Here is a 144179-nt window from a genome sequence, read left to right as displayed (position 1 = left end):
GGTACATTTTAATTGTGCGGGCTAAGACCCCCTTGTTGTCTATCCCCTTCCAAACTACCCTAAGTTTGTCCGTTGACGCCACCAAGTTTTTTGCCCCAATTTCTCTATGTTTCCCCGGTTTTTTGATGGATTTAAATCTGCACAGAATAGGGTTGTGGTCACTATATATAGTACGAACAACAACCTCAGCCTCTAATAGACAATCCCCAAGCAGGGCAGATATAAATACATAATCTATTGTAGTTGAACTCCCACGCCCAACATAAGTGGCCACAGGTCCTTTATTTGCGGTAATATTTACCTTCTCCATGATATTAACTAAGTCTCGTGTGGCTAAATGATTAAGCAATTCTTGCCCTCTTTTACAGGGAGGGGTTCGGGGATAAATGTGTGCGTTAAAATCACCTCCTACACAGATGCCATCAAGTTTATCATGCTTTTGTTCATCGACAATTCCATCAATAAAATCAAACAATCTTATAATAATTTGTGTTTGGATGTGTTGTGAAGTCAATATTATAAAAATTAATTAAGCATAATTTAAACCCGTTAGTGTAAATTAAGGCCTGAAAATTTATATCATTGGTCTTCAAGGGTTCAATTTTAGCTCCTGCAGTAATCTTAACCCAGATAGATAAACGCCCACTAGGTCGTCCCATAGCCGGAACGGGTACAATTTGGTTGTAGCAGCTATACCCCTCATGAAGCAGAGAACTAGTACACCAAGTTTCTTGGAACATTAAGATATCAAAGTCAGTAACCCAATCTATCCAGTCCCTAAATTTCATTTTCGCATTTAAACCGGCAATGTTCCAACTCAAAATTGTTAATTTGTCAGATAATATAGGGGTGGCGGTGGCATGAGCAGTTATTTTAGGATCAAGTGACAGAATTACCTCAATTTCACCGTTATACACCTCTATAGGGAGGCCAGTTATCAATTCTTCCACGGAGTCAGTTACATTCAAGTAATCACTGTCTGCTGTAGCTGGAGGGATAGCTGGTGGTCAGTCCTGGGTCTCAAGCTCAGATAATACACGGTATCTATTATACAGTGGAATGGATGGTGGAGCTGGGCCAGATAATCTCTGGGGGGGCCTATAGAAGTATCTCAACGGTAGTAGAGTTACAACAGTAGAGGTACTGGGGTGGATATTATTGCTGTTGAGTATAAAATTTGCTGTTGAGGGGTGCCTGAAATTAATTACGATGCAGTCTCCATTAATGTTCTTAAATAAAGGACCAACCCAACTCACTCGACGGACTGACAAGATTTCCCTCGAAATATTTGTCCCAACCCCTTTATGTTTAGTCAACCAGTCAATACACTTGTTGTTCAACTGGACCCAGGACTCACCTTGTCCCCCCCTTAAGCGATGGTACACCTGCTAAAATCAAGACATAAGGGCAGGCATCAGGAGGCAAGTGAAGGGCTGGCCCTGGATGTTTTGTGGGCCTAGTGTCAACGGATTTAACCTTGTCTGAACCCATATTAGTTTGTTTCCCCGACTTTATGGTGGCTGAACTAGGTCCGCCCTTTGATGTACCAGCAGCCTCACTAGCGGGGCACTTCGGTCCAGCTTCTACAGCTGGAGTATGCTGCGATAGTGTTGCAGGTCGGCTTCTTCCTGCTAAGGCATCCCTAGGTGCAGTGTTATTTACCAGTGTACTACTGTTAATGATTGGCCCGTCTCCCAAGATGACCTTACTAGCGGCCTCCATATCTTTCAGTAGTCGTTCTCCCCTCAGCAAATCTAGGCTAATCACCCCTTTCCTTTTTACATCTTCCTTTTTTACCAGGTTTTGCAATCTATCAAGTCTTTTAAAAATTGTATTAAACTGTTTGATCATTTGACTTTCCATTTGTTTAAAAATTGTGTCGACTATAGTCTCCATAAAATTTCCGTTTAACTTTTTTTGAGTGACGCTTTCAATTATGGGCTCAGTCTGTGTGCAGGCAGAGTTATGTCCTTCTTTATGGGGGATTATAACTGTATTCCCCTCAACCAGTTGCAAAGACTCATTGCTATCCATGCCATCCATGCCGCCCCCTGATAATTGTTTCCCTCTGGTCCACATACTCTGGGGTGTGGGTTGACTCTTGTTGCGTAGGGGTTGTTTCCTTTTATTTATTGTTTGTTTCGAGGGACCCCTTTTCCTCTTCTCTCCGACAGTCTTATTACTCGAGGTCGGGGAGGGTTAACGGTTAGAATGGCAGGATCTTGTTGTGAGTCAATGATAATAGATGAACTGCTACCCCCAAATTGAGCTACCAAGGGGTTGGCCGGTGGGTTGACCGACAAGGTAGATTTTGTGATTGTGACCGCAGGGAAAAGCGGCACAGCATTATTTGGGCAGTCTTGCTGGAGCTCTAGATGTGAAGTCATAAGACCCAATGACATCCTCCTCTCGGTATTGGCAATTTCAGCGCTAACCAAATTGAAGGCATTTTCCAGCATACTCTCAAAGGAGGGCGGGAGGACAGAAGGGCCCTCAGAGGCCTGTGTGATGGCACTGGTGTTTCGTTTCCCCATAATGCTTTTTGGGATCACTTTAACAGCAGCTTAGAGGGGTGGCCCACCCTTTGCCCGAGCTTAGCGCGGCTGGTCCCGCGCGCGCCGCGGGAGAAACGCCGGTGCCTTTCTGCGCCTCCGGCGATGTCGACGGTGGGCGGGACTTGCGGGGGATTGTGGGGGCTGTAGTCCCCCCGCACTGCGGCCGCGGCTCGGAGCGCGGCGGCGGGGGGGACCTGGCACCCAAGCAACAGCACTCCCCCAAAAGACTACCAGCAAGCTCCCGCCGGCCAACGCCCCAACGCGGCAAAGCAGAGTGAAGAGCGAAGAGAGGCCTCCGACACAGGCCACAGAAGTAGGTAAATGAGTGGCAAAGTTCCCGCAGGGCAGGACCTCTTTGTAGCAAGGAAAAGCTCCGTAGACCGCTCTGGACCGCTCTGGGGTGGTCAGGCGCCCCTCTTCTCCGGACTCAGCTCGTCTCGCACTCAACGCTCCGGTAGTGTTCACGGGAGCAGGCGCAGTGGAGACTTCCGCCCTGGAAACAACCGTCGATTTATATATATATACCTGTGTGGGCTACTCTTTCATTTGGTCATTCAAGAGGTTATCTATGGTAAAACAATAAGCTTAACACTCCTTCAAGACTTAGCCTGAAGGCTGCTCTCCACAGCTACCACTAGGATAGCTTTCTTTAAAGGTTGTCTTTAACCTATCACCATATAGTCGAATTGGACTGATACAAGGTGGCCCCTATAACTAGGAGACAGCATATGCCAGGCCAACTTCTCACACTAACTGTAATGTAATACCGATGGGGTTCTACCTTTTGAAATGCCCATGCTATCTTGTTCACGTAGGCATGACCACACGCAAGGTAAATGCTAGGATCACGGAACACCAGAGCTCCATCAGGTGTCACAAAACGAACACCAAACTGACTCGACACTTCCTTGGAAGAGGACACAGAGCCAAAGACATTTTCTGGGTGGTCCTGGACAAACCCAATCATAATAACATGTGCCCACTTGAGAGGGTCCAATTTCACAGTGAACAACAATGGGTTTTTCAGCTCAAAAGTGACAGCAGGGGACTTAATGATGAAATCTCTTGGACCTCCTTCTCTAGCTGAGAGGCGAGGTGGTCATTGGGTGTGTTTATGCTCGACTCATTGCTGACAGAAGATTCGGGTGACCCCTGGCGAATGTACTTGTTACCCAGCACCGCCTTGGAGTCCATTTTGTGCTGCTCTCTCTCTCCTTATTTCTGTTTTCTTGTGTTTTCCACCCCCTGTCTTGGCATTAGATGTCCTTTTTTCCCCTCCACACAAACTTTTACAACAATTTTCGATTGTAGTGTGAGTTTATGACAAGGTGCAAACCAAACTCCACAAAATACATTTCTATGTCACCCTGCCGCGGAATCCTAAAAGTGAGAGGGGGCGGGGCAAAGAGATACCTCTAATTTGATCGACAGATTTAATAAAAGATTTTCACAGTCTCCACAAAATCCACGCGTGACAGCTGAGCCTGGAGAGGGCACGTGTCTGGGGTCCCCTGCTCACCAGGTTACCCTTCTCCAGCACCCAGCCAGGCTGCCTGAAAATATAATGAAATATCCATTCTATTTTCCATGAACCAAAATTTGCATAATTACATATTTTTAAAGTTAGAGCCCCGCAAATCTCTGGCCTGGCATTGGGTAGTTAATACACGTGACCATCACTAGCTTGAATTCCTTTGACTTACTTTAGAGTAAAAAATCTCTCTGTTTCAAGGTGTCTGGTGTGATTGTGTGTACCCGGGAGGGTGAACCAGCTTGCCAAAGGTTGCACCAGCTTGCCAAGGGTGGAGGGTAGCGAGCGCGGGCGCAGTTTGTGGGGCTCTCCCTCCACGAGACAACTGCTGGGCCCCCCACAATAGCGCACAGGCCAAGCACTCAGACCTTATCCAGTCACCAGCACCCACTGTCCACGAGTGTCATGTGACCGCTCATCCCTTGTTTCTGAAGAGAGACATGCTCCTAGTGCGTAATTTGAGCGCGGGTTTTCGGTGCTCGGCACCGGCACTTATGACAGTCTGCCACATGGTGGCGCTGTTCGGACATTTTACAGATGTGCCGAAAAAGAGTTGTTTACAAATCCAATGCGCGTCACAAGTGACTAATAAATGCAGCCCAAGCCGTTCGCATAGTAGTTCTGGTCGCAACAGTCTGAACTATCACCCTTGTAGGAGTGTGAGGGTTGGCAGTTGTGTTGATACGGTCATTGGCAGCGCTGGCAGGGCGATGGCGGGTGCAAGCGGCAGTGGCACACAGACTAGAGCCCTGGCACTTATGATCTTACAAATTAAGCACAGGGTGTTCCTCATGCCAGCTCCTGAAATGTCCCTTCAAGCTCCGCCCCTTGGGCATGGCGCATGGCCCATCAAAGCCTTTCAGATCTGGCTCTAAGGCCTGGCCTGGCAGCTCTGTGAGCATATATCATCGCCCCCGAGAAACCCTCACAAGTATCCCTTGTAGGGGGGTTTGTTGGGGGGGGTCTCAAACCAGGCATTTTTACCCAGGAGTCTGTGTAAGGCGCGCGCCTCCAGACCGGTCCCTTAAAGTGACTGGCCACCACGTCATCAGAGACTTTATGTTCCTGCCTTGTCCTTAAGTAGATGACAAAGTATTGTGGGAGTTGTAGTTCTGGTTTAACTCAAATTGAACAATTTAGCTGCGGATCTAGATGAAGGAATACGGTGACCTTGATTGCTGGGACTACATTCCCCTGCACGTCTAGTACACACTAGGAAACTGTCCCCCGACTCCCCAAGAAAAGGCCTCAGAGAGGACATGTGGTCATAGGACAGCCTTCATGGCCTGTGCCTGGCCTCCGAAGCTGGACCCTTCGAAGCACTGAGCCAGGGCCAGGGTTGGGGCGCAGTGGGGCTCTGCCCGCTTATACTCCCCCGGAGTGTTCATTCACTTTCAGAATGAATCCTCCCTATCCGTAGTGTCACGTGAGGCAGGATCATGGGATTCTGTGGGTGCGCAGCCCTGTGGATCACCCTCCCCCCCCCCCCGGAAACGTTAATCCTTGAAGCCCGGATGTCAGGATAGTGTCTACCTGGCTGGCTTTGAGGCGCTGCCAGAAAGACACGTTGGCGCTAGCCGGAGAGTTGTGCCTAGCTCCAAGGTCCACCTGTAGTGCCACTTAGTGGGAGCTTGAACCAGGCGCTAAGCAGCGGTCGGATACTGGTGCGAGCTGGCGATATGTGCCAGGCTCTCTCGTGACCCGTGTAGTGTCCGGCGCGCGCGAGGCGTACTAGCCTTCCGCGCTGCCGGGGTACGCTAGCGCTGACGCGTGACGTCAGACGCTAGCGAATTTAAATAAAGGGGCGTGGCCTCGACTCGTTACTCGGAGCCGCGTGTGAAACTAGAGAATACCGGCTCCCGTGTCTCTTTTAGCGCGATTGCGCAACCATGTAATTTAGAACGCTACACTGGCGACGAGGGGTGTCTAGAGCCCTGATGTGCTGCTTTTGTGCCCCACAGCACATATATTTGGCCTCCCATGTGTCCTGAGCCGGAGTGTGCAGCCCCTCTTCATGGTGACCCGGCTGTGCCTGCTGCTGGGCCTGGTGGGGGATACTGCAAGTGCCCTGGAGGCCCATCCAGCCATCGGCAGTGACTCTGTGTGTGCCCTGGTGCCCCCTTCTACAGCCTGTAAGGGGTATGTCTCGCCCAGGCGGTGCCGCGCCTGCTCCACGAGGTGCATGACGACGATTGCGCCCTCCACTGGATCGGGCCTACGCCGGGTGAGATCGCCTAAGCCCATGAGCGCCTGAGGAGTCCCTCGGATGCCGTCTGGAGGTAGGCGCGCCCACCGGTTGGTGTAGAAGCGCGAGGGAAGTCAACGCGCAACGCCCAGAGGGGGTGCACGCCTGTCAGCGTCGACGCAGAGGAGAGGGAGCCAGCTTCCACCGCGTGCTGCGCACGTGCCAAGATGGCGTCGATTCCCGCCATTGAGCCGTTTGCCGTTGACGGTGCCCCGTCGTCCCTTGCCCCGCGCTGGAGGGATTGGACAGACCGTCTACAAATCTACTTCGAAGGGGCTGGCATCGCGAGGGAACGGCGCAGAGCGCTGCTGCTCCACCTAGGAGGCAAAGACATCCACCGTATATACAAAACTCTCGTGGAAGCCACGCCGAAAACGTATCACACACTGCTGAACGCGCTCAACGTCCATTTCGAGCCCATGGCGAACAGAGACTATGAAAGGTTCATCTTTCGTCAAGCCAAACAAGAGGCGGACGAGTCCCTGGATGCGTTCCATGGCAGGCTGAAGGAGTTACCAAAAAGAAAGGAGAATACCTGCCACAGATTGATAAAAGAACAAGGCCCTAAACAGGGTCCAAGCAATTAATACCCACGGCCGATAGGCAAACCAGGACAATGAACAACTAAGTAATGATGCAGATAGATTTATAGATCTTTTAATTATTTTTCATTATTTCATTTTTTATATATGTATATACCGTGATTTTTTGTGTGTATTGGTCAACATCAAAAACCAAAAGTGGATATCAAAATATTACAAAATTCCTACACATAAAGTTGCTAACAGTCCCACATAGCTCCTTCAAAACAACACGATCATACTAGCACTCATTCAACAGCGACATCATGCACCACATCACATCAGTACACAGAAATAAAAACATATACGTAATTGAATAGCAATTCCACAGTTCAAATTCAATGAATAAGGTTTCAACAGCCCGGTGGGCTAAAAAGCGCCAATAAGCACAGTTTAAGCCGCCAAAATAGGCTTGAGAACGCCAACGCGCGTTTCGGTGTACAAGCCCCAACAGGGGCTGCACCTTCATCAGGGCGAAGGAGGGCAGGTGGGGTGGGACAGGCACACCTGTAGACATAAGAAAAAATAAACAAAATAGAAAAAATATATACAGATGTATATAGGTACAAGTTCAATTGCCCAAATACTGTTAAGGGTCAAACAACAAATAAATGATACAAGGTAAAAAAAATGTTTCTACAATATAAGGCTATAGTTCACAGTCTGTCAGAGAGACATGCCAAAAGATCAATAGAGCCTATATTTAATGGATCAATTGTCACAGGAGGTTTGCCATCGGTCAATAGGGTTAAATATGAGAGTTTGAGAATAACATCTAAAAATTGGAATAAGGTGCAGAAACAAGGGAAGGACAGAACACATATATATGTGTGTTTTAGAAATATGCACATATATATGGGTCGACGTGCAACCAATGAGTAAGGGTTAGGAAAGCTTCTCCCTGAATAAAAGCTATTGCGGAGGCACAGAGTGCAAGAAACTAGATGGACCCAGATAGAAAACTAATCAAGGCCTGGACAACAACCACAGAAATTAACCATTAATAGTGTAACCTTATAGCCCATCAAGGAGAAAGAGCTAACATAATCAGTATGTAAAGATTACTGAATGCTCTCAGGGTAAAGGGGCCAACAAGTACCTAGCGGTCAGAGGATTCTCCGCAAATCGGCAAATATGGTAGTTCTCAACTGGAGGACTGGCTTCTGGGACAGGATTTAGGCCTGGAGAGTTTATATATCTAAAAAGTTACAAAAGCGGCATTCAAGAGCTAAACCCGACATTCATCTATAGTGAAATTACGATAAACGCAAGTGGGCGACGAGCACTATCAGCTACCTACCCGTCAGTCGTCTGAGGATCAATCCTTATTCAAAGGGGGGCGGTGAATGATTCGTCACCAATAGGTTAAGGCGAGTGAGGGTTTCTCTCGTCAGGAAGAAAATCGGGACACAACAGCCTCCCCGTCAGTTGAGCAAGATAGGAGAATGTAGGGGAGAGTGATGAATGCGTCGAAGCCTATGGAGGCAAAAGGAGATAGATATCAAGCGCACTGTCAGCGCATAGGAGGCTAAAAGTGAGGATGAGGGAGTCCGGATAGTTTGAAGGCCGGTTACCTATATTCGCCGGCAGGAAAAACAAATAAATAAACACGGAGCAAGGATCTCTCTGGTACGCGGCGGATGTAGGGCTTCCGTGCATGGGAGGATCAAGGGAGACACCGTCTCCTCATAAGTCGATGCAGGAAGTCGGCTAGCCAATAGGCGGCCAGGAACGATCAACGCGAGGATATGTAATGAAAATAAAGAGGGGACAGAAGGGAGGGTAATGAAGAGCAAGCACGGCGGCCATATTGAGCCAGTAAAATACACCCAATTCAAACAGATGGTTTCCAGCTAATCTCAAACGCAAAAGGGGGAGGTAAAGGATGACAAGGATTAAAAAGGGCGAAAAATAAAAAATGAAGGAGAACTAAGCAGAAGGCACAGCGTCCATCTTACATAGGTAAGATCAGCTTGAATCCAGAAATAGAAGAGGGCAAATTAACCTCAATCACAGAAAGAAAAAGTCAGGAAACATAATGGGGACTCATGAAACACAAGGATTCAAAACGGTTAGAGGGATCCCAGGATGTAAAAGGGAAAAGGCAGATATGAACATTAGCCAGTGGGGTTATTTTATAGCATTCTCCCAGGGGCAATGTTCATTTAGGCCTTTATTCACTGCGTTAAGGAGGTAGATCCAGAATACCTCTCTTTTTTTGCGGGTCTGTGCAGGGTCTTTTCCGGGGTGGGTCGCAATTCTCTCCAGGATCGACCACTTGAGATCCTGTTCGGTGTGGTTCTTTTCAAGCCAATGTGGGACCAGTGGGGTAGACAGTTTCTTGGTTCGAATATTAGACTTATGTTCCCCAATTCTGGTCCTGCATTCCCGTCCAGTCTCTCCAACATAAATCATGTGACATGGACACAAAATCACATACACAATGTTGGAGGTACGGCAGTTCGTCATTTTAGATAGTTTGATCTGGCGTTCCGGGATATCAATGGTATCTCCTGTAATGGCATTGGGGCAGGCCTGACAGTTGCCGCACCGGTGGTTGCCCAAAATAGGTCCAGGGCCAATGATAGCTTTTTGGTGAAGGGAAGGAGGTTCCTGTAGTTTACCTTCGACCAGATGGTTCTTGAGGTTCTTGTTCCTTTTGAATGCAAAGATAGGTTTCGGGAGTATATAATCCTCATTGCTCGTGTTGAGGAGATACCAGCAAGAATTTATCGTCTGTCTCAATTTGTGATCAATGTTGGAGTGTTTGGTCACACAGACCAGTTTATCAGCAAGTTGCTTTTCCTTAGGTAGAAACATGGAGTCTCGGTTGAAATATCTAGCCCTTTTAAGGGAGTCCGTTATAAGTTTCTGGGGATAGCCTCGATGGATAAGTTTCCTCCTAAGTACATCAGCTTGGTCAAGGAAGTCCTTGATGTTGGAGCAGTTTCTTCGAATTCGAAGAAACTGACTGAATGGAATGCTATCCCTTTGGCAGCGAGGGTGATAACTGCCATACTGCAAAAGCGTGTTCCTTGCAGTAGGTTTAGTGAATAGGGATACATAGAGTTTGTTTTCATTGTGTTTAATCCAAACATCAAGGAACTCCAATTGGAGGTTGCTAGAATGGGCCGTGAATTTAAGATTAATGTCAGCCGCATTAATCCACAATAGGAAGACATCCAATGAGGTTTGGTCGCCCTCCCAGATGAAAAAGATATCATCAATGAATCGGACCCATGTACGAACATTTTCATGAAAGGGGGCCATTTCATTGTAGATATTCCTATGTTCGAAATGTCCCATATAGAGACAAGCAATGCTTGGAGCACAGGAAGCCCCCATGCTAACTCCTTGTATCTGTTGGAAGAAGCAATGGTTAAATTCAAAATAGTTTTCATAGAGAACTATTTTGAGGCATTCGATGATGAAAGGAGCATTGGTAATCTCGGGCTCGGAAGCCAGGATCTCTTGTATGACCAATAGGGCTCCCTCCTGGGGGATGTTGGTGTATAAGGATTCAAGATCCAGTGTTACCAACAGTTCACTATCAGCAGAAAACGACGCTCCCTCAATTCTGGAGATGAAATGGCCAGTATCTTTGACAAAGGACTCCAGTTTATTGACCAACGGTTGAAGTAAACGGTCAATATATTTGGAGAGGGGTTCTGTAGCTGATCCGATAGTGGATACTATCGGTCTCAGAGGGGGATCCAAGGTGTTTTTGTGGGTCTTAGGGACCCCATAGATGATGGGCATACGGGTATAGCTGGGTGTCAGGAACTCCGCTTCTTTAGAACATATATATCCTTTGTCAACGGCCTCCTCCACCAGAGTGAGGATATGTTTTTTCAGGATAGATTCAGGATTCTTGCCAATTTGTTTATAGTGTCTGTCGGCAGCCAGAAGGGTATTCATTTTGTCAAAGATCACAATGTTTATGTTTTATGTTTATGTTTCTTGCGTTTTTTAAAGCGCGCAAATACCCGGAGGTGTCTCGGCGCTCAATCTACAGAATGATGCTGTGGCAGAAATTTACCGTGAGAAAAGCCAGGTTTTTAATTTCTTCCTAAAGCTGAGGAGTGTGGGAGCCGTTTTGATGTAAAGGGGGAGAGTGTTCCAGAGTTTAGCAGTGGAAATCGTAAAACATCTGTCACCCCAGTTGGCCCTTTTAGTTCGCGGAACCTTGAGCAGATGGGCAGAGGAGGAACGAAGCGTTCTTGGGTTTTCAAGTGGGCAGAGGGCGTCTTTGAGAAACTGTGGGCCTAGGTTATTGATAGATTTATAGGCGATGCACAGTGCCTTAAACTTTGTGCGGCTCTTGACAGGGAGCCAGTGCAGTTGTTGAATGTAAGGGGAGATTGAAGAAAACTTAGGGATGCCCAATAAAATTCTGGCTGAGGCGTTCTGGCCTAACTGCAGCCTGCTAAGGACTTTTTCCTGGGCGTTCAGAAAAAGGGCATTGCAGTAGCCTGTTTTTGAGAAAACCAACATGCTAATTAAGGTTTTGCCAGCTGAAGTGGGAAGGTAGGGTAACAGCTTTTTGATCCTTTTCAGGATGAAAAAGGATGAGGAGACCACAGAGTTGACATGATGATGGAAGGTCATTTTGTTGTCAAACGTGACTCCAAGATTGCGGACCTTAGTGACAGGTACTGGTGGAGCCCCCATCTTCGTTGGCCACCATATGGGGGACCAAGTAGGTTCCAGTTTCCCGAATGTCATCACCTCTGTTTTATCAGAGTTAAGTTTGAGACAGTGTCTGGGCACGATAATTGAAACCACATGGCCTTTGGTGCGCGTAACAGACACCAATAGGCCATGGGCAGAGCAATGCGCCCGCCTTTGGCCTATTGTGTGCTGTCTTTCAGAAGCACACGCACGCAAAGGCCAATCACGGAAGCCAAAAGGAAAAGCACACGCACGAGCGTGTGCGATTCCAGGCTCCGTTTTCGAAGCCCACACAAAAGGGCTCTCGCTGCGCGAGCCCCAAACACTCCACAAACCTTGATCTTTAAATGATTACAATTCAAATAAGCCCACATGAAGCTGTGATAGTACAGTCGATTAGGCTCCGGAGCCTGACCATGAACTCCCTCCTTCGTGGACAGGTGTTCTGTTCTTTTCACTTTTCTTCCCTCCAAAAGTATTGCAAATATTCACAGCTATTGTCTCCTGTTTCACAAATACGCTTGTCTCAGTCTATACCTTGTTGCTCTAACGTTCACTGTTGCCATGTTTCATTGCACTCTGTAATTGATATTCAGAATTGATGTTCATCAGCTTTGGCTCCTTCGTCACTTGATAAATTAATAAGTCTATGAATAAAGGAAGCAGTAATCTTCAAACTGTTGTCTGGGTATTTACCGACTAATAATGGCCCGGTAAGATGTGTGGACTGTTACTGCACATGTTTATAGAATTGGACTACCAGAGGACAACAATTATTTTTCGTCTTCCATAATGGCCCAATTTGAGTGCAGGCTTATGTTTGCAAAACGAATCTGACATTAAAATCAACCATCAAAAAGAGAAAGGAATGCTCGAGCTCCACATAGTGATCATTTTGTAGGACGAAGATAACTTTACCCAATGGCAGGGACGCGCTCTGTGGTGGGGGAGGGGCAGAGCGAGGCGCTTGGGAGAGCAAGGCTAAATGAGCCATGAAAGCCACATGAGGCCAGGAAAAGATTGTGGTAGCACTTTGAAAAGCCACTAACTAAATGCACCCCCTTATTTTTCCTTTATTATTTCACGGTTTCCTCAACAGTACGTTGATCCAGTAAAAGTACTACCGAAGTTCTGTAAATATATTTGCATAGTGCCTTGACTAATCTAGTGGAAACAGTCATTTTTCACTCATGTCCAAGAATATTACATTTATCATAAAAGCCCAATTATCTGTTCGCAAATCATTTACTGCCAATACTCTGTGCAGCTACGGTGTTTAAACTTTCTCATACGAGCCCTGAAGCCACGAGGCATGGAAAGTGGCCCTTCATGTGATCTTTAAGAGGTGATCCAACGATAGAGCCCAAGTGTGAAATTCCACTCTAGGTAATGTGGTCTTTCACAATGAATTGGCGAGTCAAATAACCCAGATGCTGACAAAGAGGTCTAACTTTGAGCAGATGTGCTCCTTGAGAAAGTAGAATGCCATCACTCACAGTGGAGTTAGACAACGGGCACACAAGAAGACCCACTACCCCACACCTTAGGCAGTAATGGGCAAAAGAAAAATGAGAGTGATACAGCAATAGACCAATGGGGGAAGAGAGGCTGGTCTCAGCAACAAATAGCTTTATTAAAATCAAAAAGGTTCTGTATAACGCAAGGACTTTTGATTTTACTAATATTAATTGCCTAACGCCAGACCTAAAATGAAAACACAAAGCTACCAGAAGCAAATGGCAGCCGATCAAATCTTGGAGGGAGGGGGGCTGTAACCGAATTCTAACGCTTAGGAAGCAGTTTACAGTTAAAAATAGACCAGCACATAAAGCTGGCGACCAGCAGACCACCAATTATTGAGAAGTTTGTCCGTTTCTGACCGCAGATCAGCTGAATCGCAGCATTAAATGGTTGTCTTGGCGTGCATGAGAAGTTGTAAGTCTTGTCCAGAGACGATCAATAAGTCAAGCAGAGCGGCTCTCACGGGCTGCTGGCATTAGCATGAGAAGATAGCCAGTGCCCACAACCCGACGGGCCTAGTGAACAGCGCAGCAACACACAGCACTCCTGCGTGCAGTATGGCACCGGCAACAGATTCCTGGTTACAGTCTACACCACGAGCGCACAGAGCTGCAGCCCAATACTCGTGTTATCCACAGGAATGGGCCGAAGCCAAGCACACCCTCTCCCCACACAGCTCTGAAACCAGTAATACACCAAACTATGGTGAAAAGGAAAAACAGGTGCAGAGTGCAGTCTGCGGCCTTCATAGTTAGACACCACATTCAAATACCTGCCACCAAAACACGAACGGAAGTTCGACTACGTTCAAAAAATGAATGCAGTGACAGGCTTTCCACTCCAAAGGCACCGGGGAATATTTAAACTGGAAACCTGAAATTCTGGTGGGTTTTCCCCATTTCATTAAAAAAGGATGACAACGACGGCATTTAGTGTGAGGCTGCGCTCATGGTGTATTTTTCTACTGAACATACCAGCAATGTCTAGTCTCCGGTTGCGATATCGGGAAAATATTTACTGATGGGGCAGAGCTGCCTGTAGCAAGAGGCGTAAGGAACAACAAAAATGCCAATGCTGATACTTACTCAACACTCTTCTTTTACACAATCACATGTGACTCAGTGACTGTAAAAACAAAATTGGAGCATTTGTGTTGTTTCTTACGTATTGATTTTGGCCTAGCCTTGCTTATTAGGGCTAGAACCCTTTAGTGTTTCTACTGTAGCAAGAGGCAACAGGCCTGAGGTTGCCTCCGAGCTTGGCACACAGTTCGGTGTCTACACCCCTTGCCCGGCAGCGGCTGCCAGACGGCAGGGAAGTGAATATTCTTTTCAAAGATTAGCCTGCCCTGTTGAAAGAAAAACACCAGGCTGCGTGCACGCCTCTGGGGGAGATTGGATCGTCTATGCTTAGCCCGCTGGCTTATTTTCACAGCGAATTCCGAGCTTAAATACAATCACCCAAGAATCCCTCCCTACGTGCAATCCGGCCATTCCACATCGCTGCTAATGCAGAAGCAAGCACAAACAAAGCAACCCGAGCACTGGCAGTAGAACCAGAAAATGCAATTGCGGTTTCCAGCTTTTAAAAAGACAGGCATGCCCAGACTACTAAAAAGTCTCAGCCCTGACTCAAGTGAAAAAAGACCTGCATTGTCTGTAGTCTGATCCCATTGCAGCCCCAGGACAGGCGGGGGGGGGGGGGGGGGGGGAATGCCGCAGCCGCTGCCATCGAGAAATAATGGTTCATGCAGAAAATCACGTTTGCAGATTGCAATAGAATTTAAATGAACCGCAGCGAAAACACAAACATCTGTTTTCTCTCCAAGGGAGTGGAAGCAAGAGAAAGAAAAGCACGGTCCGCTTTCACTTTCGTCCGTTGTGAAAGCTTTCTTGTCTTTATGGGGCCATGTGTTTAAACACATGGCCCCATAAAGATAAGAAAGCTTTCGCGACGCACGGAAGGCAAACGAGCCCGTCCAAATGGGATGGCTCAAAAAGCCGAAGGAAAACGTCATGCTCAGCTCTTTTCAAATGGCTGGCCACCGTTTAGCATAAAGGGTGACGCCGGCCAATGGAAAAGAGGGGCGGGGCTTAAAGCCCTTTACAGAAAATACCACAAAACGTTAAATCTCGCCAGCGAGACTGCGCATGTGCGCAGCCCACACCAGGCGAGACCTAAAAAAGGCTCAAGGTTGCCTCACAGCAACTATCGACAAATTGCCTTGTTGGATGCTACAGGGAAGATCTTTGCGGCAAGCGTCCTGGATCATCTGAAGGACTGGGCTATCTCAAGTGGAGTGATCCCTATAAATCAAGCTGGGTTTCGACCATAACACTCCGTAACTGACAATACAGTGGTGCTACAGACAGTCATAGACAAATACATTGTGTCAAAATCGCAGATCTTCTATTGTGTTTTCGTCGACTTTACAACAGCGTTTGACAGAGTAGACACACCAACACTCTAGAAAAAAATTAATTAGGAAAGCCTAACAAACGTCTCAATAGAATTATATCACTACACACAGCAACATGGTGTCAAATACAAATGGGGAGAGAGAAGGGACTCACTCGACCAATAGCTACACCGAATGGCCTGAGGAAAGGTTGTCTTTTAGCCCCTATCCTATTCTCTTTATACATAAGTGATCTCCCACACTGTTTTACACAAATTATTAATTTTCCACAAAAATTTAATTCTGTAAAATCCACAATCTGATGTACGCCAATGACGTGGTTATTTTCAGATCTTACACCATTCGGCCGACAAAGGAATTTACAAGCTTACACCAGATATACAGAAGAAAATTTCTTAGTCCCAAGCATATCCAAAATTAAAATAGTTCCATTTAGAGGACGAAAGCAATACATAAAATGTAACTGGTCATTACGGGGGAAAATCTTTAGAGGTGGTCAATGAATATACTTATTTGGGGCAAATCTTTACACAAACATTACAAAATACTCCTCATCTTCAGCACTATCCCGCAAAGCAGATGGGGCACTTCAACGCTTATACTCCTCTTCCGGACACAGGCACTTTTGTTCCCTCTTAGAGGTTTTTAGTTCTAAAATTCCACCTATTTTATCGTACGCATTGGAATACATTCCAATAAAACAGTGGCAACAAATCCAAATCAAAGAAGGGAAAATACATCTCAAAATGATTAAAGTCCATCAAGCAGTTCCTGCACAAGCTCTGTGCCTCGAGCTCTCTCTAGTTAGCTCGTACGCTAGAGCTATCACTAATATCATAAGATAGGCTTACAATCTTATACACGCTGAACAAGGAACCTTAAGATTTTTATTAAAAACGTAGACTTTTGGGATCGAATCATCGCATCATATTTACAGCTTTTAATTTTTCGAACTGTACAACCACACTCTTGAAATCTTGGACTCCTGCGCACTTGAGGCTTTCTTTAAAACATTTGACACCGAGAGTAAGTCACGACCTCGACATCAAGCATTGCTCTCAATTAAATATTATGAACAATACGCAAAGTCAATAGAATACAAATATCAGCATGGAGTCCGGTGTTGTATTTCCTTATTATGGCTTGGGATTCTCCCTTTAAAAGCATTTACTTCCAGATGGAACCTCATTAAAAATGCCACCAGTATTTGTGATTTATGCGATAGAGGAGTGCAAGACTTACCGCACGTTCTGTTTGAATGCCCAAATTCGACACTAGTTGAGGCCAGACACCGGTATTTAAAACCTAAATTGTTCTGAAATGACTACCCTATTAATGTTTTATAACAAATGTATTTTTTGAATTTATTGTTCTCAGTAGAGAACTAAATCAAATAAAAACTTAATTGATTAATTGATTGGTACTTGGGCAACACCCTAGCTACGTATGACGCTACGTATACTGCTGTGCCATAAATGTATAAATAATTGTGAAATGTGTACAGGCCTCCGATATATAATGGAAATAAGTTGAATGGTATTATCTTGGAAAACTCTGTGTATGACCGCTCAGTTATGGTGTGAACAATTGAATAAATAATGCTTTAAAAAAATACATATTTATATATACAACATACACGGGTTAAGTATGTTTTGCGTCTCACTTAGGAATATATTCCTAAAGTAAAACTGCTATCAATTCTGATTCAAGCATGTGAATCTATGAAAGATCCAATGCTGGAGAAGAAAATAAGTTACCTGCAACTGTGGTTCTCCAGTATTGGTATCTTTTATAGATTCACATGCAACCCTCCCTCCTCCCCATAGAGGCTCCCCTAGCTATGTCATACGCTTTAAATCTCACTTGTGCTAGAAATTCTGAATGCCTGGATCCTCTGTGGTGAGGGTTCTAAAGGGTGCTGTTGTCTGATTGGCTGGACCTTGGACCGTTCCTAATGAGTGGGACGAGATATTAAAGTGGATGTTTTCTCTCCAGTAACTTCAATGTTAAAGTCTTTACTTGCTGCTTTCAATGAACCCTGGGACTCCTACTTCAACGATGGGGAATGATTCAAGCATGTGAATCTATGAACGATACAAATACTGGAGAACCACAGTTACAGGTAAGTAACTTATTTTCTTACGATGTCTTCTGCCTCATTGACGCGTTCAGTTTTGTCAACGTCAATCTCGTCAACGGCAGTCTTATCAATGACGAGACCTTTGAAGATTTTTCCTATAGCGTTGTCAACACTATTGATGGACCTGCCTATGACTGCTCAGTAGACGCCCATATTTCTCACAGCGGAGACGACGCCTGTTCAATCCAAGTCTGTATTGTTGTCTACCACACAGTCGCCCGGCCCATCGACTACTTAGTTTTGAGACTGGAATTGATGTCACCCAGTAAGGTGCCACCATTACCACCTGCGTGCCTGCTTGAAATGGGTAATGTAGGTGAGGAGGAAAATAAATTGTTTGGGAAAGCCACCAGTTCATCTCAACTAAATGTAAAATGTCAGGAGTCGGACAATGGTGACCTAGAATCACATTAAATGCGATTTTTTTTCTTTCTGCATTTTCAAACAGAGCTCAACAAGGCGAACACTATGAGGAACTCATGGAATTCGAGAGTTTTAAGGATACCTTTGAGTTGGAACACCTGCAGGAACCCACAATGGAAATACCAGTGTGATTAATAGCAGGACTTTGCATGATGTTACATGACTATCACAAAAGATTCTCTTCTAAATTGAATAACCATCTAAAGCCAGCACTGCCTCAAAAGGAACCCATATCTCCCCAACCCACACCGAGGGTGCAGTCGGACAAGATGATGCACAGAAACCAAGCAGAGTCAAGCCTTATCCACGATGACTATATGGATCAAGGGGATGAGGACAATGAACCAGAAGATGGAGAAATGCTACAGGATCAACTACTGCAGACGATGATTGGGATAACTGTATTACTGTATTTGGGGAGGGGAGCACTCCAAAATGTTTACTTTTTCATCAATATATTTATTCTTAATTTATCTACTTAGGGGCCGATTCCGATCTGGGTCGGAAGCGTACCGAACGCGATCTGGCCGGAAAAACTACGAACCATACGCGTGCTTTCCGGCCGACCCGTACAGCTGTACGAGTGAGCAATTACGATGCGAGCTACATGAAATTCACCGACCGAGTCGTTTCCAGGTACGAACTGCTCCGTACGTCTCGGTCGTAAGGTAACCGTGACGTGCAGTGAATGCGATTCACGACCGAGCCAGTACGATGTACGCGTCGGACAGCCTGTGCAAGCTGGAGTGTCCGGCTCGCAAATCGTCCGAGTGGTTGCCTTTGGGGATCAACGTCGGACCCCTGTCACCCACAGCCCTACGACTCGGACACAGGGGGAGACCCATGGGTCTCCCCAACACAGGCATGTGCAGTGCGGATGGCACTGATGCATACCCATTGTCGGTGGCGCACTTGTCCGCGACGTACCCATTCAGTCAATGGGAGCCCATGTACGTGTTGTACGACCGGCTCCCATTGACTTCTATGGGAGTCCGACCGAACCGAGTCCGGCAGCATACGGCCGCATCGTACTCGCTCGGTCGGACTGCAGGACTCCGGCTCGGTCGGAAAACACTCCGGATCCGGCTCGGTCGGAGTGCTCTCCGACCCGGATCGGAATCGGCCCCTAAATGTAGCGTGCTACAGTGGTGGACATGCTGTCTTAACATGCTTATCATAGAAATCAACTTAATTCAAGTTATCAGACTTGACCACTGTGCACTGGTGTAGGGCACGCTGGCCGCCACCTGCTGGGCGTTTCTGCAGTTCTGCATAATGTTATCCATTCTGAATAGTTGAAATCAGTTTACAATAACCTCTTATTTTCAACACAATATACAACAATAAAATCATAACAGAAACAACATTCATGAAAGAAAAATATTTGATTCAAAATAACATATTTTATTCACCTCAGTCCCAAATGCACCCTGTATAGATATAGATGTGTCCAAAATGATGTCACATGCACCTTTCCTGCATGAAACAGTCATCATGCCACTAATACTGAACAACGGGTACCAACTGACTGAGAAATCTCTCCGAAATCTGTCCGCTGCAAATAACAATATTAAAAAAATGGAGGTGAATGAGAGGGAGTACTTCCCCACAGGAACAAGGTTAGTGGGCTTGGGATGGACTTTGTGTTGGTTACCAGCAGTTGGTTGCGAGCTTGTTTATGTAACCTCCATTTCCTGGAGGGACAAATCCTGTGTAACTCCTCGACAAAGGATACTATTCCTCTGAGGCAAAGTTCTTCTAACCGAAGAGAGAATAACAAAGGTGATCACACTGGCAGGCACCTTGATACAAAAAAGGTCGGTTTTAGTAAGAACCTACAAATCACTCCTGGTAATGATGCCTTCATGCATTTCCCTCATACCGAACTGCAGGTTGTACATGAGACTGCTACAGGAACAACTGGACAGGCAATGGACACAAGAATATATTAAATTATAAAATTATATCTTATTAATTAAAATATGTATTAATTAAAAAAAAAACATTTTACACTACATTAAGTGCAATAGTAGGGAAAGTGTTGGATAGCGGAGGTGAATAAATTACTATTCCCACTTCAGCAAGTGCAAAAGTAGGGAAAGTGTTGGATAGCGGAGGGGAATAATTTACTACTTCCACTCCAGCGAGTGCAACAGTAGGGAAAGTGTTGGGTAACGGAGGGGTAAAAATTACTGTTCCCACACCTGCAAGTGCAACAGTAGGGAAAGTGTTGGATAGCGGAGGGTAATAATTTACTATTCCCACTCCAATGAGTGCAACAGTAGGGAAACTGTTGGATAACGAAGTGGAACAAATTTCTATTCCCACTCCAGCGAGTGCAACAGTAGGTAAAGTGTTGGATAGTGGAGGGGAATAAATTACTCTTCCAACTCCAGCGAGTGCAACAGTAGGTAAAGTGTTGGATAGCGGAGGGATAAAAATGACTCTTCCCACTCCAGCGAGTGCAACAGTAGGTAAAGAGTTGGATAGCGGAGGCATAAAAATTACTATTCCCATTCTAGGGAGTGCAGCAGTAGGGAAAGTGTTGGATAGCGGAGGGGAAAAAATTACTATTCCCACTCCAGCGAGTGCAACAGTAGGGAAAGTGTTAGATAACGGAGGGGAATAATTTACCATTCCCACTCCAGCAAGTGCAACAGTAGAGAAAATGTTGGATAGCGGAGGGATAAAAATAACTATTCCCACTCCAGCAAGTGCAACAGTAGGGAAAGTGATGGATAGCGTAGGGGAATAATTTACTATTCCCACTCCAGCGAGTGCAACAGTAGGTAAAGTGTTGGATAGTAGAGGGGAACAAATTACTCTTCCCACTCCAGCGAGTGCAACAGTAGGTAAAGTGTTGGATAGCAGAGGCATAAAAATTACTATTCCCATTCTAGGGAGTGCAACAGTAGGGAAAGTGTTGGATAGCGGAGGGATAAAAATGACTATTCCCATTCCAGAGACTGCAACAGTAGGTAAAGTGTTGGATAGTGGAGGAGATAAAACCAAAACAATTACCAAAAATATTTTTCAATTAATAAATGAATATTAATGGTCAACTAATGATTAATTTATTTAAACTAAATTACTTTCCACCCTCTACCCCAATAAACACCAAAACACACACCTAAAAATATTTACACAATTTCCATAACTAATTTTACATTAATAAATTAATAACAATTAACAACAAAACATTAATTAATCTTAAAACAATGCAATCCCAACATTTACATCTATAAACCCCACAACTCACACTTCAAAAAATTTCCACAATTAGCATATTTAATATTTAATTAACATTAATTAACAAATAATTAATTATTTCTAAATAATTTACCTCCCACCATATTCCCCTATAAATGACACCACCAATGTTGTAAAACATGACACATAATTAATTAACAATTTATTAATTAATTAATAACAATTAACAAGCCAATTAAAACACTTATTATTAAATTAATTCACACAATTAACACTATAAAATAACATTAAATAAATATTATATTACAAATATAAAAAATGTATTCAAATTAAATTACTTCCCACCCTACTCCCCTACCAACACACAACCCGCTCCTAAAAGAATGACACAATTAACGTAATTACCAATTAATTAATAGTAATTAACAACCAATTCATAAATATTTAATAATAAATTAATTACTACAATTAACAATATAAAATACTAAATACATACATATTGATTAATACAAATATGTATTAATTATAATTAAATTACTTCCCACCCTATTCCCCTATAAACCCACAACCCGCTACGGAACTAAAACACAAAATTTACTTAAAATAAAATGAATAACTTCTAAAAAGTTAACACATATATTAAAAGACAAATGCAATACTTAGACAAAAAATAGAACAAATACATTTAAAATACATACTAAAATACATAACACTAACTAAAAAAATGATATTTTTAACAACGATATTATTGCAAATTATATTAATGACTTCGATATTTTTTTAAACGATATTAATGACTTTGATATTGTAAAAAATGATATTACTTACCTTAAACTTGATATTCTGACAATCGATATTTTTGTATCACAATATTTTGCACTCGATATTAGTGTAAGTCGACATTAAGAACTCGATATTCTGACTGTTTACCACCCTTGATGGCAAAAGATGTCTTACGTTTTACTTGGAAAACACCAAGTCCTTCAGAAAAACGGATCAACTTCTTTGTACCACCTTCTAAATGCCAACCAGTCTCGAGTAACTATAGCGTGATGGGAAACCGCAGCTATCAGTTTGTCACAAAAAAGTGGGACGACCGTTAGCATCCAAAGTGCACGCACATTCTACACCAAGCGTGGCAACTTCAGCTGCTTTGTTTGCAGGAGTACCACTGTCAGATATATGCACAGTGACCACATGTTCAGCACGCAGATGTTTACCAAACATTATTGCCTGGATGCTGCTAACAAAAAAGATGAGGCAGTGGGTCAGGCGGTACTTCGAAACCTTTTTCGGTAAGGTGAGCTCTTTGATATTGATTGATACTGTTTGTTTTCCTCTGAACACCATAGGGCTCATTAGGATGGCGGACGGACTGTAGTCCTGGAGTAACCCGGGACCGTCCACCATGCATGCGGTGGTCCCGCACACCGGATTAGGATGTGTCTGCCACCATGGCGGACGGATCCTGCAGTTTAACATTGCGGCTTGTGCTGCTGACAGCGATGCAAAAATGCCGGGTGTTACATTTCACAGTATTACGTGGCAGCCACCACATGTGCCTGCCACGTGGTGCTGTGAAATGTAGAGGGGTAGCATGGGTACCCCCCAGTGCACCCTCACCTCCCCCCTACTCCTGGGGGCCCGCAACAGGCCCCCATCACCAATCCCCACAAGCCTTTCCAAGACGGCATCCCCGCCATGGAAATGCTGGCTGGAGCCCGCATCATGATTTGGTGGACAGTGCCTGCTAGGCACCGCCACCGTATCTGGCCTTGAGGACCATCCGCGAGGCAATCTGTGAGATTGCTTTAGGCAGACCAGTTTCGGACGGTCTTTACGTCCACCACGGTTCTAGCCGATTCCCTCCGCCGTCGTAATGTGGCGGGGGAAAAGCGCTGTGCGATTGCGGAAGGACCGCCACCGCATGGCTGGCCGTGACGGGCTTTCCACAATCGTAATCGGCCCCTATGTATGTATGCAATTATATGTATATTACTCACCTCCTCACACCATCTTATTGATGTGTTAATGTTATCTCTTCTTGGTATACTGCTCCCTATTCAGATACAAGCATGTGAATCTATGAAAGATTCAATTCTGGAGAAGGAACAAGTTACCTGTATACTGTGGTTCTCCAGTATTGATATCTGTCATAGATTTACATGTGACCCACACACTTCCCTGTCAGTTGCTCACCTCATTGTGTTTTTCTTATCTGGTAGCATGAGAAATGTTTTTTCTTGTGCTCAGAAATCTAAGGTGTGAATCCACTGCACAGGAGGGCAGGGTGCAAGCTCAGCTCTCATTGGTCAGACTTTGGTCATGCACAAAATTATGCAGATTGCTATTCAGTCCTATAGGGAATACAATGATAATAGACCTAGACGAAAGACTCTTACACTACTACTTATAATTACCGTGGAACTCCCGCCTTGACGACGGAAGATACAAATAAGTGAATCAATGAAAGATTCAATACTGGAGAACCACAGTGAACAGGTGAATAACTTGTTTCATACCTGGGTTTTTGGCACCAATTATTCCCAACGTCAGAAATGACAGAAAATATTAAAATGTAAATCTTGTATGTTGAATATCTTTGCTCAGTAACACTCATGGCTCATCACAGGAAGAGCAGAGAAACAGAAATGAATCTAATCTCAAGAGTGCATCGATGAAACCTGCCAAGTTAAGGACCCTTAAGGGACATGCATCTGGGCATATCGCTCGCACAAATGACCTATCTTAAGAGTGCTGTAGGGGGAGTGGACACTACACCTGAGTGTCAGAAGGACAAAATGACAACTAGTGGGCGAAAACCAGTTGGCGTCTCAACGACACTACCTTTGGCACACTTGGAGACAAGAGAACTGGGACAACAAGCAGGGCGGGACAGGAACCTTTGTAAAGTCCTCAGTGACCCCACTCACAGAAACCTGCCGGGTACAAACAAAGAATTGAACTTGGGTCACTGCACAGATTAATGCCTCTTCCCCGTTGCAACAATCGCAATCAAGACTTACTATAGACTCAGATGAGTCCATGTACCGAAGAGATGATGATGTACAAACAGGACATTTCACTCCCAATGATTGACAGCACCCCCAAAGGATATTAGGGGTCATTCAATGGATGATATCAATAACTAATATATTAAATAGCTCATCCCAAGTGCAGACTCGGTGTGTTATGCATCACCTCATCAGTTGTTTCAACAATAGTGATGGATCTTTTGACAGGTCCTCAGTCATGTGTTTTAACCCCCCCCCCCCCACCACCCCCCTTCAAACAAGCCTCTAAACTTCCAAACTTAAGGCTAGAGGAAGTGGACACTCTACCCCCTCAACCTAGCCTGTGCTACCTGCTACGAGTGTCATTAGCAATACATTAACACCAATGGCTGGCACCTTGGTTGAGCAGTCTGCGACACTGGCCAACCATACTATGAAATTAAAGGAGATTGTTACATTCACAGAAAGAGAGATGCAGAGACTGCCTGATACAGGGGGACCCTCTCAGAAGAGATCAAATCTTGCAAACAGAGAGAAACCTTTAGAGATCGCCTAATGCAGGGAATCCTCTCAGAAAAGCTAATGTCTAAAAGGTTTACAAACTGACAGCATTATAGAGCCATCTCATGCCACTGTTGCCTTACAGGTGTAAATGAATGACAGGAGTTAGAGACAATATCGGAGGTAAACCCGAGTGAGACATACGTTAGAAGGACTCTCAATAGTAGACAATCTGTGTCGGTCACACCAGGTAATCTGGACACTGTAAGTGAGAAGAAAAGAATCTTTCAACAAGGCCAGGTAGCTAGGACAGGTTCGCCTCCTCGTCCTCAAACTACTTTTAGACACCCGGGGGCCCACCTGAAGCCAGCTGGATCAGGACAGGTTCGCCTCCTCGTCCTTATACTACTTTTGGACACCCGGGGGCCCACCTGCAGTCAGTGGATCAGGAAAGATTCGCCTCCTCGTCCTTACACTACTTTTAGACACCCGGGGGCCCTCCTGAAGCCAGCTGGATCAGGACAGGTTCGCCTCCTCGTCCTCATACTACTTTTAGACACCCGGGGGCCCACCTGAAGCCAGCTGGATCAGTACAGATTCGCCTCCTCGTCCTTATACTACTTTTGGACACCCGGGGCCCACCTGAAGCCAGCTGGATCAGGACAGATTCGCCTCCTCGTCCTTATACTACTTTTGGACACCCGGGGGCCCACCTGAAGCCAGCTGGATCAGGACAGATTCGCCTCCTCGTCCTCAAACTACTTTTAGACACCCGGGGGCCCTCCTGAAGCCAGCTGGATCAGGACAGGTTCGCCTCCTCGTCCTCATACTACTTTTAGACACCTGGGGGCCCACCTGAAGCCAGCTGGATCAGGACAGATTCGCCTCCTCGTCCTCACTCTACTTTTAGACACCCGGGGGCCCTCCTGAAGCCAGCTGGATCAGGACAGATTCGCCTCCTCGTCCTTATACTACTTTTAGACACCCGGGGGCCCACCTGAAGCCAGCTGGATCAGTACAGATTCGCCTCCTCGTCCTTATACTACTTTTGGACACCCGGGGCCACCTGAAGCCAGCTGGATCAGGACAGATTCGCCTCCTCGTCCTCAAACTACTTTTAGACACCCGGGGGCCCACCTGAAGCCAGCTGGATCAGGACAGATTCGCCTCCTCGTCCTTATACTACTTTTGGACACCCGGGGGCCCACCTGAAGCCAGCTGGATCAGGACAGATTCGCCTCCTCGTCCTCAAACTACTTTTAGACACCCGGGGGCCCACCTGAAGCCAGCTGGATCAGTACAGATTCGCCTCCTCGTCCTTATACTACTTTTGGACACCCGGGGCCCACCTGAAGCCAGCTGGATCAGGACAGATTCGCCTCCTCGTCCTTATACTACTTTTGGACACCCGGGGGCCCACCTGAAGCCAGCTGGATCAGGACAGATTCGCCTCCTCGTCCTCATACTACTTTTAGACACCCGGGGGCCCACCTGCAGTCAGTGGATCAGGACAGATTCACCTCCTCGTCCTCAAACTACTTTTAGACACCCGGGGGCCCACCTGAAGCCAGCTGGATCAGGACAGATTCGCCTCCTCGTCCTTATACTACTTTTAGACACCCAGGGGCCCTCCTGAAGCCAGCTGGATCAGGACAGATTCGCCTCCTCGTCCTTATACTACTTTTGGACACCCGGGGGTCCACCTGAAGCCAGCTGGATCAGGACAGATTCACCTCCTCGTCCTCAAACTACTTTTAGACACCCGGGGGCCCACCTGAAGCCAGCTGGATCAGGACAGGTTCGCCTCCTCGTCCTCATACTACTTTTAGACACCCGGGGGCCCACCTGAAGCCAGCTGGATCAGGACAGATTCACCTCCTCGTCCTCAAACTACTTTTAGACACCCGGGGGCCCACCTGAAGCCAGCTGGATCAGGACAGATTCACCTCCTCGTCCTCAAACTACTTTTGGACACCCGGGGGCCCACCTGAAGCCAGCTGGATCAGGACAGATTCACCTCCTCGTCCTCAAACTACTTTTGGACACCCGGGGGCCCACCTGAAGCCAGCTGGATCAGGACAGATTCACCTCCTCAAACTACTTTTGGACACCCGGGGGCCCACCTGAAGCCAGCTGGATCAGGACAGATTCGCCTCCTCGTCCTTATACTACTTTTGGACACCCGGGGGACCACCTGAAGCCAGCTGGAGCAGGACAGATTCACCTCCTCGTCCTCAAACTACTTTTGGACACCCGGGGGACCACCTGAAGCCAGCTGGAGCAGGACAGATTCACCTCCTCGTCCTCAAACTACTTTTAGACACCCGGGGGCCCACCTGAAGCCAGCTGGATCAGGACAGATTCACCTCCTCGTCCTCAAACTACTTTTAGACACCCGGGGGCCCACCTGAAGCCAGCTGGATCAGGACAGATTCACCTCCTCGTCCTCAAACTACTTTTGGACACCCAGGGGCCCACCTGAAGCCAGCTGGATCAGGACAGATTCACCTCCTCGTCCTCAAAATACTTTTGGACACCCGGGGGCCCACCTGAAGCCAGCTGGATCAGGACAGATTCGCCTCCTCGTCCTTATACTACTTTTGGACACCCGGGGGACCACCTGAAGCCAGCTGGAGCAGGACAGATTCGCCTCGTCGTCCTCAAACTACTTTTAGACACCAGGGGGCCAACCTGCATTCAGTGGGTCAGGACAGATTCGCCTCCTCGTCCTCATACTACTTTTAGACACCCGGGGGCCCACCTGAAGCCAGCTGGATCAGGACAGATTCACCTCCTCGTCCTCAAACTACTTTTGGACACCCGGGGGCCCACCTGAAGCCAGCTGGATCAGGACAGATTCACCTCCTCGTCCTCAAACTACTTTTGGACACCCGGGGGCCCACCTGAAGCCAGCTGGATCAGGACAGATTCGCCTCCTCGTCCTTATACTACTTTTGGACACCCGGGGGACCACCTGAAGCCAGCTGGAGCAGGACAGATTCGCCTCGTCGTCCTCAAACTACTTTTAGACACCAGGGGGCCAACCTGCATTCAGTGGGTCAGGACAGATTCGCCTCCTCGTCCTCAAACTACTTTTAGACACCCGGGGGCCCACCTGAAGCCAGCTGGATCAGGACAGATTCGCCTCCTCGTCCTCAAACTACTTTTAGACACCCGGGGGCCCACCTGCAGTCAGTGGATCAGGACAGATTCGCCTCCTCGTCCTTATACTACTTTTGGACACCCGGGGCCCAGGACAGATTCGCCTCCTCGTCCTCAAACTACTTTTAGACACCCGGGGGCCCACCTGAAGCCAGCTGGATCAGGACAGATTTGCCTCCTCGTCCTTATACTACTTTTGGACACCCGGGGGCCCACCTGCAGTCAGTGGATCAGGACAGATTCGCCTCCTCGTCCTCACTCTACTTTTAGACACCCGGGGGCCCACCTGAAGCCAGCTGGATCAGGACAGATTCCCCTCCTCGTCCTCAAACTACTTTTGGACACCCGGGGGCCCACCTGAAGCCAGCTGGATCAGGACAGATTCGCCTCCTCGTCCTTATACGACTTTTGGACACCCGGGGGACCACCTGAAGCCAGCTGGAGCAGGACAGATTCGCCTCGTCGTCCTTATACTACTTTTGGACACCCGGGGGCCCACCTGCAGCCAGTGGATCAGGACAGATTCGCCTCCTCGTCCTCACTCTACTTTTAGACACCCGGGGGTCCACCTGAAATCAGCTGGATCAGGACAGATTCGCCTCCTCGTCCTCAAAGTACTTTTAGACACCCGGGGGCCCACCTGAAGCCAGCTGGATCAGGACAGATTCGCCTCCTCGTCCTTATACTACTTTTGGACACCCGGGGTACCACCTGAAGCCAGCTGGAGCAGGACAGATTCGCCTCGTCGTCCTTATACTACTTTTGGACACCCGGGGGACCACCTGAAGCCAGCTGGATCAGGACAGATTTGCCTCCTCGTCCTTATACTACTTTTGGACACCCGGGGGCCCACCTGAAGCCAGCTGGAGCAGGACAGATTCGCCTCGTCGTCCTTATACTACTTTTGGACACCCGGGGGACCACCTGAAGCCAGCTGGATCAGGACAGATTTGCCTCCTCGTCCTTATACTACTTTTGGACACCCAGGGGCCCACCTGAAGCCAGCTGGATCAGGACAGATTCGCCTCCTCGTCCTCACTCTACTTTTAGACACCCGGGGGACCACCTGAAGCCAGCTGGATCAGGACAGATTCGCCTCCTCGTCCTTATACTACTTTTAGACACCCGGGGGCCCACCTGAAGCCAGCTGGATCAGGACAGATTCGCCTCCTCGTCCTTATACTACTTTTGGACACCCGGGGGCCCACCTGAAGCCAGCTGGATCAGGACAGATTCGCCTCCTCGTCCTTATACTACTTTTGGACACCCGGGGGCCCACCTGAAGCCAGCGGGATCAGGACAGATTCGCCTCCTCGTCCTCAAACTACTTTTAGACACCCGGGGGCCAACCTGAAGCCTGCTGGATCAGGACAGATTCACCTCCTCGTCCTCAAACTACTTTTAGACACCCGGGGGCCCACCTGAAGCCAGCTGGATCAGGACAGATTCGCCTCCTCGTCCTTATACTACTTTTGAACACCCAGGGGCCAACCTGAAGCCAGCTGGATCAGGACAGATTCGCCTCCTCGTCCTTATACTACTTTTGGACACCCGGGGGCCCACCTGAAGCCAGCTGGATCAGGACAGATTCGCCTCCTCGTCCTTATACTACTTTTGGACACCCGGGGGCCCACCTGAAGCCAGCTGGATCAGGACAGATTCGCCTCCTCGTCATAATACTACTTTTGGACACCCGGGGGCCCACCTGAAGCCAGCTGGATCAGGACAGATTCACCTCCTCGTCCTCAAACTACTTTTAGACACCCGGGGGCCCACCTGAAGCCAGCTGGATCAGGACAGATTCGCCTCCTCGTCCTCAAACTACTTTTAGACACCCGGGGGCCCACCTGAAACCAGCTGGATCAGGACAGATTCGCATTTAGGCAGATCCCCAGTCCCCCATACATGGACAATATTCCTCTTGGCTAGAACAAACCCCAATGATGCCCATGTGTGCGCAGTGTGAGTCAAATCAGTAGCTTCCCACACATTCAATAAACAAAGTTGCCATATCCTTCCCGCTTATCGTTGTAAGTGTGGAAACGATTTTCACCCAGTATGGTTGAATGGATGGACACTCCCAAACCCTGTGGAAAAATGTACCCTCAGTTGTGCACCCTCTGAGGCACCCAGGATCCGGCCGACGTCCCATCTTAACCAGTGTACGTGCCGCTAGGTAGACTCTGTGTAAGATCTTGAGTTGAATCAGTCGTAGTCGCATTGGAATTGCAACTTCTTTGGGGGAGGAGAAGGTTCATCTTCTAAATCCCAAGGTCTGATTCCCACAGCTGTTGGTGACGCACCAGCGGGTCAGGCTTGTTGTTTATTAATTTGCGGTATGTAAGCGATATAGCCTTATGTGTTAGGGGATCTGTTAAGAGTCGTTCTTCTAGCGGGGAGGCCTCGGGTAGAGCCTCACCACTAGCCTCGGCGGAGGTCAGTGCATGGCGGATGATCTCACAGAAACCCCTATTCCCACCTGGCTTGTCCGAACACTGCTGCGAAAATGAAAGTACAAGTCTTCGATTGCTCATTCCTAGGCAGGTCATTTCACCAGTGCCCAGTAAACCAGAGGCAACCCTTGTACACATCCTGTGCCCATTTCCCCTAATCTCCGTGACTGTTCTGGTACTGAGATGGTTATTTTTACGTCTCGCCTGACCCAGCGCATGCGCTGGTCTGGCGAGACTTTTTGAGAGGGCTCCAAAAAGTGCTACCAGGCCAGCCTAGAGCTACAGTGCATGTGCGCGGGCACGCGCGCCGCGCTTGACGCGATTACTTTCACTTTCGCGGCCGCAGGGCCGCTTTGATGTTTGATCGAGATTGCGATTACTTTCACTTTCGCGGCGGCTCGGCCGCTTGTTTGTAATGCCTGCGTCACCCCTTTCGCATCTCCCTGCCTAATCGGGTATCTGGATTGGGATATAACATTCTCAAGTCCACCTTACTCTCATAAAATGTTCGGAGTCCCGCTACACCTCATAAGTCCATTGCTACCCCTTCTGTTCATACCCTGCGTTTACTCACTTCATCAAGGGTGTAAGGCTGCCTCTTTGCCACTCGCTGCCCTCTGATGTATCTTGGCATCCATTGCGGCTGCCATGATATTCCCTGGGTCTCCGTGCCTTTCTTCACCTCGTGATCCCTCTCAAGCTCTTATGGAAGCTGGTGCGAAAACCATATTGCATCCTAGTTGAACCCCGGAGGTGGAAGTACCACTGAATAGGAAAAACTAACGAACAGCTGTTATTTAGAGCACTTACAAATGACAGGAGCGCTGTGAGAAGCGCTATTTAAAAATGTTTATTTTTTATTTTTATTCTGGGTTATTATTCACAAATATACGAGAGGTTAAAGTGAGCATCTTGGATCTTCACAGAGGATCAAATTACGAAAGTTTACCAATCTCAAGGTGCCAGGCGGCAGCCGTTCTGTAGCCCAGCAACTCTTGTGTCCAATGTTCAAGCCACCAAACCCGAAAAACCTTTCATAATCTTTCCATGTCGAGTCCGTCTCAGGCCTTAATAAAGAGGTTTAATTTGGTTTCGCAATCTAGAGATTTGTTTTGTATCAAACTATTTCGAAACAAGTCTGATTCAGATCCCATAGACCCAGATCTCAAAGGTGTGTGCTCCCTGGATTCACAAAAGCATCGTAAAATGATCAGCCTTCCAGCCCATGCCATGCTCTGGTCCATCATGACCGTCCAGAGCCGAGGGCGCAGTCTGTTGGTGGCTCTCCTTCAACAAGAATTAGAGCAGTCTCGCCCTCTCCAGGGGGTCTTCCTCCTCGATGGCCAATATTTCGAAACAATAATGGTCAAGAGAATTAAAAGGGAAATGAGAAAAAAATAAAAAAGAACCTGCCAATGTGAACAATATAGCTTGTTGTTAATCAAGTTTTAATACACATTTTCTGTGGCTCCAATTTAAAAACAAGCATTTACAATGCAATAGGTCGCGAGTTTGAGCTATTGACATTGCAAATAACAATGCCTTTTATTTTCTTTTTAAAAACATAAATAAAAGGCATTGTAATTTACAATGCCAATAGCTTAAACTCGCGTAACTGCGAGACCTATTGCATTGCAAATGCTTGTTTTTTTGTAGGTTTTAAATAACCAATGCCAATAGAGGGAATTGTTTTTTTCCATGCACCAGATCTTTGTGCTAAAGTGAACTATTTATCAACATTGGAAAGTTGATGCCCAGAGTGGCCAAATTGAAAAAAATGGAAGAGCTGGGGGTGTGCAGCTGTATGTGTAGCAAAAGGGGAGACATAACGAAAAACAAGCGAGACAGTGGCACAAACTGCCGCATTTTATAATTCCCCGTAATTCAACCAATATTCCAAGGCTGAACAACACAGTGGGCGCGCACATATTTAAGCCTGTGCCTTGCACCCCACATAAAAATACATATTCTCAAAAACATCTGCCTGTGTGCAAAAAGCTACGCAGTGCCTGCAGAACAAAGCTGCCATACATCATTATGCCATCGGAAAGTGATCAGTCGTATCTAATCAATGAAACCAAGGCACACTGGATGGGCCGGTGACCAGCCTAGCTTTAAACTAATGCATTGCATATAGGGGGAAGTAAAATCTTTATCGACATTGTAAGGCTGATACACAGAGTAGACGCCCAATAGACAAAAAGGGAGAGGTGGGGGTGTGCAGCTGTATGTGTAGCAAAAGGGGAGACCTAAAAAAAGAGAAGTGAAATAGTGGCAGAAACTGCCGTACTTCACAAATCCCCATAATGTACTCAATATTTCCAACCTAAACACCATATATACTGGGTGCGCACGTATACAAGCCTGTGCCTTGCGCTTTACATGTTTACATTCCAATTTGTACTTGTCGGTGTGTTTATTGTTCTAGTAATTTGTGTGGGGATGGGGTGGGAACCTGCGCAGATTAACAAAATAAAAACAGTGTATTTCTGAAAGGTTAAACCCCGCCAATAGCAGACCTTGCCTTGCTAAATGTTAATGTTAATGCTTCGTTACGGCGTCTGATAATGAAGTATCAGCGGATCAACTTCCGGCCGGTGGTGGAAGGTGAGAGAGGCCTCCGGGGCGTGGGCTTGGTCTGTAGAAAGGACTGTAGACGCTGCAATCCTTTCATAAACGCCGCCACCGTTCCTCAGCAAGTCTCCCCAAATCAGCTGTGTGAAACCCCCGAAAGTGTCTGTTTGCTGATCAAAGAGGTCGGTTACTGTATGTGGGCTCCTATGGCTCGGCCTATAGATGCATTTAGTGCATTGAACAGCAGCATGTAACTAACTCAATAAAGATAAGCTCGCGTGTGTCCATCCAACCAAAAATGCCGAGAACAGAGAACCGTGAAACGCATAGCAGGGTCCACGAAATGATGTTTCCAATGTGTAGCATAAGGGGAGATGGGAATGAAGCAAGATACGAACTGAGAACTAAGTGTTGTATGACATAAATCCCCAAAATAACAAGGATATTGTAAAGGTGCAAAACACAGTGTGAGCGCACGTATGTGCGCCTCTGCCTTGCGCATTAATTGTTTGCATTTAAAGTTGTATTTACAAGTGCGTTATTGTCGTTGTAAGGTATTGTATAAATCACTATAATGTTACCAACATATGAAGACTGAACAGCCCAGTGGGCGCGCACGTATGTGCGCCTCTGCCTTGCGCATTAATTGTTTGCATTTAAAGTTGTATTTACAAGTGCGGTTCTTGTCGTTGTAAGGTATTGTATAAATCACTATAATGTTACCAACATATGAACACTGTGGTGCGCACGTATATGAGCCTATGCCTTGCGCCTTTCAAAAAAATACATATGCTCAAAATCATATGCCCGTATGCAATAGCTATGCAGTACCTGTATAACAATATTTCTAACAGTGGAGCAAACTGCCGTTTTAATCAGTGTGTGAAAATGTACTATTTACCGTACCTAACCAATAAGGCTAACACATATATCTGCATTGGATAAATGCATTTTTTTTCCCACCCATCCAACCCATGTGTAATATAAAAAGTATAAAAATATCTATTTCCCAATGCTAAAATAGTAGTTTCATGAGGCTGTCTAGACAAAGGCGAAATAAAGGAGGGGGAGCTAAAAAGAACACTATGCGATATTACAGCTTATGTATATATCATATAGTTTACGGTTCCATAAACGCCTACTTGGTGACCCTTACTGTATCCTTATAGGCACTACTTTGTTTGGTTTCTGGTGAATATGCGTGCTGCTCTCCCCCACCCTCACTTTACTTCCACGTGCTGGTGGAATGTTAAGTGTAAAAGGGTTGTTATGGCAAGTTGGCAAATTTGGGAACAGTTGTGCTTGGGCATCAGCAAACAATAATATTTATTGTGCTACGAACAAAAGAAAATGGCATCTTTGGAAGATTACAAACGCTGTGACCTGCATTACAGCTAACTAACCAGGATGCTTGCCACCATATATTGCGCTCCCAAAAATATATTTGTAATCCAATGGTACTTGGCGACACGTTAGTAGTTAGCCTAGGCTCTTTCTGTTCTTGCTATTGTTGTTGGCTGTTGTCAAACTGAAAGCGCCATGGAGCTGCTACAAATCACAGCATGTGGTTACAAACAGGACACTTTGCTATTTGCTGCTAATCCCTCAGTAGCAAAAGATGGCGACATAGATTACACTGACACAATTGAGCACCAGACAGTAAACAAAGGCTAGAGGGTATGTGTCTGTTCTGTGGGAAGTATGTGTTGAAGTAAATTTGTAACAGATGGTGAGTACGTTAACTACCGATAAAATAATGGCACAAACTGCCGTTTTTCATAAAACCCCATAACTGTAACAACGTTTCAAGGATAAAAAACCCAGTGTGCGCGCACGTATATAAGCCAGTGATCAGCACCATACATGTTTACATTACGAGTTGTGCTTCTAAGTGTGTTCATTGTAATATTAGGGTGTGTGGGAATGGGGCAGTAACCAGCGCAGCTTTCAAAAAATCAATGTCGATAGGGCCAAGAATTGTTTTCCGTGAGCTCCCACTTTGTTTGTGCTGAAGTGGAATATTTCCACAGCACCAAAAACCTACGCACAAACCATAAAAAAAGAAACCTCCAATGTATTACCGCACAGATGCCAGTGTCCGTGTGCACACCATACAGCAGCAAGCGGTACGATAAGGTAAGTTATGCAAGATAAAACTGGCACTGAGGTTAAACATATGCGAGCGAGCTGCTTGCAAGTTAATTAAACATATTTTCATAAGCGGTACTATAATCTACGTTATGCAAGATAAAGATGAAACCGGCGCTTCTATGAACCTGCTACGGTATTCAAGATAAAAAAAACAGCGCTCCACTATCTCATGTACCAGATTAAACATATGCGAGGGGATCAAAGGGGCAGTAACGCGTTTCCCTTACGGGAGCGAGCTGCTTGCAAGTTAATTATGCTCGCTCCCGCAAGGAAATCGCCTGACGTGCATGCGTTGCATTGAAACCAATGAAACGCGTACACGTTTTTCCCTGCTAAGCTGCATCAATGTCTAAAGGTCTTTTCCTATGCAGCGCACGTACGCACCGTAGGCGAGACCTAAAAATGTAAAGGGAACTTTGGTTATTAATGTTCCTGCTGGAGAGAGATGGAAGTTTAATTTAGTGGCTGTTTCCAATGATGCTAAAGTAGCGCAGAGGATTAAGATGCATGCCTGCTGCAAAGAACATGCTCTTGTGTGTTCAGAGGTTTTCAGGCAACAATAAAAATGTAAAGGTAACTGGCGATTAAAGTTCCTGCGGGAAAGAGATGGAAGTTTTATCTAGTGGCTGTTTCCACTCATGCTGAAGTAGCTCAGAGGATTAAGGTACCTGCTGCAATGAACATGTCCTTGTGTGTTCAGAGGTTTTCAGGCAATAAAAAATCTAAAAGTAACTTTGGCGATTAAAGTTCCTGTTGGAGAGAGATGCAAGTTTTATCTAGTGGCTGTTTCCACTCATGCTGAAGTAGCGCAGAGGATTAAGATGCCTGCTGCAAAGAACATGCTCTTGTGTGTTCAGAGGTTTTCACGCAACAGTAGAAATGTAAAGGTAACTTTGGCGGTTAAAGTTCCTGTTGGAGAGAGATGGAGTTTTATCTAGAGCCTGTTTCCACTTAAGGCTGAAGTAGCGCAGAGGATTAAGATGCCTCCTGCAAAGAACGTGTTCTTGTGTGTTCACAGGTTTTCAGGCAACAATAAAAATGTAAAGGTAACTTTGGCAATTAAGGTTCCTGCAGGACGGAAATGGAAGTGATATCTCGTGGCTGTTTCCACCAATGCTAAAGGATCACAGAGGATTCAGATGCCTACTGCAAGGAACATGTCCTTGTGTGTTCAGAGGTTTTTAGGCAACAATAAAAATGTAAAGGTAACCTCGGCAATTAATGTTCCTGCTGGAGAGAGATGGGAGTTTTATCTAGTGGCTGTTTCTACTCATGTTAAAGTAGCGCAGAGGATTAATGTGCCTGCTGCAAAGAACCTTGTGTATCTGTAAGTTTTTGGGCAACAATAAAAATGTAAAGGTAACCACGGCAATAAATGTTTTTGTGGGAGAGAGATCAAAAGTTTTATCTAGTGGCTGTTTCCACTCATGCTAAAGTAGCGCAGAGGATTAAGATGCCTGCTGCAAAGAACATGTCCTTGTGTGCTCAGAGGTTTTCAGGCAACAATAAAAATGTAAAGGTAGTTTTGGTGATTAATGGTCCTGCTCTTGAGTGATGGCAGTTTTATCTAGTGGCTGTTTCCACTCATGTTAAAGTAGCGCAGATGATTAAGGTGCCTGCTGCAAAGAACATGTTCTTGTGTGTACATAAGTTTTGAGGCGACAATAAAAATGTAAGGGGAACTTTGGCGATAAATGTTCCTGCTGGAGAGAGATGGGAGTTTAATTTAATGCCTGTTTCCAGTGATGCTAAAGTAGCGCAGAGGATTAAGATGCCTGCTGCAAAGAACATGCTCTTGTGTGTTAAGAGGTTTTCAGGCAATAATGAAAATGTAAAGGTAACTTTGGCGATTAAAGTTCCTGTTGGAGAGAGATGGAAGTTTTATCTAGTGGCTGTTTCCACGTATGCTGAAGTAGCGCAGAGGATTAAGATGCCTGCTGCAAAGAACATGCTCTTGTGTGTTCAGATGTTCTCAGGCAACAGTAAAAATGTAAAGGTAACTTTGGCGAATAAAGTTCCTGCTGGAAAGAGATGGAAGTTTTATCTAGTGGCTGTTTCCACTCATGCTGAAGTAGTGCAGAGGATTAAGATGCTTGCTGCAAAGAACATGTCCTTGAGTGTTCATACGTTTTCAGGCGACAATAAAAATGTAAAGGTAACTTTGGCGATTAAAGTTCCTGTTGGAGAGAGATGGGAGTTTTATCTAGAGCCTGTTTCCACTCATTCTGAAGTAGTGCAGAGGATTAAGATACCTGCTGCAAAGAACATGCTCTTGTGTGTTCAGAGGTTTTCAGGCAACAATAAAAATGTTAAGGTAACTTTGGCGATTAAAGTTCCTGCGCGAAAGAGATGGAAGTTTTATCTAGTGGCTGTTTCCACTCATGCTGAAGTAGCACAGAGGATTAAGATGCCTGCTGCAAAGAACATGTCCTTGTGTGTTCAGAGGTTTTCAGGCAACAATAAAAATGTAAAGGTAACTTTGGCGATTAAAGTTCCTGGGGGAAAGAGATGGAAGTTTTATCTAGTGGCTGTTTCCACTCATGCTGAAGTAGCGCAGAGGATTAAGATACCTGCTGCAAAGAACATGCTCTTGTGTGTTCAGAGGTTTTCAGGCAACAATAAAAATGTCAAGGTATCTTTAGCGATTCAGGTTCCTGCAGGACGGTAAAGGAAGTTTTATCTCGTGGCTGTTTCCACTGATGCTAAAGGATCACAGAGGATTAAGATGCCTGCTGCAAAGAACATGTCCTCGTGTATCAAGAGGTTTTCAGGCGACAATAAAAATGTAAAGGTAACCTCGGCAATTAATGTTTCTGTGGGAGAGAGATCGGAAGTTTATCTAGTGGCTGATTCCACTCATGCTAAAGTAGCGCAGAGGATTAAAATGCCTGCTGCAAAGAACATGTCCTTATGTGTTCAGAGGTTTTCAGGCAACAGTAAAAATGTAAAGATAACATTGGCGATTAAGGTTCCTGCAGGACGTAAATGGAAGTTTTATCTAGTGGCTGTTTCATCTAATGCTAAAGGATCACAGAGGATTCAGATTCCTACTGCAAGGCACATGTCCTTGTGTGTTCAGAGGTTTTTAGGCAACAATAAAAATGTAAAGGTAACCTCGGCAATTAATGTTTTTGTGGGAGAGAGATCAGAAGTTTTATCTAGTGGCTGTTTCCACTCATGCTAAAGTAGCGCAGAGGATTAAGATACCTGCTGCAAAGAACATGTCCTTGTGTGTTCAGAGGTTTTCAGGCAACAATAAAAATGTAAAGGTAGTTTTGGCGATTAATGGTCCTGCTCTTGAGTGATGTCAGTTTTATATAGTGGCTGTTTCCACTCATGCTAAAGTAGCGCAGAGGATTAAGGTGCCTGCTGCTTAGAACATGTCCTTGTGTGTCTGTAAGTTTTTAGGCAACAATAAAAATGTAAAGGTAACATTGGCGATTAAGGTTCCTGCAGGACGGAAATGGAAGTTTTATGTAGTGGCTGTTTTCCCTCATGCTAAAGTAGCGCAGAAGATTAAGATGCCTGCTGCAAAGAACATGTCCTTATGTGTCTGTAAGTTTTCAGGCAAAAATAAAAATGTAAAGGTAACTTTGGCGATTAAAGTTCCTGTTGGAGAGAGATGCAAGTTTTATCTAGTGGCTGTTTCCACTCATGCTGAAGTAGCGCAGAGGATTAAGATGCCTGCTGCAAAGAACATGCTCTTGTGTGTTCAGAGGTTTTCAGGCAACAATAAAAATGTAAAGGTAACTTTGGCGATTACTGATACTGCTGGAGACAGATGGGAGTTTTATCTAGTGACTGTTTCTACTCATGTTAAAGTAGTGCAGAGGATAAATGTGCCTGCTGCAAAGAACCTTGTGTGTCTGTAAGTTTTTGGGCAACAATAAAAATTTAAAGGTAACCTCGGCAATTAATGTTTTTGTGGGAGAGAGATCAGAAGTTTTATCTAGTGGCTGTTTCCACTCATGCTAAAGTAGCGCAGAGGATTAAGATGCCTGCTGCAAAGAACATGTCCTTGTGTGGTCAGAGGTTTTCAGGCAACAATAAAAATGTAAAGGTAGTTTTGGCGATTAATGGTCCTGCTCGAGTGATGGCAGTTTTATGTAGTGGCTGTTTCCACTCATGTTAAAGTAGCGCAGAGGATTAAGGTGCCTGCTGCAAAGAACATGCTCTTGTGTGATCATAAGTTTTCAGGCGACAATAAAAATCTAAAGGTAACTTTGGCGATTAAAGTTCCTGTTGGAGAGAGATGGGAGTTTTATCTAGAGCCTGTTTCCACTCAGGCTGAAGTAGCGCAGAGGATTAAGATACCTGCTGCAAGGAACATGCTCTTGTGTGTTCAGAGGTTTTCAGGCAACAATAAAAATGTAAAGGTAACTTTGGCGATTAAAGTTCCTGCGCGAAAGAGATGGAAGTTTTATCTAGTGGCTGTTTCCACTCATGCTGAAGTAGCACAGAGGATTAAGATGCCTGCTGCAAAGAACATGTCCTTGTGTGTTCAGAGGTTTTCAGGCAACAATAAAAATGTAAATGTAACTTTGGTGATTAAAGTTCCTGGGGGAAAGAGATGGAAGTTTTATCTAGTGGCTGTTTCCACTCATGCTGAAGTAGCGCAGAGGATTAAGATACCTGCTGCAAAGAACATGCTCTTGTGTGTTCAGAGGTTTTCAGGCAACAATAAAAATGTCAAGGTATCTTTAGCGATTAAGGTTCCTGCAGGACGGTAAAAGAAGTTTTATCTCGTGGCTGTTTCCACTGATGCTAAAGGATCACAGAGGATTAAGATGCCTGCTGCAAAGAACATGTCCTTGTGTATCAAGAGGTTTTCAGGCGACAATAAAAATGCAAAGGTAACCTCGGCAATTAATGTTTCTGTGGGAGAGAGATTGGAAGTTTATCTAGTGGCTGATTCCACTCATGCTAAAGTAGCGCAGAGGATTAAAATGCCTGCTGCAAAGAACATGTCCTTATGTGTTCAGAGGTTTTCAGGCAACAGTAAAAAACATTGGCGATTAACCCCTTGTGTGCCCATGACGAGATGGTCTCGTCATGGAGCACAGTCGCGCTGTGCCCATGACGAGACCATCTCGTCATGGTGCATTCCCTAGGGAATCCCTCTGGTGCGGGCACCAGAGGGATTCCCGCACCAGAGGGATTCCCTTTCAGCCAAAATAGCCTCGGGAGCTGGGGAAGAGCTTCCCCAGCTCCCGAGGCCCCCCCCCCCTTTCACTGTAATGACGATCGGCGCGCACGTCGCGCCGACGTCATTACAGTGAAAGTGAAACTGAAATGAGCCAAGAGGCTCATTTCAGGTTTCACTTTCTACCTATCTCAGCCCCCTGAGCACGTAGAAAGACGGGAGAGGTATCGTTGGAAAGGGGAGAATGGAGGGCGATCCCCAAGCAGGGATCCACCCACTAGACACCAGGGAAGGGGGAGCGGCCCCTTGGGCAAGGGCCTTTGCTCCCCCATGTAAATTTGGCGCAATTTATTCTTTTTGCCCCCCCGGGGGGGTAAAAAGCCCACTAGACACCAGGGAAGTTTTATAAAAAAAAACAATAGGGGTGGGGGCTGCCAAACCCACACATTTCTGAAAACTAGACACCCGGGGGATTCCAGGGAGGTATGGTTTGCGTGGATCCCCCAACGTTTCCTTACCCAGAATGCCCTGCAAACCTCAAATTTAGCTGAAAAAATCACCTTTTTCACACATTTTTGTGTGGGAAAGTTGTGGCATCACCGGGCTGACACAAATTTCCTACCACCCAGTGTTCCGCCGGCTCTCCCAATGAAAACGGTGCCTCACTCGTGTGGGAGGCCCAAGTACCCGCGACAGGCAAGGGCCCAAAACGTAGTGAGGCGCACTACGTTTAGGACCCTTGCCTGTTGAGGCGCACTACGGTTTGGACCCTTGCCTGTCGCGGGTACTTGGGCCTCCCACACGAGTGAGGCACCGTTGTTATCGGGAGACCCGGGGGAACGCTGGGTGGTAGGAAATTTGTGTCAGCCTGGTGATGCCACAACTTTCCCACACACAAATGTGTAAAAAAAGTGATTTTTTCAGCTAAATTTGAGGTTTGCAGGACATTCTGGGTAAGGAAACGTTGGGGGATCCACGCCAGCCATACCTCCCTGGAATCCCCCGGCTGTCTAGTTTTCAGAAATGTGTGGGTTTGGTAGGTTCCCCTAGGTGGCCGCCGAGCACCGGCCAAAAACCCAGGTGACTCCCCTTGCAAAACCAGGCCGTTTTGAGGTAGGCAATTTTCATGTCGCCTCAATACGTTTTGGGCCCTTACCTGTCGCGGGTACTTGGGCCTCCCACTCGAGTGAGGCACCGTTTTTATCGAGTGACCCGGGGGAACGCTGGGTGGTAGGAAATTTGAGTCAGCCCGGTGATGCCACAACTTTCCCACACACAAATGTGTGAAAAAGGTGATTTTTTCAGCTAAATTTGAGGTTTGCAGGGCATTCTGGGTGAGGAAACGTTGGGGGATCCACGCAAGCCATACCTCCCTGGAATCCCCCGGGTGTCCAGTTTTCAGAAATGTGTGGGTTTGGTAGGTTCCCCTAGGTGGCTGCCGAGCACCGGCCAAAAACCCAGGTGACCCCCCTTGCAAAACCAGGTCGTTTTGAGGTAGGCAATTTTCATGTCGCCTCAATACGTTTTGGGCCCTTGCCTGTCGCGGGTACTTGGGCCTCCCACTCGAGTGAGGCACCGTTTTTATCGAGAGACCCGGGGGAACGCTGGGTGGTAGGAAATTTGAGTCAGCCCGGTGATGCCACAACTTTCCCACACACAAATGTGTGAAAAAGGTGATTTTTTCAGCTAAATTTGAGGTTTGCAGGGCATTCTGGGTAAGGAAACGTTGGGGGATCCACGCAAGCCATACCTCCCTGGAATCCCCCGGGTGTCTAGTTTTCAGAAAAGTGTGGGTTTGGTAGGTTCCCCTAGGTGGCCGCCGAGCACCGGCCAAAAACCCAGGTGACCCCCCTTGCAAAACCAGGTCGTTTTGAGGTAGGCAATTTTCATGTCGCCTCAATACGTTTTGGGGCCTTGCCTGTTGCGGGTACTTGGGCCTCCCACACGAGTGAGGCACCGTTTTTATCGGGAGACCCGGGGGAACGCTGGGTGGTAGGAAATTTGTGTCAGCCCGGTGATGTCACAACTTTCCCACACAATAATGTGTGAAAAAGGTGATTTTTTCAGCTAAATTTGAGGTTTGCAGTGCATTCTGGGTAAGGAAATGTTGGGGGATCCACGCAAGCCATACCTCCCTGGAATCCCCCGGGTGTCTTGTTTTCAAAAATGTATAGGTTTGCTAGGTTTCCCAAGGTGCCCGCAGAGCTAGGCTTCAAAAACTACAGCTAGACATTTTGCCAAAAAAGGGTCATTTTTTACTGCGAAATTGAGGTGTGACCACGTTGCGTTTTGCGCCGTTTCCTGTCGCGGGCACTAGGCCGACCCACACAAGTGAGGTACCGTTTTTCTCGTAAGACTTTGGGGAACGCGGGGTGGGTGGAAATTTGTGGATCCACGCAGATTCCGGAACTTTCCACCACAGAAATGTGGGGAAAATGTGTTTTTTTGGTCAATTTTTTAGGTTTGCAAGGGATTCTGGGTAACAGACCCTGGTGGGAGGCAGTCAATTCACCCCATCCTGGATTCCCCTGGGTGTCTAGTTTATAAAAATGTATAGGTTTGCTAGGTTTCCCAAGGTGCCCGTAGAGCTAGGGTTCAAAAACTAGAGCTAGGCACTTTGCCAAAAAAGGGTACATTTTCACTGTAATATTGAGTTGTGACCACGTTGCGTTTTGCGCCGTTTCCTGTCGCGGGCACTAGGCCGACCCACACAAGTGAGGTACCGTTTTTCTCGTAAGACTTTGGGGAACGCAAGGTGGGTGGAAATTTTTGGATCCACGCAGATTCCGGAACTTTCCACTACAGAAATGTGGGGAAAATGTGTTTTTTTGGACAATTTTTTAGGTTTGCAAGGGATTCTGGGTAACAGACCCTGGTGGGAGGCAGTCAAGTCACCCCATCCTGGATTCCCCTGGGTGTCTAGTTTTCAAAAATGTATAGGTTTGCTAGGTTTCCCAAGGTGCCCGCAGAGCTAGGGTTCAAAAACTAGAGCTAGGCACTTTGCCAAAAAAGGGTAAATTTTCACTGCGATATTGAGTTGTGACCACGTTGCGTTTTGCGCCGTTTCCTGTCGCGGGCACTGGGCCAACCCACACAAGTGAGGTACCATTTTTATCGGGAGACTTAGGGTAATTCAGGTTTGTAAAGGAACTGTTATTACCTATTGACTTTCGATGCATTTCTGCCTTCCAAATGGAAGACTTTGTGTAAAAAAGAAGTCATTCTAAAAAATGACTGATAATTCTCATGCTAGTATGAGTATTCCCAATTTCAGAAATGTGCAAATATCTACTGTTTCTAAACTCTATATTTTGTTCCCATTTCAGAAATACATGGGTGTCTTTCATACCGATTTTTCCATGTACACATTTTTACAGAATAATTACTATATACCCGGTACATAATAAAAAACCATTGCAAGTTGCTGCTCAGTTTTTGGCTCTGGGTTCGTCGGGTTCTTGGTGAACCTACAAGTCCTATATATCCCCACAACCAGTAATGTCCAACGGATGTAATGGTATATTGCTTTTTAAAGAGCTGTCATAATTAGATGAAGTTACAGGTGAAAACGTTGACACAAAATGCTGTTTTTTTCAACTAATTTTCAATTTATCCTATATTTAACTGTTAGTTTCTATAAAAAAACCTTGATGGATCTACACAAATGACCCCTTGCTGAATTCACAATTTTGTCTTCCTTTCGAAAATGTATAGCTTTCCAGGATCCATTATTGCTTTTGTACCCATTTCTGCCATTAACTGGAAGGAGGTCAAAAGCACAAAAAATAGCAAAAATAGGCTATGTCCCAGAAAAATGCCAAAACTGTGTAAAAAATGTTGGGTTTCTGACAAAAGTCTGGTATCCCCGAGAAGCTGGGAAAATGCTGATTTCAACCCCACAAACCCTTTTGTGATAACATTTGCAGGGAAAAACCCAGATGCTTTCATTTGCAGCCCGTTTTTCCCATTTTTCCGAAAAAAAACAAAATGTTGCTGTATTTTGGCTCATTTCTGTGACCCCTCTAGGAGAATCCACAAACCCTGAGTACCTTTAGAATCCCCATGATGTTGGAAGAAAAGGAAGCAAATTTGGCGTGGATACCTTATGTGGTCAAAAAGTTACAGGGGCCTCATGGCGCACTACCCCAAATAGCCCAAAAAAGGCGTAGCACAGGAGGGGAAAAGGCCTGGCAGCGAAGGGGTTAAGGTTCCTGCAGGACGTAAATGGAAGTTTTATCTCGTGGCTGTTTTCACTGATGCTAAAGGATCACGGAGGATTAAGATGCCTGCTGGAAAGAACATGCTCTTGTGTCTTCAGAGGTTTTCAGGCAAAAATAAAAATGTAAAGTTAACTTTGGCGATTAAGGTTCCTGCGGGAGTGAGAAGGAAGTAGTGGCTTCAGTCCTTGAAGGAGTATGTGGGGATGTGTGGGGTCTACAGCGGAACTAGATTTCACTTTACTAAAAAGTGTTGGAAGAGTTTATCTGGTAATGGGGAGGGGGCGTTTGTGATGCAGATGGTGGGTGAGTCCAGAGTCGTTTTTTGGGGGGTAGAATTTGGTGCATTTATTGTACTTTATAGGGAACAGTAAATTTCGTAGATTTAAAAAAAAAATGTGGCTAGATCATTGGAATGAGTGACTGTGTGTTCTTGGAAATTGCCGCCAATCGATGTGGTTAGGGATTTAACAATTTGGAAACACAAACGACAGGCCGGTAGTTTCGTTGTTTTCAATTGATATTTTACTATTATAAACATGTTAGATTGGTCCATGGGGCCATGCATATTACATTTACCCTTATTGCCCTTTCAATAGTTTGCAGACAAGCATTATTAATCTAATTACAATTGGGGATTTTTGTTGTAAAGATGCATATGCCACCCACATGCACCCCAGCAACCTACCCACATGCATCCCACCAACACACACCTTATAACAACACACCACACCATGCCACTGCCCCATGTCACTGCACTAGACACCAAGGGGCATATTTACAAGTCCCTTGCGCCACTTTAGCGTCACTTTTAACATGGGAAAAGTGATGCAAAAGTGGCGCAAGGGGCTTGTAAATCTGGCCCCAAGTTTGCAGTACGGAGCACAGCAGCCACACTACTCTGCAACATACAAGGCGAGACCGTAGCCAATGCTTGTTTGATTCTGCAGAGACTTTATGATATGTTACATGCGGTTTGGTGCATGATTCACACGGCAAACATTCTCTGCCCATGTTTTAAAAACGTACAAGGAAAAGAGATACATAGTTTCACGTGAGGCTTCTGGTTGTCATGGAAACAGGCGAGAGGGTCATTGTGAAGAAGGTCCTTTGGAATGTTGGGGTTTGAACCGTGGATGGCAGTTGGGGGGGCAGGGGGGGCTCACACCAGCCTCAGCTCCGCTCCTCCCCAGAGATCGAAGATCGGGAAGAGCCTCTGCGTGAAGGGCGCCCGCGGGAAGGAGTAGAGAAGCTCCATGGAGTCCGCATTGTACAGGGACAGCCGCCCCCCCTCGTAGTCCAGATACACCCCCAGCTTCAGGGGCCTCTCACGAGGGGACAGAGGGGTCTCCGGGGAGGTGAGAGCCCTGTACTTACCCTTACACCCCTGCACAGTCCAGACTCCCCCCTCAGGTGACCATGTGATCTCTCCCTTCCTGACCACAGACTCTGCTGCGACCCCCACATGCAACAGCGCCCCCTCCTGCAGCAGCTGCACCTCCCAGTAATGTCTGCCGGAGGTGAACCCCTCGCTCCCCACCACACAGGGCCAGAGGATGAATCTCTTGGGGGTGTCCGGCAGGCGCTGTGCTGTGCCCGTGTCTCTCACTCGTCTCCCCCCCTCGGACAGCAGGAGGCAACGATGAGCCGTGTCAGGATCCAGAGTCACCGTCACTGCAGAGAAGAGATTCACAATTAGAGATTTAACGACACAAAGAAAGGCTGTAATTACTGCTTCTGTTTTACATATGATTAATGTACACCACACCTGGAAGGAGCACGCGGCGCTAGAGAGCGCGGCACTAGATAGCGCACTACACTAAAGCGCACGGCACTAGGCTGCTCACTACACTAAAGCGCACAGCACTAGGCTGCTCACTACACTAAAGCGTGCAGCACTAGACCGCTCACTGCACTAAAGCACGCAGCACTAGACTGCTCACTGCACTAAAGCGTGCGTCACTAGACTGCTCACTACACTAAAGCGAGCGGCACTAGACCGCTCACACACTAAAGCGCGCACCACTAGACTGCTCACTGCACTAAAGCGTGCTGCACTAGACTGATCACTACACTAAAGCGTGCTGCACTAGACTGATCACTGCACTAAAGCACGCTGCACTAGACTGCTCACTACACTAAAGCGTACGGCACTAGACTGCTCACTACACTAAAGCGTGCTGCACTAGACTGATCACTGCACTAAAGCACGCTGCACTAGACTGCTCACTACACTAAAGCGTACGGCACTAGACTGCTCACTACACTAAAGCGTATGGCACTAGACTGCTCACTACACTAAAGCGTGCAGCACTAGACTGCTCACTACACTAAAGCGCGCAACACTAAACTGCTCACTACACTGAAGCGTGCGGCACTAGACTGCTCACTAAACTAGAGTGCGTTTTTATCCAGAGCACACACTACACCGAACAGCACACTGCACTACATAGGACATTCTACTACACACTACACACAGCATACTACATTGCTCTACCACACATGACACACACTACAATAGCAGAGAGTAACAGTAACTTGATTAGATGGTACGGAGTGATAGCTACTCCAAGGTTTACTGTACTAATCAGTACTCTCTAATAGATAGTACAGAGTAACAGAGCTACTAGAAGGTATACAGTACTAGTCAGTACAGTGCATTAGATGGCACAGAGTGACAGAACCACTATAATGAAACAGTACTAGTCAGTACACTAGTGAGAGAGCTACGAGAAGGTATACAGTACTAGTCAGTACACTGAATGAAATGGCACAGAGTAAGAGATACTCCAAGGCATTCTGTACTAGTCAGTACTCTATAATAGATAGTACAGAGTGACAGAGCTGCTACAAGGAAAACAGTACTAGTCAGTACCCTGGATTATATTGTACAGAGTGAGAGAGCTCCTAGAAGTCATGCAGTACTAGTCAGTACACTGCATGGTATACAGTACCGTACACTGCATTAGATGACACAGAGTGACAGAGCTCCTCCAAGGTATACAGTGCCAGTCAGTACACTGCATGAGATGGTACTGAGTGAAAGAGCTACTCCAAGTCATACTGTACTAGTCAGCACTCTATAATAGATAGTACAGAGTAACAGAGCTGCAACAAGGAAAACAGTACTAGTCAGTACACTGCATTGGATGGTGTAGAGTAAGAGAGGTACTCGAAGGTATACAACAAAAGGAGCGCCACCAGGGGGGGGGGGAGGGGGTCCCGGGCACAATTATAACCACCAAAACACTCTGCCCACACGGACGAGGGGAGAGGAAAAAGGCTGCTCGCCGAACCCCCATCAGTAGCTTGCGCATTTCATCTCAATTTTGTAGCCTATTCTTGTCATTTATTGTTTTTAGGCCTATTTTCAAAGCCGTTGCCTGCCATCACCAAAACCAGCTGTTCAGATTGGTCTAACTGAGCTTATCTGGGGCGGGGCAAAAGATGATGACGGAGCAAGCGACAGGTCGGTCAGAGTGGAGCAGCAGGTTCCGGAAAGTCAGCTACCATGCAGGCGGCGCAAGCAGTATTGACCTGCTATGAACCCCACCACCTGCCTTTTTCTGCCTGGAACATATTGCAGCAGCAGATCAAACGCGGTCAGCGCTGGCCTGGCCGGGAAACGCCATATGCCTTGATCTGTAGACTGGAGCTGCGATGTGCGCCTTAGCCGCTGGTATGCCACGGGCTTTTGAAAGACTGGGAATATCTTTTTCTCCCGCTTTCCAGCTCTGGGCTGTAAATCAGGACAGCAGTGTGTTGCCAAGTTTCAGTTTTCTTTACCAAAGGCACACGATAAAGAAAAGCTCTTCCCGTCTGCTCTCCCAAAAAGAATGTCATTGCCCCACTCTTCAGAAGAGCTATGAATTCACGGTCCCGTTTGAACTCTCTCATACCCTCGGCTGCCAGGTCATTGACAGAGCACAGGCACGCTCATGTAAATTATGCATGTGTAGATATCCAATATTCAAGGATAGGAATGTGTGTTTTCAATAGTATGACAGAATGCAGACGCTTTGGAGAAGTGATGACCCTGGAATTTCAGCGCAAAGTGGCTGCCAGGAGAGCGTCACTGGGCGGCCCCTCACTGAACTCTCAGGACAGTGGCAGCCCAATCACTGTGTGGAGGCCGCGGGCCAGGCGGCAAATGGCCCCGGAATCACGGCCTCGGCTGAGCACAGCCTGCTGAAGCCAGCCCTAGCAGGCCGGAGTGAGCCACCCATCTGCGGCTTCCCGGACACACAAACATTCGGACTCCTCTGCCACCGGGCAGCGGCCAAGTGAAGTAGGTATCATGTCGATATTTCTGGTCCTGGTGCTCCATTTCCCTGATGCTGCATTATTGCCCTCTATGATGCCCAGTAGCTGTTTATTGCCCTCGCTGGTGCCATATTATTGTCGTGTCTCGTTACCCTCACAGACGCCTCGCCATTGTTCTCTTTTAGGCCTTATTAGCCCCTTTGATGACAACGATGCTAGTATTGCCCTCTCTATTGTCTCTAACGAATGCTTCCTTTGATGCCTTCTTATTGCCCCCTCCGATGTTGTTATTGCCCTGTCTTAGGTTGTATTATTTCCTCCTCTGACGCCCTGTTATTGCCCCTCCCCGGCTCCGGTTCTCTGCCCTGTCCCTGGTATGTTTATTTTGAGGCCTCTGGGCAGTCATTTCAATGATGGGGGGTGGGGGGGGGGGTGGCAAGAGAGCAGTAATGAGTTTTTAAGGTTGTTAATGATGGTGGGGCAGTTAGTTGTTGCAATGAATGAAATAGATTTTGAATGTAATAAAAAAAAATTAGAGGAACCACAGTACTATGGAACCTGATGCACAACAGCTTTGGAAATCCGAAACTCTCCTACGGTGGAATTGGTGATCGAATCTAGGTGTTTCAATACATGGAGGATGATTTGATATTTTGTCCCATACACGCTTTCTTTCTAACTTCTCTTGATAAAATGTTATTAAAAGTGTCACACATGATAAACATAAATACCACTAATAAGCAGTCGACTAAACTTTACAAAAAAAGAGTATGTGGTGAAGGGGAAATAATTGGGTCTCTTTTTCGAAAACTAGTGAGTGCACATCTAAGCTAGACTTCAATCAATCACATTTGGTAAGGAGTATATGTTGAGATTTAACTTTTGTAGTGTGAACAAGTTGATTGAGAATCACAAAAGGAGGTCTTAGGCTTGTACCCCACATAGCTCGTTATACTTTCCAGGAATGCATCCAAGCAAGACAAGCTTTTGCTTCCGGAAGCACAACCTGCGTCTGTCTGTCACTTCAAAAGAGGGAGTGTTGCCCCTTTTGTTTAAACGACAGTAAGGGCTCCGAAGAAATTAGGCTTAAAGTCAATTAAACTGGGCGCGGGGCGTCTCTCGAAAAAATGCGCGAGTTGCTTTGCCTTTAGTAGCTCACGACAACTTTCACTGACCAGAAGTAGCTCCTACTACAGAAAAGGTTGGAGACCCCTGCGCTATACAGTACTGGTCAGTACACTGCATTACATGTCACAGAGTGACAGAGGCACTAGAAGTGTACTGTACTAATCCATTTGATGGTACAGAGTGACAGACGTATTCGAAGGTATATTGTACTAGTCAGTACACTGTGTTATATGACAGAGGCACAGAGCTACTCCAAGGTATACAGTACTAGACAGAACCCTGTATTGGATGGCGCAGAGTAGGAGAGCTACTAGAATGTATACAGTACTAGTCAGTAAACTGCATTGGATGGTACGGAGTAAGTGAGCTACCAGAAGCTATACTATACTAGTCAGTACACTGCATTTGATGTCACAGTGACAGAGCTACTCCAAGGCATTCTGTAATAGTCTGTACTCTATATTAGATGGTACAGAGTAAGAGAGCAACTCTAAGGTAAACAGTACGAGGCAGTACACTGCACTGGATGGTAGTGTAAGAGAGCTATTAGAAGGTATACTGTACTAGTCAGTACACTGCATTCGATGGTACAGTAACAGGGCTCCCAGAAGGTATACTGTACTAGTCAATACACTGTATTGGATATTACAGAGTGACAGAGCCGCTCCAAGGCATACTGTACTAGTCTGTAGAACACTCTAGATGGTACCAGGTGACAGAGCTACTCCAAGGTTTATGGTACTTGTCAGTATACTGCATTACATAGTACAGAGTTACCCCAAGGCATACTGTACTGGTCAGTACTATATATAAGATAGTACAGAGCAAGAGAACTACTCGAAAATATAGAGCACTTTTCAGTACACTGCATTAGATGGCACAGAATGACAGAGTAGAAGGTATACTGTACTAGTCAGTACAGTGCATTAGATGGTAGAGAGCGATAGAACTCCGAGAAGGTGTACTGTACTAGTCAGTACACTTCATTAGATAGTACAGAGTACCAGAGCTACTAAAAGATAAACTGTACTAGTCAGTACACGGCATTAGATAGGACAGAGTAACAGAGCTACTAGAAGGAATACTGTACTAGTCAGTAGACTGCATTAGATAGTGCATTGTAAGATGGGTACTCCAAGGTATACTGTATTAGTCATTACCTCCTCGTAAGTCTTCCTCGCCACATGATTAACAAAGTGAGCTTCAGCTCCACACCAGAACCCTCCAAAGCAAAAGTTAGCCTCTCATGCCTCCCATCCCTTCCCAACATGGCCGACCCCTATCACCCCTGACCTCTATAAGAGGAGGGCCGACCCAACCCTCAGCCTGTTTTTTTGGTTCTGCACTACAGATTCTCCAGAGCGTGTTTCAGGTAAGTGGTTCCTGCTGTAGCTGGAACTGGGTCCCTGGTTGGTGGCCCTGCTCTAGCAGGCCCTAGGACTCTGGGACCATCTTCCTTCCTTCCCCCGGTGTCAGATCCGGGCTGGTTAGGCTCTGCTTTAGCAAGTCAAGGGTTTACAGGGGGACCGACGAGGGGGCTGGGGCTCTTCCTGGCAGCCTTTTTCCTCTCCCCTCGTCCGTTTGGGCAGAGTGTTTTGGTGGTTATACTTGTGGCGGGACCCCCTCCCCACCCCCCACCCCCAGGTGGCGCTCCTTTTGTTGGTGAGGCTCTTGACGTCCCCAGGTCTCCCATTGCTGGGGCGGCTTGGGGCTTGTGTGTGAGATGGGGGTGGGAACGCCCGGCGGTCCGTTCTATGGTTCCCGGGCGCGCTTCGTGGTTGTTTGGGTTTTCGGGACAAAACTATACTGTTTCTGTCCTGAGGGACTGGCGGGGCACAGGCTGCTGCAGGGCTTCGCTACCTCTAGCGGCCTCGGTTGGCGGTTTGCCCCGTATCGCATTTACGGCTCCTTGATGTAGAGCCGGACTCATGGGCCTTGCCGCAATAGTCCTCTTGCTGGGCGTAGTCGCTTTGGACAGGTTGGATCCCTGCAGCACCCTCCGGAGTGGGCGCGCGAGTTACCAGTAGCTGCGCGCAGCTTCATTCAGCCTGGAGCCGCACGCTGCGGCCGTTGCCTCAGCCGATCCCTGTCCCGTATGATGCCGCATTACTCATCCGTTCCTCAGGCCGAGGGCGTGCGGCTTGTACTTTACTGGTGTCCTTTGCATGGCACCAGTCCTTAGTGGGATTCTTTCTGATTCTTTTACATACGTAGTGAGTTGTGTTTCTCTCACCTTACTACACGTAGCTTCCGTTGTGTATATGTTGTTTGAGGTGTCTGGCACACACGCATGCACGCTACGTTATTCTCACGCAGCGAAACTGAAATCCTGGGTTTCAGATGGCAGGAAAAGTGAGCAAGTAATGGTAGGAGCTCTCAATTCTGCTTGGCTCTTCTGCTGCGGTCACGGTTCAGACTCTGGCATATCGTTGTTTTTTGGGATCGTGGTGACCCAGTGCTGTTATACAGGATCATGGTACTCTGGGTGAGTGTGATATTTATGTATATTTATCTTTTAATATTCCGAGAGGGGTTTCAGACACCAGTTGCACGGTAGGTCTGTGTTTGCCTAACAGCTTTCATTGGTTGATTGTGGTAACTTTTTCCGTTCTGGTGCATTCTCGTCTTCACATGTTCCCGTGGGTTTACTTTCTCTAGTCCCGCCCACGGTTCCGTTATGCCGGTGGTTGTGCTCCACGGGTTCGGTCCGGGTTGGTGATGTCCATGCTTTTCCCCTTTTCTTGGTCGCGGGTCGGGCATGCAGCTCCCTTTCTGCCCTGTCTGCAGTTGCGGCCTGAGGTCTTCCTTTTCTGGTGTCCCCTTCCCAGGTGGTTGTGGTCTTTTCCGGCCTGTGGGGCGTGCTTGGGTTCCCGGTCTGTGCGGGGTCGGTTGGTCCCCCTGCTTTCTCATCTACCTTCTGTTGGCCGTTCCTTTGACAATTTGTTCTGGCCTTGGCTGGGATCCGGGGGTGGTCAATCGGGACTGTTTCTATCCCAGGGGTATTCTGCATGTTGTTTCTCTGGTGCAGGTTTTTTCCTCCCATGACTTCCGTCTTCCTATGGACAGCTGGCTTCCTTTGGTCTGGGCTCGGTTTGGGTCCTCGGTGGTGGCTCTCTTTGGCTTCCTCGTTCGGGCCTCAGGCTTGGCGCTTTCCTCCACTCCATTTGCTTACTCGGGTTCTGGGCTTGTTTGGCCTGGACGAGTCATTTGACCTGTTGGTGGTGCTCGCCTGGGTTCTTCTCCCTTGGTTTCTGCCGCTTTGGGTGTTGATTCTCCGTGGTGGCTGGGCTTTCCCAGTTCTTCCTTCCCCTTTGCGGGGCTCTCCGCTTCCTGTCCGGATTTTGTGACCTCTTCTTCTTTATCCCTGGCTCTGGGGTAGGTACTGGTACATGCTGGCTTGGGGTTGCTCCCTGGAGGTGTTGGCATTGCTTCGGGGTCGTTTCGCCCGGCTCTTCTTTCCTTCTAGCCATTGGTGTGTTTCTGCCTATGGCCTTACCTCCCTGTACGCTCCTTTTCTTGGTGGCTCTCAGTTGTTCAGCTGGGTCGTGTCTGGTCATTGGCTGGCTTGGTGGCCTCCTGGGTCCTCGCTTTGGCAGCTCGTACACTACACGTGAACCATTACAGGGACAGGTTTCTTGGCCCCTGCGCTGGGATGTCACGCTCGTTCACCCAGCGTTCCCCATGCTGCTGGTGCTGTATGCTTCCTTGTGCATAGTGGCCCTGGTGGCTTAGCCATGGACCTGGTCCCTTCTGATTTTCGGGCTCCTTGGGTGGCCTTGCGGGCTTTCCGCTGTTGGCTGCTTTGGTGGCCGGGTTGCTTCCGGGTTGTTTCCTGTGGCTACCGGGGGCTGTTTTGCCCTGTGCCTTTGCTGGTGTTGCGTTCCCTTCCGGGGGGTCCTTTGAGCCAATAGAGTCCATGGCCTGCCTGTTTTTCACTGTGTTGATGGTGTTTTGTTGGCATTCCGTTTTGCGGGTCGGAGGGGGTGCTGGGTTCCTTTCTGCGCTCACCTCTGTTCTTGCGGCTCCTGCCGGTCTGATTGGCTGTGTCTGGTTCCTCGGCTTCTGCCTTCGGTTTCCTCAGTTGACCGCCGGGCCTGGTGGGTTTTGTTTCCTTCTTTCCCTCCGGTCACTGGACTTGGGGTGGTTTCTGTTCTCTCGGTGTGGTGGTCCAACGTGCTGTTTTGCTGTGTTTGCGTCAGACTGTGTCTTTTGGCTGCTGTGGCATCTTGTTGTCTCTGTGGTGGCGTTGCCCTCTTTCCTTCGATTCCAGAGCCTGGGGATTTTGCTTCCCTCTCTCTTTTGACTGTCTGTCGGGCAGTCTTGGCAGTTTGGGCCAGCCGTCCTCTTGCTGTTGTGGTGCCGGTTTGTTTGTTGCTTTTGGCACCATACGGTCTGGTTCCGTTCCTTCTCTGTCTTCCTTCAGTCATTGGTTCGGGCGGATTTTCTGGCAGCCCTTCGGGTCTCAGGGGTTTTGGGTTTTCGGCCCTCCCCTCCCGGTGTCTCTCTGTCCCGGGCTGGTTCTCCCTGCTCATGGTTGCCTGACTCTTGGGTGTTTTCTTCCACTCGTCTATGTTTTTGGGTTTGCACTGCTTCTTTGGTATCCCCTTCTGGTCCATTAGTTTCTTGTGAGTTTCCATGAAGCCGCTTGGCTTTAGTATGTGCTCACTTTGTTAATCAAGTGGCGTGGAAGACTTACAAGGAGTTAATGCCCCGGTTACTTACCAGTAATCTTCATTACTCCATGTATAGTCTTCCTAGCCACATGAGTTCCCATCCCTCCCTCCCTGTGTTGCTATTGGCTTCATGTTTCTGCTTGGTAGTTCTCAGGCTGAGGGTTGGGCCGACCCTCCTCTTATAGAGGTCAGGGGTGATAGGGGTCGGCCATGTTGGGAAGGGATGGGAGGCATGGGAGGCTAACTTTTGCTTTGGAAGGTTCTGATGTGGAGCTGAAGCTCTCTTCGTTAATCATGTGGCGAGGAAGACTTACGAGGAGGTAATGAAGATTACCGGTAAGTACTCTATATTAGATAGTACAGAGTAAGAGAGCTACTAGAAGGTATAATGTAGTAGTCAGTATACTGCATTAGATGGCACAGAGTGACAGAGCTACTCCAAGGTATACAGTACCAGTCAGTACACTGCATTGGACGGTGCAGAGTGGAGGAGCTACTAGAAGGTATACATTACTAGTCAGTACACTGCATTAGATGGTACAGAGTGGAGGAGCTACTAGAAGGTATAAAGTACTAGTCAATACACTACATTAGTTTGTACAGAGTGACAGAGCTACTGGAATGTATGCTGTACTAGTCAGTACACTGTATTAGATGGCACAGAGTAACAGAGCTACTCAAAGGTATACAGTACTAGTCAGTACTCTGCATTAGATGGCAAAGAGTGACAGAGCTACTCGAAGGTATACTGTACTAGTCAGTACACTGCATTGGACGTTGTAGAGTAGGAGAGCTACTAGAAGGTATACAGTACTACTCGGTACACTGCATTAGATGGTACAGACCCATAAAGGTAATCGAAGATGCGGCGGAGCGCTTCGGGCATATCTCTGGATATGCTCTGAATCAAGATAAGACGCAGCTGGTGCTTAATTATAAAGTAGTCAAGATGATAGACAACCGGGTAGTCGAAAAGGCCTCGTATTAGTATAACCTCCAGGTTGGATAAAGTGGTCAAGGACAATATGGAGCCTCTAACGGAGAATATTAAAAAAGACACACAAGGTTAAATAACCTACATTTATCTGTAGGGGGTAGGTGTAATGTGATAAAAATGCTCTTTTTCCTGAAATGTTTATATCTTTTTAGGGCCATCTGTTGGTTTAAAGCAATAGAAAATATATTCTCCCAGTTTATATGGGCATATCCGCGACCTCGCCGAGCCCTTACGTTTCTCATCCTACCGAGGGACAGGGGGGGTTTGGCTCCCCCGAACCTGAAAGTATACTATTGGGCCTCCGCACTGATATATAGTCGCGAGCTGCTCAGGACGAATGCAGGTTCCTTCTCCGTTTGAACTTATTATAGGGGGAGAGACGGGAGGATGTTTTTGGCGACAACAATACAACAGTTATTACAAAAAAGTTTCCTTTAAAACTCTTTTTAGTGCCTTTAAAGTATGGAGTGCTATATGTAGAACCCTGGGGATTGGTAGATTATCTTTTTATACACCTATATCTAATAATTGCAATCTTGCCGAGCTCTTTGGAGATTTGTTTATGGATAAATGGATTAGGGCTGGAATAGATCAGTTTGGCTGTTTTTACTCCCCCTCAGGGCTCCGGTCCTTTGATGAGATGAAAGAAGAAAATACTCTTTATTGGTGGGATTTTAGTTTCTCCAGATTTGGGATTTTCTCTTACGAAAAGGAAGTGGATGGGCCAAGTTTGAGAGAGTGAAAACAATTAAAAGTATAGTTAAAGATAAAGTAAGTTCTATTGGGGAGATCTACGGTCTTATAAATGCGGCTCTGCCCGATGATTTGGACAAGTGTTCTCAAAGATGGCAGCTGAAATTGGGGGAATCAAGGATATATAAGATTTTTTATCGGAGGTGTTAAAAACTGAAATAATATTGTCAAAGGATGTGATATTGTTAGGGATTTCTGAAGCAAATCGAATGGGGAAGGGTCATGAATTCATTTTTATATCTATGGCGGTCTTAAGGATGTGTATTGCGTCCGCCTGGCTGGACTCTAGGTCACCTGCTTTTCAACAATGGCTCGCCAGATTATTAGCAACGTATAGTTTGGAAATAGCTATATATAGACGGAAAGGGAGCCGCTTACGCTGAAAAGGCATGAAAATCTGGGATCTCCTGATTACTTGGATTCAAGGTCAAAGCGTGTCATGATAGAGTATGTGTATTTATTTTCCCCTGTGGTTTTTTCTGGCTGAATAATGGCGTTTATATTGTAAGAGGAAATCTGCACATGTCACTTTAGGAATTTTTTATGCGCGTCACACAAATTGCTCTTTAACAGGATTGTATCGGATTGACAGATCCGTGGGAGTTTATATGTATTTTAAATATGAAATGATGTCATCTATTGACCTACACTTGATTAATTATGTTTGATGCAGTGATGTTTTACCTGTCTGAGGGGGGGGTTGGGGGGTCATGGGAGGGGGTGGATCGACAGGTATTTAAAATAAAATGAATAAAGATTATTTTTTTTTAAAGAAGGTATAAAGTAAGGGTCAGTACATTGTATTAGATTATACAGAGTGACAGAGCTATCCCAAGGTATACAGTGCTACTCAGTACATTGTATTAGATGGTGCAGACTGACAGACCTACCCAAAGGTGTAATGTATTAGTCAGTGCACTGAATTAGATGGTACAGAGTGACAGAGCTACTGAAAGGCATACTGTATAAGTCAGTAGACTGTATTAGATGGCACAGGGAATCAGAGCTTCTAGAAGGTATACCGCACTAGTCAATACGCTGTATTAGATGGTACGGAGTGGCAGAGCTAGTCCAAGGTATACTGTACAAGTCAGTACACTGCATTAGATGGAACAGAGTGACAGAGCTGCTTGGAGGTATACTGTCCTGATCAGTACACGGCATTAGATGGTACGGAGTGTCAGAGCTACTCGAAGGTCTACTGTACTCGTCAGTACACTATATTAGATGGTACAGAGTGGTAGAGCTACCCCAAGGTATACTGTACTAGTCAGTACACTGCATTAGATGGTACAGAGTAAATTAGCTACTACAATGTATACTGTACTAGTGAGCACACAGTATCAGATGGTACAGAATGACAGAGCTACTAGAAGGTATACTGTACTAATTTAGTGGCCCAGGTAGACACCACCCTTTAGGGATGCTTCGATTGGTTGGCATTAGTAGAATTAATGAGTGTAGATACAGCTGTTATTCCAGGTGTAAGGCCACAGCTGGTAAACTCATGCACAGATACCACTCTGCACATCTTGCTGGTGGTCCCCGTGTCTTTTAGATTCCTACAGACATTGCAGACACTGCCTTTGGCTTTAGCTGTCCACAGACGCCACCTTCCTATTCCTACTAGACCTCAGCCAGGATTGGGGGGTCACAGTTAAGTTTCTGATCAGAAGTGCTGTGGACGAAAGACATTTGGTTGTGACGTAAAGGCCGGAGAGCCGAGGTCCATCTCTTGGGATGTCCTATCTCAGGTCCATGGTCCAAGGGCCCCTGTCTAGCCATGTAGTATTACCCCATGCGGTTCCACTCAACCAGATATTACAGGGTACACATTCCACTTTGGCTGAAATTACAGAAATTGTAGCAGGAAAACGACAGATAGTATTCAGGAATTATCTGCAGAAATCAGGGCAGCAGTCTCTACTGTTGTCTGGTGTTGTGTGTGTGCGTGCATGGCATGAGAGCATATGTGCGTGATGCGACGGGCCTAATTGCGAGTGCAAGGTGTGAGTGTGGACTGTGAGGGAAGATCTCATGAATTGTGTGCATGCAATATGTCAGTGTAGGTGCATGCGCTAGGCCAGTGTAGGTGCATGTGCTAGGTCAGTGTAGGTGCATGTGCTAGGTCATTGTAGGGTCACAAGCAAAGTCAGTGTACGTGCATGCACTAGGTCAGTGTAGGTGCATGCTCTAGGTTAGTGTACGTGCATGCACTAGGTCAGTGTAGGTGCATGCTCTAGGTCAGTGTAGGTGCATGCTCTAGGTCAGTGTAGGTGCATGCTCTAGGTCAGTGTAGGTGCATGCTCTAGGTCAGTGTAGGTGCATGCTCTAGGTCAGTGTAGCACACCACACCATACCATACCACACCACGCCACACCACACCATACCATACCACACCTAGCGCTCGGACACTCCTGGGTAGCCATGCGCTTTACAAATGCCCTTTCATTCATTCATTCATTCATTCATACCATAGCACACTACACCACACCACACCACACCATATCATACCATATCAAATTCATAAACAGTAATATTCAGAGCTAATCATCACAATGGTATTTACCTTTATAACTCTTCACCACCTCTGGGCTCTGAATCTTCATATTATTACACCTGTAATAACACACACATCATCTTTGTATTAAAGAACAATGACAGCTACAGGAACAAAGCATGAACATCACATAAGACCTGTATTTGAAATAAGGTTCAGTATTAGGAGCAGCGCCTGCGGACTAGAGCTCAGTGTGAGTTACTGCTCATACACACCAGTCAAAGCTATCCAAAAGTACCGTTAACATCTTACGACAGGATGTGGGTGTTCTAAGGCAGATAGCTCAGTGAGAGCAGCGCGCTTCATGTGATGCCACGGAGTGCCACAGCGTGGGTCTCAAGGAGCGGCCGTTAGCTCAATGAGAGGGGGGCAGAGACAGGTTACATCTGCTCCTGGTGGGGTCTCGTGTATATACTTAATAAATACCTTCCTACCTGAGGTCCACGTGAATTCCCGACAGCGCCCACAACACAACATTGTCACATCCAATCCCTGCCGGTGTAAACCTTGTCACCATTCTCTACAGCTAAGATATTGGAGAGAGGAAGATTTGAACCCAGACCGCTTAGTAATGAAAAAGTGGGTGCAAAACAAAAACTCCCACGTCGTACAGAACAGCAGATTTTAGGCTGTAGGGGAAGGATCACAGTGGGAGAGATAAGGGAACAGGTTCAGAGGCTCAGAAAAGGGAAAGCAGCAGGCCCAGGAGGGATCACAGAGGGAGAGATAAGGGAACAGGTTAGGAGGTCAGTAAAGGGAAAGCAGCAGGCCTAGAGGGGATCACAGAGGGAGAGATAAGGGAACAGGTTCAAAGGCTCAGTAAAGGGAAAGCAGCAGGCCCAGAGGGGATCACAGAGGGAGAGATAAGGGAACAGGTTCAAAGGCTCAGTAAAGGGAAAGCAGCAGGCCCAGAGGGGATCACAGAGGGAGAGATAAGGGAACAGGTTAGGAGGCTCAGTAAAGGGAAAGCAGCAAGCCCAGACGGGATCACAGAGGGAGAGATAAGGGAATAGGTTAGGAGGCTCAGTAAAGGGAAAGCAGCAGGCCCAGACGGGTATCTTATTTTAATGAGATCTCTCAGGAAGGCTGTTAAATTCCACCTTCCCGGTATGTGGCACCTGTAGTTATGATCCTTAAGCCGGGTAAAGGTGCTAGGTTAGGAGATTCCTATAGACCAATATCTTAGTTGAACTGTGATTACAAAATGATTACAGGAATCTTGGCTAAGAGGTTGTCAGATGTCCTTCAAAAGTTGATCCATTTCGATCAAAAGTGGTTTGTGCCTGGAAGGAAGCTGTATAAATTAACCCATTGACTGGTGCGAATGATATGGCCGAGGCCTTTAATCTCCTGTTGACAATCGCAAGAATCGATGCTGCTAAAGCATTTGATACGGTTGATTGGGTCTATCTTTGGGAGGTATTGCAGGATTATCGTTTCCGCAGCAATGTTACCGAAGTTGTGCAAATGCTATATAAGGGGCCGGTCGCTAAGATTTTGGATGGCAAACTTACAGCTTAATTTCAGATATCCAGGGGAACTAGACAGCGGTGTCCTGTGTCGCCAATTCTGTTCGGTGTATATATTGAGCCATTTTCCCAGATGATTCGGCAGGATTAGACCATGCTTCCCTTTGAAGCTGCAGGGTTACCAACCAGACTAGCAATGCATGCTTATGGCATAGTTCTGTATGCATCGAAGCCAGAGCTCTCTGTTCCACAGCTTGAGACGCATGCCGGGGATTTTGGGAGCCTGTCAGGATATCTAATCAATAAGGGAAAGACCGGGCTAGAGAGAAAGTAGGGCTTCAAACCAGAAATCAGATTAGGAATCATGGGAGCATCGTAACTCAGAGTTTGGAGGAAATATCTATAAAACTTAACGAGGGTATCCCACTGTCAATTAGGAAAAAATCGATGCTGATATGACAAATGATACATTTATTTATGTGAACAAAATCACGTCCTTATTAACAAATTCACCCGATGTGAACGCCGCATCAACCCCGACTCGCATATACGTAGTCCGGCAAGCACTGACACCTAGGCCCAAGGTTACTGATTGACAGGCCACAGGTGGGGTGGCACGTAGCCGGCAGACAAATGCATGGACGGGAAATCCGAGATCAATCCAACAGATTAGTTAAGAGACACTACAATGGTTAAGGGAGATTGGCCCCAATAAAGTGCACATGGTTGGAGGGGGTACGCGCGTTCCAAAAACAGCATAAAGTCAGATGCCACATGAGTTAGGAACATAGAGCAAATTAGAACACAGAACACGCAGTGATCACGTGCTCCCCGTGCCAGACATCTGGACACTTTAACCACTGGCTGCATTTTGTCCTTGCAAGGTCGAGGCCCACCTGGATTATCAAATAAATTTAATTTATGAATCTAGAGGGAGCAACTTACATTCCTCTTCCCACAAGGATCTCCAGAAACATTTTACTGCCTATAATGAATTGTATATAAGAACGCTACAGATTGATTGTAATTTGAGACATTCCTCAGACCCTGTGCCTGTAACTGTTCTCTCGGCCGCTATGTTTAATTAAACAAACTGTTCCTGTTTTGCCAAAGGCTTTTCAAAGGTATTTCATGTTCAAGTAACACCGTGATAGAGATGCTCGCCTTACATGATGGAGGGAAAATCTGCCCCTCGGTATCTATGGAGGGTGAACACCATTAAGATGCTGGATCTTCCGAAGGTGATCGTCTTGTTTAACACTAAACCACTTCCTTTCCCCAAAAAGCTTTTGCGGAAATTTCAAGGGAGGGTCATCAGCTTTATATGAGCATCCAGGGGAGCCAGGATCGCACGAAAGAAGGAGGAGACTGAAGCAAGGGAGAGTCGGCAGCTTTATATGGGCATCCAGGGGAGCCAGGATCGCACGAAAGAAGCTCCAAAGGAGACTGAAGCAAGGGAGGGTCGGCAGCTTTATATGGGCATCGAGGGGATCCAGGATCTCATGAAAGGAGCTCCGGAGGAGACTGAAGCAAGGGAGGGTCAAGCAGCTTTATATGGGCATCCAGGGAAGCCAGGATCTTATGAAAGAAGCTCCGGAGGAGGCCGAAGTAAGGGAGGGTCAGCAGCTTTATATGGGCATCCAGGGGAGCCAGGATCTCATGATAGAAGCTCTGGAGGAGACTGAAGCAAGGGACGGTCAGCAGCTTTATATGGGCATCGAGGGGAGCCAGGATCTCATGAAAGAAGGAGGAGACTGAAGCAAGGGAGTGTCGGCAGCTTTATATGGGCATCCAGGGAAGCCAGGATCTAATGAAAGAAGCTCCGGAGGAGACTGAAGCAAGGGAGGGTCGGCAGCTTTATACGGGCATCCGGGGGAGCCAGGATCTCATGAAAGAAGGAGGAGACTGAAGCAAGGGAGGGTCAGCAGCTTTATATGGGCATCCAGGGAAGCCAGGATCTAATGAAAGAAGCTCCGGAGGAGACTGAAGCAAGGGAGGGTCATCAGCTTTATATGGGCATCCAGGGGAGCCAGGATCGCACGAAAGAAGCCCCAGAGGAGACTGAAGCAAGGGAGGGTCAGCAGCTTCATATGGGCATCCAGGGGAGCCAGGATCTCATGAAAGGAGCTCTGAAGGAGACTGAAGCAAGGGAGGGTCGGCAGCTTCATATGGGCATCCAGGGGAGCCAGGATCTCATGAAAGAAGCCCCGGAGGGGACTGAAGCAAGGGAGGGTCAGCAGCTTTATATGAGCATCCAGGGGAGCCAGGATCGCACGAAAGAAGCCCCAGAGGAGACTGAAGCAAGGGAGGGTCAGCAGCTTCATATGGGCATCCAGGGGAGCCAGGATCTCATAAAAGAAGGTCTGGATGAGACTGAAGCAAGGGAGGGTCGGCAGCTTTATATGGGCGTCCAGGGGAGCCAGGATCTCATGAAAGAAGCCCCAAAGGAGACTGAAGCAAGGAAGGGTCAGCAGCTTTATATGGGCATCCAGAGGAACCAGGATCTCACGAAAGAAGCTTCGGAGGAGCCTGAAGCAAGGGAGGGTCAGCAGCTTTATACGGGCATCCAGGGGAGCCAGGATCTCATGAAAGAAGCTCCAAAGGAGACTGAAGCAAGGGAGGGTCGGCAGCTTTATATGGGTATCGAGGGGAGCCAGGATCTCATGAAAGAAGCTCCGGAGGAGACTGAAGCAAGGGAGGGTCAGCAGCTTCATATGGGCGTCCAGGGGAGCCAGGATCTCATGAAAGAAGCTCCGGAGGAGACTGAAGCAAGGGAGGGTCGGCAGCTTTATATGGGCATCTACGGGAGCCAGGATCTCATGAAAGAAGCTCCGGAGGAGACTGAAGCAAGGGAGGGTCAGCAGCTTCATATGGGCATCGAGGGGAGCCAGGATCTCATGAAAGGAGCTCCGGAGGAGACTGAAGCAAGGGAGGGTCGGCAGCTTCATATGGGCATCTACGGGAGCCAGGATCTCATGAAAGAAGCTCTGGAGGAGACTGAAGCAAGGGAGGGTCAGCAGCTTCATATGGGCATTGAGGGGAGCCAGGATCTCATGAAAGAAGCTCCGGAGGAGACTGAAGCAAGGGAGGGTCGTTAGCTTTATATGGGCATCCAGGGGAGCCAGGATCTCATGAAAGGAGGAGACTGAAGCAAGGGAGGGTCGGCAGCTTTATATAGGCATCCAGGAGAGCCAGGATCTCATGAAAGAAGGAGGAGACCGAAGCAAGGGAGGGTCAGCAGCTTTATATGGGCATCCAGGGGAGCCAGGATCTCATGAAAGAAGCTCCGGAGGAGACTGAAGCAAGGGTGAGTCAGCAGCTTTATATGGGCATCCAGGGGAGCCAGGATCTCATAAAAGAAGGAGGACACTGAAGCAAGGGAGGGTCGGCAGCTTTATATGTGCGTCCAGGAGAGCCAGGATCTCATAAAAGAAGGTCTGGAAGAAACTGAAGCAACGGGGGCTCGCTCTTCCGAGTTTTCAAGCCTATTATTATTCTTTCCAGTTCAAGAATTCCTGGTTCTTGGCTGGAGAGCTAGATCATTCTCACATGGGTCAATTGTGTAGAGCTATGTTGAAGCATTTAAGCCTGAAAACGTTTTTTGTTTAAGTTTGGGGACCCAAAGTTTTAAAACAAGGTAGGTTACAGGTACTCTTAACAGCCCTGAGGGTGTGGGAATCCTTTAGGAGAATTCTCGGGATAGATTACAATACGGACCTGGCACCAATTTGGGGCTCTCCTGGAACCCCCAAGTGACTTAAAGATAAACTTAGTTACCCTCTCCAGCATGGCAACCTTTCCACCTGGAGTGACATGACAAGCGCTCTCTAAACTTTTGAAGCGGGGCTTTCAAAATTTAAATGCCTGCAGCTTTGTTGTTAGTGGTCATCCCAAACGTAGTCAGAGGTGAACGGTTCGGTGCAGGAGGATTTTCTCGGGTGGGTGAGGGCTAAGTAACAACCTAATAAAGGGTTTTCCCAGTGGTATTGGGTATTTGTATCCGCAACAGATGAGAAAACGGGAGTCCCATACCTGCGCTGGGAAAAGGATCTTCTGGCGCTGGCTAAAGAGCAATTATAGCGAGTATCTTTAAATCTGTTATACACTCTGATCAAACCAGTACCACTTAAAAAGAATCATTTGTTTACTCTCCATAGACCTTATTGGTCACCAACGAAGTTGGCTAAGATCACATATATTAGAAGTGCGGTGACACAGAGGCGGATGATATACGCATGTTCGTGGACTGCCCTTTATTTGCCTTCTTCTGGTGGTATGTAAGTCAGGCGTTTCAATAAATTAATGGCTGCAAAGTTAAGGTAAGCCCCTGCCTGATCCGATTTGGGATGAACTTGTGCCCGTTCTGGGACGAGTTAAACTTGGATCAGGCCTCACTGGATATGTTTTCTGATATCGCTAGCAAGAACGGAAATCTGTAAGAAATCGATTACTCCCGACCCACCAAAGGTATCAGAATGGCTCAGATCTGTAGGAGATGTCAGTAGACTGGACTTGGAGCGCAAGTCGGCCTCAGTAGATGATTAGTGCCACATACTACCTCTGCAGAGAGGAGAAGTCATGTCACTGTACGCTGTAACCTCGAGGCACTGTTACTTCTTAGGATTCTTCTTTTCATCTTTGGCTCCGGCATCCATAGGATCTAGCTGTTCATTTAGCCTATGGTGGATTCATAGGATCAGCATGGCCATTCATTTTATTAATGATAGATAAGATTGGGGGGCGTGGCCAACGAGATGGCCTGGCGGCAGCACTAAAAGAGAGCTCCAGCCCAGACACAGGCATACTCCATCCTCCTGCCGCCCCCTCGACTCTGAAAATCTTGAAACTGATCTCCGGCTAGGGCGGCGCCAGGGGGCATGGAAATAGTGACACCCCGGAGCTGTCTGCAACGCGCTGCTGCACAGACCGAGGAGAGGCCTACAAGTCACTACCTTTCTGCTGGAGACTAGGTGGCCTGCCGAAGCTGTGGGGAGGGCCTGGGGAGCTGCCGGAAGGAGGTGAATGGAGTGTGGGCGGTAGAGCGGGACAGCCAATACCCCGATAGCAGTGGGAACAGCCTGCTGACAGAACCTGCAGCCTGTAACGGAGCCCCGGCACGCCTCTGCTCTTGGTGACTGCCTCACCACGGAGAGACCCCCCAACATGGTGGCTGCATTGATTTACCCCCCTCCTGAGGCCGAGTGCAAGAGAGACTGTGACCGCTGATCCCCTGGACATTGCAGGCACTCCTACATGCCGTGGTGGAGATGAGCCGCGACAACGGTGCGCCCTGGTTGATACAAGGGGCCCTCGGTAGGATGTTGGGGACGGATCCGGTGGTGGCCCTGGTGGACCCATGGTGCTTGAGGAGGAGCTTTTCTGTGGACTCCCCCACCCTCCAGGTGCTGTGCAGGGGTATGCCTGGAGGGTATAATAAATGCGGCCGCACACACAAGCGAGAGGCTGCCAGCAATTGTTTATTCGCCCCACCCCGGGATTGAGGGTCGTGCAGAGGAGCGAGAGGAGACTAGCAGTTAGCCTTGGCAGCGTGGAGGTGAACTGGACTGGATGTGAACCCACACTCTTTGTGGCCGGTCCCATTGACTGGTGAGTGGGCTGTGTGACTTGCAACCTGCCATTGATCCTGACATTCTCCTCCTGTAGGATTTCCGCTGGTAACTAGCTCTGAACTAGGAGCATGACCTCCACAGTCACATGACTGCCTGGTGTGATCCCTGCACAGGCATCTGAACACCGGACCCTGGAATTGAATCAGAGCTGTAGGTGACACCAGGAGGTGGGAACTCTGTATCCTCTGTCCTGCTGCACCCCGCTGCTACTCCTGGAGTCCCTCACACAGCTTACCTGTGGAGAATTAGACTGGCACCACTGGTGGCATTCAATCTAGACACACAAGGTGTGGGGAGCGACCACAACTGCAGCGCTTCCGCCAGAAATCCTGGAGATATTGAGAGAGAGAAAGTTGCAGGTCCTCAAGGTGGCATGGGTAAGGACAAACTGCACAGGGGCCGCAAGCAGACAAAGATTGACCAGTTCACGGTACAAGAAGCGGGTACCACCACATCACAGTCTCTTGAAGAGGCGACACAACCTGCAATGGAGCCCTCGGGGCCCAGATCTGGCAGCAATTGAAGTCTCAGGCCAAAACCGTAGCCATGGCCATAGACGTGAACCTCCTCCGCACCGACCTTCGCACGGTAGTGGAGCGATCAGTGGAAACGGAGACACAGGTCACGGAAGTGCGGGGGGAGAGCTCCACATTGAAGGTGACGGTGGCCGCCCAGGCGGTCTGCTTGAGTTGATTGGAGGCACGGATGGAATATGCGGAGGGCTGGTCCCGCAGATGTAACCTATGATTTATGGGATTCCCCGAGGGTGCCGGGGGTAACGTCCCAGAGACCTTCATGGAAGACTGGATCAAGACGGCACTCACAAACGTGACACTATTTTTTGTGGTGGAAAGGGCCCACAAGTCATTGGTCCCACCGCCGCAACCAGGAGCTCGACCCCGAAGCATATTAGGGAAATTTCTCAACTACAGAGAACGGGATAAACTACTATGAGGGGTTCGGAGCCATGGAGACCCGATATTTGTAAATAGCAGTATACGAATATTCCCAGACTATACAAGAGCTGTCCAATTGCAATGGCAGTCCTTTAGTAGTGTCAAACAAAAGCTAAGAATGATGGGCTTGAAGTATATGTAGCCTTATCCTGCCAAACTGAAGGTGCTGCGGGATGGACGTTCTCATTTTATCATAATGCCAGAGAACACTTGGGACTGGCTGGAGGTCCATAGTGCTGAACGTCAGCCTTCGACATCTACAGGACGGGCTCGGGATTCACTGTGGCAGAAAGAAGGCCCCTCGGCTACTTCAAGGAGACAAAGCCAACGTAGACGCCGTTCCAGACCTGCTGCGAGAACGGTGGTGCAATCTGGTGGTACTCGGGACCTAGCAAAACAATGACAGGAGCGAGAAGCAGCCAGGGCCTTAGTTGAGGCAGTTACCTCTGCTGCTTCCTCAAGCACAGAATCGGATCTGTTGGGGACTCACGAACACCCGAGCGAGCAGATGGTCGAATATGGACACATATTTATGGACCACACTGAAGGTGCTGTAGAATGATGTTGCACTTGCCCCTGGCGTGACAGGTCTCAGGAAGGCTGGAGGGGGAATGCCACCCAGTAGGACGACGGGACTGATTAGTCTGTTTGTTGAGGCTCCCCCTGGGACACTCGGTCATTGTTGTACGGACTTTAAGTGAGGTGTGATAAGATGAGGTGGCGGCACTGATAGAGGCCCCGGGTCTTTCACCCGCCAAGGTGCCAACCCGCCCTTTTCCCTTGCTCTATTATACTTTACTTCTTGTTTTTCTCCCATACCTTCTCCTGTTTCTACTTTTCTGTGGTGTGACTGATTACCTGACTACCAGTGTGAGTACCTCAGGGTATTAGGGAGCGGAACTGCTGATTGAGCCGCCCCCTGCGGTGAGATCTGACTGTTTTCTGCCCCTAAGCTATAATACCAGTTTATACCCAATAGAGGGATTGTACACACACTGTAGTTCAAATGAGACTGTTTTTGGGTGGGTGGGAGTAGCATTATTTGTGGGAGGACACTAGCTAAGTTGAAAGGTGTTTACTCGGGTGGTATAATGGGAGTCGCATATGGTTTGGGGTTATTATCGTTGTTGAAGCATCAGTTGTGTGTCTGAGGGTGGCGTGGGTTTGGGAATGGTGTGGCGAGGTGTGTCTGCGGAGGAGGAGAGCGAGGGGGGATGGGATGTTACAAGATGGGTGAAATTTTATATTTGCCACATGGAATGTGAGGGGTCTAAACTCCTTTGTGAAACAGTATAGTACACACATCTATCTTAGAAGGATTAGAGTTCATTTAGCTCTCCTCCGAGAGACACATATGTTGGAGACAGAAGCCCAGAAACTCCCCAAAAAATGGAGGGGACAGCTTTACTCATCCACTTTTTCATCCTATGCCAGAGAGGTATCCATATGGGTGGCTCGGGGCTCTTGTTTCAGTGAGTGGCCGGGTTGCGGACGTGACAGAATGCTACATACTCATACACAACCTTTTAGTGGCCAGAATATCTACTTGCTTAAAGCAGTGACAAGAGTGACTTTTTCAAGGCCCTAGAGATGGAATTATATACTCCAACCGGAAATTCACCGGACACCTATTCGTACATTGGCGCTTTTCATTGTATTCCGCTACACATGGAATCACTTCCCTCGTTTCACCTGGGTGACCAGTTTTCATTCTAAACTGGTCTACTTTTATATGTTGTTATTTGCACTTCCCTTTTTACTACTCAGGAGACTTTGCTCTCCTTACGGTGTACTGATTTTTACTTTTCTGCACAATCCTATATTTTCCTCAGCATGGTTGCATATACATGCAGTTTTATATATATTTTAAATAGATTCTGCCGAGATCTTCTCTGTATCTATCGGACTAATTTTGGACATTGTCCTTACTACAGGGCGCTCAGCTATTCTATATTCTTATTAAAATCTCACAACTAATATATATTCTTTCCTTGCATGCAAAAAGGAACACCAAATGCACATATTTCTTTGTATCTTATAGAGCACAATGCATGCAAAATCGAGTTTTTCACTTGTTTTATAATATATACTGGCATTCCCTGTGGCCTCCATGGGTTCTCTTCTTTCGGTCAACATCACCTATCATGGGTACCGCTTTTTATGGCTTTGGGTGAGCTGACGCTACAATGCATTTTTACACAATATCCTCAGTGCGTTGTGACCGGCATATAGAATTTCATGTCACTATTTTCCTTCGCCTCATCACTGCAATATGAGGTTGACACATATGAATTTTAAGTAAAAGATTTCATGAGAGATGATGTTCCATACCAATGTATGTATTTTGTCTGCAGCCTTGACAAAGCCCAATGGATGAAACACGTGTCAGCTTCTTGTGCTCGTATAGACCAGATATTGGTCGTTCCTGCTTGTATATAAACCGAACATTGTGGAAACTACAAATGGATAACTTCACAAAAAAGGGCAAATAATTTGATGGACTTCACATTAGGACTACTTTCTTTATTAAATGGCCTTTCTACGTGTGCTCTAGTTCTTATTATTTTGTATAATTGATGCCAAGGACATTGTCCTAAGCAGGTGAACACCCTAGGTGGCAGGGTGTCTGCAGTACCATGGTGGCAACTCTACCCCACATGAAGATATATGTGTATGATCTAACATCCCTGACAATAGTGCTGAAAATTGGATCTGCAATTGTGAGCCGAGCCACCATGTGTGTTTGTATAATTACGAAATTTTGACTTAGTTTTTGCACAACTCTGATTTGAGTAAAACGTAAAGAGATCTTTCCAGAATGTGCTTGCGTTTTCAGTGGGTTCAGGGTACTTTTCTTAGGACTTCAGTTAAACTTTAACGATGCAAATAGGTTTTGTGAGGACAGCAGCTCATTTTTGTTGCAATTATTTCAGGACTCACAGGAGTCTTCAGACAACTCGCAGGGATTTATGAAAATGTAAGGGTTTCCTGATGACACAGGGGAGTTTACTGAGAAATTAAGTTTTCAGGAGAGTCTGAGGACTTAAAGGTATTTTTCAGAATGTGAAATGATTTTTTGAGGGTCTGAAAGTTTCGTAACACTTTGTGTGATCTCAGCAGTGACATTCACACTGCAGCAGTGAGACCTGCTCCTTACACACTGACAGGAGGATAATAAACCAGCCTTACCTGCTTAGGGTGCTTCTAACATCCTGAAAAATACAGAAAGAAATACAGAGAAATCAGTTTCCACAGGAGATCTTAAAGTTATGGCGATATTTTTAGGAGTGACACACTTCTATCTATGGTTAAAAAACAGTGACTGGGGTCACATGACACAGCACATTCTGGGGTATCGCATGACTAAGCACAGAATGAGGGATTCTGAATGAGGTCACATGATATAACAGAAACTGATCTTCGGAATGGTAATGACATAGCACAGTGTAATTCTGAATGGGGTCACAAAAACACAGCACATTCTGATATTCTGAATGGAGTCACCTGACACATTGTATGATGTTCGCAACAAGGTCACATGCATGGGCATCATTTAGGGATTGCCAGGGGTCGCAGCTGTGACTCCTGTCTTACCCCTGGCACTGCTTGTGCGACTTCTGGCTTGAGAGGTAGCAAAATGAGTACCGAAAACACAGTGGAAGCTCGCCTTTATGGGAGTTGTGCTCCGCCTTTGTTTTCAACCAATTTTATATTAAACTAATAGTGAATAATAGATCACTATTCACTGTTAGTGTAGTAAAAAATGGGGCACGAGGATCTAGAATGAGAACATCTGTAGCAGATGTCTTAAATAAAAAAATGCTTTTAAATGTATGTAGGGTACGTGCTTGGGGATCGGAGTGTGGTTATGTGTTTGTGAGTGTGTTTGTACGTGTGAGCATGAGTGTTTGTAAGTAAAAGTGAGTGTCAGTGACAGGTAGTGTGTGAGAGCCACTAAAAGGTAGTGAGTGAGAATAAGTGAGAATGAGTGGCAGTGAGCATGAGAGTCAGAATGAGTGACAATAAGAGTGAGTGCCCAAGTGAAAAAGTATGAGTGAGTAGGAGTTGGAGTGAGCATGAATGAAGGAGAGAGAATGAGTGATACAGAGTGTGTGAGAATGAACGTTAGAGCAAGTGAGTATGAGTAAGTATGTTGGATTCAGAGTAAGAACGAGTGAGAGTGAGGTAGACTGAGTGAGAATGAATGATTGAGTGTGGCTGAGTAAATGTGAGTGAGAATATGATGTAATGCTTGCTAGTCTGCCATTGGCCCTTACATACTGAAGGTAACTCATGGCTTATAGAGGGACCCATAGAAAACTTCTACTGATGGAATACTGGAGGCAATTGCTGGGATGGACAGGCACCTGTGAAAACCACTGCTACTGGCACACTGGAGGCCATTGCTGGCATGGACAGGCACCTGTGAAAACCACTGCTACTAGCACACTGGAGGCAACTGTAGGCATGGGCAGGCACCTGTGAAAACCACTGCTACTGGCACACTGGAGGCATTTGTCGGCATGGGCAGGCACCTGTGAAAACCACTGCTACTGGCACACTGGAGGCAATTGCTGGCATGGACAGGCACCTGTGAAAACCACTGCTACTAGCACACTGGAGGCAACTGTAGGCATGGACAGGCACCTGTCAAAACCACTGCTACTGGCACACTGGAGGCAATTGCTGGCATGGACAGGCACCTGTGAAAACCACTGCTACTAGCACACTGGAGGCAACTGTAGGCATGGGCAGGCACCTGTGAAAACTACTGCTACTGGCACACTGGAGGCAATTGTAGGCATGGACAGGCACCTGTGAAAACCACTGCGACTGGCACACTGGAGGCAATTGTCGGCATGGGCTGGCACCTGTGAAAACCACTGCTACTGGCACACTGGAGGCAATTGTCGGCATGGGCAGGCACCTGTGAAAACCACTGCTACGGGCACACTGGAGGCAATTGTAGGCATGGGCAGGCACCTGTGAGAACCACTGCTACTGGCACACTGGAGGCAATTGTAGGCATGGGCAGGCACCTGTGAAAACCACTGCTACTGGCACACTGGAGGCAGTTGTAGGCATGGACAGGCACCTGTCAAAACCACTGCAACTGGCGCACTGGAGGCAATTGTCGGCATGGACAGGCACCTGTGAAAACCACTGCTACTGGCACACTGGAGGCAATTGTCGGCATGGGCAGGCACCTGTCAAAACCACTGCTACTGGCACACTGGAGGCAATTGTCGTCATGGGCAGGCACCTGTGAAAACCACTGCTGCTGGCACACTGGAGGCAATTGTTGGCATGGGCAGGCACTTGTGAAAACCACTGCTACTGGCACACTGGAGGCAATTGTAGGCATGGACAGGCACCTGTCAAAACCACTGCTACTGGCACACTGGAGGCAATTGTCCGCATAAGCAGGCACCTGTGAAAACCACTGCTACTGGCACACGGCAGGCAATGTTTGGCAAGGACAGGCACCTGTGAAAAGCACTGCTACTGGCACACTGGAGGCAATTGTTGGCATGGACAGGCACCTGTGAAAACCACTGCTAGTGGCACACTGGAGGCAATTGTCGGCATGGGCGGGCACCTGTGAAAACCACTGCTACTGGCACACTGGAGGCAATTGTAGGCATGGGCGGGCACCTGTGAAAACCACTGCTACTGGCACACTGGAGGCAATTGTTGGCATGGACAGGCACCTGTGAAAACCACTGCTACTGGCACACTGGAGCCAATTGTTGGCATGGACAGGCACCTGTGAAAACCACTGCTACTGGCAGACTGGAGGCAATTGTCGGCATGGGCAGGCACCTGTCAAAACCACTGCTACTGGCAGACTGGAGGCAATTGTTGGCATGGACAGGCACCTGTGAAAACCACTGCTACTGGCACACTGGAGCCAATTGTTGGCATGGACAGGCACCTGTGAAAACCACTGCTACTGGCACACTGGAGGCAATTGTCGGCATGGGCAGGCACCTGTGAAAACCACTGCTACTGGCACACTGGAGGCAATTGTTGGCATAGGGGGTAACTATGACAAAATACTGGCACTAGCTCATTGGAGATGCTTCTTGGCATAAGGGAGGAAAACCATGACATACGGGGGCAACAATCACAAAATTCTAGTCCTGATGTACTAGATGTAATTCTGCCGAGCGGCGGTTTATCTATGGGGGCATTGCCGCCCTGTATTTGCTGCCCCCCTGGACCCTAATATGCAATTATAGTTTATATTACTGGCCACGGTGCTTATATTACAGCCGCGGGCCGGCTGCACATTGCAAGCAGCAGACTTTCAATTTATGAGTGGGCGGGGGGCGTGGCGTCATTATAGACGTCCCTGGAAGAGTGTCTGGGTCTAAAGATGTGTAAGTGCGCATGTCAGGGTGAATGGGTGTCTTCCTATGACCAACCCGACATGTGCACATAAGGCCACTCCTACCCGCACAACGTTAGGGAGCCAGGGATCATATCCGCAGCCTCCCCGGTCTCCTAAGGAGCGCTGACTTTGCCTGCTCCAGCCAATCCCCACGCTTCTCTTATGCTGTGAAGCAGCGTCTTGATTGGCTCAAGAGGCGAAGTGTAGGCCTAGTCCTGGAGGCAGCAGGTTTGGCTTTACAGAAGGACATGGCCAATCACAGCATGGCTTTATTATGGAGCCATGCAGTGATGGGTCATTTTCTATCCCTTGCTGCCTTCCCTTCAGTCGCTCTACTGTTACCGCCTCATCATCATGCCCAGCCCAGGGAGAAGCAAGGGCGAGAAGCGCTGCGAGTAAGTAACAGATATGGTAATAAACTATTTTACAGGATTAATGTTTTCTTAAGATGTTTTACAAGACAGAAAATTAACCTGATAAACAGACATAAGAGATACCTGAGAAGATTTTCAGAATATGGTAAAAAACATCATGAAAACGGGCCATGAAATCGAAGGGTGTCGAGAGCTAAACAACAGATGAGTGAAAAATAAAATCACATGGGGAAGCCAGATGAGTGAGGCACAAATATATACATTTTCTGATTGGCAAAATGTAGACTTCATCATTTAAGTGAACCAAGCAGCCTCAGAGACGATCTGAGAAGGCGAAGCGGCACTAAAACGGTAATACTGTACGAGTTCAGGATGGTAAAATGTCAGAATAATAAACAAGCGTCCCATGGGCATATGTTGGTTCATTACAGTAGGACTTCAGGATGATAAATGTTTAATGATTAGCAAGCGTCCTGTGGCCGTATGTTGGCTAATGGTTAATGAAATTACTGTCTAGAATTATGGGGGAGAAAATCAACAAACATTTGAAGCAGGGGTCTGCAACAAGGTAGCTCGCCGACATCCTGTCCGCAGCTCGCAGCCTGACCCCACTTTTGTATCCTGTCATTGCAATTTTGTTTATTTTTAGGCTTTTTGGCCTCTTATCCATTCTTGCCCGCTGTCGCACACACCAACTGATCCCATTGGCTACTAACCTTCGCTGGGGGAGGGGTGGAGCAGAGCGAGTGACGTCAGACTGCCCACTGATAGTGACTGGTGTGCTTCCAGTCCATGTTGGACGCTTCCCATTGGCTGATATACAAGGTGGGATACACAGTCTTGGATGTGTGTGCACTGCCTCTGCCAACCCATGCATGCAGCGGCTCTGTCTGCAGCACTTGAATAATGTTACTTTGCTAGTGCGGCGCCTGTCGATGTGAAACTTTCTCTAGAAACAGAAGTGCATCAGCTGCTTTGCTAGTCCGGCGCCTGTGGATGTGAAGCTTTCTCTAGAAACAGAAGTGCATCAGCTGCTTTGCTAGTGCGGCGCCTGTGGATGTGAAGCTTTCTCTGGAAACAGAAGTGCATCAGCTGCATTGCTAGTGCGGCGCCTGTGGATGTGAAGCTTTCTCTAGAAACAGAAGTGCATCAGCTGCTTTGCTAGTGCGGCGCGTGTGGATGTGAAGCTTTCTCTAGAAACAGAAGTGCATCAGCTGCTTTGCTAGTGCGGTGCCTGTGGATATTGAAGCTTTCTCTAGAAACAGAAGTGCATCAGCTGCTTTGCTAGTGCGGTGCCTGTGGATGTGAAGCTTTCTCTGGAAACAGAAGTGCATCAGCTGCATTGCTAGTGCGGCCCCTGTGGATGTGAAGCTTTCTCTGGAAAGAGAAGTGCATCAGCTGCTTTGCAAGTGCAGCGCCTGTGGATGTGAAGCTTTCTCTAGAAACAGAAGTGCACCAGCTGCTTTGCTAGTGCGGCGCCCGTGGATGTGAAGTTTTCTCTAGAAACAAAAGTGCATCAGCTGCTTTGCAAGTGCGGCGCCTGTGGATGTGAAGCATTCTCTTTGCTAGTGCGGCGCCTGTGGATGTGAAGCTTTCTCTAGAAACAGAAGTGCATCAGCTGCTTTGCTAGTGCGGCACCTGTGGATGTGAAGCTTTCTCTAGAAACAGAAGTGCATCAGCTGCTTTGCTAGTGCGGCGCGTGTGGATGTGAAGCTTTCTCTAGAAATAGAAGTGCATCAGCTGCTTTGCTAGTGCGGCGCCTGTGGATGTGAAGCTTTCTCTAGAAACAGAAGTGCATCAGTTGATTTGCTAGTGCGGTGCCTGTGGATATTGAAGCTTTCTCTAGAAACAGAAGTGCATCAGCTGCTTTGCTAGTGCGGCCCCTGTGGATGTGAAGCATTCTCTTTGCTAGTGCGGCGCCTGAGGGTGTAAAGCTTTCTCTGGAAACAGAAGTGCATCAGCTGCTTTGCTAGTGCAGTGCCTGTGGATGTGAAGCTTTCTCTGGAAAGAGAAGTGCATCAGCTGCTTTGCAAGTGCGGCGCCTGTGGATGTGAAGTTTTCTCTAGAAACAAAAGTGCATCAGCTGCTTTGCTAGTGCGGCGCCTGTGGATGTGAAGTTTTCTCTAGAAACAAAAGTGCATCAGCTGCTTTGCTAGTGCGGCGCCTGTGGATGTGAAGCTTTCTCTAGAAACAGAAGTGCATCAGCTGTTCTGCTAGTGCGGTGCCTGTGGATGTGAAGCTTTCTCTTGAAACAGAAGTCCATCAGCTGCTTTGCTAGTGCGGCGCCTGTGGATGTGAAGTTTTCTCTAGAAACAAAAGTGCATCAGCTGCTTTGCTAGTGCGGCGCCTGTGGATGTGAAGCTTTCTCTAGAAACAGAAGTGCATCAGCTGTTTGCTAGTGCGGCGCCTGTGGATGTGAAGCTTTCGCTAGAAACAGAAGTGCACCAGCTGCTTTGTTAGTGCAGCGCCTGCGGATGTGAAGCTTTCTCTAGAAACAGAAGTGCACCAGCTGCTTTGTTAGTGCAGCGCCTGTGGATGTGAAGCTTTCTCTAGAAACAGAAGTGCATCAGCTGCTTTGCTAGTGCGGCGCCTGTGGATGAGAAGCTTTCTCTAGAAACAGAAGTGCATCAGCTGCTTTGCTAGTGCGGTGCCTGTGGATTTGAAGCTTTCTCTAGAAACAGAAGTGCATCAGCTGCTTTGCTAGTACGGCGCCAGTGGATGTGAAGCTTTCTCTAGAAGCAGAAGTCCATCGGCTGCTTTGCTAGTGCAGCGCCTGTGGATGTGAAGCTTTCTCTAGAAACAGAAGTGCATCAGCTGCTTTGCTAGTGCGGCGCCTGTGGATGTGAAGCTTTCTCTTGAAACAGAAGTGCATCAGCTGCTTTGCTAGTGCGGTGCCTGTGGATGTGAAGCTTTCTCTAGAAACAGAAGTGCATCAGCTGTTCTGCTAGTGCGGTGCCTGTGGATGTGAAGCTTTCTCTAGAAACAGAAGTGCATCAGCTGCTTTGCTAGTGCGGCGCCTGTGGATGTGAAGCTTTCTCTAGAAACAGAAGTGCATCAGCTGTTTTGCTAGTGCGGTGCCTGTGGATGTGAAGCTTTCTCTTGAAACAGAAGTCCATCAGCTGCTTTGCTAGTGCAGTGCCTGTGGATGTGAAGCTTTCTCTAGAAACAGAAGTGCATCAGCTGCTTTGCTAGTGCGGCGCCTGTGGATGTGAAGCTTTCTCTGGAAACAGAAGTGCATCAGCTGCATCGCTAGTGCGGCGCCTGTGGATGTGAAGCTTTCTCTAGAAACAGAAGTGCATCAGCTGTTCTGCTAGTGCGGTGCCTGTGGATGTGAAGCTTTCTCTAGAAACAGAAGTGCATCAGCTGCTTTGCTAGTGCGGTGCCTGTGGATGTGAAGCTTTCTCTAGAAACAGAAGTGCATCAGCTGTTCTGCTAGTGTGGTGCCTGTGGATGTGAAGCTTTCTCTAGAAACAGAAGTGCATCAGCTGCTTTGCTAGTGCGGAGCCTGTGGATGTGAAGCTTTCTCTAGAAACAGAAGTGCATCAGCTGTTTTGCTAGTGCGGTGCCTGTGGATGTGAAGCTTTCTCTTGAAACAGAAGTCCATCAGCTGCTTTGCTAGTGCAGTGCCTGTGGATGTGAAGCTTTCTCTAGAAACAGAAGTGCATCAGCTGCTTTGCTAGTGCGGCGCCGTTGGATGTGAAGCTTTCTCTTGAAACAGAAGTGCATCAGCTGCTTTGCTAGTGCGGTGCCTGTGGATGTGAAGCTTTCTCTAGAAACAGAAGTGCATCAGCTGTTCTGCTAGTGCGGCGCCTGTGGATGTGAAGCTTTCTCTAGAAACAGAAGTGCATCAGCTGCTTTGCTAGTGCGGCGCCTGTGGATGTGAAGCTTTCTCTTGAAACAGAAGTGCATCAGCTGCTTTGCTAGTGCGGTGCCTGTGGATGTGAAGCTTTCTCTAGAAACAGAAGTGCATCAGCTGTTCTGCTAGTGCGGTGCCTGTGGATGTGAAGCTTTCTCTAGAAACAGAAGTGCATCAGCTGCTTTGCTAGTGCGGCGCCTGTGGATGTGAAGCTTTCTCTTGAAACAGAAGTGCATCAGCTGCTTTGCTAGTGCGGTGCCTGTGGATGTGAAGCTTTCTCTAGAAACAGAAGTGCATCAGCTGTTCTGCTAGTGCGGCGCCTGTGGATGTGAAGCTTTCTCTAGAAACAGAAGTGCATCAGCTGTTCTGCTAGTGCGGTGCCTGTGGATGTGAAGCTTTCTCTAGAAACAGAAGTGCATCAGCTGCTTTGCTAGTGCGGCGCCTGTGGATGTGAAGCTTTCTCTTGAAACAGAAGTGCATCAGCTGCTTTGCTAGTGCGGTGCCTGTGGATGTGAAGCTTTCTCTAGAAACAGAAGTGCATCAGCTGTTCTGCTAGTGCGGTGCCTGTGGATGTGAAGCTTTCTCTAGAAACAGAAGTGCATCAGCTGCTTTGCTAGTGCGGCGCCTGTGGATGTGATGCTTTCTCTAGAAACAGAAGTGCATTAGCTGCTTTGCTAGTGTGGTGCCTGTGGATGTGAAGCTTTCTCTTGAAACAGAAGTCCATCAGCTGCTTTGCTAGTGCGGCGCCTGTGGATGTGAAGCTTTCTCTAGAAACAGAAGTGCATCAGCTGCTTTGCTAGTGCGGCGCCTGTGGATGTGAAGCTTTCTCTAGAAACAGAAGTGCATCAGCTGTTCTGCTAGTGCGGTGCCTGTGGATGTGAAGCTTTCTCTAGAAGCAGAAGTGCATCAGCTGCTTTGCTAGTGCGGCGCCTGTGGATGTGAAGTTTTCTCTAGAAACAAAAGTGCATCCGCTGCATCGCTAGTGCGGCGCCTGTGGATTTGAAGCTTTCTCTAGAAACAGAAGTGCATCAGCTGCTTTGCTAGTGTGGCGCCTGTGGATGTGAAGCTTTCTCTAGAAGCAGAAGTGCATCAGCTGCTTTGCTAGTGCGGCGCCTGTGGATGTGAAACTTTCTCTTGAAACAGAAGTGCACCAGCTGCTTTGCTAGTGCGGCACCTGTGGATGTGAAGCTTTCTCTAGAAGCAGAAGTGCATCAGCTGCTTTGCTAGTGCGGCGCCTGTGGATGTGAAGCTTTCTCTAGAAACAGAAGTGCGTCAGGTGCTTTGCTAGTGCGGCGCCTGTGGATGTGAAGCTTTCTCTAGAAACAGAAGTGCATCAGCTGTTCTGCTAGTGCAGCGCCTGTGGATGTGAAGCTTTCTCTAGAAACAGAAGTGCATCAGCTGCTTTGCTAGTGCAGTGCCTGTGGATGTGAAACTTTCTCTAGAAGCAGAAGTGCATCAGCTGCTTTGCTAGTGCAGTGCCTGTGGATGTGAAGCTTTCTCTAGAAACAGAAGTGCATCAGCTGCTTTGCTAGTGCAGTGCCTGTGGATGTGAAACTTTCTCTAGAAGCAGAAGTGCATCAGCTGCTTTGTTAGTGCGGCGCATGTGGATGTGAAGCTTTCTCTTGAAACAGAAGTGCATCAGTTGCTTTGCTAGTGCAGTGCCTGTGGATGTGAAGATTTCTCTAGAAACAGAAGTGCATCAGCTGCTTTGCTAGTGCGGCGCCTGTGGATGTGAAGCTTTCTCTAGACACAGAAGAGCATCCGCTGCTTTGCTAGTGCGGTGCCTGTGGATGTGAAGCTTTCTCTAGAAACAGAAGTGCATCAGCTGCTTTGCTAGTGCTGCGCCTGTGGATGTGAAGCATTCTCTGGAAACAGAAGTGCATCAGCTGCATTGCTAGTGCGGCACCTGTGGATGTGAAGCTTTCTCTATAAACAGAAGTGCATCAGCTTCTTTGCTAGTGAGGCGCCTGTGGATGTGAAGCTTTCTCTAGAAACAGAAGTGCATCAGCTGCTTTGCTAGTGCAGTGGATGTGAAGTTTTCTCTGGAAACAGAAGTGCATCAGCTGCTTTGCTAGTGCAGCGCATGTGGATGTGAAGCTTTCTCTAGAAATAGAAGTGCATCAGCTGCTTTGCTAGTGCAGCGCCTGTGGATGTGAAGCTTTCTCTAGAAATAGAAGTGCATCAGCTGCTTTGCTAGTGCGGCGCCTGTGGATGTGAAGTTTTCTCTGGAAACAGAAGTGCATCAGCTGCTTTGCTAGTGCGGGGCCTGAGGATTTGAAGTTTTCTCTAGAAACAGAAGTGCTTCAGCTGCTTTGCTAGTGCGGCACCTGTGGATGTGAAGCTTTCTCTAGAAACAGAAGTGCTTCAGCTGCTTTGCTAGTGCGGCGCCTGTGGGTGTGAAGCTTTCTCTAGAAACAGAAGTGCATCACCTGCTTTGCTAGTGCGGCACCTGTGGATGTAAAGCTTTCTCTAGAAACAGAAGTACATCAGCTGCTTTGCTAGTGCGGTGCCTGTGGATGTGAAGCTTTCTCTAGAAACAGAAGTGCATCAGCTGCTTTGCTAGTGCGGTGCCTGTGGATGTGAAGCTTTCTCTAGAAACAGAAGTGCATCAGCTGCTTTGCTAGTGCAGCGCCAGTGGATGTGAAGCTTTCTCTAGAAACAGAAGTGCATCAGCTGCATTGCTAGTGCAACGCCTGTGAATGTGAAGCTTTCTCTCGAAACAGAAGTGCATCAGCTGCTTTGCTAGCGCGGCGCCTGTGGGTGTGAAGCTTCCTCTAGAAACAGAAGTGCATCGGCTGCTTTGCTAGTGCGGCGCCTGTGGATGTGAAGCTTACTCTGGAAACAGAAGTGCATCAGCTGCTTTGCTAGAGCGGCTCCTGTGGATGTGAAGCTTTCTCTAGAAACAGAAGTGCATCAGCTTCTTTGCTAGTGCGGCGCCTGTGGAAGTGAAGCTTTCTCTGGAAACAGAAGTGCATCAGCTGCATTGCTAGTGCGGCGCCTGTGGATGTGAAGCTTTCTCTGGAAACAGAAGTGCACCAGCTGCTCTGCTAGTGCAGCGCCAGTGGATGAGAAGCTTTCTCTGGAAACAGAAGTGCACCAGCTGCTTTGCTAGTGTGACGCCTGTGGATTTGAAGCTTTCTTTGGAAACAGAAGTGCATCAGCTGCTTTGCTAGTGCGGCGCCTGTGGATGTGAAGCTTTCTCTAGAAACACAAGTGCATCAGCCGCTTTACTAGTGCGGCGCCTGAGGATGTGGAGCTTTCTCTGGAAACAGAAGTGCATCAGCTGCTTTGCTAGTGCGGCGCCTGTGGATGTGAAGCTTTCTCTAGAAACAGAAGTGCATCAGCTGCATTGCTAGTGCTGCGCCTGTGGATGTGAAGCTTTCTCTAGAAACAGAAGTGCATCAGCTGCTTTGCTAGTGCGGAGCCTGAGGATGTGAAGCTTTCTCTGGAAACAGAAGTGCATCAGCTGCTTTGCTAGTGCGGCGCCTGTGGATTTGAAGCTTCTCTAGAAACAGAAGTGCATCAGTTGCTTTGCTAGTGCGGCGCCTGTGGATGTGAAGCTTTCTCTAGAAACAGAAGTGCATCAGCTGCTTTGCTAGTGCGGGGCCTGTGGATGTGAAGCTTTCTCTGGAAACAGAAGTGCATCAGCTGCTTTGCTAGTGCGGCGCCTGTGGGTGTGAAGCTTTCTCTAGAAACAGAAGTGCATCAGCTTCTTTGCTAGTGCGGCGCCTGTGGAAGTGAAGCTTTCTCTGGAAACAGAAGTGCATCAGCTGCATTGCTAGTGCGGCGCCTGTGGATGTGAAGCTTTCTCTGGAAACAGAAGTGCACCAGCTGCTCTGCTAGTGCAGCGCCAGTGGATGAGAAGCTTTCTCTGGAAACAGAAGTGCACCAGCTGCTTTGCTAGTGTGACGCCTGTGGATTTGAAGCTTTCTTTGGAAACAGAAGTGCATCAGCTGCTTTGCTAGTGCGGCGCCTGTGGATGTGAAGCTTTCTCTAGAAACACAAGTGCATCAGCCGCTTTACTAGTGCGGCGCCTGAGGATGTGGAGCTTTCTCTGGAAACAGAAGTGCATCAGCTGCTTTGCTAGTGCGGCGCCTGTGGATGTGAAGCTTTCTCTAGAAACAGAAGTGCATCAGCTGCATTGCTAGTGCTGCGCCTGTGGATGTGAAGCTTTCTCTAGAAACAGAAGTGCATCAGCTGCTTTGCTAGTGCGGAGCCTGAGGATGTGAAGCTTTCTCTGGAAACAGAAGTGCATCAGCTGCTTTGCTAGTGCGGCGCCTGTGGATTTGAAGCTTCTCTAGAAACAGAAGTGCATCAGTTGCTTTGCTAGTGCGGCGCCTGTGGATGTGAAGCTTTCTCTAGAAACAGAAGTGCATCAGCTGCTTTGCTAGTGCGGGGCCTGTGGATGTGAAGCTTTCTCTGGAAACAGAAGTGCATCAGCTGCTTTGCTAGTGCGGCGCCTGTGGGTGTGAAGCTTTCTCTAGAAACAGAAGGGCATCAGCTGCTTCAGAAGCTGGCTGAGCCCCCGCTCCACCAAGCCATTCTCTGGAAATGGTATAGCTTGACATGCATGCTGCCCCACCGCGTGTTGCTCATCGTTAAATTCAGGTAACTAAAAGTATAAAGTAAACATTAATACACTTAAAAAAGCCCTTTTGTCTGCATGTTTGTGCTGGTGAGTTTCCGTCAGTGTAGTGTGTCGTTCTCTTCAGAGTCAAGTGACATGATGGGGGGGTTCCTCTTCAGCACCCTGCAGCATGAACTTCTGGGTGCTATCCAAAATTAATAACCAACAACAGCCCCCGTTAGCTAAAAGCTTTTATATGAGATGGCACTTGCACGACCCTGGAATCCGCTCCAGCTCCCACATCTTAAACAATAGTGGCAGGTTCACAATTCCGGTGTGTGATATCATTAGGGGACGGGATGTGGCCTAACAGCTAGAGCGGTCAACCTCAAAGCTGGGGAACCGGGTTTGTGTCTCAACAGGGATGCTGAACATCCTGTGATTCTGGGCAAATCAGTTAATCTCTCAATGCCTGACAAAATGAATGTGTTCATCTGTAACGCAACTGGTGCTCATGTAAAGAGCTCCGATACCTTTGGGTCGAGTTCGCGCTATATAAAACTAAAAGAAAAATTATACTGTTATCTCAGTAAAGGTCACTTAAATGCTTGTTCTTTTGGCAGTGCAGGCTGACTGGTGGGAAGCCGGTGGAGCATGTTCACAACTCTGTGTCCGGAGATAACTGGAAACGTGAGCATAGAGTGTTGTTTTGGGTGTTCGTATCCCATCCCTTTTGCAAGATCCCATCTCAGAAACCCCCACGCGCCAGCTGCGGTGTGTGTGTTGTTGAATTATTAGCAGCACTCTAGATTCTCAATAGAGTATTCAGGTCACTAGACCTGCATTTTTAAATTTTTCGAGGCCTGATCATGTAAATTAAAGCTGCGTTTCACAGGGATCTTTTATTTTTAAATACATAAAGTAATCTGAGTCATTCCTGGCCACAAACTGGAGCCACGAACATTATTTTACATTTCTTTTCATTGAATTTGAATGACTGAGAGGGTGTAGCGTAAGGGCCAGAGCTGCTGACTTTGAAGCTGGGGATCCAGGTTCGAGTATCAGCGTAGGCTCCACATCCTCTGATTCTGGGCAAATGACTTAGGGCCAGATGTAGGTGGCTAAATACCGGTCGGTAACGCCGAAATTCGGTAAATTTCAGGGTTACCGACCGGTATTTAGCCATTCCTAATGTAGGTGATGATTCGGTATTTACCAAATCGGTATTTACTGAATCAGTATTTACCGATTCGGTATTTACCGATTCGGTAAATGCAATGTAGAAAGCACATAAAAGAGTGCTTATGTGCTTTAAGAATTCGTTAATTACCACCAACTTCAGGTTGGTGGTAATTAACGAATTCCTTTGAAAATTCACTTTTTTTTAAGTGCCATGTGGCACACATCCATGCCCTTAGGGTATGTATGTGTGCCACATGTGCACACAGGCACATTTCAGGGGTGCAACAGGGTGTCCTTTGGACACCCTTGAAATACCTCCCGGTATTACCGATTCGGTAATACCGAATCGCTAATACAGAATGGCTTTAGATTCATTCCTACGGGCCTCCAAGCCCATAGGAATGAATGGGTAGGTATTCCTTATTACCGAATTGGTATTACCGATTCAGTAATAAGTAATATTAAGGAATCAGTATTTTTTACCGATTCATTACCTACATAAGAAATACCGAGTTCTTAATACCGAATAGGTAAAATTCGGTATTAAGAATTCGGTATTTGTGGATTACCTACATCTGGCCTTTAATCTCCTATTGACTTTGGCCTATGGACAGCGCCTAACAACCCTCACTGGAAGCATTATAAATTGTAATAAAATAATGAGAGAAATGTAAAATCGGTTCCTAGCTCCGGTTTGTGCCGAGGGACCACTTGCAAACGGTACTTTATTAGTGGGTACTAGGGGGGACTCCGGGAACAATGCACCAGTTGCTCGGCCTTTAGTAGCTCACAATCATTTTACTGATCAGAAGTAGGTCTCTCTACAGAAAAGCTTGGAGACCCCTGGTGTACACGGATTACTGGTAGCACCAACGGTTTCATGCAGTAAAAAGTTACCACTTTAGAACGAGCGGGAGTTGCAAGAGGGACAGTCGTGCACCTATTCCGCACACGTCCACTGCCTGTGTCACCCTCCTATAGAGAACTCCAATGTTCTGATGTTATTTTCCAAGTTGAGACATGCTGTGTAAACTACGCATAATATTTACCAGCAGATAATAACAAAAAATACGAAGCACCCTTTGAGAACAAGTATTGGCCTATAGGTGCATTGTATCGGGAGGAAGCGGGGACCACTTAACTATTTATTAAGAGAAGGTGAACCTCTCTTGGGCAAACAGCTATGGCAATCTGTAACAACTCTGTAACAACAGCAAACCCTGCCGTACTTCCGCACCGTCTTCAGTGTTACTGGTGGAAGCAGAAGTTTTATTTTCTGAATTCCGCTTTGTCGCCAGAATATAAGGGGACGTTGAAGGACGTTAAAGGCCGTTGAAGGGCATAGTTTTCAGACTCTCACTGGAAACTGTGGGCACGGGTGGGTGCAGGCATCTTACAGCTTTCGGGCGTTTCAGAGATGCACAAAGCCCACAATGCCCATGTACGCAGCTAGTTTTCCCACTCGCATACTTGGGACAGATTTATTTCTGAGCAGTGTTGGTAGGGTGGGAGCCAAACTCCGTGCTCCAAGCAGAGCACAGAATGTGGCAAAACTTTGCCAAAGAAGTGGAGTTTTCCTCCCACTCCTAGAGTCAACTTCCCTGGTCACATGATCCAGCAGTGGGTGATACGAATGAGTTCACATGACACAGTCTGCTAGTCTAAAATATGACACAATCTGTGATATTCTGAATGTTATCACATGAAGAAGTGCAGTGTAGGATTTACTGAATGAGGCCACATGACAGTCTGTGATATTTTGAATGGGTTCACATGACACTACATTGTCTGTTATATTCTAATCTGTGTCACATGACCCAGCACATGGAGAACTTCAAATAATATTATAAATCATGAATGATATCCACCCGTCAAGGAGACATTTTACAAGACCTACAAGTGATATCACACACACTGAGAGCACAGCTAGAGCGGCAAATGGAGACTGGTTTCTTCCTCTGAACACTCTGTATGCCACGCTTTGAATATAGGTATTTGGACGTCTGCAGTGATGTGTGTCGTCCTAATGGGGTCTCATACACTATGATCTATGTTACAATTTAGCTACATTTTGTAATCTATAGCGCCTAGACACCAACGGAGAGAGTGGATGTTACATTTGTGCTACATATGGGGGTTTGGGTGAGCACAGAGTGTGTCTATTGTGATTTCATGTATGGGGACAGGAGTCCATTTTGGATTCCCCTATGTGTGAATAGTACATATGATGGAGGATGGAGGGACCTGCCAGATAGGGAGGTAGATTGTGGAAACCATCTTCAGGTCTTTGAAGTGGACCAGACATCTGTGAAAGGAAAGGAATGAGGGAGACAAACGATGCTCTGAAGGACATTCACTGCCCACTTCCTGCATCCTTCATCCCCAGAAGAGTTAATGCAGTTCTGTGCAGCAGCCGGGAGGGAAGGCCTCTCTTCTGAGCCTTCGTCTCAGATTCCTCTGTCACGACACACCCAGCTCCACTCTCTCTTCCTGCCCAGATTGAGTAAAAAAGACTTTAACCCGACCAGTTTGTGCCAGTGAATAAAATGTCAGAACTGCCTGAAGCCAGCTCCAGAGATAGAGCTCTTGAATTTTCATCTACATTTAAAAAAAACTAGGACAAATACTAGTAAGAAACCCAGGTCACTGTGCCAGGAGTCTCTCTGACCAGTGTTAAGACCCACAAAGCACTGATGGAGAGACATATTCCAGTTCCAGAGCCAGGATCCCTGATTGCCGCTTCCTTACAGGTGAGGGGAACCTGGAAAGTACCCCTGCAAGGAGAGCTGTGGCTGCCAATAGAATAGAATAGAGGAGCTGTAGGCTGCCAATAGAATAGAGGAGCTGTAGGCTGCCTATAGAATAGAGGAGCTGTGGCTGCCTATAGAATAGAGGAGCTGTAGGCTGCCTATAGAATAGAGGAGCTGTCAGCTGCCTATAGAATAGAGGAGCTGTAGGCTGCCTATAGAATAGAGGAGCTGTAGGCTGCCTATAGAATAGAGGAGCCGTCGGCTGCCAATAGAGTAGAGGAGCTGTCGGCTGCCTATAGAATAGAGGAGCTGTAGGCTGCCTATAGAATAGAGGAGCTGTCAGCTGGCTATAGAATAGAGGAGCTGTAGGCTGCCTATAGAATAGAGGAGCTGTAGGCTGCCTATAGAATGGAGGAGCTGTAGGCTGCCTATAGAATAGAGGAGCTGTCGACTGCCTATAGAATAGAGGAGCTGTCAGCTGCTTATAGAATAGAGGAGCTGTAGGCTGCCTATAGAATAGAGGAGCTGTAGGCTGCCTATAGAATAGAGGAGCCGTCGGCTGCCAATAGAGTAGAGGAGCTGTAGGCTGCCTATAGAATAGAGGAGCTGTAGGCTGCCTATAGAATAGAGGAGCTGTCAGCTGGCTATAGAATAGAGGAGCTGTCGGCTGCCTATAGAATAGAGGAGCTGTAGGTTGCCTATAGTATAGAGGAGCTGTCAGCTGCCTATAGAATAGAGGAGCTGTCAGCTGCCTATAGAATAGAGGAGCTGTCAGCTGCCTATAGAATAGAGGAGCTGTCGGCTGCCTATAGAATAGAGGAGCTGTGGCTGCCTATAGAGTAGAGGAGCTGTGGCTGCCTATAGAATAGAGGAGCTGTCGGCTGCCTATAGAATAGAGGAGCTGTCAGCTGCCTATAGAATAGAGGAGCTGTCGGCTGCCTATAGAATAGAGGAGCTGTCGGCTGCCTATAGAATGGAGGAGCTGTCGGCTGCCTATAGAATAGAGGAGCTGTCGGCTGCCTATAGAATAGAGGAGCTGTAGGCTGCCTATAGAATAGAGGAGCTGTTGGCTGGCTATAGAATAGAGGAGCTGTGGCTGCCTATAGAATAGAGGAGCTGTGGCTGCCTATAGAATAGAGGAGCCGTCTGCTGGAGAAAGACGTTGGTGAATTAGAACCCCCAAGAGAGAAGCCTGCCTTGTGAAGTCATCAGCCCTTCTGACTGGTGAGTAAGGAGCGGTGCAAGGGACTTGGATCCTAACCCTGCTGAAGGAGCTGGCTCTACCTCGGTGGAAGAGGCCAACTCACTGAGCAGAAGAGGTACTGGAAGTGTGCCCAGGAGGAGGAGGTACGAGCAGAGAGGTACTGGAAGCGTGCCCAGGAGGAGGTACGAGCAGAGAGGTACTGTAAGGGTGCCCAGGAGGAGGTATGAGAAGAAGAGGTACTGGAAGTGTGCCCAGGAGGAGGTATTTGTATTTGTATTTATATTTAGTTTTTATATAGCGCATATATACCGACAGGTCTCTAAGCGCTTGACAGAAAAGAGGTCGCATTCGGGCAGGTAGGACAATCATGGTAGCAAGTAACTTAAAGAGTGTCTCTAAATAGCAGAGTTTTTAGCAGCTTCCGGAAAGGGAACAAACCGGGTTCCTTTCGTAAAGTGTCCGGGAGTTGGTTCCAAAGTTGTGGCAGGATAACTCAGATAGCTCGTCCACCCTTGGTAACCAAGTTACTCCGAGGGCAGACTAGCTGGAAGGCTTCTGTAGAGCGAAGCACTCGCCCTGGCACATATTTGACTAGACGCTCCCTTATGTAACCGGGGGCATGACCATAGAGGGCTTTATGAGCAATGCACAGTCCTTTGAATTTTGAACGCTGTCGGACAGGCAGCCAGTGCAGCTTACATAACAGGGGTAAAGCATGGGTCCTCCTGGGGAGGCTGAAGATCAATCTAGCAGCGTCATTCTGTACCACCTGAAGTCGATTCATACGTTTCAGGGGAAGTCCCAAGTAAAGCGCATTCCCATAGTCGAGGCGCGAAAGAATAGTAGCCGAAACTATGGACTTCATCGATGGAACTGATAAAAGGGGGACCAGTTTCCTCAGTTGTCTCAGAATGCCGATACATGTGCCTACCACCGAGAACACTTGGTGACTCATAGCGAGTTCTGAGTCGATCTTGATACCCAGACTTTTCACAACTGGTGATGGGCTAGGAGGGGCCCCAAGTTCTTTGGGCCAAAACCAGCCACTCCAATCAATCAATCAATCAATCATAGGCATTTATATAGCGCACTACTTACCCGGAGGGTCTCAAGGCGCTCGGGGGGGGGGGGGAGTGCTGCTACTGCTCGAATAGCCAGGTCTTGAGCTTCTTCCTGAAGGAGAGGTGGTCTTGGGTCAGGCGCAAGTCGGTCGGTAGGGAGTTCCAGGTCTTGGCGGCCAGGTAGGAGAAGGATCTTCCTCCTGTTGTCGTTCTTCGGATGCGGGGGACGGCGGCGAGGGCGTGGCTGGCTGATTGGAGATGTCGTTTGGGAGCGTAGAAGTTGATGCGGTTGTTGAGGTAGCTGGGGCCTTGATCGTGTAGGGCTTTGTGTGCGTGGGTGAGGAGGCGGAAGGTGATTCTTTTGTTGACGGGAAGCCAATGTAGGTCTCTCAGATGTCCGGAGATGTGGCTATGTCGTGGGATGTCGAGGATGAGTCTGGCTGAGGCGTTCTGGATCTGCTGGAGTCTCTTCTGGAGCTTGGCGGTGGTTCCGGCGTAGAGGGCGTTGCCGTAGTCCAGTCGGCTGGTGACGAGGGCCTGGGTGACCGTCTTCCTGGTCTCGGTGGGGATCCACCGGAAGATCTTCCGTAGCATGCGCAGGATGTTGAAGCATGACGAGGAGACGGCGTTGACTTGTCTGGTCATGGTGAGGGAGGAGTCCAAGATGAAGCCCAGGTTGCGTGCGTGGTCTGTCGGTTTGGGTGCGCAGCCCAGGGCGGGGGGCCACCAGGAGTCGTCCCAGGCGGAGGGTGAGGAGCCCAGGATGAGGACCTCCGTCTTGTCTGAGTTCAGTTTCAGGCGGCTGGTCGTCATCCACTCGGCTACGTCTTTCATTCCTTCGTGAAGGTTGGCTCTGGCTGCGGCGGGGTCGTTGGTCAGGGAGAGGATCAGCTGGGTGTCGTCAGCGTAGGAGATGATGTTCAGGTTGTGTTGGCGTGCGATGGCCGCAAGGGGGCTCATGTAGACGTTGAAGAGGGTGGGGCTCAGCGAGGATCCTTGAGGGACGCCGCAGATGACTTCGGTGGCCTCTGACTTGTACGGTGGTAGGCGGACTCTCTGTGTTCTTCCGTTGAGGAAGGAGCTGATCCAATCCAGTGCCTTCTCCTGGATTCCGACGTTGTTGAGGCGTTGCACAAGGGTGCGGTGGCAGACAGTGTCGAATGCCGCGGAGAGGTCTAGGAGGATGAGGGCCGCTGTTTCTCCGTTGTCCATCAGGGCTCGGATGTCATCGGTAGCAGCGATGAGTGCGGTCTCGGTGCTGTGGTTGGCTCGGAAGCCCGACTGTGAGGGGTCGAGGGATCCATTCGTCTCGAGGAAGGCGGCCAGCTGCTTGTTGACGGTCTTCTCGATGACTTTGGCTGGGAACGGGAGGAGCGAGATGGGGCGGTAATTCTTGAGTTCGGAGGGGTCCGCTATAGGTTTCTTGAGTAGAGCGCTGAGTTCGGCGTGCTTCCAGCTCTCCGGGAAGGTGGCAGTGTCGAAGGAGGTGTTGATGATGTTCCGCAGGTGGGGAGCGATGACAGCATCGGCCTTGTTGAAGACGTGGTGAGGGCAGGGGTCGGTTGGAGATCCGGAGTGGATGGAGTTCATCATGCGGACGGTGTCTTCCGTGCTGATCGGAGTCCAGGCGCGGAGGGTGGTGGTGGGGGCGGTGATTCGGTCGTGGCGGGCGTCGGTTGTGTGCTGAAGCTGTTGTGTATGTCCGCGATCTTGTTGTGGAAGTAGGAGGCGAGGGAGTTGCAGAGGTCTTGCGATGGGGTGATGTCGTTGTTTCCGGCGTTGGGGTTGGAGAGCTCTTTGACGATGTTGAAGAGTTCCTTGCAGTTGTGTGCGTTGTTGTCCAGCCGGTCCTTGAATGCAGTTTTCTTAGTGGCGCGGATCAGTTGGTGGTGCTTCCGGGTGGCAAGCTTGAGGGCGGTAGTGTTGTCTGGTGTTGGTTCCCCTCTCCAGGCTTTCTCGAGGGCTCGGCAGTTCTTCTTGGAGCTCTTGAGTTCGTCGGTGAACCAAGGGGCCTTCTTGCTGCCGGGTCTGCTAGGCGGTGTCCTTAGAGGGGCGAGTTCGTCCGCGCAGTTGCTGATCCACTTCGTGAGGTTGTCGGCGGCCAGGCTGGGGTTTGCTGAGCTGGCGGGAGGGTGCTGGCTCAGGGAAGTGGCGAGTTGGTCAGCTGTGATCTTGTTCCAGCTTCTTCGGGCAACTGGTTGCTGGTGGTGGTGGATCGTCGTTCTTCTGAAGTTGAAGTGGATGCAGCTGTGGTCCGTCCAGTGGAGTCTAGTGGCGTGGCTGAAGGCGATGTCTTTGCTGCACGAGAAGACGGCGTCGAGTGTGTGTCCGGCGAGGTGGGTGGGGATGGACACCAGCTGCTTGAGTCCGAGGTTGGCGAGCAGGTTTGTTATTTACTGGAATGACGAGAACCTCAGTTTTTTCTGGGTTAAGTTTCAAGGAGTTAACAGTCATCCAGTTGGTAGTGAATCTTAGGATGTTTTGGACTGTCTCTTGAGCGTGGGACGAGTTGTCGATCCTCAGGATAAGCTGGGTGTCGTCTGCATAGTTGAAGACTCGGCAATCCATCTTGGACAGGGCAGTCACTAAGGGCTAAAAAGAAGTGGAGATAATGCAGAGCCCTGCGGAACACCGCAAAGGATGTCACCCCTGTCCGATATATAGTCACCGAGTTGGACCCTTTGCGAGCGTCCAGATAAAAAGGATTTTAACCAGTTGAAGACGGACCCCTGAAATCCTAGATCTGCCAGTCGAGTCAGTAGTATTGAATGGCTGACCGTATCGAACGCCGCGGAGAGATCCAAGAGTATCAAGGCGTTCGGCTCTTTATTATCAGCTTTTAATCTGAGATCGTCAAGTACAGAAAGCATAACTAACTCTGTACTATGGTGGGCCCTGAAGCCGGCCTGACGTGGATGGAGTAGCTCAAATTGTTCAAGAAAGCCAGATAGTGTTTTCAAGACATGTTGCTCCATGACCTTTGCTAAGAAAAGGAAGTTGAGAAATAGGCCTGTAATTTTTCAGCTCAGCCTTGTCTGCTCCAGGCTTTTTTAGTAAGGGGATAACTCTAGCCTCCTTCAGGTTGGAGGGTACTTGGCCAGTGGCCAGGGAATCATTTAGAAGTGTGAGAATCTGATAATCCAAAGCTGGGAGAGCCATCTGGAAGAACCTAGGTGAACATAGATCGGCCGGTGAACCAGATTTGGTTTTATATATCAGTGTTTCCAAAGTTTCTGAATTCAGAGGGGGAAAATTTGTGAGGGATTGATCTGATGAGGTGGAAGGCAGAGCCAATTTCTGGGTGCTCAGGGCGATAGTACTTTTGTTGATGCCATGAAGAATATCTGTCACCTTCTGGAGAAAGAAAGTCTGTAAAGTGTTGACGTCAAAAGGTATTAAAGTTGATTTGGCATCAACCTTTTCACTGCGCTCATTTAGGATCTTAAACGTACATACGCGATGTTGGGGTTTGCGATGTTGGGGTATGCGATGTTGGGGTACGCGATGTTGGGGTATGCGATGTTGGTGTATGCGATGTTGGGGTCCGCGATGTTGGGGGTATGCACAGTACATACTCGATGTTGGGGAATGCACCGTACATACACAACGCACGGGGGTGTATGCCTGTACGACTCGTACCCCTGTACGACTCGCACCCCGGGAACAACTTTTCCCGGGATACGAGTCGTACAAAGTTCGCTTCGTAGCGGGTAATGGCATTCCCCGTGTACGGGACGTTTTCCGTACAAATCGTAAATCGGAAAGCCGGTCCGGATCGTACTAGTAGGGTTGGACTGCATTTTTACAATTTGAACGGAAAAGTGGCCGGGTCCATCTGGTACAACTTTTCCTGATCCGATTTGTAAGGATCAGGCCGATCCGTACAAATCGGATCGGGAAAAGTTGTATATTTCCCGTACGAATCGTACTTCACGGGTCGGACGGAACTTGTACGATTTGTATAGAAAAATTTACCGATACGAGTTGGACGGGAAAAAAAAATACAGGATCGGAATCGGCCCCTTAATGGCGGCCGCTGCGAAGACTGGCGAGCAAGACCACTGACTCATTGTCAGTGAAATTGCTCTCCCACCCTCGCAGCTCCACCATTAAGTGAGGCCCTCCTAAGCCCCTGCACTCTCTAGTGTTGGTGATCGAGGCCCTCCTCCACCCGCAGGTTTCCCTGCGGCTCATCCCTGGTGGTCCAGTGGACCTCTGTCTCCATTCTCTCGCTTCGCTTTTTCACTCGTTTTCACTCATTTTCTACCCTCTTTTATCTTTCACCTTTCTGCACTTTTCTGCAGCTCTGCTCTTTTGTGCCTTATTTCTGCTTATTTTCCCTTTTCCTTTATCCCTGCTCTTTCACTAGTTTTCACTTGTTTTTCTACCCTCTTTTATCTTTCACCTTTCTGCACTTTTCTGCATCTCTGTTCTTTTGTGCCTTATTTCTGCTTATTTTCCCTTTTTCTTTTCCCCTTATTTCCTCCCTTTACCTTTTCTCCGCCGCTGAATGACGAATCCAGCCTCCGCCTGAGCACACTCCCCGACGAGCCCATAGAACTGATGGAACTCCTTCACTTCAAGATACTGGCCATCCCCACCGCCACCCTCCGAGGAACCCTCATCTACCACCTTCCTGGACCCGGCACACCCTTCGCCAACTCCATCACGGACATTATCTCTCTGCACGCCATCGCATCCACCAACTACACCCTGCTGGAAGACCTCAACTTCCACCTCAAAAACCAACTGGACCCCAACACCACATCCTCCTGGACAACCTCCACAACATTGGACTCCGCCAGATCATGAATGAGCTCACACACTCAGCAGGACACACCCTCGACCTCCTCTTGACTACAGGAAACTCCATCACCTTTAGCCACACCACCGAACTCCCATGGACCGACCATCGTTGGGTCCACTTCACCTTCAGAACACCCACCATCCTCACCAGCACCTGCTCCCATGAAGAAACTGGACCAAAATCACCGACGACCAGCTCACCTCCTCACTCAACAACTCCACCCCAACCATTGCAGAAAACGACCACCCCAACACCGCAGCCCAAACCCAGCATAGATGGATCTCGGACAGCACCAACACCATAGCCCCCGTCAAGAAAAACCAGAATACCCACGCCAAGAAAACCAGATGTTTACCACCGAACTTCGAGAGTCCAGACGCACTTGCCGCTGCCTCGAAAAGGCCTGGGGGAACACCAAATCCACAGAAGCCCACAAAAACGTCAGAGCCACCACCAACGCCCACCATCAACTCAAAGAAACGAGGAAAAAAGCAATTGAAGACAGAATCTCCACTCATGCACACAACAGCAAAGAACTTTTCAACATCATCAAGGAGTTCGCCCAACCCACAAGCGAGTCTAACGACATCCCTCCCTTACAAGATCTCTGTGACAAACTCAGCACCTTTTTCCACCACAAAATGAAGACAGCTTCGACGAAGACAACCAACACACTGAATCCTCACCAACCACCCCGGACACCCGGAAACCAGCGATTGACAACTGGACAGCCCTCACCACCGAAGACACACTGAAGACAATGAAGTCAATCCACTCAGGGGCCCCCACAGACCCTTGCCCCACCACATCTTCAACAGAGCCGCCAACACCATCGAACCCATGCTCCGCCACACCATCAGCCGCTCCCTGGCGACCGCCTTGTTCCCTGACGACTGATGACACGCCGAGGTCAACCCCCTCCTAAAGAAACCCTCAGCGGACCCCACCGACCTCAAAAACTACAGACCCATCTCCCTGCTCCCGTTCCCAGCGAAAGTCATTGAGAAAGCCGTCAGCAGCCAACTCGCCACATTCATTGAAGAACACAACATCCTCGACTCCTCCCAATCCGGCTTCAGAAAAAACCACAGTACGGAAACCGACCTCCTTGCTGCAAAAGACGACATCCGCACCCTACTGGACAAAGGAGAAACAGTAGCCCTCATCCTCCTCAACCTCTCAGCGGCATTCAATACAGTCTCCCACCGCACCCTAATACGCAGACTCTACAATGCAGGAATCCAGGACAAGGCCCTCGATTGGATCCGCTCCTTCCTCTCCGGCAGGACGCAGCAGGTCAGACTCCCCCCTTTCCTCTCGGACCCCACACCTACCACTTGCGGAGTCCCCCAGGGCTCCTCCCTCAGCCCGATGCTCTTCAATGTCTAAATGGCTCCACGCGCCCCCATCGTCAGAACCTACGGACTCAACATTGTGTCATAGCCAGACGACACCCAACTCATCCTTTCCCTATCCAACAAGCCCAACACCGTCAGATGCAACTTTCGAGAAGGCATGGAAGCTTTCGCCAAATGGATCAAAAAAAGCTGCCTACAACTAAACACCAAAAAAACGGAAGTACTCATTATGGGCCCAAACCCCGACGCCTGGAGTGACACATTGTGGTCCCCCGACCTCGGAAATCCGCCAACCTCCACGGACCATGCACGCAACCTGGGAATCATCCTGGACTCCGAGCTCAAAATGGACTGCCAGATCAACTCCGTGTCGTCTTCCTGCATCCTCACCCTCCGCCTCCTTCTTAAGACCTTCAAATGGATCCCTCTCGAACACCAAAAGACCGCCACTCACGCCCTGGTCACCAGCAGACTCGACTACAGCAACGCACTCTACGCCGGAATAAACAAAAACCTCACCCGCAAGCTACAGAACATCCAAAACGCCGCCACAAGACTGGTCCTCAACCTGCCAAAACACGGCCACATCTCCCAGCACCTGCACACACTCCACTGGCTCCCCGTCGAGGCGAGAATCACCTTAAAGATACTCACCCACACACACAAGGCCCTCCACGGCACCGGACCAGAATACCTGAACAGCCGACTCAATTTCCACGCATCCCAAAGGACCCTACGATCAGCCCAGCTCTCCTACACCGTGGTCCCCCGCACCAGAAAGACCAGATCGGGAGGCCGCTCCTTCTCCTTCCTCGTGGCCAAAGCATGGAACGCCCATCCGCTCCACCTCAGACAGACAACAACGCTCCCCATCTTCGCAAGAAACCTCAAAACCTGGCTCTTCCACAGACCCCCTCCTTGATGGAATGGAATCTGCACGGGACCTCCCCCCCACCCCTAGCGCCTTGAGACCCTTACAGGTGAATAGTCGCGATTTAACAAACCCCTGATTGATTGATTGATAATGCTGCCTGGCAGCAATTTGCAGACATTAATTTCGCACACTTTGTAATATAATCAAGGGATACTCACAATATAAAATTGTCACTATTCTTCAAACTAAAGAGTTTTGCGTGGAAATCTCCACCTTTATCTGAGGCAACACGCCATCACCTATTCCAAATGCCTAGTCACATAGCTGGTCACCCTAACAAGAGATCAGTGCATGCAAAAGTAGGTGGCCACTTGCATCAGGAGAAAAGTAATCAATTTAAAACAGAAATGTTTTCACACTTCTTAGAAAAGGAGAATTTGGTTTCTTTCCAAATTTCTAAGATGTTTGCTCACATTATGCTTTACATTTTTATCCAGCTTTCTTCACATTTTGCTCCTTGGTCTCCATATCATAGTCTGTTACTGGAATTGCTCGGTGTGTTGCATTCACTTGTATATGACACTGTAAGAGGTCACTGTACATTCCACTGTTTGTATATTGAATTGTGCTCTCAGCATCAAGTAGGACAGTGTAAATAATCCATGACTGTATATTGTGTGCGGCTGTCGGAGTGCGTGGGGTCGCTGTGCATTGACCCTGCCAGGAGATCATGTGTGTTCCACTCATACATTCAATAATGCACACAAAATATGAACATTTCACTTCCTTCTTTTGTTGTATTTGCCAAACAGCATCTCACCTTCAGGAGTTCCCACGCCGGCGCCTCACACTTCTTTTCTATCTCTGTTATCAGGGCTTTGAGAGAGGTGATTTGATTGGACAGTTTGGTGATATTTGCATTTTCTACCATGGTAATTTCCTTCTCCATCTCCTTCAGTCTCCCGTGCAATGTTTGCTCATTTTCTTTCAGGAGTTGCCGCAGTTTTTTAATCTCAGATTCAAGTTTCTTCTTCTCAGTTCTTAGCTTGTTCTGTCAGAAGCAAAGAAATGCTGGTTAGATCTTATAAAGCTTCCTATAGGCCGTCCTGAGAGTGGGGGTCCAGGAGGAGGGTGGAGGGGTGGGCTATTGTGATTGTCATCACCTTGCACAAAGGGTTTGTGTGAGAGACATCCAAAAAATGACATTTGAAAGAGAATTTAGAATTTTCACAGCCTGGTGGGCAGAAAATTTGTATTTTATTAAAGACCCGAGGGCTAAGATTATGCAAATCTCCTTTATTGCCCGCTCACAGCAGCAACAATCGAAGAATATAGAACTTCAATAACATTCTAAAAGGCTATAAAGTTCCCCCGCACGCGGTTTTCTCCCTTTTTTGGCGTTGCGAACAAGTTTCTAAGATCCATAACTTTCAAACGAAAAACTTAATCAGTGAAAACGTCTTACTCTGGAAAAGAAAAACCCAATTCAAAATCAATAACTTTTCTCCAATAGGGAGGGTTCCAATGTGGAGGGATAATCTTAGCCTCCGTGTCTTTAATAAAATCCAGATTTTCTGCCCACCAGGCTGTGAAAAATCAAAATTTTATGGCATGACACAGAGGCTAGCATTATGCAAGTTTAAAGTGCATTTGATACATTGTCAATAGCGCTTGCAACAGGACTAAAGTAGCAACTTTTAACCATACTGTTGTATTCTCACATTTACTCAGTGCCGCATGTGTTATCATTTGTTGTACATTCTGGTTCCATTTGGAACCATCTTGTAGAACTTGAGCTGAGACTGAGCCAGTTGCACTGGGGCTGTCAAAGCATCTGTTGTTCCTGTTGCTGTGCTGCATTTATATACAATAAATCTTTAAATCTCACTTGGATGAACAGTTTCTTTCACATACTTTTAATGGACCAATCCGCAGCCCCAAGGATATCTCCCGGGAAGAGAGGTTTGGAGGCTTAAGGGTGTGTACACCAAGCATAGTAATGTCTACACCTGCTTCTTTCATTACTTCCTTCACCCATCTTGCTATTGTTGGGGAGGAAACTGCTCTATGAGGCGATTTATAGGATATTAGCAATTGTTCTGTATTTCCTCTCATACTCACAGTCCTTCTCTCATATTCCAAGAAGCATTTCACTACACAAACTCTTGCATTCTGTGTAAAGAAGGGGTAGTAAACAGAAGTTGACATGGTCTCTGTTCGCCTTTTAAATAAAAGCAAACCCTTTCTGGTTGGTAGGCCCTGCTGGTGATGCCTAAGGCATTTACGTCTGACGGTCCATCTATAAGATACCAGGCATAGCAAGACAGTGAGTTTATAAGAGATACGTTTTGGGGATAACCTATAACTCTCTCCCCAACATATTAAAACCTGTAGGACATCTCTAAGGTAGTAAAAATGTGGAAAAGGTCCAGCACTACCTTCTTTAAAGATTGTGTCGCTTTTGCTGTTATTTATTAATAGTAACTAAATCTTTACCTCATTCAGCATCTCGAATGTCCATAATGCAGGATATTTTGCAGAAGGTGGGTTTAGTACCCACATACTTCGCATAAATGTTTTAGTCAGTACGTTTTGTCCCACAGAGACTCCGTCTACAAGGCAGTGACATGCTGCAAAAGCTGATCTGCAAACATTAATGTAGGAGAGTAGGATCTGCTTCACATGGGTACCCCCACGTTTTGCTGGCCTTAGTCTGGCTGTGGCCCTGCTAATCAGGACCCCAGCCTAGCTGCTTCCTCTCTAAAATGGTTTGCATGTGCATTAGGTACATATCTAATTGGATTCTGGAGTGCCTTATAAGCCCCTAGTATATGGTATACTATGTACTTAGGGCATAGGTACCTCAGAGGCCTAGCAGGGGCTGCAGCATGTATTATGCCACCCCTGGGAAGCACTCCAAAATGGCACCACAGGTCTGGTACTGCAGCCTGGGTAAGGGTGTGCTTGCACCCCTTACTTGGTATAGGCTACCTATATCACTACCATTATACAGACACATATAAACCTATAAGCCACTCCTATGGCAGGCCTTGACAATCCCGAAGGCAGAGTGCTTGGTTTTGTGTGAGAGGGTGCCCAAGCATGAGCTGATCCCCTCTGCAGCTTTCAGAAATACTTCCTTATGGCTGTTCTGTGATACAGCCATACCATATACTCTTAAGTGCATTATAACCTCACGGTAAATGCTAACTTTGAAATGGCTGCATCAAAACATGTCGTGTTTGGTGTCAAACGCTTTGGAATACTACCCCCCCCCCCCCCCGCCAGTTCTGGTGGCGGGGGTAGCATTCCACCCTTCTAGAGGGAGAGACATGTTCACACTGGCTAAACCCGCTAGGACTTTCCTGAGCCCTGGCATCACAAAATGGATTCCTCTGCCACAGACACGGGTCTGGCCTCCTGCTGCTGACCGAAACTCTGGCAGGGGAGGCCTGGACAATAGGTTTCCTGTCGAAGGGAGGTGTGACCACCTACCCAGACAGGCAGATGTGTTTTGGGGCTGGGAGGGAGCACTCTCTGGTACTTTGAAGTCCTGCACTGGGGGCACACTTGGTGTCCCTATGCATAGTCCAATTCAAACCGGTTGCAGGGGCTACCTGCCCCTGCTCTGGTGCGAAACTGGACAAAGGAAATGGGTGTAACCACCCCTCTTTCCAAGCCCACCCATAGGTGGGGCCTTAGAGTTAGTCCATCCCCTAAGCTTACTATAAGTATAGGAATCCAGTCCCTAGGGCTTTAGATTACCCTGGACGAAACTCTGCAACATGTATCCTGGACCTTCGACTTTCTATCACGACTAGAAGACGGAAGAAATCTCCCTTGGGGTCAAGGAGTGACTCCCCTGCTTGGCAGGCACCAAAGAAGCAACTGACCGGTCTGCATCACTGAAGCTCCCGCCGGACGCCGAAGTCTTCGCATCCCCAAAGGTGGATTTCCAGACTTCCCCGAGGTTACCCTGAGTCCACAGCAAAGCTGAGGCCCGTGGCTATCGTGGGTGACGTGGAACCGTGACCCCTGGACACCGTGATCTTTTGCAGCAACAGCATCTTCCTGGGATTCCTCGAAGTTGTGCTTTGGGCTCCGAGTAGCCCCAGCCTTGAGCACCTCCTGCACCGAAGATTCCTGGCCTCCACTCCACGAGTGACCCGTGGGCCAGTTTCAAGTGCGACCGCTCGAGGGTCCTTCGCGATCACTAGCCCGTTGGCTAGCCTGTTCCCACAAAGGCAACTCCTTTTCTAATTGGGCTTTCCTGATTGCTCAAGACGTGCCCTGAGTTACCCTTGCTGGGTGAGTCCCTCAGACCTTGCTGGTCTGCACCGCAGTCCTTTCTCTGAATTCCAGTGACTTGCCGTTGCCAAGGCTTGTTGGGTCCAATCTGGTCGCCGACACCGCAGCACTCGACAGACTTCGTGGGACAGCTCAAATCCGGCTCGTGGACTTCGTCGACGCCTCCTGGACCTCGTGACTGAAGAGTCAAGACACCCATCAACTCACCTGAAGCACCCAACATCTGTGGGCATTGGTCCATACTGCCCTTGGTCACTGGCTAGTGACCCAGACTCTGTCTCCTCTGCTTTCAGGTTCCTTCCATCCTAGATCCAGGCTTGGATCTCCTCGGACACTTCTCCTCTTCATGGCAGCAGCAGTTCTTTGCAGGCTTCCATTGAAATCGACGACACGACCCGACACCAAAAGACACCTATGCACCCGGCTTCCCTGGGTGAGGTAACTCGAGTACTCCGGTGCTCCCGTGGGTGCTGGCCCTAGAAGTTCTTAAGTCTAAAAGGGTTTGGTCCTGACTCGATTAGAAGTGTCCCTAATCTTTACATTTCCAACCGCGACATTGCCCATAGAAGATAACGGGAACCCGCGGTTTACACACTGCATACAGTCCCCGTGGATCCCCTGTGTCACTACCTTGGGTGGTTCCTTGGGGTCCCAGCGATTCTACAGGCTCTAGGCCTTGTGTCTAGTTCAGTCGTGGTTCTTATACCACTTTTGTACGCCCCTAGGGCCCAAACGTGTATTTGTGCTATTACTGATAATTGCTGATTTGCAATCTAAGTACTTCGAACTCCAGTCTCATAAAGAGACTAGAGGGGTGTGTGTTATCTGAAATACATATATTTTGAATATATACCTGGTGTGGTTGTCTTTTCATTTGATCCTTCAAGAGATTGGAGACTGGTAAAACAAGCTGCTTTACATTCCTTCAAGACTTAGCCTGAAGGCTGTTCTCCATAGCTACCACTAGGATATCTTTCAATAAAGGTTGTCTTTAACCTATCACCATAAGGGGTTGTTTGGACTGATACAAGGTGCCCACTAGAACTAGTGGACAGCATATATCAGGCCACCTTCTCACAATTAACTGTTCTATAAGAGAGTCCTGAAGTGAATAAATCCAATAAGTAATTAACTACATATAGTAAATCAGTTGAAACAGGATTGTAGTTCCTTCAAAGGAACAAACCCATTCCTCCCAAGTAGTCTATATGCTTTCCTTGTGCAAGGCGCCCATGACTCGGATATGAGTCTAAAAGCGTCTGCCGAAAGGCCTAGGATCTTCCATTGTCTCCTGAAATCCTCCAGGCCATCAGCGTCAGATGTCCCTGCTCTACAAGAGGATGTGACTCTCCGTCTGTCTGGGCCTCTAATTATTTCCCTGAAGGTTGGAATTAAGATTGGTAAACCTATGCTCATTTCTAGTTGAATTGAGAACCATGCCTGTAACCTCCAAAGCGGTGTTATCAGTACTGTGACCGCCATGTTCCTGCAATCGTGCAACAATAGCTTAGGTAGCAGTAGTAGGTCTTGGTAACATGACAAAAGGAGGGAAAGCATAAGGTGCTCGGCCCTGCCAATTCGGAAGGAAGGCATCCACCCTGAGGGTCTGGTATACAGCTGAAAAACGTCGACAGTTGAGTGTTCAATCTGTCCGTCAAGAGGTCCACCCGAAGGGTCTCCATATCGACTGGCAACTGAGGAAAATGTCCTTGTTCAACCTCCTATTGATAGAGTCTCTGAAATTCTGGGAGAACCAATCCGCAACACTCTTTCTCTATCTTGGGATATGCTCCGCTGCGACTGACATGCCTGCCCTTGCTCAGACAGTAACCCCAGAAGACCTTGGCTAAATCTGCAAGACCCCTGGAGTGAGGGCCCCCCATTTTGTTGACGTATCTGACCGCAGATACGTTGTCCATGCACAACATTACAGAACACTTCATTAAGTCTTTGGTGAAGCAGCGAATTGCAAATGAACCGGCCAGTAATTCCAAGCAGTTGTTGAGTAACTCCTTCTCCTGACCTGTCCAGCGTCCCCCTGCTGATGAGTCGCCACATCTTGCACCCCATCCCTCTAAACTCGCGTCTGATTCTATCACTATCTCCGGGTCTTCCCCAAAAATGGCTCTGCCATTCCATGCTTCTTCATTCCTCAGCCACCAACGCAGTTCCTTCTTTGAATCCAGGTCCAGAGACAGCATTTGAGAATAAGATTGACATGTTCTTGATGCTTTGGCTTTGAGTCTTTGGAGTGCACGGTAGATTGATCATCTTGTTGAGGACAGAAGGCCTAGGATCCTTGCTAGAGCCCACAAGGGGAGTTTCTTCCTCCCTAAGAGATTCCTCAATTCATTGTAAAGTTTCCTTAACTTTTCCCCTGGCAATTTCAATTCTGCCCTTATTATGTTCATGACAAAACCCAAGAACTGCATTTCCTGGTTTGGTACCATGCAAGATTTTTTCCTGTTTATGACAAAACCCAGGTGTTCTAGTAGGCTCATTGTAAGTTCTATGTGGCGTGAGACCACTTATGTGGACTGTGCCATTATCAGGATATTGTCTAAGTAAACTATTAGTCTCACCCCTCTCGCCCTTAGCCATCCCGCTATGGGACGAAGAGCCTTGGTGAAACACCAAGGGAATGAAGAAAGTCCGAAAGGGAGACTGCACAATTGCCATAGTCCACCCATTCAGGTGAATTGGAAAAACTTTTAGTGTGGAGTCCAAATTGGTATGGTCAGGTATGTATCCTTTAGATTAACCGAGTTAGCCAATCCCCTTTCCTTAGCACATCTCTAAAGAGGTGCATCCCTCCCATTTTGAAATTGTGGTAGACCACCCATTCGTTTAACTCTTTTAGATTTATCACTGGTCTCATCCCTTTGTCTTTCTTCTTCACTAGAAAGATATTGCTGATAAAACCTGTCTCCGTTCCCTCTTGTTTTGCCTCTTTGGTCAATAAATCCTCTACTTCTTGTGTTACAAAAATAGAATTTTCTTGTGAGAATATCAGTTCTGGGGGAATTTTTCTTTGTAAAGGTGTATCTGTAAATTTGATCATGTATCCCTTCACTGAGTCTAGGACCAAAGGGTCCTGATTCACCAAATTCAAGTTTCCACAAAATTGGGCTAGTCTGCCTCCCACCTTTATAGGTGTATCTGAAAGGTCTTTCATAGTTCTTACCTACTGAAAAGCCTCTTTGTCTCCGCTCACTTCTGAAGCCTCTCCCGCGAAGTATTTGTTTCTGGGGGTATAAATGACGAATGTGGAGCAAAGTGTGGCTGCGAAATCTTGCGCCATGTCCCAGGTAGGGTCTTGAAGAGCTTTGGCCACGCCCTGTCAAAAACCCTATCCTGGAAAACTTTCTTGATGGCTTTCTAGGACTTCTGAATTGAGCTAAAAGCTCCCATGTACTTAGCTATGTCCCTAATAAAATTGTCCCCCAAAAAGTAGATCCTGGGAGGCAGCTACCCCTCCGCTAGTGGCGAGTTTGACCAATTTGAGATCTATTTTTTGCAATATGCTTTTTCTTCTCTCATTTGAGAGTCCAGTATTTGCGTTCCCCAGGAGGCAGATGGCTCTTTGTTCCCATTGGCGCAATTCCTTGGGGTCAATGAGGGTGTCTGTAAGATGAGCCACTTCAGCCATCTCAAACGTCTTTGTGAGTGGGCCAGTAATATCAAGCAGACAGTCTTGGCAGGACTTAAGGCCTTTATCGATACCTTTCCTAGGGCCTTTTCCTCCCTTGACGCTTAGAGCCACCCCCTTTGCGTCTAACTCTGAGGTAGACCCAACTTTATCCGGGAGGGCGGGGCGTGGGTATTCGGATCTAAGACGGGACCTGACCTCTTTGGTATTTCCTTCCTAAGCCAAAAGGAGAGGTACTCGGCAAAATGCCGCGATGGAGCCAACCCTGGAGACAAGGGGTTTTTGATGAGGTGCGGGTCAAACATACTCTCTCCGAATGGGTCAACAATGCCTATTTTTGACCTGGAGGCCTTTGATGACTCGTCAGTTGTACCCATATTCCTCATGTCAACGAAGGAACAGGATATGTTAATTTCATCCTCCAATGTTTCATCGCAATGGATGGGAACAGGTACTTCTGGGCCTTTTTCTTGCCCATCTGCAGTGCCCGAGGCACCATCCTTGCCACCGCCAAAGCGTGAAGTCATTTGTTTTGAGGGTTTGTGCTTTATTACACCCTTTGGCAGGATTTCCCCTGCAGCCTCTTTCCTCTGGGCCTTAGTCACCCCATCTCCCCCTTCAGGGTGTCCTGGGACAGCAACTGGCCAACCCCTCTTGGAGAGAACCTAAACTTTTTTATTAACTGTGTCATCCAGTGTCCCTTTACCTTATCCAGTGCCTTATTCAGAAGTTCTTCCAGTCTATCCTCCATAGTATTCTCTGAAGGTGCAAGGGACATGGCAGAAAGTAAATATTATTTAAGATTACTGGGCTAAGTGTAAGGAAACAGCTGCTCTGGCAGTTCGTTGGACTGCAACTGCCAGAATTCAAGCAGTTTGCCCAATCAGTTAAAATGGCCACTGTAGTGACTTTACTAAGGTGTCCCAATCTCCTAAAATGGCCCCAGCACATACAGAGTGTGGCTGACCATCTCTTTAGGGTTTTTCTTCTAGTTGTGTGGTTCTTTCTTTATTGTTGTGCCCCGGACTATCTCTTTTTTTTATTAAACTGTGCGATGATTGTGCATTGCACCATTGCCTTTATTTACATGGGCCAGTAGTCGCTGAGGGGAAAGGAGGGCTGCCGGCATCTTTGTTAAGTGGACGGACTCTCTTCCGTGGCCGCGTTTGTGAGATAACTCCACTGGACTGCTGCTGATGGGTGAGTCACCGCGTGCGCAGCGCGACGGCCTCAGTGGGAGGTGTCCTTCGCGACTCGGTCTTTACTTTTTCTCTTTCACGAAGCTCCCGCTACTATGGCAGCAGGGTGCGGGCACACACTTTTCAAAGAAAGCTGGCCCGCAGCAACAAGTGGTGTGGGGTCGGTTTTTGAAAGAAAAGTCAGCAATGGCGTATTTCTCGGCCTTAAGGAGCCGAGGGAAACGCCGAAAAGTTGTGTCGGGTACGGAGGTAGTGGGACCTCCGACCCGACGCTGTAAGAGAGGGAAGTTAAATATAAAAAAGCAACCACCCTCCTTCCTAGGGTTAGGAAAAGGCATTGGGACACATGGGAAGTTACACAATAAACTGGTTGAGCGGGTTAGCACCAGGGTAGGAGGGGGATATTATTCTTATTTTCTATAGGGGAGGGTGGGATATCTCAAGGTAAAATAACACAGTAAGGCGCTGATTATGATGCGGCCTGTAAAGGCTCCGACCTTAGGTCAGAGCCTTTCGGGCCGCATCATAATGGGCCTGTCGGTTTACTTTCCGATGACCTAATTAGGATGAGATATAAGATAGAGGCGGTCGGAAAGTAAACCTCCTGGTCAACCAGGCTGGCTTCCGATGGGCTCGGAGAGTCCATCTGCCAGTTGGCAGCCGGCCTGTACTCTCAAGGGCCGGTCTGTCCAACATGGAAACCATGTCGAAAGCATGTTTAGGGGCCCCCAGGAGGGCCCCTTTTAGAGCACGTCCTCTCGTTGGAGGACGAAGGGGCACCTATGGTGCCCCCCTGCTGATCCCTGCACCTTGTGGCAGGCACCTTGAGGTGCCTGCCACTGGGGGCAGGGATGAACCGTACCTCCAATTTCACTATGGGAGCATGCATTACGGCCGGTTTACAGCCGGAATGCATGCTCCCATAGTGCAATATAGGTATGCGACAGAACAGTGTTCGGACGCATCCTAATGAGGCGGTCGAGACCGCCGACATCAAAATCAGCCCTAAGTATTAGTACTTTAAAGGCTGTACTTATAGTGTGAGCAGAAGCAACAACGAAAGGGAGAACACTGCATGCGGCGGGACTTTATAGCCTATTAAAATGTTTTTGAAGTTCTATATTCTTCAATTTTTGCTGCTGTGAGCTGGCAATAAAGGAGATTTGCATAATGTTGGATTTTATGGCATGACCCGGAGACTAACTAAATCAGTTTTAAAGCTTTGGAGCTTTAGTCACAACTGCCAATGACCACCATTGGCTGAAGACTCGACCCTGCGGTTGCAACTTTTATCTTTGAGCGTCTGCGTGCAACCGTCCTTGAAGCCCGCACTGTCAAAGACAAGTGGCGTGATGGAGACCTGACAAACTGATTAACGCGATCAGTCCTTGGCTCAAATGAGGCTGCCCTACAGCTCCGTACAATGAAATCCTGTGCTAGAGGAACGGGTACTCCGAGCACGTCACCTCTAAGTAGGTACAGCAGGGCAGAGGAATGTGCAGTCTGAAGAATATAGTTTTTGCCTGGGCGAACTCTTTGAGGCAAAAGTCACTGAACTGATGTGCACAATAGTCAGTGGGGTAACCCAGAGTCTGTGCTTGATTAATACCTCTGCTCATATGACATACAGGGGACTATAGTATCTAGAACTCTTACAGAGGGTAGAGGCCACCAGAGGTACGCTGCGCTATTCTGGGGATCGCACAGTGCAAACGTGTAATTGTACCTTTATTGAACTGGGTGGTATTTTTTTGTTCTTACTAAAAATAAGTACCGGGCTAGACATAACATTATTGTGTCTGTTAATTGACTGTTGGGTTCTGAGTGCCTGCCGCACCCTTTGCCTCCGTCAGAATCATTTGACTGCTCGACCTCGCTATCCTGCGAGTCAAGTGCAGAAAGGGATGTCCGTGGTCTGTTTCATAGCCACTGTAGGACGGACCGCAGGACACCAGAGGCAAACGACCTCAACAACATGATCATCAGTCTCTCTCTGACCTTCGTCCCTCCTGCCCCTGACCGTGGTCTGGCCGTGCTCGAACCCTGAGCCTCGTGCGCAGGGCTAGGATCTGGTGCGCAGTGTTTTACAGCAATGAACGGGCACTCGGCTGTCAATACTACCAGGGGTTATAGCGACAAGGGAGGTAACAACCACTACAGAATGAAGAGTGCACGTGAGGAGAAACACTTCATGAAAACTGTGGGAGAGATTATCAGATACCATGAAAGGTTTATGGCAATGACACCCTTGTTAACTTTATCACTACAGACACCCCCTGTTGAGTAATTAAATATCACAACCAATGGCAGTGTCAGAGTGGTGATAAATGTGCACCACTGCTGAAGGGGCTTCAACGTTACAGGCCTGCCCCTTCTCCCATCCTGAGGCAGGGCTAGGTGCACCAGTTATCCTGGGACATTCCAGTCAGCTGTGGCCTATCCCTGTAAGAAAGGTCTAATGAAGGCATAAAAAATGACACGTCAAACTATGGCCGATTAATGAGGCTGTTGAAGGAAAACCTTGCAATGAGGATTGAGCAGAACAGAGAATGTCCAAGGTCAGGGGCTGAAGCTGAGCTGTGCCCATTTCATTTCTAGAATTCGGAATGCATATGTCCTGAAGAAGGGAAGGTAAATGTCCCGAAACGTGCTAAGATTAGAGGGTATTTGGTTTAGATTAATTATTTGTGGGTTAATACACAATGTTGGAGCTTCCATGTTCGCTTTATTACATCGGTGCACTGTGTGGGATGTTCTCTGATTTGTTGATGTATTTACAAAACCATAGCATTATTACATTTCTAAAAGCCTTGTTTAGGAAGGGCTTACACTGAGCTTGCTCAGTCTGATGGATGTATAGATCACTGCCGATGCACGCATACACAACCCACAGAAGTACACACTCACACAGAAGCACACATCAATTTGCAGACACACACACACCCTGCACAAACTCACAGGTGGATATCTTCTAGCCATGCATGCACAGACTCATAAAGGCCCGCTCCCATGCATATATACACTCACACACAAACCTTGTACAAACTCACAGGTGGATATCTTCTGGCCATGCATGCAGACTCACAGACTCACAGCTCCATACATATATATACTCACACACAGATGCATATACAGTCCCACAGATGTATAACTCCAGATCCATGCATACACACACCCAGAGGTAGACACTCATACAGATGCACACATTAATGTGCACACTCACACACAAACCTTGTACACACTCACAGGTGGATATCTTCAGTCCATGCATGCAGACTCACAGAGGCACGCACCCATGCATATATATACTCACACACAGATGCATATACAGTCCCACAGATGTATAACTCCAGATCCATGCATACACACACCCAGAGGTACACACTCATACAGATGCACACATTAATGTGCACACTCACACACAAACCTTGTACAAGCTCATCTTCAGTCCATGCATGCACAGACTCATAAAGGCACACACCCATGCATATATATACTCACACACAAACCTTGTACAAGCTCACAGGTGGATATCTTCAGTCCATGCATGCACAGACTCACAGAGGCACGCACACATGCATATATATATACTCACACACAAACCTTGTACACACTCACAGGTGGATATCTTCAGTCCATGCATGCACAGACTCATAAAGGCACGCACCCATGCATATATATACTCACACACAAACCTTGTACAGACTCACAGGTGGATATCTTCAGTCCATGCATGCACAGACTCACAGAGGCACGCACCCATGCATATATATATACTCACACACAAACCTTGTACAAACTCACAGGTGGATATCTTCAGTCCATGCATGCACAGACTCAGAGGCACGCACCCATGCATATATACACTCACACACAAACCTTGTACAGACTCACAGGTGGATATCTTCAGTCCATGCATGCACAGACTCATAAAGGCACGCACCCATGCATATATATACTCACACACAAACCTTGTACAGACTCACAGGTGGATATCTTCAGTCCATGCATGCACAGACTCACAGAGGCACGCACCCATGCATATATATACTCACACACAAACCTTGTACAAACTCACAGGTGGATATCTTCAGTCCATGCATGCACAGACTCAGAGGCACGCACCCATGCATATATACACTCACACACAAACCTTGTACAAGCTCACAGGTGGATATCTTCTGGCCATGCATGCACAGACTCATAAAGGCCCGCTCCCATGCATATATACACTCACACACAAACCTTGTACAAACTCACAGGTGGATATCTTCTGGCCATGCATGCAGACTCACAGCTCCATACATATATATACTCACACACAGATGCATATACAGTCCCACAGATGTATAACTCCAGATCCATGCATACACACACCCAGAGGTACACACTCATACAGATGCACACATTAATGTGCACACTCACACACAAACCTTGTACAAGCTCATCTTCAGTCCATGCATGCACAGACTCATAAAGGCACACACCCATGCATATATATACTCACACACAAACCTTGTACAAGCTCACAGGTGGATATCTTCAGTCCATGCATGCACAGACTCACAGAGGCACGCACACATGCATATATATATACTCACACACAAACCTTGTACACACTCACAGGTGGATATCTTCAGTCCATGCATGCACAGACTCATAAAGGCACGCACCCATGCATATATATACTCACACACAAACCTTGTACAGACTCACAGGTGGATATCTTCAGTCCATGCATGCACAGACTCACAGAGGCACGCACCCATGCATATATATATACTCACACACAAACCTTGTACAAACTCACAGGTGGATATCTTCAGTCCATGCATGCACAGACTCAGAGGCACGCACCCATGCATATATACACTCACACACAAACCTTGTACAGACTCACAGGTGGATATCTTCAGTCCATGCATGCACAGACTCATAAAGGCACGCACCCATGCATATATATACTCACACACAAACCTTGTACAGACTCACAGGTGGATATCTTCAGTCCATGCATGCACAGACTCACAGAGGCACGCACCCATGCATATATATACTCACACACAAACCTTGTACAAACTCACAGGTGGATATCTTCAGTCCATGCATGCACAGACTCAGAGGCACGCACCCATGCATATATACACTCACACACAAACCTTGTACAAGCTCACAGGTGGATATCTTCTGGCCATGCATGCAGACTCACACATCCATGCATATATATACTCACACACAAACCTTGTACAGACTCACAGGTGGATATCTTCAGTCCATGCACGCACAAACTCATAAAGGCACGCACCCATGCATATATATACTCACACACAAACCTTGTACAAACTCACAGGTGGATATCTTCAGTCCATGCATGGACAGACTCATAAAGACACGCACCCATGCATATATATACTCACACACAAACCTTGTACAGACTCACAGGTGGATATCTTCAGTCCATGCATGCACAGACTCACAGAGGCACACACCCATGCATATATATACTCACACACAAACCTTGTACAAACTCACAGGTGGATATCTTGAGGCCATGCATGCACAGACTCACAGAGGCACGCACCCATGCATATATACACTCACACACAAACCTTGCAAAGACTCACAGGTGGATATCTTGAGGCCATGCATGCACAAACTCATAAAGGCACGCACCCATGCATATATATACTCACACACAAACCTTGTACAGACTCACAGGTGGATATCTTGAGGCCATGCATGCACAGACTCATAAAGGCACGCACCCATGCATATATATACTCACACACAAACCTTGTACAAGCTCACAGGTGGATATCTTCAGTCCATGCATGCACAGACTCACAGAGGCACGCACACATGCATATATATATACTCACACACAAACCTTGTACACACTCACAGGTGGATATCTTCAGTCCATGCATGGACAGACTCATAAAGACACGCACCCATGCATATATATACTCACACACAAACCTTGTACAGACTCACAGGTGGATATCTTCAGTCCATGCATGTACAGACTCACAGAGGCACACACCCATGCATATATATACTCACACACAAACCTTGTACAAACTCACAGGTGGATATCTTGAGGCCATGCATGCACAGACTCACAGAGGCACGCACCCATGCATATATATACTCACACACAAACCTTGCAAAGACTCACAGGTGGATATCTTGAGGCCATGCATGCACAAACTCATAAAGGCACGCACCCATGCATATATATACTCACACACAAACCTTGTACAGACTCACAGGTGGATATCTTGAGGCCATGCATGCACAGACTCATAAAGGCACGCACCCATGCATATATATACTCACACACAAACCTTGTACAAACTCACAGGTGGATATCTTCAGTCCATGCATGCACAGACTCATAAAGACACACACCCATGCATATATATACTCACACACAAACCTTGTAAAGACTCACATATGGATATCTTCAGTCCATGCATGCACAGACTCATAAAGGTACGCACCCATGCATATATACACTCACACACAAACCTTGTACAAGCTCACAGGTGGATATCTTCAGGCGATGCATGCACAGACTCACAGAGGCACGCACCCATGCATATATATACTCACACACAAACCTTGTACACACTCACAGGTGGATATCTTCAGTCCATGCATGCACAGACTCACAGAGGCACGCACCCATGCATATATACACTCACACACAAACCTTGTACAAGCTCACAGGTGGATATCTTCAGTCCATGCATGCACAGACTCATAAAGGCACGCACCCATACATATATATACTCACACACAAACCTTGTACACACTCACAGGTGGATATCTTCAGTCCATGCATGCACAGACTCACAGAGGCACGCACCCATGCATATATACACTCACACACAAACCTTGTACAAGCTCACAGGTGGATATCTTCAGTCCATGCATGCACAGACTCATAAAGGCACGCACCCATGCATATATATACTCACACACAAACCTTGTACAGACTCACAGGTGGATATCTTCAGTCCATGCATGCACAGACTCACAGAGGCACGCACCCATGCATATATATACTCACACACAAACCTTGTACAAACTCACAGGTGGATATCTTCAGTCCATGCATGCACAGACTCAGAGGCACGCACCCATGCATATATACACTCACACACAAACCTTGTACAAGCTCACAGGTGGAAATCTTCTGGCCATGCATGCAGACTCACACATCCATGCATATATATACTCACACACAAACCTTGTACAGACTCACAAGTGGATATCTTCAGTCCATGCACGCACAGACTCATAAAGGCACGCACCCATGCATATATATACTCACACACAAACCTTGTACAAACTCACAGGTGGATATCTTCAGTCCATGCATGGACAGACTCATAAAGACACGCACCCATGCATATATATACTCACACACAAACCTTGTACAGACTCACAGGTGGATATCTTCAGTCCATGCATGCACAGACTCACAGAGGCACACACCCATGCATATATATACTCACACACAAACCTTGTACAAACTCACAGGTGGATATCTTGAGGCCATGCATGCACAGACTCACAGAGGCACGCACCCATGCATATAAACACTCACACACAAACCTTGCAATGACTCACAGGTGGATATCTTGAGGCCATGCATGCACAAACTCATAAAGGCACGCACCCATGCATATATATACTCACACACAAACCTTGTACAAGCTCACAGGTGGATATCTTCAGTCCATGCATGCACAGACTCATAAAGACACACACCCATGCATATATATACTCACACACAAACCTTGTAAAGACTCACATATGGATATCTTCAGTCCATGCATGCACAGACTCATAAAGGTACGCACCCATGCATATATACACTCACACACAAACCTTGTACAAGCTCACAGGTGGATATCTTCAGGCGATGCATGCACAGACTCACAGAGGCACGCACCCATGCATATATATACTCACACACAAACCTTGTACACACTCACAGGTGGATATCTTCAGTCCATGCATGCACAGACTCACAGAGGCACGCACCCATGCATATATACTCACACACAAACCTTGTAAAGACTCACATATGGATATCTTCAGTCCATGCATGCACAGACTCATAAAGGCACGCACCCATGCATATATACACTCACACACAAACCTTGTACACGCTTACAGGTGGATATCTTCAGTCCATGCATGCACAGACTCACAGAGGCACGCACCCATGCATATATATACTCACACACAAACCTTGTACAAGCTCACAAGTGGATATCTTCAGTCCATGCATGCACAGACTCATAAAGACACACACCCATGCATATATATACTCACACACAAACCTTGCACAAGCTCACAGGTGGATATCTTCAGTCCATGCATGCACAGACTCAGAGGCACACATCCATGCATATATATACTCACACACAAACCTTGCAAAGACTCACAGGTGGATATCTCGAGACCATGCATGCACAGACTCACAGAGGCACGCACACATGCATATATATATACTCACACACAAACCTTGTAAAGACTCACAGGTGGATATATTCAGTCCATGCATGCACAGATTCACAGAGGCACGCATCCATGCATATATACACTCACACACAAACCTTGTACAAGCTCACAGGTGGATATCTTCAGTCCATGCATGCACAGACTCACAGAGGCCCACACCCATGCATATATATACTCACACACAAACCTTGTAAAGACTCACAGGTGGATATCTTCAGTCCATGCATGCACAGACTCACAGAGGCACGCATCCATGCATATATACACTCACACACAAACCTTGTACAAGCTCACAGGTGGATATCTTCAGTCCATGCATGCACAGACTCACAGAGGCACGCATCCATGCATATATATACTCACACACAAACCTTGTAAAGACTCACAGGTGGATATCTTCAGTCCATGCATGCACAGACTCACAGAGGCACACGCCCATGCATATATACTCACACACAGATGCATATAAAATCTCACGGTTGTGTAACTCACCACTCATGCATATATCAGACCTTGCGATACACAAACCCATAGAGAGGCATCCACATACGCAAGTACAAACCCAGAGTCAATAAATGCAGACTAAAGCATACACAACCCTCAACCACACATGCACATAGACACGCACATGTATTTGCATACTCTGTATCTAAAAACCTATATATGCATATGCAGACACACACAAGCACTAATCCAAGCCCAAAAAACAGGCAGATATAGAGATGCTCAGACATGCATGCACTCCCACAGATAACTCCAGGGCCATCCATAATTGAACACATACTTAGACATGCACACCTAAGCGTGAACATGCAACCACAATATGCTCATGCACACACACACACACATACATACACACACACAAACACACGCACACACTGCTACGTACTCACAGCCAGCTAATGCCACACCTGTGCACACATACTCTAACACACACTGCGTGAGTATGTAAGTACTACCTTAGGATCAGAAGAGTAATTCTTGATTTTATGGTTTTTTTAGGATGAGCCCTTGGCCGATTTCATCCCCAATATCCAAGTGCAGTGACTTCCGTCAGTATATTTATTTGGTGGGGACCATGACCCAGTTTGTAGGGGGACTCATCAGCCTCTGTGTTCTTGAACTCCAAGAGGCCACACAAAGACATGGGCATGGACATATACAGACAACAGAGACACAGCACTCACTGCAGCCACTCACCCGCATGGTTTTATATTGTTCCTCTTCCTTGACTTTAGACTCCTGAATATTTTTTTCCTCTTTCTTCAGAAGACGCAGCCACTCTTGAAGTTTTACCTGCAGAGATGAGAGTGCAGGAAATAAGTGTAGATATATGGAGTGCAGTCTTTTTTTATTATTAACACATTTTATTGACTTTAACGGTACATAGCGGGCGGTGCTCGAAGCATATATTATGGATACAGTTTAGATGAGATGCTACCAATTATATTCAAACAACAATACTGCGCCGAAGCCAATGTGAGCCCGTGTGCACTTCTTCTGCTATGTACCATGACCATGAGACCGTGTGTGCCACACCCTGCATTACTGCACCGCTTCTGCTGTGTACCATGACCATGTGACAGTGTGTGCCACACCCTGCATTACTGCACCGCTTCTGCTGTGTACCATGACCATGAGACCGTGTGTGCCACACCCTGCATTACTGTACCGCTTCTGCTGTGTACCATGAGCATGAGACCGTGTGTGCCACACCCTGCATTACTGCACCGCTTCTGCTGTGTACCATGACCATGTGACAGTGTGTGCCACACCCTGCATTACTGCACCGCTTCTGCTGTGTACCATGACCATGAGACCGTGTGTGCCACACCCTGCATTACTGCACCGCTTCTGCTGTGTGCCATGACCATGAGACCGTGTGTGCCACACCCTGCATTACTGCACCGCTTCTGCTGTGTACCATGACCATGTGACCATGTATGCCTGTGTGCTACACCCTGTATTAATGCATCTCCGGGTCTGCACCTCTTCTGCTGTGTACCATGACCATGTGACAGTGTGTGCCACACCCTGCATTACTGCACCGCTTCTGCTGTGTACCATGACCATGTGACAGTGTGTGCCACACCCTGCATTACTGCACCTCTTTCATCTTCACCTGGTCTGCTTTGTCTAACGACCATGTATGCCCGTGTGCTACACCCTGTATTACTGCATCTCCGGGTCTGCACCTCTTCTGCTGTGTACCATGCCATGAGACAGTGTGTGCAGCACCCTGCATTACTGCACCGCTTCTGCTGTGTACCATGACCATGTGACAGTGTGTGCCACACCCTGCATTACTGCACCTCTTTCATCTTCATCTGGTCTGCTTTGTCTAACGACCATGTATGCCCGTGTGCTACACCCTGTATTACTGCATCTCCGGGTCTGCACCTCTTCTGCTGTGTACCATGACCATGAGACCGTGTGTGCCACACCCTGCATTACTGCACCGCTTCTGCTGTGTACCATGATCATGTGACAGTGTGTGCCACACCCTGCATTACTGCACCTCTTTCATCTTCACCTGGTCTGCTTTGTCTAACGACCATGTATGCCCGTGTGCTACACCCTATATTACTGCATCTCCGGGTCTGCACCTCTTCTGCTGTGTACCATGACCATGAGACAGTGTGTGCAGCACCCTGCATTACTGCACCTCTTCTGCTGTCTACCAGGACCATGAGACCCTGTGTGATGCACCCTGCATTATTGCACATCATCTGCTGTGTCTCATGACCATGTGAGACACTGTGTTATGCCCTGCATTACTGCCCTTCTTATGCTGTGTCTCGTGACCATGAGACCGTTTCTGCCACAACCTGCGTTACTGCACGTCATCTGCTGTGTCTCATGACCATGTGAGACACTGTGTTATGCCCTGCATTACTGCCCGTTTTATGCTGTGTCTCATGACCATGAGACCGTTTCTGCCACAACCTGCGTTACTGCAGCTCTTTGTCTGCACCTGTGCTGCTGTGTACCATGACCATGAGACTGTGTGTGCTGAACCCTGCATTACTGCACCGCCTCTGCTGTGTACCATAACCACCTGAGCTCCTAAGATAACCCTGCATTGCCACATCATGGGGCATATTTACAAGAAACATTCGGAGCGTGGTGTTAAGCCAAAATTGCTAACGCCGCGCTTCAACAGTTTCAAAACGCGGGGATGCGCCGTATTTGCAAGAATGCGGCGCACTCCTGCATGTTCCCTAGTGATGCCACTAAATTTAGCTGCCTTGCGCCGCAAGGGTGCCTGTGTTGCAGCAAATGATTTTTCATTTGCACATAAACAATCACTAATGGCGATTTGTATGTTCTAAGTGTGCTACAGAATGCAGCACATATAGAAGTTGGAAAACGTCATATTTTTAATGATTGTTTATGTGCAGGAAGGGACCCCTTGCTGCACATGAACAATCACTAATGGTGAATTGATGTTTCAGTGTGTGCTGCAGAAAGCAACACACACAGAAACAGCAAAAACGAAGAGAAATTAATCATTTCTCCTCGTTGCACCTGTTTAAGACCAGGTTTTCCCTGGTCTTATCTTTGGTGCTGTCCCATATTTACACCACCCTAGTAAATAAGGGGCAGCGTCAAAAAGCAATGGGGTTTATGTGATGGAACGCCCACAGAAACACCCATAACCCTTCCCTTTGCTGCCGCGGACTGCTGCGGTAAGTGGCATATTTGCAAGTGGAGGTTAAGCCACGTTAAGTGGCTTATGGCCAGCTTGTAAATATAGAGCAGGGCGCTGCGCCACAGGAACATCATTAAAAGTGACGTTACTGTGATGCAATGCCCTTGTAAATATGCCCCAAAGTCTTCTAACACCGACAAAACACCCACATACATATGACTTCTGATTATCTGCAGCTACTTATGTGTCGCGATCTTTCTACAGTTTCTTACATGGGTCACACTTTGAAACTCACTTACTACGAACAAACTTACCTAATGCGTATGAGTAGCCTCCTCCAGGGACCCGCGGAGACCCACAGAGGGAACTGTGATCCCTGAATGATCACAGATTTCCCTTGGCCTCTTCTAGGAGGATCGACTAACCTGTGAACCCTAAAATCTGATTTTAATGCCGTTTATTCCTTTGTGAGAATTATAGTGTGTCTTCGTTAGTGAACTCTGAACTCCCACTCACATACCTTGTGCTCTTGGACAACCATTTATGTGGGACCAGCAGGGTGCCTTTGATCCCTGAACACCCAGATAGTGTATCGTTTGAGAGACTGCAGTAATGTATTAACTTGTGAATCCTGAACCCCCACACACATACCTTGTGCTCTTCTGCAGCTTCCTGTATGGGTTTCACTGAATGACTGAACACTTGCACACTTAGCTCTGCTCTCAGTCTGCCTTTCTGATGGAGCTCACAGAGGGACTTTGTGAACCCTGAATTTCCACAGACATACCCTGTGATCTTCACTTGTCGTTCCAGAACACCCACACACACACCTTGTGCTCCTTAGCAGGTTCCTCAATGGGGCTCACACTGGGACTTTGGAATCCATGAATGCCCATGCACATACCTTGTACTCCTCTGCAGCCTCCTCTACAGGACTTGCTGAGTGAGTTTTATGCTCCTTGGACTCCCGGCACACCAAACATATCATCCTCTGATCCTCTGCACAGAACAGCCTCAGTTTCTCTTCATGTTTCTCACACAGATTCTCTTCTGGGGGCCTCACGGGGGGCAGATGAAGCTGTTTTGTAATGTCCACCATGTTCCCCAGTTGCCTGTTTGGTCGGAGTTTTTTCCTACGAGATATTTCCCTGCACTCAGGACAGGGGAAGTTTCTATCTCTTCCCTCCCAGCCCTGAGTGATGCAGGAGCGGCAGAAGTTGTGTCCACAATCAATAGTCACCGGATCAGTAAAATATTCCAAACAGATGGAACAAGTGGCCTCTTCCTTGAGGTTCCCGAGCTGAGCTGCCGCCGCCATGATTCAGAGATGCAGGAAGTAAAGTTAAGTTTCATTTCTCTCTCTGTGTGCAGTGGGTGTGTCTGTGCGTCTGCCCCTCTCTGGCTGCGCTGGGACTTCCGGGTTCATGTTACAGTCAGAGCAGGGAACTGCCTCTTCTGCTGCGTGTGCTTTACCTCTGGGATTGACATCATTTATGCATCATGTGGTTATATTTCGAGAATCTGTAAATGCAGAACTGGAGCTTGTAGATTGGTTTCTGGAAAATCCTCTGTGTTATGTTTTTTACAGGCCAACTCTGCAAGTTCGCTTTTTAAAATCTTTTAGGAATCTCATAAACATTTCTAAAATACTTTCTAAAGTGTTTTCTTCCTGTATTTTAATTTTTGTTTCAAAGGCTGAAAAAGATAAACGTTTGCTCGTTTCTCAATGTTTTTACTGGCCTTACCATAACAATGCTGGTCAGGCCAGTAAACTAGTAGTTTGTTTGTGTGGGAAGAATATATTGCTGCCGTTATTCTCTGTTCTGAATAAAGGACGCTTAAATACTATTGCCTTCGCTATATTAGTTCTCAGAGCCAGGTAAGCTTGCACTGCTGATGCCCTGATGTACCTATTCTGTAAGTGAGGGAAGCTTACACTGCTGATGCCCTGATGTACCTATTCTGTGAGTGAGGGAAGCCTGCACTACTGCTACCATGATGTGCCTGTTCTCTATACCTGTTCTGTTAGAGGGATGCTTGCACTGCTGTTCTCATGATATACATGTTCTGTGATAAGGAAGCTTGCACTGCTCCTGCCTGCTGTACCTGTTAAGTGAGTAAGGGAAGCTTGCACTGCTGTCACCCCGATGTACCTATTCTGTGAGTGAGAGAAGCTTGCACAGCTGATGGCCTGATGTACCTGTTCTGTGTGTGAGTAAACCTTGCACTGCTGATGTACTCATGTACCTATTCTGTGAGTGAGGGAAGTTTGCACTACTGATGCCCTGATGGGAAGTTTGCACTGCTGGTGCCCTGGTGTACCTATTCTGTGAGTGAGGGAAGCTTGCACTGCTGATGCCCTGATGTACCTATTCTGTGAGTGAGGGAAGCCTGCACTACAGCTACCATGATGTGCCTGTTCGCTGCTACCATGATATGCCTGTTTGCTGCTACCATGATATACCTGTTCTGTTAGAGGGATGCTTGCACTGCTGTTCTCATGATATACATGTTCAGTGAGAAGGAAGCTTGCACTGCTCCTGCCTGCTGTACCTGTTCAGTGAGTAAGGGAAGCTTGCACTGCTGTCACCCCGATGTACCTATTCTGTGAGTGAGAGAAGCTTGCACAGCTGATGCCCTGATGTACATGTTCTGTGAGTGAGGGAAGCTTGCACTGCTGCTACCATGATATGCATGTTTGCTGCTACCATGATATACCTGTTCTGTTAGAGGGATGCTTGCACTGCTGTTCTCATGATATTCATGTTCTGTGAGAAGGAAGATTGCACTGCTCCTGCCTGCTGTACCTGTTCAGTGAGTAAGGGAAGCTTGCACTGCTGTCACCCGATGTACCTATTCTGTGAGTGAGAGAAGCTTGCACTGCTGTCACCCCTATGTACCTATTCTGTGAGTGAGAGAAGCTTGCACTGCTGATGCCCTGATGTGCATGTTCTGTGAGTGAGGGAAGCATGCACTGCTGATGCCCTGTTCTGTACAGGGAAGCTTTTACTGCTGCTCACGTGATATACATGTTCAGTGAGAGGCAAACTTAGACTGCTGATGCCCTGATGTACCTGTTCTGTGACTGAGGGAAGCTTGCTTTGCTGATGATGTGACCTACATGTTCTGTCAGTGAAGAAAGCTCGCACTGCTGATACCCTGATGTACCTCTTCTGTGAGTGAGGGAAGCTTCTACTGTGTCTACCGTGATATACCTGTTCTGTGAGAGGGAAGCTTACTCTGGTGGTGCCCTGATGTACCTGGTCTTTGAGTGAGGAAAGCTTGCACTGATGATGGTGATATGTACCTGTTCCGTAAGTGAGGGAAGCTTGGTATGCTGATGACCGGATGCACCTGCTCTGTGAGTCATGGAAGCTTGCTCTATTGATGCTATGATGTACCTGTTCCATAAGAGGCAAGCTTAGACTGCTGATATTCTGATGTACCTGCTCTGTTAGTGAGGGAAGCCTGCACTGCTGATGCCCTGATGTACCTGCTCTGTGAGAAGCAAGCTCAGACTGCTGACACCCTGATGTACCTATTTTGTGAGTAAAGGATATCGTGTAGTTCCTATAGTACCCTTGCAGGACCTGCGTGTTTGGAAACCATACACTGTGGGCTTGGTGGCAGACTGATTCTGTACACCCCCACCGAAAATGTTAGTCTGTTTGCAAATGGCTAGCTCACAGTGCCACTAATGTCCCCTCTTATCGGGGAGAGAATAGTTTCTGGCAACCTCAGAACATGACAACCCTGATCCATCAGAGTCGTGGAAACAATTTTCATACTTTTTGCTCAGTCACTCATGCGTACTGATTATGTCTCAGAGATACACAGAATAAACAGTCTGGGCGTTTCAATAAGGATTGTTATTCTTGTGTAGAATATATGAGTTGCAACAACCATTAGACAATAGCAGAGATATATGATTAGCAGTACAGCGAATATAAATGTACCTAAGTGTAACTAGCGCGTTAGTAGGTATGTAGCCAAGAATCCCTCTAGGATTTAGTCGAACCCCATTACCTGAAGTGTGAATGTAGGAGCCCGTCTTGGTCTCAAGTTGGACAACCCGCAAGGGATGTTCAGACCACTTTCAGCTGGAGCATCTGCGTGCAGGAGCCTCAGCGTCTCTGGTCAGTGTGTCGGCCTGGAAGTCTTGGTTCCCTCTGCCTAATACTAGCAAGAGGTGCTATATTTATACAGAAAGTATATATAGTGCCCTATTGTCCCTTATCTCTTCTATTAGCCATCGTTGGCTCTGAGGATGACGTCCGGGATGAACCGTGTATGTAGATTTGGGGGGGAAAGTGGTGTAGCCCCAGCCTGGTTTCTAAGAACCCTCATGAATATTCATTCATACTATGTCTGTCTAAAGATGAAGTCATAGATCGCCATTGTTCAGGGAAACCCTCCTTCGGCACCCAGGACAAAACTAAGTAAAAGGTTCATATACTAGATAGTAGCACATAAAAACCATCATGAATGGGCTCTGTAAAAATTTGCTTTAAAATCAGTTGGAAAACAGTCTAAAAACCAGTCTAAAAAGGTGGAAATGAACATTTTTTATTTACTGCGAAAATCAGTTGTTTGGAATTGTTGCTTTAAGTTATAGTCCTAACTGAGTTCGTTCACACAAGTTGAATTTCAACAAGCGTCAAAAGGCCATGCTTTTTAGCGAGAAAGTGTCAATTTGTAGGAAATGTTCCAAATCTACTTAGGTTTAGAAAAAAAAGAAAATCCAAATTCTTTCCCCGCACACAACGAGACAATTTTAGATTAAATGTCCTGGCTGGGAGATGCAACATCATCGTTGCTTGCTGCTGCAGGGTGTGGTAAATATTTCATTACCGGTACTATTTTTTATGCGGTAAAGTCTAGTAAGAATAACTCAGTAAATATGAGAGGCAGAATCCGTGGTATTAGAGGTTCTAAAAGGCTTTATTCCTTGACAAAGGAAATACAATTCGAATTGCAGGCTTCTATTCCATCACCACGAAAGTTCAGGAAGGAAGGGCATACATTATTGACAGATAATCAGTTTTATAGGAAATGTATTACAGTGAAACAGATGCAGGAGGCGTAACAGCTGATAATACAGATAAAATGTGCATACGTAACTAATAGAGGCGGACATATGGGCGTAATTTAATAAACGTCATTATACATGATGTCACAAGTGGGTGGATCCATAAGAGAATCCTGCAATGTCAGCAGAAATATTTAGGAGAGATGCGCGCGCAGCCGCATGACGTGTGATTGACGTGCAACTAGAGGGTGAAGGGGACTTGACATTTAGCTCTACATGTGGAGACAGAAGTCTGGGGGTCATGTCAACCTAATCCCAAATCATATCTAATATCCTATGTTTAAAGAACTGTGTTATCCAAAAGGAAAGGTCTCTAGGATAGAATCTATTCTATACTGACTGTTAGTGCGTGTACAAGCGTCTAAGTGTCTACATGAGATGCGAGGGGGTAAGAATATTCCATGGTAACGGGGGCTATGAATTACTTGCATGAGGACAGCGAGGCCTGGCCCCTTGCACGGTAGCTGGAGGAATGTTTACCTAAACTACTAGACAGGAATGCATCGGATGAGGAGCGGAGCAGATAATCTTGAAGGTGAAATACAGTTTTTGGCAGGCAACAGGCTGGATCAGGCACCGTTAGCCGCGCAGGGAGTAGGACAAAGTTCATGGATACAGATGCAGGCTCAGACTGGAGCTTTCAGAGGCAGAAGGCAGGAAAAGGCTTGATGACAGAATTCAAAATAGGAGGAAAGGAAAACGTCCTTTGCTGTTTTGGGATGTGTTTTGGGATGTGCTTTTATCGGGAGTAATGGAGGAGTTAAGTCTTTTGGTATTTCCGGGGTAGCCTTAGGTAACCCTTCGGCCAGAAGAGGATACATACCATTCATAAGAGTGTTCCTTTGTCTATCTACTTGTTCTGATTTTACTCGGGTACCTTCCTCGATTAATAGATTTTCTCGGGTTTTATTTGAATTCTCTCTACCTTTCTCTTCCTGTCTGAGCGCTTTTTCTGTACGTCTATATGATTCTTTACGCCATAATTCAATGGCATCTTTCTGTGACTGTCTGGCTTTCTTTTTCCATAATTCTTCTTCTACTCTCATGATGCAATCTGCATCCCAGGTCCCCGCTGCGGGCCATCTCTGGCTCTCTGGTAACTCTTTGGTGTAGTCCACCCATAAATCAAGAAATAATACGGCATCTAGGCCATGCTTATGATACATAAAGTATCCTGGAGTGTCCCTAGGTTGGATGGGAACAGCTTCTTCGAGTACCCCTTTTCTAGTTTTGATCTGTCTTAATTTCGAAAAGAGCGGCATTGTTAGATGGTTGCTAGAACACACTTTATACAATAAACACAATAATGAACAATCATTCACACCACAATATATAGAACGTATTTAAAACATTTAACACTTAACAGTTTTACGAACGATGATAACTAATAGAAAACTAGTTAATGACATAATACTGACACTATATAATACTTATTTATATGCAAGACATACTAGATATGCTGCTAAACAGTACAGATACACTGCTGAAACAGTGCAGACCGGATTTGTGTACCCAAACCCGTCTTGACCGGCACAGACTATGTGCACGTTAAATGCCTCCCGGTAATGGTACTCACCGGGTAGCTCGGAACGGAAGGCCTCGGAACGGAACTGAAACTGGACCGGACTGGACTCGACTCGACTGGACTCGGAACTTCGGAACCTGGTGGGCCTCTGTATACCTCGGATCTTGCTCTCTCAGCTAGGCTCTGGTCGGGATACTTCGCACTTCTCACCGCCTCGTCTGGGTGTTGATCGCAGCCTCAGTCGCCTCCGCTTGGCCGGAGGGAGATACAGGAAATCCTGCAGGTACGCGTTTTTGTCCGTTCAGCTGTGGCAGGAGACCGGGCCTGCAACGCACCGCCGGCGCGTGAGATGAGAAAGTGTCCCTATTCGGGCGCCAATTTATGTGGTAAATATTTCATTACCGGTACTATTTTTTATGCGGTAAAGTCTAGTAAGAATAACTCAGTAAATATAAGAGGCAGAATCCGTGGTATTAGAGGTTCTAAAAGGCTTTATTCCTTGACAAAGGAAATACAATTCGAATTGCAGGCTTCTATTCCATCACCACGAAAGTTCAGGAAGGAAGGGCATACATTATTGACAGATAATCAGTTTTATAGGAAATGTATTACAGTGAAACAGATGCAGGAGGCGTAACAGCTGATAATACAGATAAAATGTGCATACGTAACTAATAGAGGCGGACATATGGGCGTAATTTAATAAACGTCATTATACATGATGTCACAAGTGGGTGGATCCATAAGAGAATCCTGCAATGTCAGCAGAAATATTTAGCAGAGATGCGCGCGCAGCCGCATGACGTGTGATTGACGTGCAACTAGAGGGTGAAGGGGACTTGACATTTAGCTCTACATGTGGAGACAGAAGTCTGGGGGTCATGTCAACCTAATCCCAAATCATATCTAATATCCTATGTTTAAAGAACTGTGTTATCCAAAAGGAAAGGTCTCTAGGATAGAATCTATTCTATACTGACTGTTAGTGCGTGTACAAGCGTCTAAGTGTCTACATGAGATGCGAGGGGGTAAGAATATTCCATGTTAACGGGGGCTATGAATTACTTGCATGAGGACAGCGAGGCCTGGCCCCTTGCACGGTAGCTGGAGGAATGTTTACCTAAACTACTAGACAGGAATGCATCGGATGAGGAGCGGAGCAGATAATCTTGAAGGTGAAATACAGTTTTTGGCAGGCAACAGGCTGGATCAGGCACCGTTAGCCGCGCAGGGAGTAGGACAAAGTTCATGGATACAGATGCAGGCTCAGACTGGAGCTTTCAGAGGCAGAAGGCAGGAAAAGGCTTGATGACAGAATTCTGGGCCTACTCGCCTGAATCTGTAAAATGTGGAAAGTGAACCACATAAAGTCGGTGGCCTTTCATACTTAGGAATGGAATATCTGACCCATTCATGGCGGATCTGAAAGAGGACATGTTGACGGTGGACGCACATATATTTGCGTCTTCAAAACTGGAACTGGAGGGAACATACATGTACTTATAGCATGCACATGGAGCCGTTGGGGTCTACGATAGGGGACATAACTGATCACAAAATTCATATTTCCTCAAGGGGACGGTCCTTGTAACACCTCGCAGAGTACGTCAATGGAGCACAGATGATATTCACTATAGCCAATAGCTGGTGTAGTGACTGCCGGTGCTATAGTCGATACCAGGGTGCTAGAAGTAGCGCTAATGCTCTACCCAGTTATAAGAGGCACCTGTGGGTTTTCGAGGAATGCATTAATCAGAATAGGAATACGCTGGGAACACTGCCAAACATGGGACCTTAATGGTTCCAGCCTAGTATTCAAGTCCGCAGGCGTGTCCGTCGCAAGTGTCAGACAGAGGTCCAACACGCATTCATCTCCGCAAAACAGGCATCAAAGTACAGGTAAGATGTAGTCCATTCAGACGGGTCGAAATGACAGGAACTAAGAGGCGCTCAGTTCCCGTAGGCGCGGTGTGCCCAGATGCTGTACCAAGCGTTCACAGTAATTACGCTCCAGAAGCGCTTTCGCTATCTTGTTGGTGATGTTGGTGGTGATAGGGCCGTCCATTGCGTAGCAAATAGATGACAATCAGAATTCCCGTAATTGATAGCAGGATCAGAGGTCGACCTCCAAAAATGCCTCCAAATACAGAATCCGAGGATGGTCTGAAATGCGCTTAGAAATACTGACCGTATGGTCTTAAATAGGTTCCAGTCCCCACCCACCATGGACATTACATCCGGCATATCTGCCCACAACGTTTGTAGCCGCTCAATGAGATTCCACTGCAACGGGGGAGGGGCGTACACACTACCAATGATCAATGATTCCCCACCGACTCTGCCCCGGAGAATTAGGTAACGACCCTGCCCAATACAAGGCATCCCGGAAAACAACAGACAGAGTGTCATTACACAGCCCCTGTGTCCTGCATTAAGGCTCCAATGATTGTTCACCAGGGGCCAGTCCCCCGCGACTGGCGGCTCCACTAGACCTCGAGCACCGCCTGGACCTTGATCGCCTGTCCCTGTTCTGCCTCCGGCCACGGGGGCCCCCCCGCGCCGTACCCCCCAAAGACGAGTCTGATTCCCCACCCGGCGGTGGATGAGGTCGCACCCGCACCGTCTCGTCTGTCCATCTGAAGACCTCCTCCGGAGTATCAAAGAAGTGCGTGCGGGACTGAAAGACCACTCGGAGCCGGGCCGGAAAGAGCAGAGCGTACGGGAGTTTAAGTTCTCTCAGCCGAGCCTTGGCGGCCATAAAGAACTGACGCTGCTGCTGTACCTGGCGCGTATAGTCAGGGAAGATCAGAATCCGTGAGTTCTTGTAAAGGAGGGGCTTGTTGGCCCTAGCCTGCTTCAGGATGGCATCTCTATCCAGATAATTCAGGAATTTGGCGATAACAGGCCGCGGGCGTGCCCCCACCGGGGGTTTCTGCAGGAGAGCCCGATGAGCCCGCTCCACCACAAAGCACCTGGACATCGCCTCCGGGGGAAGCCAACCCTCCAGCCAGGCGGTGAGAAAGCGCTCCATGTTCCCCTCCTCGCAGCCCTCCGGAAAACCGACGAATCTGAGGTTGTTACGTCGGACCCGTCCTTCCGCATCTTCTGCTCGGTGCATGAGGCCCTTTTGGACGGTCTCCATCGCAGCCACTTTACTGGCGTTATATTTAACGCTAATATTCCCCCAGGCCGCCTGTACTAGCGTCGCACCCCTCGTCCGCCTGTACTAGCGTCGCATTTAACGCTAATATTCCCCCAGGCCGCCTGTACTAGCGTCACACCCCTTGGACGCCTGTACTAGCGTCGCACCCCTTGTCCGCCTGTACTAGCGTTGCATTTAACGCTAATATTCCCCCAGGCCGCCTGAACTAGTGTCACACCCCTCGGCCGCCTGTACTAGCGTCACACCCCTCGGCTGCCTGTACTAGCGTCGCACCACTCAGCCGCCTGTACTAGCGTCGCACCCCTCAGCCGCCTGTACTAGCGTCACATTTAGCGCTAATATTCCCCCAGGCCGCCTGTACTAGCATCGCACCCCTTGGCCGCCTGTACTAGCGTCGCACCCCTCGGCCGCCTGTACTAGCGTCGCACCCCTCAGCCGCCTGTACTAGGGTTGCACCCCTCGGCCGCAGGTACTAGCGTCGCATTTAACGCTAATATTCCCCCAGGCCGCCTGTACTAGCGTCGCATTTAATGTTAATATTCCCCCAGGCTGCCTGTACTAGCGTCGCACCCCTCGTCCGCCTGTACTAGTGTCGCATTTAACGCTAATATTCCCCCTGGCCGCCTGTACTAGCATCGCACCCCTCGTCCGCCTGTACTAGCGTCGCATTTAACGCTAATATTCCCCCAGGCCGCCTATACTAGCGTCGCACCCCTCATCTGCCTGTACTGGCATTTCACCCCTCGTCTGCCTGTACTAGTGTCGCACCCCTCGTCCGCCTGTACTGGCGGCGCATTTAATGCTAATATTCCCCCAGGCCGCCTGTACTAGCGTCGCACCCCTCGGCCGTCTGTACTAGCATCGCACCCCTCGTCCGCCTGTACTAGTGTCGCATTTAACGCTAATATTCCCCCAGGCCGCCTGTACTAGCATTGCACCCCTCGTCCGCATGTACTAGCGTCGCATTTAACGCTAATATTCCCCCAGGCTGCCTGTACTAGCGTCGCACCCCTCGTCTGCCTGTACTGGCGTTGCACCCCTCGTCTGCCTGTACTAGCGTCGCACCCCTCGTCCGCCTGTACTGGCGTCGCATTTAACGCTAATATTCCCCAGGCCGCCTGTACTAGCGTCGCACCCCTCTTCCGCCTGTACTAGCATTGCATTTAATGCTAATATTCCCCCAGGCCGCCTGTACTAGCGTCGCACCCCTCGCCCGCCTGTACTAGCATTGCATTTAATGCTAATATGCCCCCAGGCCGCCTGTACTAGTGTCACACCCCTCAGCCGCCTGTACTAGCGTCGCACCCCTCGGCTGCCTGTACTAGCGTCGCACCCCTCAGCTGCCTGTACTAGCATCGCATTTAACGCTTATATTCCCCCAGGCCGCCTGTACTAGCGTCGCACCCCTCGTCCGCCTGTACTAGTGTCGCATTTAACGCTAATATTCCCCCAGGCTGCCTGTACTAGCCTTGCACCCCTTGGCCGCCTGTACTAGCGTCGCACCCCTCGGCCGCCTGTATTAGCGTTGCACCCCTCGACCACCTGTACTAGCGTCGCACCCCTCGTCTGCCTGTACAAGCGTCGCATTTAACGCTAATATTCCCCAGGCCACCTGTACTAGTGACACACCCCTTGGCCGCCTGTACTAGCGTCGCACCCCTCGGCTGCCTGTACTAGCGTTGTACCCCTCGGCCGCCTGTACTAGCGTCGCACCCCTCAGCCGCCTGTACTAACGTCGCATTTAACGCTAATATTCCCCCAGGCCGCCTGTACTAGCATTGCACCCCTTGGTCGCCTGTATTAACGTCGCACCCCTCCACTGCCTGTACTAGCGTCGCACCCCTCGGCCGCCTGTACTAGCGTTTCACCCCTCGGCCGCTTGTACTAGCGTCACATTTAACGCTAATATTCCTCGAGGCCGCCTGTACTAGCGTTGCACCCCTCGGCCGCCTGTACTAGCGTCGCTACCCTCGTCCGCCTGTACTAGCGTCACATTTAACGGTAATATTTCTCGAGGCCGCCTGTACTAGCGTTGCACCCCTCGGCCGCCTGTACTAGCGTCACATTTAACGCTAATATTCCTCGAGGCTATCCGTGCTGCCCCTGTGTACGGCTAGCACTGCTTGGTGATTTCAACATTCCTCCCTCCTTTGTTATTCTCTGCTGTTTTACTCCTGCTCTCTTCTCCTGCCTCCAGACTCTTATTTACTCTTATTTACTTATTTGAGATTTACCCACACGATCTCTGACAAAGAAGTTCCCTTCTTGGATCTACTTGTTCGCCTTGAAGGAGACAAGATTACTACGAGTCTGTACCGAAAACCAACAGACAGGAATAGCCTCCTCTTGTTTAGCAAATATCATCCTAAGTCATTGAAGGAAAATCTGCCCTTCAGGCAATTCCTGCGCATCAGGAGGAACTGCAGCGCTGTGGTAGATTACCAGAAAGAGTCCGCAACCCTCATGAATGATCTGATCAAACGAGACTACCCCAAACAAGTAATGTCACGGGCTCGCAAACGAGCAAGAAATAACAACAGAGAGAGCTTACTAGACACTGTCACCAAGGAACCTGATTAATCCATTACATGTGTCACCACTTTTACTCCTGATTCGAACAGGATCAGATCCATCATTAAAAAACACTGGGGGATCCTCAATACTGGCGACCTGAATCTAGCCACCCCCAGGTTCGCATTTAAGCGTACTAGTAATCTTAAGGACTTACTAATACATACCAGACCTAAGAAACCCACTACTAGGTCACAAAGAACGCTGTGGGATTTGCCTCCTGTTAAGGGTCATTATCCCTGTGGGTCATGCTCTATGTGTCCTCAGACACGCATTAGTAAAGAATTGACACTTCCTAACGGCTTGACTTGGAGTATTTGCAAACACACCAATTGCAACTCATCCAACTGTATTTATCTGATGACATGTCCTTGCGGTCTACCTTATATAGGTATGACCACTCGTGCAGTCAAGACTCGCATGCTGGAACATAAAAGCAGTTTCAGATGCGCCAAAACGAACACCAAAATGACGACCCATTATCAACTTGAACGACATGCCCCTACTTCATTCCATTGGGTTGTACTAGAATCCCACCCACACATGTCTAAAAAAGCCCTCTTTAGACTTGAACAGTGTTGGGTTCTGAGATTGGCTGCAGATGCCACTGGCCTTAACGAGGACATACCGTGGAGTATGCTTTTTTGAATTCTGGTTTGTTTTTGTTTTTGTTTTGCTTGACTGCCCCCTATTATTCTAGCTGAAATAAATTCACTGGCACCTCACTTTATTATACCTCAGTACTGAAGTGTAACCATGTGCTCTATTCTAACAAATTGTTAGCCCTATACCACATTTATAATTGTATTATCTTATAACTCTACGCTCTCTTGTGGAGTCTCTTGGTTTTTGTTCCGTGTTTTCTTGTTGGTCCGGTTGCCGCAATGCCAACGGTTGTCCTTCTACCCTCTTGGTAACCCCACACGCAAACGAGCGTCATGGTTGTCTACCCCACGCACGAGTTTTCTGAACAATTGCGCACGCGCTCCTTCCGCTGCACACTGGCAAGGTTCTCGGTCTAGTTGTTATCACGTAGGCACGCCTGCCCCAACCGGATGTTCCCACCCCCCACGCCGACGTGTTCCCATAACCAGGAACTCATCGGACGTGCGGTTACCAGACTGCTTTGGCTGGTGAGGTTATAGGTCCACGGCAATTATCCCCAACTCGGAACTGTGAGTATTGAAACGTAATTTTCGTTCACCACGAGGCTCCCTGCATTGATATCCTCATTACTCTAATCCCTTCGAGGTGGTGCGCACGTAGTATATATGCGCTAGGTTGTACGCGCCATTAGAGTTTGTACTTGTGCACCATATGCGTGAAGTCTATTGGATACTTGACTACCCCATGATTTGTGGCATTATATTATCATTCATATGTGTTCCTCTGCTCATAGTGTACTTTGGCATAGAGCATGTTTCTGGGTTCCCGCTAGGAAGCACTACTTTATGTTTCAGGATTGGATTAACCTAACTCAGACTCGATGTGACTATAGCGTAGAGCACATTTGGTTTGGTTTTGCGCTATTAAGCGCCATTTTCTGTATTTGGATTGGAGTGACTTTTACTCAGACTCTCATACGTTATTCGCTCCCCGGGCGACTAACAGCGTTTTGTAACCCTCGAGTTGCACTGCACTAATTACCATCGAGACTGTTCATACCTCTCAGGGGTCTCTGCTGCAGTTTGTTCCTTCGACATTCTAATACATCATGAGGTGCCTGCAACTCAGATTATAATGCCTTACAAAGCGTTTTGTTTTTGTTTCTACTTTGTCCTCCAATTGTTTTTTGTTTTTTGTTTCATCTTCTGTTTATATTTACATTTTAGGACACTAAAATTTAGTGTTCTCCCACCCTGGCCTCGCATCTCTCACAGCCTATTAAGGTGAGTTGTACAAACCACTCTTGAGTAATTGACACAGCATTTTAGTGCTGGTCTTTGAGTTAGTAGATCCTGTGCTGCTTTTAGCCCTCAGTAACGTCCGACATTACATTTCCTACAATCGATGCATGTCACGGTTTTAATTTATGACACCACCAACTGTCTTAATGTAACCTGATATCTCGGATTGGCTTTTATCATAATGTTTTTACCTTATTTCTTCCTTTTATCTACAGGTTGTGTTCGTTTTTCCACGGTACCATACACTTTTTTTAGGGTGCTGTATGTGTGTCCACCATTGATACCTCTTAGAGGTTGTGGCCACCACCAAAAAGGTGTAGGTAGCCGCCCCTGTTTCCTTCGTCCTGAAGAATTGCCCTTTAATACATTATAAGGCAAGAAACATGTTGACCTTCTGATCCTTTTTAGCACGTTTACTCACACACCTAATGGTGAGAAATGTGCGGATTATTTTGATTTTAATCAGGATGGTGACGAGGCTTTATTAAAATTGTTTTAAGTGGATCACCTACCCCTGCTTTATTACACCTTTCTTTCACTTCACATGCACCTACACCCACTACTTTAATTAACCTCGGTTCCCCCACACACCCTACCCATCGGCGTTGGAAATAAAGATCTCCGATAGGAAGGCCCCATTGGGTGCCTGATCGGGCATTGCACCACCGGCCCGATAAGGAGCAAAGACCCGGTGATGAAGCAAGACACCCGCTTGTTGGGTGTGTGAGGGTCTTCATTTCCAAAAGGAGTAGTCTTCACTCCTGCCTGTCACATCATCGTCACAGTATCACCCTGGTATCTTAAGTCATTCTAACACGTCTCGCGTTTACTTTAGGAACTGCATACCTCTTTGTTTTCACTGATTGATGGGCATGTATGCTGGACCTCTAATAATAATAATAAGATAGATTATTATTGAATAGCCCACCCCTTCCTCCTATTTGTTTGAAATCTTATTTACTTCTGCCTGATTGAAACGCTGCCTCGCTGCGGTCTTTCTGCCTGGCCTACTGGCTTGTACGCAGTGCTGCCTCACTTCTGGGTCACCTCCCACTGTGCGGTCTTCCTATAATTCTGAGACCCTCCTTGCTTTTGCCTCACTGCCGTCACTCTCTGCTGGCTCATTGTTTTCATGCTGGTGACCTACACTCCCTCCTGCTGTGCTGCCCCCCCTTATTATGGGCAGCCTCCGTGTTCTGCTGTGTTCCCTGCCTGTATATCACTCCTCGGTTGTTATTCAACGCCGCCACCGCGCTAGGATGCCTCTGTTATTCCAAGGAGCATCTTTAGTCTGCTGCCTTGCTGCTGAGCCATCGTGAGGTGCCGTCACTGGTATTCTGAGCAGCCGGCGCCCTGCTGCCTCACTGCTGCTCTTCCGTGCTGCCTCCGGCGATGCCAGCTCCCTGCTATGCCATGCGGATGTCCCACATGGAAAAAGTAACTTTTCACCCGCCCAGAGCCATATCCAAAAATGTAACTTAAAAAAAATCTTACTAAAAGATAAACACGGTTTATAAAATAAAACCTAATAGTTCCTAAGATTGGCCAGTTATGGTTGACAACTCATGCCCCTGCCATGCACTGCTTATGACCCCACACATCAACACTGGTGACGCCTCAACCGACGTCATTAATGAGCTCACAACATCACTGTACAACTAGTGTAATGTATGCGGAGCGTGTACATGTCCAGAAACCACAAGAAGTCATTAACAAGCATGGACAAAGCCGATGGGTCTCACCTTTAGGACAGAATGGCTTTGGCAGTTGCTTTCGGTGATGCTTCACAGGCTGAGGGGGGGGGTGCTGTGCAGCATAGTTCCATTATGGGCCCAGACCCCCCCCATACCATGGCAGAATAAGCATGCATGAAAAAATACACCACACAATTTTAGATTGGAAAAGATATTGCTGCAGGTTTATTACATACAAAGGGAAACATTGTTTACAACGCGGGGATTACATCGCGATGCCATTACATCGCGGTTTTTACAACGCAAGTCGTTACAACCACTTGCGCTAGATGGCGGTCTAGGACAAGGAATAGCATAATTTACTATCCAACACCTTCCCTACTGTACGTAGACTGGAGTTGGAATAGTAAATTATACTACTCCTAAGTCCTATTCCTTGTCCTAGAGCGCCATCTAGCGCAAGTCGTTGTAACGACTTGCGTTGTCAAAACCACGATGTAGTGTACCGCGATGTAAATGTATGCATTGTAACTTCATACATCCCATACAAAGTATGCAACATACGGTGGGTTAACTTACGGGCGATCCAAGGGCAGGCAGCCAAACTAACCTATGCTGCCCTGCCCGCCTGATGAGCCAAGCACTGTGGGAATACCCCCCAACCAGCACTACCCTTATTGGGGTGATCCCCTTACTGGATCACGTGACACATTGGTCCCCTATTACTCACGCCCCTTTCAGGGCGGAGCGTAGCAAGGCAAGCCCCCGGTTGTTCAGGCCCACAACCGCCCTAGGGACTAGCGGGGCGCCAACGTCATTGTTCCAGGACCCTCTCCTGAGGTTCGTGTGGGTTTGGCTCTGGCACCCCTATTGTGCTCTTGCAGGGGTATTTTCTGTACCCAGCCTGCTTCCAGATCGCCCTGTAACTCCTCCACAGCTCTGGAGGCGGCCCCCGTCGCCTACTGAGCCCCCCACCAACCAATCAGCACTTTATTCACTTGCACCCGGCTCCCTCCAGCATCTCTTGCATGTCCAAGAGGAACAGGTCCATTCCAACCTGTGACAAGTGAACCATGTCGGCATCAAAATAGCCTGTCACCTTCATTTGGATCAGCTCATGTCTGATAAACCCAAAACCTCTTTGGTCTGTGAACTTGCGCATTGCACTGTTGACCCTTTTGCGGGAATGTTCGATGGCTTCGTTGGACTTACCCCCGTGTCAGGCCAAGCGTGGCACTATTTCGGACCAAAACAGCTCGCATTGTCCCATGCGCTTGCTAATCTCCCCTAGGTCAGTCTTCATGGCCTGGAAGAGAGCACCCCTGCCCATGGAAGTGAGGTCGTTGCCTCCCAGGTGAATTATCAATATATTGGGAAAGGCTTCTCTCCTTGCCAGGCCCTGTTCTAGCCTATTCAGCAGGCTGGACCATCTCATGCCGGGGAAACCCCACCAGACCACTTTAGTATGTGTGAAACCCTACATCCACTTCCTGCGCGCCGCCCACCGGGCCAGTCTGGCGACGAACGAGTGGCCGATCACCCACACTTGGAAACCTGGCAAAATAAACGGATGCAATTTTCACACGTATTTAATTGTTCAGTATTGCAAAGCATTACATGTTATGCTGTTCATCTTTCACTGCACGCAAATACACAGGACGCAAAGTCCGTCACTGTAGTCCACTGCACACTTATTAAAACAGTTCCTTGTCTAAAAAAGGGGGGGGGCGGAGAGGGGGTAGGGAAGCGCAGGACACGCTGCCAGTGGTTGCCCCACTCAAGGACGAATGTAGCGCTTGAAGCAACGGGATTCCCAGCGACCCACTTTCTTTATGCTTTCCTGTCCCATGCCCGCCTTGAATGCTGTGGTAGCCGCCCCAATCCTGAATGAATGACTCGAAAACCTCCTGCCAGGCAAGCCCTGCTCGCCCGAGGCAAGCACCCATCACCTTATCCATTTGGAATTTAGAGAGAGGCACCTGATCCTCATGTATCAGAAAGTACCCCGGGACCTTAGGGCGGATAGCAAAGTACTGTTTGACTCTCGCCACGGGGCAGTATCTGGGGTCACCCAGTGGCATTAGCACTATGTCCTTCCCCTTCCTAGCTTGGTCAGTCTTAGACCTCCTGAGATGGATCACCAGCCTATCTGACACGCATACGTCGTGGCTGCCTAATGCGTCTCCTGACTTGTCATTTTTTGCCCTCGCCACCAATTCGCTGGTTCTTAATGGCCCAAAGAACGCAAGGCAAAACGCTGCTGCGAAGAGTCGAGCCTGAAAAAATGTAAAACGGTGACCTGTTCTACTACGTCTAGCATCGCCTGGAGTGTGTGGAACTCGATGGGGGCCCTGGTGTCGGGGACTCTGACTTCTTCTCTCGCCCACCCTTTCAAAGCTGCTGAGATCAGGAAGGACTTGGTGGGATCTTGTTGTCCTCTCAATTTGGCGTCATGGGTTACAGCTGACAGATGACCCCGCGCCCACGAGTGGTTCTTCCCCTGCCTTTTTGCCCAGAGTACGAAGCCCTGCACCCGCTGCTCTAGGGGATACACGGCTTGGCCCAGTGTCATTGAAATGTTATGAAAAGTTGATAGCTGGTTTCTGTATCTTTTCCTGGTCCCTGGTGCCAGAGAAGATTCGCCCATCGCTCTCAGCTGTTGGTCCATCTCAGCAGTCTCCATAGCTGCGCAGGGAAAGGGGTCATCGCCGCTCTCGCTCGTGGCCAGGCCTCCCGGAAACGGAGCCACTGAAATCGAGAGAGAGCGTCAGCCACTACATTCTTTACTCCCTCAATGTGGCGAGCCCTAAACTCTACATTGCAGCGCATGCAGGCCCTGAGCAGCTCCCTTAACAGACACAGAACCAGAGGGCATTTGGCTGTTTGCCCATTGACGGCTGGTACCACCGCAATGTTATCTGACCAGAATACCACCCTCCTGGCTGACAGCGCCTCTGGCCACAGGTGGAGTGCGATGACGATGGGAAAGAGTCCTAGTACCGTTATTTTTGCTGTTATGTTCTTCCTACGCCAAGCATTGGGCCATTTCTGAGCGCACCATTCGCAGTCCATTATGACTCCGAACCCCTCCCTGCCTGACGCATCCGTGAACAGGTAAATGTCTGGGCTAGCAGCCCAGGGGGATCTCCAGATGACTGTGCCATTGAAACTCAGCAGAAACTCATGCCACATGAGGAGGTCCTCCTTTAGACCCTTGGTTAGTCTAATCGTGTGATGTTTTTTGCGCACATTGGCCGTGGCCCTCGCTAGACTCCTTGCAAAGACTTTGCCCGCTGGGACTACCCTGGATGCGAAGTTCAGCTTCCCTAACAGACTCTGAATGACACCGAGAGGAGCTTTGTCCATGCCCAGGAGAGCCTGGATATCCGACTGCAAAGCCTGCACCTTCTCGGCAGGGAGCCTGGACACGCCCTTGACCGTGTCCAACTCGATACCCAGGAAAGTGAGGACCTGAGCCGGACCCTCGGTTTTTCCCGGGGCCAGGGGAACCCCTAAGCGCCCTGACAATTCCTGAAAATGATGAAGTGCTGAGCTGCAATCCTGGGTCCCTGCTTTCCCTATGAAGAGGAAATCGTCGAGGTAGTGCGTGACCCCCCTTGTGTTGTATGACCAACTGAGAGCCCACTGTAGGAAACTGCTGAACGCCTCAAAGTAAGCGCAGGAAACTGCGCAGCCCATCGGCATGCATTTATCAAAGTAAAATTTGTTCTGCCACTTAAAACCCAGCAGATGGTGACTGTCAGGATGCACTGGGAGCAGGCGGAAGGCCGACTCTATGTCCGCCTTAGCCAGCCATGCACCCCTCCCTGCTCTTCTGACCATGTCTACCGCCATGTCACAGGAACAGTACGACACGGAACATTCCCCTTCCTCCAGCCAGTGATTGACGGAGTTACCTTCTGGGTAGGATATGTGATGTATGAGGCGGAAAGACCCGGGTTGCTTTTTGGGTACCACCCCCAAGGGAGACACCAAGAAGGTATCAAGTGGGGGGGAAAGGAATGGCCCTGCCACCCTCCCCAAAGCCCTCTCCTTCATGATTTTATCATGCACAACCTGCGGTAGTTCCCTGGCTGACTTCAGGTTTTCTGCGTCCCTGACAACTAGGGGGCCCTGGTACGGGATCCTGAATCCATCTATGAACCCCTCAGCTAAAATCTTGCTGTCCTTAACATTGGGGTATGCCCTGAGCAAGGGGATGAGGGTGTCGATACAAATAGGTGAGGGTCCCTTTACTGTGGAAAACTTACAATCAGTGCGGCCAGGCACTGGGGGGGTGGCTGGGCCATCGGCTCTGAGGGGGATAAGGTGGGGGGAAGTGGGAAGGCAAGGTGCCGTCCTGTCTGCCTTGCTACTTGAGTGGCATGTTGGCAGCTGGCTGGTTGCTGCAGGACAATGCTGTATGCCCGGCGCCACACTTGCTGCAAATGTGGGCAAACTTGCAGGCCTTTCCCCAGGAGCAAGCGCCTGCATTGTACAACCTGCAAGAGTTTGAGTTAAAATCGCTTGCCCCCCCTTCCATGGCTGTTTCCCCCCCGACCTCCACGAAAGGACGGTTTGAAGCAGGGTTCCTCATAGTACGGCCCGCCGCCCGGCCTTCATTGGCGGCCCGCGGACCTTCATCGATGACAGTACACTTCCTTGGAGGGAGTAAGCAGGGAAGATGGCCGCAGGCGCAAACGTTGTGAATACGCTTTAATACGTATTTACAATGTTTCCTCCTGCGGCCATCGTCACTGCTTGCATCGGATTGGCCTGCCTGCCTCTGATGTCACACGAAGCTCACGCCCTTTAAAAGTCAGCTGTAACTAGCGCGAGTTACAGCTGACTTTTAACCCCTTCGGTGCTCATGACGGAATGGTTCCGTCATGACCCACGGTTGAGCTGTGCTCATGACGGAACCATTCCGTCATGACCACACCCGCGCAAGATTCCGTCAGCACAGCGGCGGAATCTGCGCAGCATCGAAGGGGTTAAAGGACCTTTCGGTGAGCTTCCTGTGTCCCTCTTCACGACGTCCATCCTGCCCGCAGCCCCGGAGAACCTTCACAGCAGCGCCTGCACAGGTATGTTTATTTTCTTTAATCGTTTGTGCGCGAGACCTGGGATACGAAAGTGCTTTTTAATATAGTGAAGCCATGTGACCAGGAAAATGTGTCATGTATATTTTCCTACATTTAGTCCATATGGCTCCTGCGCGCAGCCTCCCCAAGTCCCTGTAACTGTGAGCGCATGCCCCGGTGACGGCCTCTAAGCCTCCGAGTCTTCCCTCTCTTTCGGTCTCGCTCCTCAGTTAGTGAAATCCAAGACTTCAGGAAACGGGTATTACCCACTCTTTCCTCCTTTCCTTTATTTGCTCCCCTGTGAAATGGATCCAAAAAAGAAAACATTTGTGCTGGGAACGTCTTTTTCTGACACCAGTGCAGCCTCGGGGTGGAGAGGAATAAAAGATTCCAAATGTCAAAAATAAATAACTAATTAAAGCAAGACAGGGGTTGCAAGGTGGCCAGATTGATTTATTTGCACCTAAACACATTAGCGCCACGTTACAGTGTTTGCCAGTGAAGCGCTACTTGTGTTTACTCCTCTCTCTTTGAACAACATTGTTTTCCCTGTGTGGGAAAGTGCACCTTGCCTGGAGGTACTGAATGGGAATTGGAATTGGAGAACGAAATGTATACAGCGTCTGTGTGTTTACGAATGTGGTCTTTTTAAGCCATACCGCCTATGTTTTGAAAGGATATAAGCAATGGGCACTGAAACGGGTCCTTTCCGGGCCCTGTATTCATGGCCTTACCTTTTCATGCGAAAGCACTCGCTGCTTACATTTCACATGCTTTACTTAATCTTGCATTCCCTATGAGTGTTTGCGTTTTCTAGGATGTTAATTTTTTTTAAGCAGCATATTGTTCTTGTCAAGTGCGTAATTAGAATTGAGTCACATCCAGGTGTTTATAGCGGGTCAGTGCACTGCAAGTTTCTCTAAGTGGGGCAGTATGGTGATCAGTGGGGGAGAGGATGTGGTGCTATGGGCAGAGCTGCTGAAGTGGAACTGGTGAATCAGGTTCAGCCTTCCTGACCAGGCTCCCAGACCACTCTCCTGAGAGAGCACATTCCCGTGCTAGACCTAAGAAGGCGCCGCAAAATCTTAAAAGACCAGGGGGCAGATTTATGTTGCACTTGCGCCACTTTTGCGCTGCCGTTGCGTCACTTTTGTGACGCAGCAGCGGCGCAAATCCTGCGCCATGGTGCGGGGTATTTACAACGTGACGCATCTGGGAGATGCGTCACGTTGTAAAGCCCTGCGCCACCTGTAGGCGTTCCAGGGCAGGTGGGGGCGTTCCGGCGCAGGAACGCCTCCTAAAAGTGGCTGAGTGAAATCTACAAGATTTCACTCAGTCACTTTTAGGCCCATGCTGCGTCAAAACCCTGCGCCTGCTTGAAGCAGGCGTAAGGATTGACGCAGCATGGTACAGATAGGGCCCCCCAGAACATTGCTGGAGCTGCGTCGCGCTTGCGACGCAACTCCAGCAATGCGCCACTTTTACGGCACAGATGCGTCACGCATCTGTGCCGTTTTTGCCCCATGGTGCGCCGCATTATAAATGCGGCACATCCATGGTGGCGCAGCTGTGGCGCACAATAATTGGCGCATCCCTGCTGATATGCAGGGATGCGGCAGTTAACATAAATCTGCCCCCTGGTGTCTTAGCACCAGCAGGTGGACCCTAGCGGTGGTAAGTGTTGATTAACCTTGAAGGCCTGTCCACCATTATGTTTGCCTTTGTACTTGCTGTTTTACTTTCACTAAATGCGTTCAAATAAAAATGTATTATCAAAATGTGCTCTTTGTAGTTGCATCTGAAAATACAGCATTGTCTAATGTTTTGAAAGGTTTTTTTTTTACTCTAGCTCCGCCCCCACTGATCCCGCCCCCACAGACTCCACCCCTATCAGTGTGGCCCTCAGCCACTAACCAGAGGAAAAGTAGGTCGCACACCGCTCGTCACACCAGCAAGTTGCCCCAAAGGACTGTGGGAAATGTAGTGGCGACGGCGGGTACGCCTTTGCCACAAAATGTAAATAGAACAGTATGTGTATGCGTTAGCCATCCCTGGACACGTGTTACGAGGTAGTTGCCTCTCGTCAGCAGGGAGCAGGTCAGTGTAAAGGGGTGCCGCGTGGACTGCCAAATGTAATTAAAAGCAGGTCAAGTACCTCTCCTGGCGCGCAGGTGCAGACTCAAGGCTCGTCAGCCCGTTGGCTTAAGGAAGCCGTTTAAATTGAGGAAATGTAGGTCGCACACCGCTCGTCACACCAGCAAGTTGCCCCAAAGGACTGTGGGAAATGTAGTGGCGACGGCGGGTACGCCTATGCCACAAAATGTAAATAGAACAGTATGTGTATGCGTTAGCCATCCCTGGACACGTGTTTCGAGGTAGTTGCCTCTCGTCAGCAGGGAGCAGGTCAGTGTAAAGGGGTGCCGCGTGGACTGCCAAATGTAATTAAAAGCAGGTCAAGTACCTCTCCTGGCGCGCAGGTGCAGACTCAAGGCTCGTCAGCCCGTTGGCTTAAGGAAGCCGTTTAAATTGAGGAAAAGTAGGTCGCACACCGCTCGTCACACCAGCAAGTTGCCCCAAAGGACTGTGGGAAATGTAGTGGCGACGGCGGGTACGCCTATGCCACAAAATGTAAATAGAACAGTATGTGTATGCGTTAGCCATCCCTGGACACGTGTTTCGAGGTAGTTGCCTCTCGTCAGCAGGGAGCAGGTCAGTGTAAAGGGGTGCCGCGTGGACTGCCAAATGTAATTAAAAGCAGGTCAAGTACCTCTCCTGGCGCGCAGGTGCAGACTCAAGGCTCGTCAGCCCGTTGGCTTAAGGAAGCCGTTTAAATTGAGGAAAAGTAGGTCGCAACCTTTAATATTTTGGCAGTCTACTTGGCACCCCTCACACCTACCTGCTCCCTGCTGACGAGAGGCAATTACCTCGAAACACGTGTCCAGGGATGGCATTATTTTTTACACTCGTGGCATAGGCGTACTCTCCGCTGCCACTACAGTATCCAGAGTTCTATGGGGCTATTTGCTAGTATGACGAGCAGTGTGCGACCTACCCTGTTTTTGTATTTAAGCTCCCTTGAGCGCTTTGGGCTGACGAGCCTTGGTACCGCACCTGCGCGCCGTGAGAGGTATTTTACCTTTAATATTTTGGCAGTCTACTTGGCACCCCTCACAACTACCTGCTCCCTGCTGACGAGAGGCAATTACCTCGAAACACGTGTCCAGGGATGGCATTATTTTTTACACTCGTGGCATAGGCGTACTCTCCGCTGCCACTACAGTATCCAGAGTTCTATGGGGCTATTTGCTAGTATGACGAGCAGTGTGCGACCTACCCTGTTTCTCAGCCACTAACCACACTGTAATTTTGGCCCCCGACAGAAAGTTTGTGAGTACCCCTGGTTTGAAGGGACGCTTCGCTACTTGCTTCTGGCCTTTGTAATTTACCTGCCCCTTCTGTTTCTTTGACGCCCCTTGATGTCTGGCGTAAATTTCCCCATGTGTTCCACCCAGAGTTGAATTTCTTTCTGGTCCCAGCTCAGGTCTGGACACATCGCCATCCTCTTGCGGAATTCGCGATCGTAGTTATACCACCCGAAACCCCCTGTTTTTTCCGCCTCATCATGTATTACACGCGAATACTGCCACATAGCGGGCACCTGTTCAGGGAATTTCTCCGACACCACTACTGCCAAAATAGCGAAAGCATCCCTCCAGGTCTTGATTGTCTTCTCTGGCCAAGACTGAAACTTCACCTTTTTATCCTCTTCTTTCCCCCCATTTTTCTAGTATCCTGACTGTAGGAGAGGAGGGTCTGCTTTCTATGTTCACCCCCACTTTTTGCTTTTGCTTTCCTGGTTTTCGACTTAGATGTGGCTGTGGGCCTGCTAATCAGACCCACAGCCCTGCTGTTCTCTCTCTAAATTGATACTATGTACTTTAGGTGCATAACCCATTTGGATGGGGTCACCTTATTGGCCCCTGTACAGTGTGTCTTAGGTACCCAGGGCATAGGTGTATCCTAGGCCTACCAGGGGCTGCAGCATGTATTATGCCACCCCTGGCTTGGCCTTCCATTATGACACAACTGGCTGTGGTGTAGCATTCCTATACCTATCTTATATATAGACACATGTGTACCTATCAGCCACTCCTATGGCAGGCCTTAACAATCCTGGAGGCAGAGTGCTTGGTAACATGTGAGATGGTGCTCTAGCATGAGCTGAGCCTGTCTGCAGCTTTCGGAACCATGTCCTTATAGCTGTTCTATGATATAGCCTACCATATACTCTTAAAGTGCCTTATAATCTTAAACGGTTATGGTAACTATGGTTTGGCTGTATCAAAACATGTCGTGTAAGGTGTCTAACACTTTGGAATAATACCCCCATACCATTTCTGGCAATGAGGATATTATTCCTCCCTTCTAGAGGGAGAAGACATGTTGAAACCTACTTACCCGGTTAAAGTTAACCAGAGCCCCAGCATCACAAAATGGATGCTGCTGCCACAGACACAAGTCTGACCTCCTGCTGCTGAAAGTCCTTCCAGGGAGGGAGGCTTGGACAATAGGTTTCCTGCCTCGGGAGGTGCGAGCACCACCCCAGACAGGCCTTAGTGTATTGGGGCAGGGAGGGATGAAAGAAACGAGACACTGCCTGGGGCACACAAGGTGTCCCAAGGTGTCCCATGCATAGTTCAGTTCAAACCGGTGCTGGGGCACTCCAGCCCCAGTCCTGGCGCGAAACTGGACAAAGGGAAGGGGGTGTAACCACCCCCCTCCCAGGTCCCACCCATAAGGCGTGACCTAGCAGGCAACCCAGCCCCCCAGATTAGTATAAGAGTGGTAGCTGGGCCCCAGGAGATTAGATTATCCTGAACCTGTAACTTGAACAGAAACTCTGGAAGAAGAAGACTGAAGAATCTCCCTTGTGGCCAAGGAGTGGCTACCCTTTGCAAACAGGCACCATCAAGAGACTTACCCTTTGCTTTGCTGAAGTTCTACGAGGGACCGACTGCAGAGCCCGACCAGAGCCTTGACTTCCAGACTTCTCCGACCCTGATCCACATCCACAGCCGAGCTGAAATCCGTGGAGGCGACGAGAGACGTGGGACCAGCTACCTGGGAAAAGTGGCGAGTATCTTCCAGATCAGCTTCTGAGGTACCCTCGAAGTTGTGCACCGGGGATTGAGAAGCCCCAACCCCAAGCACCATCTGCACCGAAGATCAGCCCCCCACACTCCACGAGTCCTGCGTGGGGCCCTTCTGCATTTTTCTGCTTGCCGCGTCTGTCCGGTTGCTTGCCCGTTGGCTAGCGGCCTTTGCGACGACACACCTTTAAATCTTCACTGCTGGTTTGGCTCCTCCAGACTGGCTCCTGCTCCTCTGCAAAAGAGAAGCACCCCAGACCTTCCTGGTCTGCACCAGAAGCAAGTCCTCCATTCTTCGTGGGTTCCGCTTGCCAAGGTTTGGTGAGTCCTAGTTCGACTTCGACGCCGCCGACAGCAAGAGCCTTCGTGGGACAGCTCGCCTCCTGGTCCTTGTCGTCCTCGATGTCTCCTGGTACCCGTGGCTGCTGCGACAAGCTTCACCTCTTCACCTGCAATCTTCACGACATCGCCTGGTTCCTTCCTGGTTCCACGTGGTCACTGGCTAGTGACCTTGACTCTGTCCCTTCTGCTTGCAGGTATCCTTCCTTCTTGATCCCGGCCTTGGGATCCACCGGACACTCTGCACTGACTGTCTGTCAGCAACTTTCCTTCAGGCATCCATAGAAGTCCACGACGAAACCCGACGCAAGTTCACACCTATGCACCCGTGGGCTAGGTAACTTGGGTACTTCGGTGCTCACAAGGGTAGTGGCTATCCTAGGGTCTAGTTTCCGAGTCTCGACTTTCTAGCTACTCCAGAAGTGTCCTAAAACTGCTTATTTCAGAACTGTACTATTTCTATAGATTATACGCATTACGCGTGAGTGTTTCCACTCTGCACCTGAATCCCGTGGGCCTCCCACTTCCTAACTGTTGGTAGTGTAGTGTAGCCCCAGCGATTCCCTAGGCCTAGGCCTATTCTATTTCCGTGACAGTGGTCCCTATACCACTTCTTTAGTATATGGTTTGCGTGGCCCCTAGGGCCTAACTGTATTACTTACCTGTGTGACTTAATGTATGCTTGAATAAAACTGTGTTGTACTTACCACGAATCTCATAAAGAGTGCTGAGGGTTTGACTAGAATAAATACACTTTATTTTATATATACATCTGTTGTGGTGTCCTTTCATTTGGTATTCAAGGGATTATCTATGGTATCACAGCTGGCTTCACATGCCATTCAGAGTTTAGCCTAAGACTGCTCTTGTCCATGCTACCACTAGGATAGCTGGTCTATAAGGTTGACTTTACAACCAATCACCATAAGGGTATTTGGACTGAT

General features: G+C 47.9%; 1 protein-coding gene across 1 annotated transcript; it reads right to left on the bottom strand.

The window, feature by feature from the left end:
- Positions 1-45013: 45013 nt before the first annotated feature.
- On the bottom strand, positions 45014-118103 carry LOC146869142 (E3 ubiquitin-protein ligase TRIM39-like). Its single transcript, XM_085633838.1, has 6 exons — positions 117618-118103; positions 114262-114357; positions 96188-96418; positions 70130-70152; positions 58895-58944; positions 45014-46185 (listed from the first exon to the last, which is right to left on the bottom strand). The coding sequence occupies exons 1-6, from the start codon at positions 118029-118031 to the stop codon at positions 45674-45676; spliced, it is 1326 nt and encodes a 441-aa protein (XP_085489964.1). The 5' UTR covers positions 118032-118103; the 3' UTR covers positions 45014-45673.
- Between the last annotated feature and the right edge of the window lie 26076 nt (positions 118104-144179).

This window comes from Triturus cristatus, chromosome 1_1 (genome assembly GCF_964204655.1).
Source record: "Triturus cristatus chromosome 1_1, aTriCri1.1, whole genome shotgun sequence".
NCBI lineage: Eukaryota > Metazoa > Chordata > Amphibia > Caudata > Salamandridae > Triturus > Triturus cristatus.
This window is presented reverse-complemented; position numbering and strand designations above follow the sequence as displayed.

Coding starts and splice junctions, on each gene's coding strand:
- LOC146869142 (XM_085633838.1), bottom strand. CDS start 118,031: ATGGCGGCGGCAGCTCAGCTCGGGAACCTCAAGGAAGAGGCCACTTGT. Junction 114,358..117,617: donor AGGCTGCAGAGGAGTACAAG/GTATGTGCATGG, acceptor TCATCTCTGCAG/GTAAAACTTCAAGAGTGGCT. Junction 70,153..96,187: donor CGGCGTGGGAACTCCTGAAG/GTGAGATGCTGT, acceptor TGTATTTTTCAG/GATGTTAGAAGCACCCTAAG.